The sequence below is a fragment of the Haliotis cracherodii genome, unplaced genomic scaffold (assembly GCF_022045235.1).
Source record: "Haliotis cracherodii isolate W230 unplaced genomic scaffold, xgHalCrac1.p SCAF_6, whole genome shotgun sequence".
NCBI classification, from domain to species: Eukaryota; Metazoa; Mollusca; class Gastropoda; order Lepetellida; family Haliotidae; genus Haliotis; species Haliotis cracherodii.
In genome coordinates this window covers 37,837,797-37,981,975 of record NW_027266319.1, presented here as the reverse complement: position 1 = coordinate 37,981,975, position 144,179 = coordinate 37,837,797, and the positions used below count along the sequence as shown (strand labels likewise).

The window sequence follows — 144,179 nt, the reverse complement described above, 5'->3', positions numbered from 1 at the left end:
TGTTAGCACTATAAATCGGCATCAGTCCGGACTAGTACAAGCAGCCACACACACACGTGCATGCACGTCGCTATATAAGTGCAACAATCTTGGACGCGACATTAAACCCCATGTCACTTCACTTCATCAAAAGCATGGTGCATTCGTTGCAATATTCTGTGCCAGGGTCGTGAGGTCGTATTGTGAGGTCATGTAACTATACAAGTGATACAAGTATACATAAAAATGACATGTAAAATTGTTTGAACATTAACTGCAAACAGAGACTGTAAAATAGAGCTATTGAAGTCTCTGCTGTAAAATACTCTTTTCTGTTGGTATGTACAAGAGGTTTGAACCTACTTTGTCATGATTAACTGAGATCTACTAGATTTGTTTTGGGTGATCTTCTATACATTCCCTCTGATAATGGAATGTGTCCTAACAAGTGTCCCTATTTCATAGATTGCATCATGTATGTAAAATGAATGACAAGAACAAGTTATACATGATATTGTAGTTCTTGAAGAAGATATTAATAATTTACTATACATTTTCATCTGAGGATTCAGAAGCTTATTGTTTTAAGATAGGGCTGTCTAAAAAGATCTATAATCGGAATTGTCGTCGATGGGAAGAACCGTCAACGATTTTCAATATAAAATTGTCATCGATAACAACTGTGATGAAATAAAGTGTAAATTAGCTGAAACAGACTTGTTATTGTCAATAATGTCAAATATCGAGGACCAAAAGACTGAACTGTTTTGGTTATATCCACAAAACAATGTATGTATAAATGTGTCACTGCTCACCAGTGGCGTGAAATATGTTGATTTCTTTTGGGACTTTCTCTCATGTTTGCTTACAGTTACTTTTCCGATATTTATCGATAATTGATCAATATTAAGTTAGCGATAATCGATCCTATAATGTATATCGATAGCCAGCCCTATTTTAATATGACTAATGTTATAAATTTGTGAAGTCATGAACAATGAACATATCATATTTTTCACAACAATGAAGCACTGTGACGTCATATGGCTTCAACTGACCATTCGGCTTTGAGAATCGCTAATATGCACATGTGCAAATATCGGAAAGTTATAACATGTGACCATTCTTCCCTAATGGGTAATATTCTATAGTTATTATTATGTAACATCCATTGGTTACTGTTATATTTTTTGTTTTCTTATCATCAGATTGGCAGACACACCTTCCCTTAAAAAGAGTTCTCAGAGAAGAAGATGGATGCCACTGTTGTGTTTAATTGTTTGTTTTTCATCTTCATTGACTGTGGCTTGACCAGTGGTCAGCTTGATGTGGACAAATCAAGATACGATGATGGTCGCAGAGAATATGAACTCATGGTCCACAGGTCAGAAATGCCAAGATACGGTACATGCTGGAAAGATGCCATGATGACGATACAAAATGGCTGCAAACAGCTCACAGACGATGTCCAGGGTCGGCTATCCTTGGCCTATCTCAACTGTTTTCTGGAATTTCAAGGTCGAGATGTATACGAGTGTGACGCTGATCAACCATTTCACGAATGTGCAAAAAATATGCTTGATGTGGACCGAGGATCATTTACGACTTTTTTCACACACACTCAAAATATATGCTATTTTCTTCAGGCACAAGTATGGCATGAAGAAACGGAGAACACAATTGGTCGACTTTCTGACAGTTCATCACAGGTAGCATCGAAACTAGAAGATTCCTATAAGCTACAGAATCAAGTTCTGAAACAACAAGAAGAGAGTATAAAAAATCAAGAAATGATCATGGATAAGGCTTCAAATTTGAGTAACATTATTTCCGCCTCATCTGACGATATTCATGTAATGTTTGCAGACTTCAAAGAGACAACGCAAGAGCAGCGGTTGCTCATCACTGATGTGTTTGACCGTGTTGCCAAGTTACAGCACATGGTTCTAGGAGAATTTTCCGGCTTTTATTCGATAGTGTTCTATACCCTGTCGATTCTGGTGTCATATCTGTTGACGTCAACTGCTAGGACGAGCAGTGCGAGGTTCTGGCTGTTTGGTCTGATGACAAGCAATATGATAGTAGAGCAGATGATTGTCTCCATCAGACCTGGCTTTTTTAGATATTTACCATTTCAAGACTTTGAGAACGAGGAGGTATGTGCTTGAGAACGAGGTTTGTGCTTGAAAACACAGGAGGTATGTGCTTGAGAACAAGGAGGTATGTGCTTGAGAGTGAGGAGGTATGTGCTTGAGAACGAGGAGGCATGTGCTTGAGAACGAGGTGGCATGTGCTTGAGAATGAGGAGGTATGTGCTTGAGAGTGAGGAGGTATGTGCTTGAGAATGAGGAGGCATGTGCTGAGCTGTCTGTATCAAATACACCATCTTCCTAAGACGGGAGTTAACTGAATATAAAAGTCCAGTTTCTACCCTTGCCGAAGTAGGCTGGAATTTCTGAGTTATTTTTTGGCTGGACTAAAGAGTCCATGCATATTCGAATCAAAGTCATGTAACGGAATAGACATCCAGTTCGTTCGTTAACAACAAGGCGACTACTGTGCAGATTTTGGTCAATTGCAGGATTTGCAACGCATGTGTACTGTCAACTGAATGTCAACATATTTTTTCCAAACCTTTTCATGTTTTAATCAACTTGCTCAAGTGATTTGATGCTCTTTGCAATATAGAGCTTGAATAGTTAACAAATCGTCTTGATTGGTGCTTTCATTTTGTCTTGAGCTAATGCAAGTGATATGATAGGTGCTGATTGCTCAGTAGGAGGGACATAAAAGGGACGTAACATGTAATCATCTGGTAATAGCCACTAGTAGTGCTACAATCAAGCCACGAAATTCAAGCATAGTTCATCAAGAGTGGAAACTGGACTTTTATAGTCAATTACCTCCCTTGTCTCGGGAAGATGAAAATACACAAATAAAATCACTAATATGTATTTATCTTGAGTTGCATATGTACAAATATGATTGAAAAGTACCCAATGTCAACTTCACACTGAGGTGTGCCAGTATTCCTAACTGATATTTGTTCATAGAATGAATTCAACAATGACACATGAACTGCAGTGAGTACATTGGACTGGCAACTCTAAAAATTACCATTTCTCCCAAATTGTCAGTCACATCAAATAAAAAAACATAGGATGGTTTAATTCTTTCAACATCATGTTCAATGCAGTGTATATTCATGACAGACAAGATCAGTGACGTCATCTCTGAAGTAACTTGGTTAGATCTGCATGTCATTCACACAATTTTCTTTCTTTTTTGTGTGAAATATTTCACTTTGGTTCAAGACTAAGTCGCTACAAATAGATACTTAACCTCAAAGCAAAGTGAAATGTTATTTCATTGGACTAAAAATAGACAACATGAAAGCCTGATGATAAAAGACAAGCCGACTTTGTTTGAAAAATATACTTCATTGATTAACGCCGATGTTTTGTTCAACAACCAAGATTTATAAAGTACTTTATTTGCCAGTCAGCAGGGACTGACAGTCACATGAATCACAGGCCCAAGCCTAATTTTACTGGTAAAAACCGGGTAATTACCGGTAAGCTAGAACACTGAAAGGTGCTACTGCATTGTGACCTAGATATATATCCCAGTTGTGACTGTCATGTTTTGGGTCACATGCAAAATTTAAGCTGACAATTCCATTCTCCAAATGGTGCCAAAATGTCGCACCATTTCACTATGCAAAGAAAGAAACACCAAGTGTGGCATTTTAATTTGACAGTACATAGTCATGATAATTGATCACTTTTTTTTCCTTTTTCCTTTAAAATCACACAATAGACTGGATGCAAAGGACTTTTGAGGAGTGAATCATGTTGAATTCAGCTGAACGTTTGTTTTATTCCTATTGCAATACCCTTATTGTTTAGGAGTGTGAGGAAATCATGTGATATGCTAGTAAGCATATTCAATTTTCCAGGAGATGATATATGGCAGCCAGCGTCTAGTTCGGCGGGTTTCTGGTCTTATTGGGTTCTTCATCCTCTGCTTCTCCGTCTACAACTTCCAGGACCTGAACACCATCAACAACCAACTTCTGGTGGAGATCCGGAGACAGAACTCGGAACTCAGGCACTGTCTCATGGGAACAACCTCAGGTAAACCGTTACAAGGTTCATACAGGTTTGAAAAGGCCTTGAGTTTAAAGGCCCCTCTTGAAAAGCCTTGATTTTTGGTATCGACCATTGTCAACCTTGAAAAGCCTTGAAAATCACCAAAATAGCTTGAAAACCCTTGAATTTGTACAAAATCACATATGCTTGTTTATGAAAGTATTAAAAATTATGACATATTTATTCTATTTTTTGGTTGTGAAATAAGTCTTGTTAGAAAATTTGTGTTGTTCATACTGCTTCTTAGGTCTTACGGGGGCACGGGTGGCCCAGTCGTCTAAGACGCCGCGATTCGCTGTGTAGAGTTGCGTATTTGGGCAACCCAGAAACCCATGATTGTGGGTTTGAATCCCGGTTCGCCCCGATTATGTTTCTAGGTTTGTCAGCACCATACCCGTACTCGTGGGTTTCACCAAAGTGGTAAACGTCTGAGACCTGCATCACTTCAGGCTTTCCTCCCACATTAAGCTGACATGCTGCGATACCTGTAATACTGTTAAAAGCGGCGTTAAAACCCAACTCACTGACTCACACAAATATTGACAGACTAAAGCTAATAACCAACAAGTTTATAGCCTTAAAAGGCCTTGAATTTTGGTGTTCCATATCCGTGTGAACCATGTGTTACTAAAGGCTTGAAATTATATCAAAATAAACATTTTAAAGAACAAGGTGTAAATCTTAATATACATTGTAGTAGAGATAAAAGGCCCTACTGGTTTTAAGTGTTGTAAGTTGCTGTGTAGAGTTGTGTCCCTTAGCTGTTGCAGGATACACTAATCAGGGTTTTGAATCCCAGTATTCAGTTAGACTGCAGTATTTGGGTCCCCAAACCGGAACAAATGGTTTTTTTTGCTTTCACATTTTTACGGAAGTTGTCAAATGAAAAATGTTCCATGCATGCATAGTTTGTTATTAAGGGTCGGAGCTAGAGCGTTTGTAGGCTGTTTCTTTTTCTTCTGAATGCTGTCTGTAGATCAACACTCATTTTTACACAAACAACACAGAGGTGTTTAATGGGTTGGAGTTTTGTTGATCTTTGCCAGTTAGGAATTACTGGCAGACCTCAGCAAGACAACACAGAGGTGTTAAATGGGTTGGAGTTTTGTTGATCTTTGCCAGTTAGGAATTACTGGCACAGTACTTTTGTAATTTACAATGTCGATAAACATTATGTGTTTTCAGCAAATCAGATTTGCAGGTTTTTTTAAATATTTGATGCCCAGAAAGTTTTCATTTGAAACCTCACATTAATGTCGTTGGTTCCAAATGAAATTTCCAAGCTTCAAATACTCGATAAAACCCGCAAAATCTTAAAATACATAACGTTTATCTCCTAAATGGTTGCTTTGATTGCCAGGATCGAGCATCGACACCAAACATATGATAACGCAGGGTAAAAATGGAGTCGCAGCTGATTGTGAGTAGCTGTTAGTTCTTTTTCTGGACATTAATGTGATAGATTATCATGGTTACAGCTTCCTGGTTATGTTTTTGAGAAGCAGATGCTAAGTTGACGACTTCTGCATAAGACTTGGCATATATACAGTGAAACCCCTCTAATCTGGACAGTAGTGTTCCACTGAAATCATCCACATTAACAAGGTTTCACTGTTCAGTGGTTTCCTGTGCATCCTAACATCTGGTGATGATCATCTCATTGTTCAAAGGATAGAATCATTTCTCATTTATTGCAATATTTCGCTTATGTTAGCCAACAAAATCACTCTCTTGTTGCCACAGAATTTGCATGATGCTTGCAAAGTGAGAAACATGTCTTCAAGAACCTCCACTTTTCTTCCATTTCTTGGGTTTTTTTTCCTTTTATTTACCTAACCCTTTCAGCATGTTAATGATCATGTGAAAAAAATACACAGTTTATTTTCTGTCATAATGTACGGTATGTGTATTCTGGCATTTTTCTAGTATTTCACTTTATTTAAGAATATATTTCTCATCATTAGAAATGAACTTAGTCCACCAGTCCTTATAATAATAACATATAGCAAGATCCTCAAAAAGGGCAAATTTCTACTAGTCCTCCTGATAGATGAACTACTGGGCAGTTTGGCAAGGACTAGAGGACTAGTGCCAATTTCTAACGCTGTTTCTCATGTCATTTGTCGTCCAGCCACAACGCTAGATTCGGACTCTGCGGTGTCCAGTGGGTCTACAGGTAGCGAGGGGGAAGACTCGGACCACACGTTCATCTTGCAGTCCAGCAGCCACTCTGAGTCATCACACAGCTATTTCTCCGTGATGACCGAGAGTCTGGCCAACACCCAGATGTCCACTCTCCACAGTGAGCTGCGAGATCTCCGACAGTCCACCCCTATCAAACAGCTGCCGGACAGGGTGGCAACCTGGGTCAAGACAGGATTCTACCCAGGTAACCATGGTAACGTTTCATGTGATACTTTGTGTTACATGTATTTGACATCTTGGTGAGAAAATTGCCAAATTCTATTTTCTGGTATTAACCAAAAAATGAAGCAGTTGTTTAGGCTTAAAAAAATAAAATAATTGGTTCTCAGGCAGTGACTTTTGAAAATATTGTGAGAGTGGGCGAGCTGGCGGGTGTTTTTTTGCTTGTTTTTGCTGCAAAATGTCAACCCAACTGACTCAGCCAATGAGTTTTATTGTTTTCTCCTAGTTTCACCAGCAAAGGTAGCCTCGTCTTCAACCCCAGCCAAGGTAATTATTAGGATATGTATCCACAATGGATGTGACCCGTGAAGATCCGGGGTAGAATAGGTCTTCAGCAACCTATGATTGCCGTAAAAGGCGACTATGCTTGGTTAATGCATGTCATCTACCCCAATTGCGTGGATCGATGCTCATGATATCAATCACTGTATTGTCTGGTCCAGACACGATTATTTACAAACCACTGTCATATAGCTGGAATATTGCTGAGTGCAGCGTTAAACAACAAACAAACAAACGTTGGATAATTACACTGTTCTTGTGTCATTTATTTCTCAAGGAGTCCAGTTTGGAAGCACCAAGATATTATCTTCGGCCTCGGAAACCCATCCCAGTCAGTCCGAACCCAGCGCTCAATGTGGAATCGCCGAACAGCTTCTCCAAAACAGTCCGCCATCTTGAACAAATCACGAAGAAAAATAGCATCCTTGCTCGAGCTGTTTTGCGCCAAAATAAGCATCTACCTGACACTGATGAAGATTAACACAAGCCTACTTGGTCTCCAGTGGTCTTTCATGAATCATTTAAAGGATTTTATTGATTGTGATTTTTGCTTTATAGCATATTTATTGATATCAATCATGTATTTTTTATGATGATGTCAACCGTTTCTGATCAGGGTTCGTACAGACTTGAAAAAGCCTTGATTTTTATGGTCCCTCTTGAAAAGCCTTGATTTTTAGTGTCAACCTTGAAAAGCTTCGAAAAGCACCACAATAAGTTGAAAAGACTTGAAATTATACAAAATGAGATATACTTGTATTAAAGCACACAAAAATATGTACCAAAGATGTTTCAGTAAGATTTACCACAGTGGTAGATATGTGTGCCAAAGACCATGAAGAATTCATGACAGACTTAATTCATTTTTTTGTTGGGTTAAAAATATATCTTTTTGAAAATGTGTGATGGTCATACTGGTTTTTAGGTCTTGCTATTAATATATAGTATGCTGGATTTGATAAAATATTGAGAGATTCTGGTAAATAACCCACCTAAAAAACCCTTCATAAGGCCTTGAATTTTAGTGTTCCATATCTGTACGAACCTTGGTAATGCTATGAAGAGGAACTTTTGACATATCTACTTTAAGTTCTATTACATATGTATTATTAAAAAATAGAGACATCATGAAAGGTTGTGAAAAACTAATAGTTTAAGCATTAAATGATATAGAGAACAATGGTTGTAAATATTTGTTATTTAATTGAAAGATTTCGGTGGAGGAGAATCTTTTAGAAACATCCATCTGTAACTTTAAATTATATATTTCACAACTTGACAAAGAGTGTAGAAACAGAATCCGGTTTTTCATTTTGTGTATCTTTATAGTTTTGCATCAGGAGTTTGTAACAGCACTATTTATGAGTCTATAATCTTGTTTTTACAGAAAATTCATTTACACAAACTTTGTCAATATACAAAGGTTGCCAAAAATTACTTGTGTAAAAAAAAAGATTGTGTAAAAAAAAATAATAATTTTTAGCTCACCTGGACAAAGTTACATAACTAGGTGAGCTACATTGCTGTTGAACTATTTTTTATATATGTACCAGTGTGCTATCAAGTATTGTCAGTGCTCAGATATTATTTGTGTTGTAAATGTGTAAATAAAACTCATAAACCTTCCCATGTGTTTGATAATCTTTCCAGCATAACAAGATCACTTAAGCTTTCACTGGATAAGCACTGCAGCAAATAACATCAGTTTGGTACAACAAATATTGTACTGCAAATATGACAAGTGATTGTTGAAGAACCTGGTTAGATTTGGTAGTAATCTTTGATCAGGTGAGCTAAAAATGAAGACATAGTTTCCAGTAAGCCAGAGTTATCTGTCCCTTAGTGATTCCCCTTCAAGCGCCTTTCCAGCATGCGACACCTTTACACGCTCCGTAACATCGCTGCCACCAGTGTGGGCGTAGCCATTACAAGAATCTTGAAATTTGCCCCCTAACCCTAAACGTAATATTTATACTTTTGTTTATGTCTTTGGGAATGCAATCAGTGAATTTTGAAGAAGAAAGGTTCACGACTAATATTTCTCAGATGAATTTACCTTTTTGTGTTTGATCAGATTGGTTCGAGATTGCAAAAGAACGGAAAATCAACCAACTTCCCCCTTACATTCTTACTATATCAATTACATGATAGTTTTAAACAGAAATTCAAATTGACAAACAAACTAACTTAGCTGGGGTAAGAGTATTTGGGGTCACGGCAGTCATTGATCTCTTGTTTGTAAACATAACGGTCAGTCAGCTGCGAGTTCAACTCCAAGCATGGTTGTAGCCACCTATCAGAACAGGGAGCTTTGACTGGTGGCAGCGATAGTATAGAGAGATCAGCGAACGGGCGATCACTGATAGGAGCTTCATTCCCTTTTCATATAATTTATTTGTAAAGACAGCCATATTGAAAAAACATTGTTGGCTTGTATTTCTCTGTAGGTGACATCATATTTTGTTCTATTAGATCTCAGTGTTAATGCAGAAAATACTTGAATATCAATGCTGACCGCAACTGTTGTGAAGTCTTTGTTGTCATTATAAACTGTTGACCATTCATCCAGGTGAGCTACAGTGCTGTGGAACAATTTACATCTGCACTTGACGTCACTGAGCACAACAAAACAACATCTGATTAAAAGTAGATTTATTTAGGTACACTTAAATGAGATGGGCATCGTATACTTCAAATCTAAAATGTATCAATATAAAACGATAAACATGGCAATAGTTTAACAAATGGTGTTGCATGTCACTCCTATGTTCAAAGTCTAGTATGGTCATGCCACAAAATGGCACATGATGACGACTGTACAAATAATCTTATGATAGCCTCTACACAACACATGAGAACAGTACTTTGATCATCACTGTTTCCTAACGTTTACCGCTATTCTCTCCATAGTAAGGCAACCAAACAAAGGATCTCATGTTTCTCAGTTTTTTTAAGTTTGAGCAAAATTGATTCCGTTTTGTCTCTTTGTAATGTACAGTTAGCATGGTACAGAGAATATACAGCTGTGCAACTGAAATGTGTAGAGTTACGTGCCCTTCAATAGTATGAAAAACTGGCAAAAAAATTATAAAAATGATACAGGCTTAACAGTAAAGAAAATCATTCTTTTTATGGCCTGATAAAGGTAACATGTTTTAAGACCACAAATAGTTCTTTAAGCACTAACAAAACACTTCCAGTGTTAAAATATGGCATATTATCTGTTTTGCAGGGTGCAATGGAAACTGTAGACATTTAGCCAGCAACAAGTACTGATACATTAGTAATTGAACTGCGTAAATATACATATAAAGGTTATAGCTGTACACATTTGATGCATACAGAAACCCGAACACAACGTGACTCCTCAGTTCTAGGACAATGTCATACTATGAACGTATTTTTGTCAGGAACCCTTTAATGAAAGGTTATCAACTGTCTCAAATTTGGGTTGCCAGAAGACTTGTGAAACTTCACAAATCATTCAGCAACACTTACCTAAAAGTCAAATTCCGTAATGCTATAAACGTCATCCGTAAATTGTTCTTTAAATTTCGTTCATAACATCTACGAAGCCTTGAGATCTTTTGCCTTTTCTAGAATGTAATCACCCAAGCTCATTCTCCATTATGCTAGCAGCAAAATCATTATGTTAAACAGATATTTTCAAATGCTGACACTACCATTTAAAGTCGAACTGAACATTTTTGTTTAAATGTTACCATTTTCTCTGGCGACATACTCTTGCAAATACACAACATGCAAAATATATGCCAAGTCTTTGAAAGGCATTAAGAAGTGATACAAATAAGGAAGAAAATTTATGGATGTCAACTTCTTTATTATGAGAAACAATGTTTCGGAGTATATACTTACTCCTTCATCATGTGAATGATGGAGTAATTATGTACTCCGAAACGTGTTCCTCATAATAAAAAAGTTGACATCCATAAATTTTCTTCCTTAAATAAATGCCATTTTAAACATTTAACAAGAAAAGAACTGTCAAACATATTTTTTCATTTAAACACAGGGATTTAATTGTAGCACTTCTTTCATGATATCTGAATGTTTTCTTGTAAAAATAAATAACATTTCTACATAATACAGAGGAGCATTGTTCTTCAGATGGTAACAATCCTAAGAACATTGGAGGAGGCAAACAAGCCAAACCTTTGTCAGATGCATTATTAGCCTGCCAAGAAACTAGATGACTGAATTTTACCATCCTTAAGGTACCAAATGGTCAACTGTCTTTAACTGCAAAAGAAGTAAATTTACAGGAATATTTGACATGCTTGTAAATTAATGTACATCAGAAACAATCCAGTTGTATTTACACTCAATATAAAACTTGACCTCTACCTGGTTGTAGTTTTGGAGCTGCCAAATATTTGAATACTTTTGAAATGAAATATGTTGAACACTTCACAGAAATACATTGAAACTATTCTTAGTTTTATTCATTTCATTACTAACAATGAAACATTACTGAAGCATTAAAATTCCTCATTAACTTTCACATAATTACAATATTACTTGAAGCGATTAAAACTCAATTAAAAATTTGATGAACTTAAGTACAGAAATTTTGAACACTGTCTACTTGGATGAATAACCAAATCTGCTTGCCAACATGGTCTGTCCCATGAAGGATTTGTACAATATTTAAAAGTACTCAACCCATTTACAATCATATATTTACAAAACATAACTAACCCCGCATTAGCATAAAAAAAATATTCTTAAAATTGATTCTCAGGCAAAGGGATCTAGTTGAAAATGTTTGCCAACTCACAGTTGCCCGAGGACCAAGAATATTACATATTTTTTTCAGCATTACATATAGTTAAACTGTATAACGTCATATTCCCTTTCCTCATTTGTCAGATAAAACCTACAATTTCACTGTCAAATTTCATACCATTCCCACTTTTGAAATGTCCCTTATTTCAACTTTTGAAAAACCCGCACTTACTTAATTCTCAGCAGTACACAGAAACGCAAGTCAAGACACAGAAGAATCTTAATCTGTCGTAAAACTTCATTAGGATCACCCACGCTAATAAAAAAAATATAATCAATAAATTTTAAGAAAAGCATACTGTCACATCTTGACAATCATCATGCTGCAAAATCCCCCTTGCGATCTTCATCAACCAGAATTATTGATGGAATTCTTTAACAATAAAGTAGTCCGACCCAAATTCTTAAATAATGAGACAGTACAGAAATCACCATTACTTTGAACAGCTGGTCATCGTCAATGGCCAAAGTCAAACTCAAAGACTTTTTTGGAAAATATAACGAGAATCTTTTGGCATTCAAGTTCATCCTCCAACTTTTTTGCTAAGGCTGCCATTCAATCCAGATCGTTTGTCCGTGAGTGACATCTAATCAATCAGTAAGCAACTGAATACTCTGGAAAAGCTGTAATGAACATTTTAAATACATGTACACAAGGTGCCAATATACATGAACAGGATCTAACAAAGACTATCTTTAACAAACGCCTCGAAGCAAGTCTAGATGCTGGGAGGCTGCACTATCCTAGAATTGAACATACCAACTAGTGAATATTGTAAACAAAAGACCAGGCGACTGGCGGCTCCATGACGAGGCGTGGTGTTGTCTGAGTGCGATGAGGATGAAGGGTTCTCAACCGATGTACATTTCGCTCTGATATTTACAATACCCACTGTGTTGTGTGTAAACAGTATATAACAGATGAAAGATGTAACAAAGATGACAGTGAAATCATTTACAAATGAACATGAAATTGAAACATGATGCACAAATTCATTTTTCACTACCTGGGGAGGGTGCAATACAGAGACAGTGTCACTATAGGGTGCCGACAGTGCCTTCATCGGACAACATCAGCTGGTGTTAACATATACAATGTTTTCTGGAAACATTACTCAAATACACATACACCCAACATGCATTTGCAATGCACTTTTGTCGAATTTCAACAGAACAGTATAGACCGTCTCAACTGATGTGACCATTTTTCAAGCATAAGTCCATTCCTTAGTCGTTCCCTGAACAATAGTTCTCAGTTGAGCTGTGAAGACGACTCATTATTCCCCGACAGCTTCCCAGTAGAATCGTAATTTCTGAAGTCTTTGACTTCCATTTGGCAGCTTTTCTTGAGATAGTATTTGTTGAGAATTGAAGATGTGCATCAGTAGTGGCCACTAGTGGGCCATGAGAATTCCCCTTAGCTTTGACCATCCTCCTCAGTTTTGATTTTCTTAATAGCTGCACCAGTGATTGTGATGGTGGGTTTGCTGCAAATAAAATGTTAATGATAAAATTAATTAGTTCTAATCACATGATCAAGATACAATTTGAAACAAATTTTCTGCTGCCTTTATTTTGTGACAATAGTTATTGGACAGTTTACATACCATCACTGCTAGATTTTCTGCTCTGTTCTCTGATCACATGACAAAGGACAAAATGTCTACGGTCAAACTCAAAGTCAAGTGATCTGGAGACATATAAATGATATGTACCCACAGTTCTGGTAAGTATTCAAAGTCAACAAACGCCCCACCCCTCAATAGGCCTATTTTTACTATTGTGATAGTATTGCAATAGTAACACCCAAAACCTATATCACCTGATTTGGTGTCAATAAGCGTTTCTGTCAAATGGCACATGACCATTTCTGGCCAATGAATATGATCCAAAACTAACGTTGAACTAACTTCACCCAAGTGAGTGAGTGAGTTGGATTTTAACACTGCATTTAACATACCAGTTATATCACAGCATGTCAGCTTAATGTTGGAGGAAAGCCCGAAGTGATGCAGGTTTCAGACATTTACTACTTCGGTGAAACCCACGAGCACTGGTATGGTGCTGACAAACCTAGAAACATAATCTGGGCGAACCGGGATTCAAACCTACAATTATAGGTTTCTGGCGTGCCCAAGGGATGCAACTCTGCACAGCGAATCGCAGAGCCTTAGACAACTGGGCCATCCGTGCCCCCAACTTCACCCAAGACACAACTAGATAGTTTTTGCCTTACCCATCGGAGCTGACTCTCTTCACGGCTATTTTTCCACCTGCCATTGCTGTTTGGGAGGCATCTGTAAAAATCAAACATAACTTCAGATTGTTTCTTAAGTGACACAATGCATGTTGGCCAAGTGCCTGTTAGCAAGTTGGAGCACATCAGAAAGGCGACTGCGTATATGTTTACTAGTATATACTATTCAAACTTGGTTTTTTTCCGGTGTGAAGTGAAAGAAACAGAATCACTCAAGGGCACAAATTAGTGATGGTAATTGGTGGGAGTATTGAGATGGTAGTGGGTCAGCAACATATTTTCTGTTGCATTATTAATTATGGTTAACCTAATTTATATTAACTGCTCATGTTACAGGGTTTCAGATCAGTTCATCACCATCGTCATCATTTTACATAAACTACTCAGGTTACAGGGTTTCAAATCAGTTCATCGTCATCATTTTACATAAACTACTCAGGTTACAGGGTTTCAGATCAGTTCATCGTCATCATTTTACATAAACCACTCAGGTTACAGGGTTTTAGATCAGTTCATCATCATCATTTTACATGAACTGCTCAGGTTACGGGGTTTCAGATCAGTTTATCTTTATAATCATCATCATCATCATTTTACATAAACTGCTCAGGTTAAAAGGGTTTCAGATAAGTTTATCATCATCATCATCATCTCACCTTGCAGCCACCTGACTTGAGTAGCTGGGCCGTAGCCCTTTTCATTCCTAGCTGCGATACGGAAGATGATGGCTGGCTTGGTGGTGAAGTCTATGTGAGCTGATGCCAAACTGGCCGTGGTGACGACACATGAGGGATTGGGGCCACAGTAAACTCGCACAAACGCAAGTTGAGCTGGGGCGCCAGGCTTTTGTTCTGCTGCCGCAGCATTTCGGACGGCCAAATAGACAGAATATTCGGTGATTTTTCCGGCAGTGTTTTGAGGTGGTTCCCATGATAAATGTGCTCCCTCTGCACTCTGAAAAACAGAAAGTCCAAACATGAACATACATTGAAATCAGTGAGTCAGTGATAGGAAATCTATTATCGGAACTAGTGTGCAAAATGGCAGTGATAAAATAGACCGCAGCCATACCTCCGTTATATACTCAAATGTCCACATAAAAAACATTCACATTTTTGGCATTAATTTCATGAATTACAGTATATGATCTATTCATTATCAAACTTCTGAGGATCCCAGTAGCAAAAAGTTTACCCCAGGAAAAGTATTTAGTTTACTCTTATTTAACTTGAGATCCGTCTCCAGTAAAAAGGCATCGACCAAATGAAAGGGAAGTAACTCCTACCTTGCTTATCTTTATTGCCGAGGGTGCCCCTGGGAAACCTGGTAGACATGTTTTAAAGGCTGAGACTTCACTGAACGGCCCGCGGCCACAAGCGTTGATACCTGCCACACGGAACTTGTAGGCTGTTCCAGGCTGGAGTTCTTGTCGTTTTAACACACTGTGGTCGGGTACGTTGACAACGTCGATATCCTGAAAGACAGGAAGCAACTTCTACAAAACTGACACTATCCTATCCTAGTCTTAAAAAAGTTAAAACATGCAGAACCTTATGAGAATCTGACTAAAAGCAACAACAATAACAAATTACATCTTATTTATCTTTACTGAACGTATCAGAAACCAAAGACAATTTGACCAGCCATGTATGCTCACCAAACTCTGAGGCATTCTTAAAGAAATAGAACGAAGGCCACATATTCCCGTAAAGAAAGTTTTTCAAACAAGGCTTTATTTGGTTGTTGTTTAACACAATATTCCAGCAATATGACAGCAGTCTGTAAATAATTAAACCTGGACCAGACTATCCAGTGATTGACATCATGAGCATCGATATACGCAATTGGGATACGATGACATGCATCAACCAAGTCAGCGAGCCTGACCACCTGATCCTGTTAGTTGCCTCTTACAACAAGCATGGTCGCCACTTAAGACAAACTTGGGTTACTGAAGACCGATTCCAACCCGGAATCTTCACGGGATTCAACCAAGGCAGTTGATGACTATAAATGCAGTAGTCTGTAGTATTACAGCCATATCACACTGCCTTCAAACAGCCATATGAGACAGCCTTTTAACAGCCATATCACACAGCCTTTAAACAGCCATATCACACAGCCTTTAAACAGCCATATCACACAGTCTACCAATATTTACATCACATGCCCTTTGAATGGACTTACTCGAGCTACACAAACTGGTGGTCAACTATGTGAGCAATAATTCATGATCAAGTGAGGGTGTGAGTTTAACACCGCTCTGAACAGCAGTTATATCAGTGTTTCAGCTTGATGTGGGAGAAAAGCCCAAAATAGAGGTCTTAGATTCGTCCCCCTTCAGTGAAACCTATGCAAGAATAAAGGAAGACAATATCATGAAATCAAGCACCCTGACAGCTTCTCCTTGTCATCATTTAAGCAAAATTATACTCTGACGCCATAGTAGTCATCAGACTCTTTTGGCTAGAAGCATGGGGTATTGAGTGAGTGAGTTGGGTTTAACGCCACTTTTAACAGTATTCCAGTAATATCGCGCGCAAGCTTAATGTGGGAGGAAAACCCGAAGTGATGCAGGTCTCAGACATTTACACTTTGGTGATTCCAGCAAGCACGGGTATGGTGCTGACAAACCTAGAAACATAATCGGGGCGAACCGGGAATTGAACCCACAATCATAGGAATCTGGCAGGCCCATAGGACACAACTCTGCACAGCCAATCATGGCGCCTTAGACAACTGGGCCACCCGTGACCCCGCATGGGGTATTGAGAATCTATTCAGACAACCCCAAGAAACATTGCCGGAACTTACATCTCCATTGCCCTGGGTTCCTTCAGAAGGTAGGTGGTAGTGAGATACAATACACGTCGTGCCTTTGATGATGCCAACGTCATACCACTGGTTTGCGTCCCGCTTCAACGGAGTTGTCTTTTCCTGAAACAATCCCCAAACCTCACTATTCCCCTCAAGCGATGGTATAAACACATTGTTTTTTGTAAATGCATAAACTGCTGTTCACAAAGGGATAGTGTAAAAATTAACTAAAACGTAATGGTTAAAATGTGATTAAGTCTCAGTGTAGAGTGTTTGTGATACATTGTTTTCTACTATTGGTTAGCTAGGCAATTATTTTCTTAACATTTTTAAAGATAAGAAAACATACACTTATTAAATGATAAAATAGTACAACATGGTTTTTTTTTAAAATAAGCCAACAACAGAAATATTGGCACATTAAATAGGTTGGCTAAGAAATTGGAGTGAGTTGAAAGCCACTTTTAACAGTATTCCAGTCATATCACTGGTAACAGTGTGATGTGGGAGGAAAGAAGAAATTGGAACTCCAAGTAAAGATTTTAATATTGACCAATGTATAGATCTAAAACAAAATGTGTTGCATCAATGAATTGACAACCAAATGAATGTGGAAACACTGACCTGTTTAATCTCTGGCTCTGTCTTGACGCCATTTGCAGGTGTCCCGGGCTCCTGCTTGACTACTGCTGCTGAAACAGGCGCCGATGACATGGCTGCGGTCGCCAATGTTGCTAGGGGATCTACACAGATATATATCACAATCAGTAATTGTTTGGCATAAAATCTGTAAGACCTTAATTATGTGCAAAGCCTCACAAATGTGTCATTGAAGAATAAAGGGGAACAACTCATGTCATGTTTGGGAAATAGGCAAATGTTGCAAGCCACTAAAATTATAGAATTTTCACTATCACAATTCAACGCTTTAAATACAGAATCAGATTACATACAAAAGTCATCAGAAGATGACAAATTCCCCAAACCCCTTTCAAATTTGAAAGAACAAATCATCTGACTGTTACTGAACATGCTGAAGTCCAACTTGATGAGAGACTTTCTATCTAATCTGTCTGCCTGTATACAAGAGTAATTTTGCTATCAAAACAGTACCATGGAATTGGCATTCAGAACTTTGTATTTCTATGTCGGATACACACCAATAGACTATTTGAGACTAAGTCCAAATTGTTTCCATGGAAATCGGGAAAAATAAAAATGCCAAAAATCCGCAAATAGCAAAAGGCCCCTTTTCAGGATCTGTTTGATACACCTGCCAATTTTTGTTGAAAAATATTGAACAGTTATATTGTAAGGTACATCATGATACATGGTACAGATAACATACAAAAGTTGTGAGCATGCTGACCCCTCAACACCTGGTGAATTTCTTACACATCTACCACGTCTACTATGAATCATTTTACAGCTTTGTTTGTTGCAGTGTCTACTGGTGTGCCATTTAATCGAAATAAGAAAAAAAACACATAATTATAAAATCTTTAAGAACAAAGACTATAACAGCCTTAGACTGACACTGATATTGTACAAAGTTTAACAAGTACATGACAGAACTGAGGTAAAATAGTTAAGATTGCTTCCATCATGTCCATTCAATCCAAATTTATAAATATTGTATAAAAACTAAATAATTGGCTGAATCATAAATAGCAAAAGGCGTATCTACACTATAAGGTGATTGTGTTTACCAAGTTTCTAAAGATATCTCTGAAATAATTTTCCAGTCCTGCTACAGAATTGAAACCCACTGCCAAGTCCAAAATTTATAAAATTTGTACAGAAGATATTGTTGGCGGTCTCGGATAAACATATTATTTATGATGAGTAAACACATGGTAAACATTGCAGGGTTAGAACTTAACACTAACCCACTAGCATGGGGTTAGTACAAAATTCTCTATTGTTTTAACTAAAGCTTTTGAGTTTAGTTCTAATCCTGACAGGGGGGAGATCATGCCATTTTGTTTTACTCTTCCAGTAATGTATGCGGCGCAGCCATTTTATCTGCAGTGGTGTCTGTTACTGCAGCTTACACTAGGGGCAGTGGAGAGAAAACATGATATCACACTCTGTCAGCGTTAGAAATTGGCACTAGTCCTGTAGTCCTGTGCCCAATAGTAAAGGCATCCTAAGGACTAGTAGAAATTGGCCCATTTTAAGGGTTTTGCGATATGTTATCATTATAAGGACTAGTGGACAAAAACTGTTAGTTTCTAACCCTGCCTGTGATATTTTGGTGTCACTGAATCCCCAACCAAGAACTAAAACATGTAAGCAGATTTCTTCTGACCAATTGTACTCACCCGACACATCGGCCACACTTGACACCGCACTAGCTGCTGACCCTGTAAATGTCGAAGATGTGTCCATAGCACTTTCTGACTGAGCCTGGGCGAGGAGGCCTGGCTCGGGTTTCACCGAGATGCCACTATGTTCAGAAGCAGCTGCAGCAGGGGTAGTGTCCATGGGTTCGTCAGCAGGTGCTTCCACACTGCCGACACCTGCACTATCTGTAGCACTATTTAACTGAGCAGCGTCCAACATCGGCTGACTAGTTGTTGCAACTGTTGGTGCTGGAGAGCCTTCCTGCCGAACTGACTGTTCACCTGGATTTCCGTCAACACTAGGTTTAGAGTCACCATTATCACCTGGGGCAGTGACCCCTTCTGATGTCCCACTATCACCTTGACCTTCACTCGGTCCACTATCACCTTGACCTTGATCACTACCTGCCGGAGGGGGTGTTCCACATCCCTCAGGTCTTCCACAGTCTCCTTGCGTAGGTGGTGGCGTTCCACATCCCTCAGGTCTTCCACAATCACCGGGAGGTGGCGTTCCACATCCCTCAGGTCTTCCACAATCCCCGGGAGGTGGTGTTCCACATCCCTCAGGTCTTCCACAATCCCCGGGAGGGGGTGTTCCACATCCCTCAGGTCTTCCACAATCCCCAGGAGGTGGCGTTCCACAGCCTTCAGGTCTTCCACAATCACCGGGAGGTGGCGTTCCACATCCTTCAGGTCTTCCACAATCCCCGGGAGGGGGTGTTCCACATCCTTCAGGTCTTCCACAATCCCCAGGAGGGGGTGTTCCACATCCCTCAGGTCTTCCACAATCCCCAGGAGGTGGCGTTCCACATCCTTCTGGTCTTCCGCAATCCACGGGAGGTGGCGTTCCACATCCCTCAGGTCTTCCACAATCCCCAGGAGGGGGTGTTCCACATCCCTCAGGTCTTCCACAATCCCCAGGAGGCGGTGTTCCACATCCCTCAGGTCTTCCACAATCCCCAGGAGGGGGTGTTCCACATCCCTCAGGTCTTCCACAATCCCCAGGAGGCGGTGTTCCACATCCCTCAGGTCTTCCACAGTCTCCATTAGGTGGTGGTGTTCCACATCCCTCGGGTCTTCCACAATCCCCAGGAGGCGGTGTTCCACAGCCCTCAGGTCTTCCACAGTCACCCCCAGCCTGGGCATCTGCTACAACAGGCGTAGTCACTGGAACAGGAACGGTGGTGATCGTCGGAGCAACTATAGGTGTGACCTTGGGGCCGACCGGAGTGATGGTGATCTGCATGGGCTGTTTACCTAGTGTGGTATGTGTGGGTGTGGCTATGATCTGCCTGGTGGCGAGCGTTGTGGGGACATCTCCGGGGGTCTGCTGGGCTATGAGTGAGATGGTTGAGGTGCCCCCCGTGGATGCCTTCACCATGGGGCTGGAGAGGATGGAGGTGGCAGCAGTGGTGGTAGTTGAGATGTGGGCAGGGACAGCTGTAGTGGATCCGGTCATGCCGGCTTGGGCTGGAAGACAAGGCAAACATGAAGACCTTTCAACAAACAAGTGTTAAGTGTATGAGACAAAATGAGTTATACAATGTTTAACAATATTCCAGCAAGATCATGGTAGGGGGACACCAAAAAAGGCTCAACAATTTTTACCTGTGGGGAACTAAACATGGCCTGTGTGAGTAGTGAACATCTTAGCCACTAGGCTACCCAACACCCATTTCAAGACAAAAGGTTCAATTAATGGCTATTGATTGATGTTTCAAAAATAGGTGTGTGGGGTGTGTGTGGATGTCTTGACACCACAGTACACAATACTCCATCTTGAAGACGCCAGTCTGTACACACCCAAATCACTGACTCGAGAGATCGAGAGATCGAGAGAGAGAGAGAGAGAGAGAGAGAGAGAGAGAGAGAGAGAGAGAGTGAGTGTGTGTGTGTGTATGCATGACTGCTTGAACTAGTACAGCTGGGTTTTTTTAGTGCTTACCACTGACATACCATGCCGCTATTTCTGAGCAAATAGTCCTTGTTAAGACGATCTTAATGCTACAATCAGGCAGGTTAACTATTCACTGGCCACTATACCATAGAGGCAGTCCTATTAGTAACGGATTAAACAACATACCTGCAGACAGGATGGTGACAACAGGTTTAGTGGCCGGAGATGTTCCCGCGGACGATGAAGGAAGAGCGGTGACTGTGATGGGCTTATTGCCTGCATGAAAAAAGGTTAACCATGAATTAACAGGTTAATAAAACAAATCACAATTTTCTAACACAATAACCAGTAAGCAGGGATTTATCTAGACCTGCTCAGAGGTCGACATTCTATCCAAGTCAGCAGCAATTAATACTAAAAATTTCAAATTTGAATTATTAATTCCCAATTCCGCAGAATTTATGAAAACATGAACATTTAAAAATATCCAATTTTGAACAATATCACCATATTCTTCCCAATTTGCCTGCCAAGTGCAGTTAGTTTGGAATCAAAGAGAAATCTATGTGAAAGACACTACTTGGCATACTCTTCGGTTTCGTTCCACAACTTTTCAAAGTATTTTCGTTTTCTTTTTCAAAATCACCATCCAAATATTTCCAAGCTCCGGAGCAAATGTACTAGCCTGCTTCCAGGCTGAAGGTTCCTAAACCTCACCAATGATGGTCTGTGCTGTGGATGAAGCTTGGGACCCCTGAGGGCTGACCACGATGAACTGAGTATTTCCCTGGCCACCCAGTTTGGGCACTGATGTGATTATTTTGGTAGGTGTGTTGAGTGACCCCCCGCTGCCCCTGGGTGCTGCGATGACGATGGTCTTGGTGCCTGCATGGGTTGTCGTGACACCGGCAACTCCGGCTTTGGCCATTGAGATCATGGAGGAAGGTATAGTCTTGATTATTGTAGTCACATTCTTGCTGGAAGACTGGAAAGGAACAGTTTCATTTAGAGTCAACCTTCAGCAACATTCGGACCATGCTCCATGCCCTGCTAATAAAGATTTTTAGTTTACTTCTTTTGTTTGTTGTTTAATGACGCACTCAGCAGTAGTCCAACTATATGACAGAAGTCTGTAAAAAAATCGAGTCGGGACAATCCATTTATTGATATCACGAGCATCGATCCACACAATTGTGATACAATGACATGCACCAACCAATCAGCCTGAGCACCCGATCTCGTTAGTCGCCTCTTACTACAAGCATAGATGGTTATAATCATCTTCCAGTGTGTGCAGGCTAAGAATATTTCGTATCTCTAAGCACTGCACAATTCACTAATATAGATATTGGATTTTGTATTGCAGAGCATTGTTCTACAGGCAGGTATTGTTGCAGCCCTACCTTTTACAGGTAGTTACCAGAGTAAGGTACGCCTCTTACGACAAGCATGGGTTGCTGATGACCTATTCTAACCCGGGTCTAGTCTAATTCTAAGATTTGTTGCAATCAGCAATATTTGTGTTGTATGATGATGGCCGATAAATAATCGAGTCTATACAAGACAATTCCGTAATCTATATTATGAGCAACAATCTACATGGGTATGGTGCCGTCAAACCTAGAATCATAATAAGATCCTGGCATGTCTAAGGGACACCACTCTGCACAGCAAATTACTCAATAGGAGGAATTGTTCAAAAAGTGCAACAGTTGAACAAAATCAAAATGATATTCACTGACACATATAATCAACTGTAATGATATGACAGCAGTGATTTATCTAGACCTGCTCAGAGGCTGATATTCATATCCAAATCTCCAGCAAATGTCAGTAAAAATTCCATAAGAAGAATTAGAAGTTGTAATACCACAAAAACTTTAAAAATGAGAATTATTTATTTCAAATTTTGTCTTATTTTAAGTTTGAATTGCATGTTAAAAGTTTGGCCATCATTCAAGTGCAAAATTTGATAGAAAAGCTTGAAAATAATGAAAAATAGTGCTTTGATCGATTACAAAAGACAAATTCTGCATTTTTTCAGTACTTCTGCAGAAAGTCACATTATCTGCGATCACAGAATCGCAAAATTTGTCTGGGACTGCATTATTGAATGTAATGTTAATACACAACGTTAAAAGAAAATCTCAATTTTTTCTCCCCATTTGATAGCCAAGTGCTCTTATTTGGGAATGCTAGATAAATGAACTGATAACTGTTAACACAATGCTAGGAAGGTGTATCAAGGCTAGGGCTGGGCAGACATGGTGAAGGACCAGTAGAAACTATTGGTCTGAAATGACCCATGGACAAGTTGAAAATGACCCTTCCAGACAGGACTTACACTAGGCTGGACACTGCTGATTCCGAGGATTGTGGAGGGGGTCTGTCCAGACTGGTTGCTGGTGAAGATGGCCGTGGGTTTGTTGGAGCCAGCCTGGGTTGTCACCAGCTTCACGATGGTTGCACCTTGTGGCAGGCCTCCCTTTGTCTGGAAAGAAGGAATCATTTCAGTTGGGATAACAATGTATAGTTAGTTATTTTTAATGGTAATTCCCCTGTTAATGGATTACTCCAGCATTTTGTAGTTAAAACATGTCCAAAATTTGCTATGTGAGTAAGAAAGTGTGAACGAGATGAAAAGGGATGTCTTGTTTGTTGTTTAACACCACACTCAGCAATATTCCAGCTATATAATGGTTTTCAGTAAATAATCAAGTCTGGACCAGACAATACAGTGATAGACATCATGAGCATCAATCTACAGGATTGGGATACGATCACATGCATCAACCAAGTCAGGGAGCCTAACCATCCTATCCCGTTAGTTGCCTCTTATGGCTAGCATGGTTTACTGAAGACCAATTCTAACCCGGACCTTCACAGGGACGTCTTATGATGAAGTCTGTATTGGTCATAGTGGATAATAATGTTTAAAATCACTTAAGGATCCATCACCGTAAACTTTCATAAGTCATGGAAGCAAAGTTTAAGATTTTTTTGTTTTTCTCTTTTTCCCTACAATTGCAATTATGTTTATATACTTATTACAACTCTCATCTCATGTTTGGAGTATAAAGCAAGCCTACTAACAGTGGCAACGGTCATCCCTTGTGTTGTCTTGACCAGTGTGACAATCTGTGGCTGGCTGCCTGACATTGATCCAGCCTTGTGGACAGTGATGATCTGTTTGCCCGCCATGTTGGTGGCCCCGCCAGCTGTCTTCAAGATGGCCGATCCTGGGGCAGACACGCGGATGGTTTGTGTTCCTGGTGATAATGTTGTTCCTGAAACAAGTAACATACCACTGTAGCTCTGCATCACAACTTCAAGACAGAATTGTTAAATGCTGTTAAGAAAGTCCACTGATCAAGGTGTCTGGTGAAGTATGGTGAAATTGGGTTTAACAATGCGTTCAATATAATTGCACTTGTATAGCGATGCGCATGCATCTGTTGGTGCACGCAAACGAGTCCGATTGTACTAGTCCTGGACTAATGCCATTTTTTGTGCTAGCCCACTGAGATACCACGTTATACTGACTCCAAGCCGACCAAACCGTGTTTTATCCTCGTAATGCCGAGCATGGGACAGGGTAACATGTACCATCTTGAGGACTTTTAGTAAGCCAACTGGGGATGGAACCATCAACCCCACTCTCCAGAGAGTTACATTTGGAAAACCTGAAACAAACTTGAATCGATTCCAACTGAAAATCACATTGTTCCCAGTCAATGTATCTTCAACAGTCGCTGATTTGGTGATTAAAAATAGCCTCTTTCTTACACATTGTGACCATTGTGTTATTCTGGGACAAGCTGAATACAGACTTATGCCCCTCAAGTTAAAATACCAAAAAGGCAAGAAACATATGGGTAAAAACACCCCATTAAAATAGTGGATACTCAATCAGAATCAAAGCCCTAGGTAAAATACCCAAAAGCTTATCTGAGGGCTCTGTCACTAGCCCTCATGAGTTTGTAGTTAGTAAACATTTTGTTCTCTAGCAGGACTATGTTAAATTTTCTATAAGATATATTCAGTTTCCAATTGTCGACACAATTGAAGCATTCAAAATTGTAGCCCTAAATAGCTACTAGTCAATGAGGACTAGTATCACTGGGTCTCTACTTGTCATCATTACAACTTAGTAGACAGGTTAGCGCGAATTTCGAAGGCTTTTTGTACCTCTGGGTTTGCCTGTCAAATTGCTCAAAACTTCTCCATGTGACCAGTAGAAACGTTTCCAACATACACACTTGAATGAGATTGTACCATCTTCTGGTAACATATGTTTCTTGTTTGTTTGTTGTTTAACGCTGCACTCTTCAATATTCCAACTATATGATGGCGGTCTGTAAATAATCGAGTCTGGACCAGACAATCCAGTGATTGATATTATGAGCATCGACCCACGCCATTGGGATTGATGACATGCTTCAACCAAGTCAGCGAACCTGACCACCCGATCCCGTTAGTCGCCTCTTACGACAAGCATGAAGACCTATACTACCCAACACGGAAACTGAAAACTTGGCTCACCTTGAAGTTTGCCTTGCACCTTGACCCCTGTGGGTGTGACTATGGTTGGCGTGACCACTTTGATGCCTGACATGGGCGTGGTGGTGGCGCCAGTGGTACCGGGTATCTTCTGTGTTGCGGCTGCTGCTGCTGCAAGGGCAGCGATGCCCGTCATCTGCCCAGTAGCTCCCTGCTAACAACACAATTATTCCACGTATGATTTCAGCCCGAGTAAGGCACACTTCTTTGCTTTCATGTATATGAATAATCCTAGTCAGTATAAACAAATACTGCTTTTCAGACTTTTCTATCTATCTATGTTTGTTGTTTAACTCCGCACTCAGCAATATTTCATTGATATGACTGCAGTCTGTAAATAATCGAGTCTGGACCAGACAATCCAGTGATTGATATCATGAGCATTAATCCATGCAATTGGGATCGATGACATGCATCAACAAAGTCAGCGAGCCTGACCATCTGATCCTGTTAGTCGCCTCTTATGACAAGCATAGTCGCCTTTTATGGCAAGCATGGGTTGCTGAAGACCTATTCTACCCCTACCCAAAAGTTAAGGTATCATAAGAACAAGTTGAAATTTACCACTATTCAGCATTTTGCTATACATTGTCTTTAAAAGGACTAGTGGGCCAAAACAGTGAATTTCTATCGCTGTTGATGAATGTGTTATGAATATTTGGAGTGTGTTGAAAAAAGGCAGTTATTATAGCACCAATACCATCATAGGAGACCATTCTAAACTTCAGAGAATTTCAACACTTACAGTGTTCCTGCTGGCTTTGGAACTCTAAAAACTACCAGTCACCACTAAACTTTTGTCAGTCCCTACTTTCAACATATAAAAAAATCGTGTGAACACTTACTGGTTTTGATTCTTTCAACATCATGTTTAGTGCAGCGATGTCATCACTAAAGTAACTTAATTAGATCTACACGTCATTCACACAAAATTCTGTCACAATTTTCGATTCCTTTTTAAATATTTTGCTACAAATGGATATTTAACCTCGAAGCAAAGCAAAATGTCCAAGCCTAATTTTACCGGTAAAAAACTGGTAATTACTGGTAAATGGGAACACTGACTTATAGTTTCAATTCAATGCATTCCTCCCATGTAACAAATCACATACACTGGTTACTATTGTTTTATGTCCCTGCCCGACACTGATGATCTGGGGTGTGGCTACTCTCATCCCCTGAGACACTGGGGTGATGGTGACGGGAGTCTTGACCCTCGGGGTGGCCGTCACTGTGAACAAAGGGTAAAACAACTTGAAAAATTATCAGTACTGTTCAATTTAAGAATCAAACATGAACTGGCTGATAGTGAATAAATTGTCATAAAATCAATATAAATTAAAAAGAAGAGAATGAAAATCAAATAGAAAAAGCGAAATATCTAAATATTTCAACAACTGAAAGCCTGGGATATTTCGGAATATGCTTGTGGAGAAAGTATCCGAGAGATGATCAGTTTAAGATAAACCTAGCTTTATAAATGTCAAAATCAATCAATTAAATTCAAGTAAGACACATGCAACAAAGCTATTAAGCTAAATCAACAAATTGAACAATCACAAATATCTAAGTTCAAGATGCAATGAATGAAAACCCATGCCTGTAGTGAGTGAGTGAAGGAGTCGGGTTTAACGCCGCTTTTAACAGTATTCCAGTTATATCGCGGAGCGTCAGCTTAATGTGGGAGGAAAGCCCGAAGTGATGCAGGTCTCAGACGTTTAACACCTCGGTGAAACCCACGAGCACAGGTATGGTGCTGACAAACCTAGACACATAATCAGGGCTAACCGGGAATTTAACCCACAATCATAGGTTTCTGACGTGCCCAAGGGACGCAACTCTGCACAGCAAATCGCGGCGCCTTAGACGACTGGGCCACCCGTGCCCCCTCCCATGCCTGTAAACTACACTGTAAAACTAACATAACAAAGCTGTTTGCATTTAAACAGTGACAAAACTCAATACACACAAGACAGAAACAGGAAACAATAAAGAACAGTTGACAGACAGATTCTCAGCAGATGACATGGACACAGACAACCCATTCCTGTGAATTGCCACATTTAAACTGTTTCACTTGTTTCATGATCAATATCATGACAACTTTTTAATCAAAGCCATGCACATTTAACATTCAAAGCATGAAAAATCATCCTGTTATTTTTCAGTTAAGACTGAAGCATGCTTTTGAAAAATTAAAATCAAATACATATTTGATAACAAACATGAACTTTCATCCAATGATCAAAATTGCATCAAAACTTTAGTCCAGAAAAACTGAAAATTTTCCCCATGTAATTTTTTGCCATTATGCTGTGATAACCTTGTCATTAATATTTACAATTTTGTTCTCTCTTGTAATTACGGTATGTATTTTTTGGTAAATAAAACAGGAAAACAAAATATTGCAAAAGTTATATTGATACATATACAGTATGATTTCATGCACAAATAGTTGAAAAACATGACCAAAATAAACTGTTTTAGTTTGCCGTTATTCATGCTGCGGACGAGCGAGGCAGACAATGCTGCCTAACTATATACCTCTGATTGTCTGTGGGGCGGTGAGTGCGAGCGAGGCCAGATTGGCCGCTCCTAGAGGCCTCACTGCGCCAGTGGCTGGGAACAGGAGATAGTAAGATAGATCAGGGGGGCACATAGGGGTGACAGGAGATAGATTGGGGGGCACATGGGGGTGACAGTAGATAGATCAGGGGGGCACATGGGGGTGACAGTAGATAGATCAGGGGGGCACATAGGGGTGACAGTAGATAGATCAGGGGGGCACATGGGGGTGACAGTAGATAGATTGGGGGGCACATGGGGATGACAGTAGATAGATCAGGGGGGCACATAGGGGTGACAGTAGATAGATCAGGGGGGCACATGGGGATGACAGTAGATAGATCGGGGGGCATATTGGGGTGACAGTAGATAGATCAGGGGGGCACATGGGGATGACAGTAGACAGATCAGGGGGCAGATGGGGTTGTCAGTAGATAGATCAGGGGGGCACATAGGGGTGACAGTAGATAGATCAGGGGGGGCACATAGGGGTGACAGTAGATAGATCAGGGGGGCACATAGGGGTGACAGTAGATAGATCAGGGGGGCACATGGGGATGACAGTAGATAGATCGGGGGGCATATTGGGGTGACAGTAGATAGATCAGGGGGGCACATGGGGATGACAGTAGACAGATCAGGGGGCAGATGGGGTTGTCAGTAGATAGATCAGGGGGGCACATAGGGGTGACAGTAGATAGATCAGGGGGGGCACATAGGGGTGACAGTAGATAGATCAGGGGGGCACATAGGGGTGACAGTAGATAGATCAGGGGGGGCACATGGGGGAGACGGTAGATAGATCAGGGGGGCACATAAGGGTGACAATACAGATGAGAGGGCAGATGGGGGTGACAGTAGATAGATCAGGGGGGCACATGGGGGTGACAATACAGATGAGAGGACAGATGGGGGTGTCAGTAGATAGATCAGGGGGGCACATGGGGGTGACGGTAGATAGATCAGGGGGGCACATGGGGGTGACAGTACATGGATCAGGGGGGCACATGGGGGTGACAATACAGATGAGAGGGCACATGGGGGTGTCAGTAGATAGATCAGGGGGCAGACAGACAGCAATAGAGTGAGAAGATATAGTGGATAGGATTTGTGAAGGAACATAGCCATCACGTTATACTTTGATTGATGTTGACAACACTTGTCAGTGAAATGGTTCGGATAACCTGACCAATTCTGTTTTACAGCCTATCATCTCTTTCCCAGTTGTCCTCAGTTTGGACATACAAAGAGGAAGATTTATATAGAACACTATACAAAACTACCAAAATATATTTAAAAAATTGAAAACCTATGTCTAACAACTCTATTTTGAAATATAAGGCAGCCTTGGTTGTTCTGAAGAGTGACTGTTGTTTTAGTCTGTAGTAAGCACTATTCCATCCATATCACAACGAATGTCAAGTTTACAATCAGAGCATGAGCTGTCTTCTGAGGACACTATCAGTACGTTCAGACACTGGGGACACTCTGCCCATTACTGTTGTATCTAACGACAATAATGGGGTACAGAGTAACAATTCTTCCCAAAACTTTGCCAGGCCCTAAATTGACATTGATACTATACAAGATTGTATTAATAAAAAAGAGAAACTTGATAGAATTTTTTAAAATGAAATTGGCTCTCAAGCACATAAACATGTTTATCTTTTATCTTGAACTTTTTATCTGTCCTTGTTATTTTGTCAAGAAGATAAGTTACAATCACCCTAATGTCCATATAAAGACAACAAATCTGTTTCAATCTTCAGTCAAAAACATCATGAAAAATATGTACTGCTACTGAACACACCATGAATAGTGAGGACAGATGGTAGACAAGACAGTATCCTCCACAGGAAAAGGGACAGAATAAAACTGTGAAAAGGTTCCATCCTATGTATTTAACAGTCAATATCATGACTACAATCTACTCATTCAATTTCCAAAGTAGACTGAAACTAATCCTACTCTCTATCAACTATCCATAGAATAAGTACTAAAGTGCAGGTTGCAAATGAGAGGCATGATCATCTTGAAGCCTCTTGATTTCAAATAAGTTCAAAATGCTCGAGAATAAACCTACAGAGAGTGAGTTGGGTCTTAACGCTGCTTTTAACAGTATTCCAGTTATATCACGGCATGTCCACTTAATGTGGGACGAAAGCCCGAAGTGATGCAGGTCTCGGACGCTTATCACTTCGTGAAACCCAAGAGCACGGGTATGGTGCTGACAATCCTAGAAACATAATCAGGTTGAACTGGGATTCGAACCCACAATTATAGGTTTCCGTCATGTCCAAGGGACGCAACTCTGCACAGAGAATTGTGGCACCTAACATGAGAAGGCCACACATACCCCAATAAACCTACAGACAATTAATCGTCATCACAAATGTTAATTAACAACCAACAACTATTTCCTTCAATGTTAACTTAATCTATTGGTTTCATGACAGTAATAGTAGTGATGGTGCCACTCGGTGTCTGTCCTACCTGCAGTTGGGGACCTCATTACAGGTGCCGGCGCCGTGGGCGTCGGGGGCTTGACCAGGGCACTGCTGACCGGCACCGCGGTGGGGGTCATGGCTTGTGATGGGGGTAGGTCATACTTCTGTAACTGTAGCAGGTACGCATCAGCGGTGGGCACAGAGCCCCAACAGACCTCCAGTGTGTTGGTGCTGGCACGTACAAGCTGAACACGAGACGGTGCTGGTGGCTTTTCTGTATACAAAACACGATGTGTAAGGCTCGATGACAATAAAACATGAAACAGTGATTGATTGTTTACAAGAATGGTAAAAAAGGTGTCAAGTGATACAGATCAAAAGATGACTTCAATTTACATTGAAAATACTTGGCCAAAAACAAAACATATGAAAACAATTTCAGCTGTTGAAATCAAAATAATCTGATTTATATTAATTATTTGAATATTGTCATCCACATAAGCATAATGAGAATACACCACTGTTAAAAAGATTAGCTTATTATGTATGCATACCTGTCTCTAAGAACCACAGGTCTTTGAAGCAGACCTGTAAAAATAATCATTCATATTATGTTAGAAATAGCCTAAAATATTACAAAACAAAAAACAAACAAAGCAAACAAGACACTGTGTCAAATAACTGTGATATAAATTATTCAGTATCCTCTTCAAAAAACAATATTTCAATCTGTATTCATGACAACTGTCAAAATGTCAAAGTGGCCAGATGTAATTCATTGTATTAACGCAGAAAAAGAAAGTCTCTATATTGATAAATTGGTGAATAAAAACAAGACCACTAACAACTTGTATCCCAAGCAACAATCTGACCAATCCCCATTCCACCCACCTGATTATTCCAAGCTTTCCGGTAGCCGTCTCGGCCACTCCAGATGTAGAGACGTGTGTTGATGGCAACACTACACTGACCCGCCCGGGCACGGGGGAGGGCATCTTCAAACACCTCCATAGCCAGAGGCTCCCATGTCATCAAATCTGTAACAGAGTTATTCCCTGTTGAAAAGGGAAATTGGATTGCGTGTGTATTATTTTTCGTAGTTTTTTTATAGGATGTTTCTTTCAAGTACACATGAACATATATAATCACAGTACAATAGATAAATAATAAAGCAAAGTTCATATCAAAGTTAGTACAATAGGTAATAGTGAGTGAGTTGGGTTTTACGCCGCTTTTAACAGTATTCCAGTTATATCACGGCATGTCAGCTTAATGTGGGAGGAAAGCCCCAAGTGATGCAGGTCTCAGACGTTTACCACTTCGTTGAAACCCACGAGCACGTGTACGGTGATGGTATGGGGATTCGAACCCACAATCATAGGTTTTTGACGTGCCCAAGGGACGCAACTCTGCACAGCGAATTGCGGCGCCTTAGACGACTGGGCCACCCGTGCCCCCCAATAGATAATAGAGACAAAATGTGTTGACTTTGTAAGTCTTCTAGAGATGAATCAATGGATCTATACAACGGTTATTATTGCTGCTGTACCATGTATGATATGTCGCAGTGATCAGTTTTCCAGCAATACAGAAAAACATAAAAATGAAAGTGTGAGAATTAATTACAGAAAGTATGAACTTTCAAGTGAGTTAGGCATAACGCCGCTTTGAACAATATTTCAGTTGTCAGCTTGATGTGGGAGGAAAGCCTGACTCTTTGTAGATCCTCAAGTAATTATTTGCATTACTTAAACTGAATCAAGACTTGATTTGTCTCTTGGCATTTGCTATTTTTCAAAATTTATAATGCCTGAATGCAGACAGGTAACTTTGAAGATGGCAACATTTCTTGGTCACCTGTCGACGGTCTTGTCAAAGAATACTGTTTTCGTCACAAAACTATAGAAATGTTATGTTTATAAGAGGGAAAAGCTTGAAAGTCAAACAGCTTTGACACAAAAGTTACCTAAGTGTAGGGATGCCAGTGTGTTTGTGCACTTCCATTCTTTTTCATGCGTAGCAACTTTGACATCGTCCATGACCAGTGGGACCCATCCCCCAAACACAAACATCCTGTTTCCGATGACTGTGGCTGTGTGGAGACTCCGAGGCAGAGGTGGGATTCCCTGGACGACAGGCTTTGTCCACGTCACAGTGTCTACAACAGACATCATACAATGCAACATTCTGTTATCATTGACATGGAGCACAGCTTGTGAATCCACAAGTCTAAACTTAATGTTCAAGATGGCATTCAATTCACCTAGTTTGTTGTTTAAAGTCACAATCAGCAGTATTCCAGCTATATGAAAGCGGTCTGTAAATAATCGAGATGGACCAGACAATCCAGTGATTGACATCATGAGCATCGATCCACGCAATTGGGATACGATGACATGCATCAACCAATTCAGTGAGTCTGACAAGAGGAAACAAATGATATTGAAAAACTACTCATAAAATAACACTTAAAACCCGGATGGAAACGAGAACACTCACATTTAAAGAAGCTTAAAAATAATGGGACACTTCAATATTTTTCGGAAACAATTACTACAGACAGCATTTGCACTAATATGATTACGGTTTTCTGATTGATAGCATGGTTGTTGAAATGTCATTTTCACCATGAATGAATATTTACAATGCAGGGGGAGAATAGTATATAGAATTTTGTTTCAACTGCGCTGACCAAGACATTTCAGGCATCCATCATGAACATACCCACATCATACTGCCACAGGTCACCGAGTCTGCACCCGCTCATTCCTCCATATATGAACAGTCTGGAGTGGCGTCCATCTTTTGCTGCATACGATGCACATGAATGGGACTCTCTCGGGGGCGGAGGCTGGCCCACAGTCACTGGTAAATCCCAACCCATCTGGCTAGAGTTTGGTTTCAGCTCCAAGGCATACAGATCATTCAGGTATCTGAAGAAAATTATCCATGAGTGCAGGGATGAGACTTACACCAAAAGAAAGCATTATCACAGCATTTCTTACAAAGATTTAAAAGTTTGGAAGTGTTACAACAAAGATTCAACCCCTGAGGCAATCAACCTTTTTGATGATATCTAACATCTTTGAATATCATTTTTTAAAGAACTTTAAGAAAGTTGAGAAATGCAGATGACTATCTGAAAAAAGTAGTAGGTACAGGTTTAGTGTTAATTTGTGTAAAACAACTACACATATAATTACAAACATGAAATAATCTTTCTATTGCCATTTCGCAACTCTTGAATACTCACGTTAAAAAAACAACATGTTTCGTGTTGACAAAAATGTGATTACAAATCTCATGGACTAAAATTCAACATCTAATTAACTAAAAGTCTAACAATATAAACAAGGGCATGATATGTTTTCATACCTTGGAATATTATTTTTAGGATCTTCACTGTCATTTGCAAGACCTCCAAAAAGCCAAGCCCTGTTACCAAGCAAAGTGAAGCTGTGACCTAGAAAACAAACAATTCCATGAATTACAGCATGTACTTTGTAGATTACGAGAAAGAATTCAAATCAACATTGAAATCAAATGACAACAATTTGTTCAGAAATATGTGTTCTCAGATATAAATTTGTTTTATCGTTGATTTACACTTACATTACTCTTAACTAAGAAATGAGTTGGCAAGATGAAGATGTTTACCCAATCTGGGACACGGCGGCGGCCCATTTTTAGGCGGCTTTGGTTTGAGTCGTTTCCATTCCCATCTGCTGGCTTGAAGTTCATACAATTCGTTTGAGTATTTCCCATACTCAACCATGCCACCAAAGACCAGTATCCGTGTGCCATCGCAAACAAAGCCATAAGCTGCACAGCCGGGAGGAATATCTCCTCTCACAGCAGGCACAAACCACTGATTTGTAGCTGAAACACAAATGAACAGTAATGGTCCTATTAGATGCTTACTGTAACAGGCACTTACATACATGTTCAGGAGCATATTGTCATGTAAGCAATGCTTTTGGTTATACTTTGACTTAACACTAAGTTTCTTTTTAAAGTGTAAGAATACCTAATGATGAAGGTGACAGTTGCTGAAGTTAGTGTCAAAGGGTATTTGTTCCTGAAGTGAAATTTTTCCTTTGTACTGTTTCCCATGAAACAGTTTTACTTTGAAAAATTTCCCGTGATACATTTACACTGTCATTTCCATGTGGAACTGATCATCGTTGACATGAACTGGGACCTTGCTGAAATTTTGTTTCATGATTGTAGTGAAACTAAAATCACTAAGGATGTGTGCACATGATTTAAAGTGTTTGAAATACTCAAATACATTGAAAACAGATATTATTAAAACAGCATAACACCAACAATATTTACCTGACCTAATAAGATATTTCAAAAGTGTGCAATGTTACAATGACTTCTTTATACTGTGCAATCAGAAAAATACATTTACAACAGCTGTTCCAACCACTGACTGCTGTTTGGAGTTATCGGAGCTGCTTGAAATCCAGCAGGTGTCCCCGCCTCCTTATGTCATTTACATAATTTATTCAAATAGCTCCGAACCAGATGATACTAATATTTTAGTACTTTAAAATACAGAAAATTTAGAAACAATATTCAACTTGACAATAAAATCAATATTTCAATATTGCAACTCTAAAAGTGCAATGGTTGTTCGGTGCAAAAGTATAATGTTAGTGTGAGAAAGTCAAATCTCGTTGCCCCGATATCTAAACACTGGCTGTCAACCGTGCGCCGCCATTTTCTTTTGAGAACACCGCTCAACGGACAAAAAATCAATGTTAACAAAATGTTTACAGCACATCATATACTACAAACTAGCACAGCTGTTAGGCAACATCGCAGAGCACCTAAAGAATAAATGTTACAGTAATGATCACCCGTACTAACGCCCGAATTCACATTTATCTACAGCCCCTGAGTGTGATATAGGGCGCCGCCATCTTGGTATTTTGCTTGACGCCAAAATTTTAGTTACTGCACAAAAATTGACAGGGGCAAATCTCTAATGCGACATTAGCAGAGAAAGATACATTTTTAAAATCCGACCTGAAACATTAAAGAAAACACGTGACTGTCAACATTTTCTAGCATGGCGCCAAATTTTCCAAACCCACAACAATAAGCCGCCATTTTGTGGGATCCATGGGTTTGACAGCTAACTTACTTGTGTTGTAAACATGGAGTTCGTCAACGATTCCTTCGTTACCACCACCAAAAACTATCATCAGATCCTTGATTGCAACTGCACGATGGCCATGCCGCGGCCTAGGAGCTGGCCCTGTTGTGTTCGTTACCCGCTTCCACTTCAATATGGGTGCCGCCATATTGAATATTACCCAAAATGCCGTATCAAACAACGCAAGTGCCCGGACGTAAAAACAAAATTTGCATATCACATGACCTCCTCTCCATTAATAAATGAATACTAATTAATTAGCTCAAGACCGCTTGATATGATTTTGTAAAATAGCATCCAAAATAAACAATCCAAACATTTTTGTGTACCGATTGTGATTTTTCAACTAAGGAAGTCCATGGTCCTTTGCAATATCTATTAAGCTGACGGAAGTTGCCTCCCTTTTTATGAAATGACATTGAGGACTTATACAATTTAAGGTTGAAAGTATTCGAGTTGACCCCACGTGACTCCGACATTTACCATGCCTTGCTTGTAAGATGACATTTGTTGCTCAGAGAATTCTTGACGGATAATCACTTTGGCAGGTAATATGGAGGCTTGGATTTTTATACTGCTGATGTAATGTATTGTTACACACGTCAGTGCTTAGATAGAACATGTGCAGAGGTTGTCAAACTGCATTTTGGTGACAATTTCGAAGAATGTTATCAGCTGGTTATCAGTAGGACAAGATCTAGGAAGTCTTTTCCACAGAATTTTAGGGAATCGTTTTCGTTTGATTTCTAAATATGGCAACTCGCCAATGCGCAGTAAACACATATTCTCGTTGTGTAGTGTCAGTGTTAAAGTTATTTATGGGTAAGCGTCAAGACATTTGTCATTTAGTTTTTGACAGATTCCCTCTTTGTCCTTTGAACCACAGCCCCTTTTGGAGGACAGTGATATTACTGAAACACCGGTTCCATATATATATACTTATATTTATAAATATGGGTCCGGTGTTCACTAATATAACTATCCTGCTTCAGGGGCCTGTGCTTTGAACATAATAGTATCAATGTTTTGGCATACTCTTGCATATGGGGCATGTTCTAGCTTGGGCTACTGTCTACATGGACTTAGAGTTAGTCATGATACAAACTGGCACTAGCCTGAGTCAGTTAGTCAAATGTTATAGTTATCCCAAAGGCTGGGAAAATTTAAGGCTGTTGAGGGATTGTCCTTATATACTCGTATGTTATCACTGTTCAGGCTTATAAAATATCGTTAAATTCTGCCCTAACCCCTGCCTCTATTAAATAAAACTACTGCTAGAAATGTTTAAAAATTATTTAATTAGGGGTTACAAGCAGAACTCTTTCTTAAAATGCTTCAGGTTAGGAGTCATGATCAACTGATGATTTGTTTGGACCTTTGCAGGATAAAGGTTGATTAGATGTAGCAGACTGTTCGGGTTAAAGGCCAGTATGTCGACTCTGGGTGTTTTTAAATCATGCATGAAATAATTTCTGAGTATGATGTCACAAAAAGAACAGTGCTCTGTCAGCAACCCAAACGCTGCACACAGAATAACTGGCTATTAGAGGCAAATTGAAGAGAAAGGTTGTGTGTTTTTCCTACTGATGTGTTACAAATATCAATTGTCAGCCAATATTTATCACATCCTAGATTACGATATGAATAAATGTATGCCACATGTTTGGCTCGAAGAAGCCTATCACTGTCCTACCCTGTTACTTGCAGCCATGCTCATCATGGCTCATACCTCTGTCACATCTTACACTATCCATTCAAGATATTGCATATGCTTTTTCATCTGTTTCATTTTTAACGAGTCTGCACATTATGATAAACATGTCATGAAATGTTTACATTTCATTGAGAAAATTTCCTTTAAAAACCCCCAACTCTTTCCATTTGTAATTTATCTTCAACATGCTGTCATCGAGCCCTTCAGAGAGCTAGCGATACAGTCACCTTGATGTGTAAAACTACATTGTTATACTTCTCAGTACTCAGTTATGGTTATAGATGCATGTCTACCATTTCTATGTAATTATGCAAAACAATATGTAAAGTGCACCGAAAGGTGTGCATTAGGCCTGTCTGTCCTTATTTCAGAATAAGTGGTTTTGTTTACAAGCAAGAGAAAAGTTTGGTCACATAATAGCCTACCGACTGTTCCTTGTAAACATACAGTCTTGTCGTATTGAAATATTATGTCATGCTGTACATTAGTGCTGGGATTGGTAACTCGGGTACTCTGGTTGGATGGGTACTGAGTAGGACCTGGGTACCCACATGACCTCCTAGACCCATGGTTTGTCACATTATATTGTTTCATGAAAATAAATTCACTACAACTCAAAGGTTACTATACAGGTCACGGATGTTCGCATTTCTTTCTATGTACGCATGCCTTCTGACTGTTATTAGACTGTTACTTTGGAATCAAGCAAACTAGACTTAGACTTTAACATGTTTAAATATATAAAAAATACCTAAAAAATATAAATTCCACAGTCATGGTGTAGGACTAGACTGTCATATTTGAGAAAAGATAAAGCTTCTGTCAACTTCAGTGATGCATGATCAGATTGTTTTATACATGTATCTAAATAGTTTTTGCCAGGGCTCCGGTAAAACGATTCCCAATGAGACGTTTTGTACCATACTCTTGAGACTTACAGCGGGTACCCGAGTTGGGTATCTGGTGACGGATACCCGTGTGGTAGATTACTGTTGTGGAAAATAATTAAAATTGACCATGCCCTGCCTTTGTGTCCATTCACAATACTTTTGAACATTTCATTTTAGAGTTAAACATAGTTTAGATTACTTTGAAAGGTTTTTACACTGAACAAAAGAACTTGAAGGTAATTCGTCTACATCTATGTAGAGGGGGTCGTGGGGTAGAGCTCAATGATAGAGCGACAACTTTCCTTGGACATCATTTGAAGCACTGATTGCTAAAATGTGCCCGTGTGTGTTCTTGAGAATGGCTGACTGTTGAAAGGCTTGTGGGTGGTCTTGTATAAGAAGATGGTGGGGTAGCCAAGTGGTTAAAGCGTTAGCATATCACGATGAAGACCCAGGTTCGATGACCCTCATGAGTACAATGTGTGAAGCCCATTTTTCGTGTCCCCACCTTGATATTGCAGGAATATTGCTAAAAGTAGTTTAAAACCACGCTCACTCACTCACTCACTGGTGCAAAGCCCCCCGTGGGTGTTCTAGTAAATGGTGTCTTAGAGAAAGGCCCCTGTGGGTGTTCTAGTGAATGGTGTCTTAGAGAAAGGCCCCCGTGGGTGTTTTGGTGAATGCCATCTTAGTGAAAGGCCCCTGGGGTGTTCTAGCAAAATGGTGTCTTTGTGAAAGGCCCCTGTGGGTGTTCTAGCGGAATGTGTCTTAGTGAAAGGCCCCTGGGGTGTTCTAGCGGAATGTGTCTTAGTGAAAGACCCCCGTGGGTGTTCTGTTGAATGCCGTCTTAGTGAAAGGCCCCCCATAGGTGTTTTAGTAAAAGGTGTCTTAGTGAAAGGCCCACTGTGGGTGTTCTGTTGAATGCCGTCTTAGTGAAAGGCCCCCCCATAGGTGTTCTAGTGCTTGGTGTCTTATAGAAAGGCTCCCGTGGGTGTTCTAGTAAATGGTGTCTTAGTGAAAGGCCCCCATGGGTGTTCTAGTGAACGGTGTCTTAGTGAAAGGCCCCACTGTGGGTGTTCTTGCGAATGCCGTCTTAGTGAAAGGCCCCCCATGGGTGTTCTAGTAAATGGTGTCTTAGTGAAATGCCCACTGTGGGTGTTCTAGCGAATGTTGTGTTAGTGAAAGTCCCCCAACGGGTGTTCTAGTGAATGGTGTCTTAGTGAAAGGCCCCACCATGGGTGTTCTGGTGAATGTCGCCTTAGAGAAAGGCCCCCCATAGGTGTTCTAGTGAATGGTGTCTTAATGAAAGGCCCCCCATAGGTGTTCTAGTGAACGGTATCTTAGTGAAATGCTCCCCATGGGTGTACTAGTGAATGGTGTCTTAGTGAAAGGCCCCCCACGGGTGTTCTAGCGAAAGGTGTCTTAGTGAATGGGCCCCCGTGGGTGTTCTGGTGAATGGTGTCTTAGTGAAAGGCACCCTGTGGGTGTTCTAGCAAATGGTGTCTTGGTGAAAGGCCCCACAGTGTGTGTTCTAGTGAATGGTGTCGTAGTGAAAGTCCCCCTTTGGGTGTTCTAGCGAATGGTGTCTTGATAGGAGGCCCTCATGGGTGTTCTAGCGAAGGGCATCTTTAAGAAAGGCTCTCCATAGGTGTTTTAGTGAATGACTGCATGCTGAGGGGTCTCTGTAGGTGTTCCAGTGAATGACTGCTTGGTGAAAGGTCCTGTGGGTGTTCCATTGAATGGCTGCTTGCTGAAACATCCTGTTGTTGTTCCAGTGAATGACTGCTTGCTGAAACATCCTGTGGGTGTTCCAGTGAATGACTGCTGGCTGAAACATCCTGTGGGTGTTCCAGTGAATGACTGCTGGCTGAAACGTCCCGTGGGTGTTCCAGTGAATGACTGCTGGCTGAAACATCCTGTGGGTGTTCCAGTGAATGACTGCTTGCTGAAACATCCTGTGGGTGTTCCAGTGAATGGCTGCTTGCTGAAACATCCTGTGGGTGTTCCAGTGAATGACTGCTTGCTGAAACATCCTGTGGGTGTTCCATTGAATGGCTGCTTGCTGAAACGTCCCGTGGGTGTTCCAGTGAATGACTGCTTGCTGAAACATCCTGTGGGTGTTCCAGTGAATGGCTGCTTGCTGAAACATCCTGTGGGTGTTCCAGTGAATGGCTGCTGGCTGAAACATCCTGTGGGTGTTCCAGTGAATGGCTGCTTGCTGAAACATCCTGTGGGTGTTCCAGTGAATGGCTGCTTGCTGAAACATCCTGTGGGTGTTCCAGTGAATGGCTGATTGCTGAAACATCCTGTGGGTGTTCCAGTGAATGGCTGCTTGCTGAAACATCCTGTGGGTGTTCCATTGAATGGCTGCTTGTTGAAAGGTCCCCATCGGTAAATCAGTGAATTGCTTTCTGAAAGATATTTAAGATCATAATACTCAGCAAATTTAAGATAGCTTAGGAGTCAGTTTTCAAATGCAGTGAGTTTAGTCAACATTTCGAGAATATTTTAGCCCTGTGAAGACTATTGATGGACGAAACCAAATCACTGATCAGTGCAAAGATTCTTTTCACATAAGTTTTTCTTACTGCTGCCTCATGTAAAAGTTTGGAAATATAGCTTGTCATTAGTGGAAAGTGTTTTGTTGTGATCTTCTTTCAAGGACTTGAGTTCATGGGTAGTATAGTTGTGCTGATATTTTCTCCTAGTTACTGAACGAATCTTCTTGTCATTGCAGGTTTGTCTGTTGTGTGAAGAGCTGATTAGGAGGATATTTTGGCAATTCGTGTCTCTGGTTCCAAGATGGCGATACTATGGAAAGCTCTTGCGTCTGTCTCTTTGTTCACTGTCATCCTAGCGGCCATAATTTACAATGGATTCTTTGACTCGGTGCTCATAGAGCTTGGTTTTCAACATTATGCAGAGGAACCAAGCAATTTCAACATGTTCTTCCCATCGTTTGTCAAAATGCCGTTGAACACGGCTGTCAATGTTGGTTATATTTTTCTTGGAGCTTATTGGTGTGCCATAACAACTATATGCAGGGAAAACAATGTCATCAATGACTTTGATGCGTTCATCTTCTACCTGTTCAATATAATGGCCGGATTCTACGGGGCTGTCCAAGCATTACGCATCATCACACAAATTCATGGATTCGGTGTCATGGATCAGTGGAGTACTCTCCCTTTCTTCATGGTCGTTGTCATATGGGGAATATACACCAAGTGGGGATGGAATGTGCCTTTATTCTTATTTCTGATAATAGTTTCATTGGCTTCCTACAGCCTGACACTGTTTACGCCAATCGGATTTGAGATAGCACTTGGAATCCATGTCGTCCTGGCTGTTACAGGGGCTTTGATTGGATATTCCAAGTACCCCTGTAGAAATGCTAGGCATTATTTTGTTTTGGCCATGCTGTCGTGTGCTGGGTTTATAGGTCTGAAACTCCTGGATTTTGAACTGGTGAAATACCATGAAATCTTCAATAAGGTTTCTGGACATTTTCTCTCCAAAATTGCTGATATTATGCAAATTCATTACGTGAATGAATATTTCCGTAGTCTAGTCATACAAAGATTTTTGTTGCAGAAGGCTAAAAAAGGTAAAAGTGATTAAGTTACGTCGGATAGATTTTACATATGTTACCATGGTTACTTGGGCAGGCCGTCAACAATATTGAACATGTTCAAGTTAACGTTAGTGTGATCATCAACAAGAACAATTTGACCTGGGATTTGAATCTCCAATAAAGTGACAAAGATTTGTATTAACTGGCTTTGGCCAACTTAATATGTTTTTTGCATTTTGTCATGGCTTCATAAATCTCAAAAGTCTCTTTGGGGAGAAAACAGACATGAACCAACCTATTGATTTGGAGCCTCCAAGGTGTGGTATACATGTACATTGTTGATAATTGTATGTGTGTAACCATGGTAACACATGTACTTTCAAACAGGAATCCCATCTTAATTACCAAGAATGTTCTAGTGTTTTGGAAACAATCGATTTAGATGTGAAAATATTAAGTGCTAGGGCGATTCACCAATACATTAATGTATCAGGATGGCGATACAATGTCATTAAAATCAGATCTTAGTTCTCGCTACCACTTAACCAAGATCTCAGGACATCTCATTTCAGAATGACCTTTCATCCAACCAATCAGACTGTCTCTTACTAGATGCTTCAATGGAATAAATATTTGAACGGAAGAGATCTCTCTCAGCCATCTATTAGACGTTCCAGAATGTTCTTTGTTCTGTTTCAAATTTTGAATCAAGAACTTTGTCAAAATATTCTCAAAACATAGTCCGGAATGGAAATTGACAGTTTGAAACTGGTGCTATATAGCTTGAGACAATCTCATTAAAATCAGACCTCAGTTCTCGCTACTGCAAAACAAAGATGTAAAGACATCCCATTTGGGGTCACGTCGGAACGACCTTTCATCCAACCAATCAGAGCGTCGCTTTCCAGATCATGAAAGTGACAGTCGGCAGGTGATTTCTGATCATAAAACCTCGAAAACATTAACGATAGTTACGGGTTTAACGACTGAATCCATACAATCTAGACCATCTATTAGCCATTCCTGAAATTTATAATCGAGATTTGTCAAAATATGTTGCGAAGGGGATAGTCACCAATTTGAAATTAGTGCTGTAAAGCATGAGAAAGCTACCTTCTGATTGGTCATTCCATTGGTCAGTCAAAGTTCGCGCAAGGTCGGTCTGATGTGACCCATAATGGGATGTCCTCAGATCTTTGTTTAGCGGTAGCGAGAACTAAGATCTGATTTTAATGAGTTTGAACTTGAGAAAGCTGCTTTCTAAGTGGCTAATGTCAACTTCTTGTTAATCATTTCATTGGTCAGTCAAGTTTGTTAAAGGTCGTTGTTTAGGGATAGCGAGAACTAGGATTGGAATTAAATGAGATTGCGTTTGATATGATTGGATGGTAGGTTGATGTTTGGATATGAAACTGTTACTTGGGTACATGTGTGATTGGTATGCTGCCTGTTAAGTGTCTGTTCACAATAGATTTCAGTGTATCGCTGTATTTTTCAGTGTTTGTCTGTGTGTCATCATGTTTGTCAAATTTTCACACAAATAATTTTGGTTATATTAAACTTGATCATCCACCGGTGACAACTGTCATTCTTACTGTACCATTATCAGGATATGTATCGTATCATGATACTAAAATTATCATTTCATGACTGTATCAACCCAGCCTCAATATTCATGCACATCTAATTTAAGCTTTAGTCATGTGTTTATGTTGGTTTATTGATTTATGTAGGCAATTATTCCATGGTTCATATGGCAAAATTATTTTCAAGGTTCTTGCTCATTTTCGGGGGCACGGGTGGCCCAGTCGTCTGAGGCGACGCGATTCGCTATGCAGAGTTGCGTCCCTTGGGCACACCAGAAACCTATGGTTGTGGGTTCGAATCCCTGTTCGCCCCGATTATGTTTCTAGGTTTGTCCGCACCATACCCGTGCTCGTGGGTTTCACTGAAGTGGTAAAAGTCTGAGACCTGCATCACTTCGGGCTTTCCTCCAACATTAAGCTGACACGCCACGATATAACTGGAATACTGTTAAAAGCGGCGTTAAACCCAACTCACTCACTCACTTGCTCATTTTCAACAAACTGATATTGATTTGTTCTGATATATCTTTTTGTAATATGAACCCTAACTAATCAAATGTATTGGCTCTTGGTATGATGTTTCTTACAACCCTGATTTTCAGACTTATAATATTGCCATGACTATTCATGCTGATATTGATGGCTCACTGATGTTTCTATGAAAGAAATGTGCTGTCTAGCGATATACCATCGAACGAGGCCTCCCTCCTTCATGCTGTAAGCATTGACAAGAAGACTTCACTCAAAGCAATGAATATTTGGCCACATTTCTTGCTTAGGCCACATATGTTTTATTAATAGTTAGTTTACAAAAAAAACTTGCCTAAAATTTGATGTTGGAGGGGAGGGGGTGATCATTTTCAACTTCAGTTTATTAGCGGTACAAATGAATGAAAAACAAACAAGTTTTAACATGCAAGACACTGAAGGATAAATGGGTTTTTTTGGTGTGTTTTTTTATATGCATTATTCAACATTTCTTATGAACATGATAAAAATGTCCTGTTTTTTTTTTTCCATTTCACCTAATTGTAAAACAGAAGAACGAAAATAAACATTTGTCAAAAGTAATTTTTTTGCTTTCTAATTTCAGTTGTGTTCTTTTGTCTGTCGGTCTTGTAAGCCAGCTATAGCGATATGTCTTATGGTATCAGATCCCATACCATCCATGTACGTTTGTCACTATCATGTACTTATTACAGACCCTCCACCATGTCCAGTGTCAGTATTTATCATTATTTCAGTGAAATATATCTCCCACCTCCTATATACCATGATCCATTAGCATGGTTAGTTTATTTGTGATATCGCTTTACTCTCGCTACGTCCGTATGTAACGCTTGCTTTACTATGCCACTGTTGTTACAAGCTTGGGGATCATGTCATGGATACATATACAATAGTGCTGAAGAGATATTTCAAATAAGAATTTAAGAAGGAAAGCCATTTACTTTTTTCGTTCTTTATTTGATTTATGTGTTCAAAATTCATCAATCAAGATACTCAATTTACATAAAGCACCCACAATTTTTTTAATTTATTTTTTTAAATAGTATACAGCATATGACACTATAAATGTACATTATTTCTTTTACATAAGCAAATTTACATTTTATCTTTCAAAGACTAAGTTACGTAGTAAGGATAAGAATTTTGGATGAACAACTTCTTTATTACAATTAAGAATGATGTTTCGGTGTAGATTTTAACACGGTTATCAAGCAAGTTACGACCACGGGTCTGTCCGAAATGAGCTTAACGTTGACCTGAACATGAGCCATGATGACCTGAAGGCGAAATCTAAGCATCAAGATTATATACCTCACCTGAGTGAATAGCATCAATGAAATTGAACTCAGCCCGTTAACTTAGCTTGCTGCCCGTGAGACGGTTCCTATAATCCTCTATTGTTTTATCAACCAACAAGCTTCATTGGTTTGCTTGTGGCACAATCGGAGGAGGCAAGGTTTAATACCATCATCCATACCTTCGTGATGTCTTCGTATTTGGCGATATCGATGTAGCTTGGCTATACTTTCTAAAAAATAAATAATTCACTTCCACAGAAACGTTTACATTTAACATTACCATGCTTAATATATTTACAATGACAAGGCAGAAAATAAAATTAAGTTGATTAATTGGATGTCTTGATGAAATTTATGTATATACACAAACAGGAAAACTTCTTTTGTTATTAATTGACGTATCTTGATACGTTTGAGTCAATGTATCTACACAATGCTCTCGTATCCTGGTACCGCTACTGTACCCAAGGTTCTTTTGAGTTTTAACTATGTAAGTTTGTGAAGTGGTGGCTTTTCTCGGAATACTGCCAGGTTGAAAAATCCACTGATCCGAGGTCCCAGACCAGTACATTTATTGATGGGACCAAATAACAACCACAGATAGAGCGAACAAGCGGATACAACAAACTGTTACAAAATCCCACATATCTCCTTTATATTATCCTATAAAATGTACATATATAACAAACTCTCTACAGCAAACTATCGCACATAGCAAACTGATGTTTCATTCCCGGCAAGCCCAAATACTGTACCACTAAGTTGCCAGACAGCAAAACATGAAATGCTAAATACACATTTGAACAATATTCTGAAATTGTTATGAATTTAATGTTATTAAATGAATGATATGAAATGTTATTAATTGAATGCTATGAAGTGATCACTGCTAAGACAAGTCAATGCTGCAGTTACGTGTATTGTGTTGTGTTTTATCCAACATGGCGATTATGATTAACAACTTATATAACAAACTGATTTCTCTGGTCCCTTGTCATTTGTTATATCCATGTTCTACTAAAAAAAGTCTAGTGGACCAGCCGATTTCATTCACCGGTGATAGAGAAAAGTCCGGATTTGGTCTTCCATTGCCTACCTTCAACATTGCACATACATAAAGTGCAGGAAGTTAACACATCAATAAACCAACACTGAGTCAGTCAGTCAGTCAGTCAGTCAGTCACAGACAATGGGCAGATGCTAGGTTTTAAATATCATCTGTTGTGGATGATTTTTTGGTGTAAACACTGAGCATGCAAAGTATTCACAAAATACATATATCTTGGTATGTGTCACCATGGTAACCTGGCGGCGGACAAAATAACAAGTGTTAATTGGATTGTTATATTTTGCGTTATGATGAAAATGGAGTTCATGGATATGTGATTCGATAAATGAAAAAGTAATGGCTTTCCTGCAACCCTCCATCACTCACTACCAACCTGTTTGTGTTGAATGTTTCCATCTCGGAAGTACATTTTGCTCAATCCTACATGCTGTTCTGCCAATTGGGGCTGTGGGGTAGGCCAGTTTTAAAGCGTTCGCTCATCACATCAAAGAACCAGGTTCGATTCCCCACATAGGTGCAATGTGTGAGGACCATTTCTGGTGTCCCCCACTGAGATATTGCTAAAGGTGGCACAAAACTATACTCACTTAACTCGTTATTCTCCCCTACACAGTCTAGTCTTTTTGTTTAAAATATTCAGGTCAGTGTTTTTGTATGTTTTGGAGAGTCTGAAATGATAGGCAATACATTTGACATTGAATAATTTACATACATTTGTTCACTGTAGGATGCATCATTGCGCCAGTGACCCACTCAATGTTCAAATTGCACTGATTTCAATTACAAAAGGGCCATGATGGCGTTCTGTTTTTGAATTAATTTAATGGATGGATTTAATTGGATGGAATTTGTCTATATGCCACAGGGGCAGAGGGGTAGCCTAGTGGGAAAAGTGTTTGCTCGTCACGCCAAAGACCGGGGATGGATTCCCCACAAGGGTACAATGCGTGAAGCCCATTTCTAGTGTCCCACCACTGTGATATTGCTGGATGATAGCTAAGAGGGGCTTGAACTCTATTCATTCTCAATTTGCCACATATCAACTTAATAACAAGCAACTTAGGGCCATTGAATATTATTGAAAAATCCATAATCATTTAGTTTTGCTTCTGCCATTTTCATATTTATTTCAGACAGGCTGCAGGCAAATCATTTCAATAATTTTGTGCAAAGTATGGATTTTTTCATTGATGTTCGGTTGTTGTTTTTACGCATTTAGCAGTTAAATGTTTCTCGAATCATACATTTTAAAAAAAAATCAATTTTAACTGCAGAAAGTTGGCCAAAGTATAAACTAATATGTTTTCTGCAGTGAGTCAGGGCTTGCGGTTTTGGAGCCATCAAGTATTTACTCACAAGTTGTCATTCATATTGGGTTTTGATAGTTTTCTATGGGCATTGAATATGCTTTTACTCTTGGGCGCAGTTTATTTCAAGGCTGTAGTTAACTTATTTTGACAGTGGGGAGGGGGGCAAATATTTGTACAAGTTTCACTAGTCCCCAACTTGTATTTTCATGATAAAACTATTTTCTATGAAAAATCCGGTGGGTGTGTGTGTGTGTGGGTGTGTGCAGTCTACGGCACTGTATTTAGTATCTTTACACCTATGAATAAGACATTTTGAATGATTCTTCTTAGATGCTGTTTCTGGTGACTTCTAATTTGTATCTGTTCGTGTACTAGTGTGTTATGTGTCGCATAAATTCACAACAGCAATATATACGTGTATGTGTGTAATTAAAAATTAATGAGGCGTAGTGTCTTGTTTACATGTTATTGACTGCAGTAGAGTTCATGTACTTCATGTAATTCAAGATCTGTAAAGAAAAACAGGTATGTAAGTTGAAACAGATACATTTGGGTAAGACTTGTGAAGATCAGAAGTAGAATAGGTCTTCAGCCACCCATGCTTGCTGTAAAAGGTGTCTGTGCTTGTCGTAAGAGGCGACTTTTTGGATCTGGTGGTGGGGCTCACTGACTTGGTTGCTGCAAGTCATCGATCCCAATTGTGTGGAGCAATGCTCATGATATCAATCACTGGATTGTCTGGTCCAGACTCCATTATTTACAGACCGCCGTCATATAGCTGGAATATTGCTGAGTGCGGTGTAAAACAAGAAACCAACAAACCAACCAACCATTCAGTACTTCAAGATCTATAAAGAAATACAGGTACGTAAGTTGAAACAGTTACATTGAGTGTTTTATACTATTGGGTTTTGAAACTTTATATATGTATTTGAACTGGGTAATTGTGAATTGTTTTGCGTAACCACAAATACACAGCACATCTGAAGCTCTGAATTCGTTTTCCAGTGACAAATTTCTTTCTATGATGCTTTGTGCCTTCGCATTTTGCATGTTTTATATCTTGTTGATATTGTTGTTGTCAATTACCCGTTTCTGCCTTTTGAATAAACTTTATGATCATATTTGTGTTACTGTTGTTGAGTTGCAGAGTTGCAGAGTAAGTTTCCACCCAACAGGTGCTGCACAAGAATTGACCTCCTACAACATGATTAGGGTTTACCTAACACACAGATGTGGGTCATATTAAGTTAGGCAAATAGTGTAAATCTGAAAAGTTGTGAAAACTGCAAGCGACATACTCACAACTTACTTACTTAAATTAGGAATTTAATGTGCGCTTTGCGACGTGTGCATATTTCGCCCAGGCCATTTGGTGTTTAGTTGAAAATGGTATGTCCGAAAACGCGAGGCAACCTAGGTGGGGCTTTTAAGTGTTGCTTACTTAATTTGGAGAACAAATTTGAATTTTGAAATATGCCATACAAATACTCACAATAGTTTCATGAGTCCTCCATTTCCAAGTTTGAGAGCGCCCCGGGCACTTATTACGTCAAATACGATACTGTAAATCTGGAAAGTTTTGTGAAAACTGCAAGTGACATACTCACAGTAGTTTCTTACTTACATTGGAGATTTTACGTGCGCTTTCCGACTGTAGCGTATTTCGCACACGGACAGTAGTTTCATGAGGCAGTTATATTTGTACATCAACTACAAGCAAACAAACATAAGGAGGCATATTTCTTTCATTCACTTCAAAACATTGTCAAACCAGCCAGTACATGATTAAGTAAATAATCTCTCACATCCTGTTTCTTTATTACACATTTTCAATAGTCTAATCAGGAACGTTCACTAATCTGACACATCTCGTCAATTTGCCTACATAACACTGAGTACTCCAGACATAAGCTATACTGTTAGATAAACACGCTACTCCAACCTTCCTTGTCAGCTACAACACCTCAATCTATAGGTAAAAAAAATTGCTGACACTGAAACAGCTTTGATCTCGAGTGTCGCAAAACTTTCCAGACGCATTTAAAGGTATTGTTAGCCACCCACACTTTCAGATTTTGAGTAGTTTCTATTTGTTCCGAACGGCTTGTCACTATATTCATATGTGATTTTTTTAATGGCAGTTACATTGTAGTACCTACGTGAATTTGTTTGAAGTTATGGGGATCCTGTTACCATGGTTACAAGGCATGTTCCTTTAACCAACAAGATGAGGCGTCAGTTTGGGCCTCTGTGGGATTCTGGGTTAGAACCTATGTTTGTCGTAAGGTGCGACCAAATGGATTGGGTGGTCAGGCTCTCTGACAGAGTGGGTCATTGTTCACTATATTGATCAATGGGTTGTCCTGTCCAAACTCAATTATTGACAGGTCGCTATCTTTTAGTCATCTTCCCAAGGTGTCGACTAGCCCATTTCAAAGCCTAGTTTCTACCCTTGCTATAATCCCACTTTTCTTGGCTCTATCGTGGAGCCACCCCGTGCAGAACATGAGTATGTCGCTTGTAATGAAAATGCAATATCCAATTAGGATGAAACATGAAACTTTTAGCAGGGATTCGTTTTGAAAATAGCACTCCAGTTCAATCACTTTCAATAAGCATTCAGTCACTTTCAATAAGTATGAGTTAAAAAAATCAATGAAGTTTGCACACAACTACTTGGGTAAGTTGATTGAAAACTTTGAACAATTTGAAAATATTTGTCTTAGCTTAATTTTTGGAATAATTTCAGGACAAATTCGACCACGAACATGGTTGTTGATTTTATGAAATGTTCTCCGATTTGACTATCGATATGTGCGATAGTTCGCTCATATTTTAGCACAGAAAAGTAGGCTTGAAATGGCGAGGTGCAAACTAGACTTTGATATAGGCTAGTGGACACACTTGCCTCAGGATGAAGTCTGATAGCTTGAAAATTATATTGCACACACACCACAGGTGTAGTGGATAGAGTCTGCCCGGATAGCAGAAGGTCGGTGGTTCAATCTCCGGCCATGTCGTACCAAAAGACTTCAAAAGATGGTACTTGTTGCATGGCATTAAGAGGGATTATATCACGACTGGTGGGCTCGGTGAATACTGTGTCTGAGTGGGGTGTTAAACTGCAGCATGGTATCTCATTGTGCTAGCGCTATAAAACCTACATAATAGTACTGGTACATACACACATGCACGGCACAGAATATGTGCAAATAATCAATTTTGAACGAGATTTTAGACCTTGCCTCGCCTCACCTTACCTTCATGACAGGGAAGGTCACGGATGGCCCAGTCATCTTTGGTGCTTCAATTCAATGTGCAGAGTTGCATCCCTTGGGCAAACCAGAAACCTGAGGCATATTTCGATCCTGATTCATTCTGATTTAAGTTTTTCAGACTCTAGCCCATGCTTGGTGGTAATGTCTAGGACCTGCATCACTTCAGGCTTTCTTCCCACATAAAGCTGACATGCTGTGATAATACTGGAATACTGTTCAAAACAGTGTTAAACCCAACTCACTCATGATGGGGCTTGGCTATTCACAACTGTCATGATGAAATAAGTTTTGATAATTGGATCATTCCCCCTCAATCACAGGCCAATCAGATGACTAATGTCACTGAATAAAAAGAAAATGAAGTATGGTCCTTGTTCAGATTATATGTGTAAGAACTAGAAAATACCTCTAAATTAGGATATATACATACTGTGTTTTCAATTTAGTGTTAGGTTACCTGTAGATTTAACCATGATGATTTTGGAACTGAATGTGCCATGTGTGTTTTTCTTCATTTTACCGTTACAAATTTACATGTGAAAATACACATTTACCACTTCTATATTGTACGTAATGTGGACTGGAGATCAGACTGACCCATGAAGATCTAGGTTAGAATTGGTCTACAGCAACCCATGCTTGCTGCAAAAGGCGACTATTCTTGTCGTAAGAGGTGACAAGCGAGATCAGGTGGTCAGGCTCACTGACTTGATTGATTCATGGATTGTCTGGTCCTGACTCAATTATTTACAGACTGCCGTCATATAGCTGGAATATTGCTGAGAGTGGCATTAAACAACCAACCTACCAACAGATCAGATTCAGTGACTTGGCTTATTGCATTTCATCACGCCATGATTTAATGGATTGTTGCTCATGCTTTCAGTCACTGGTTTGCCTGGTCCAGCTTGATCAGTTACAGATTATATAGCTGGAAATTATCAGAATGCAAAGCTAACAACATTTACTCAGTGTGTCAGTGGTAACCAAGTTCTTTGATTTTGCAGATGCTGAAGACGAAGAGCTGTCAGTCAGCTGCTGATGCTTGAAACTCACCATCATGATGTATTCTCCTCGAGAGTGTGAGGCAAGTGGGTACAAGAACAGGCAATTATTCTACGCCATATCAGATTCCAATGTCGAGAAAGTCCGGGAAATACTCGAGTCTGGAGAGGTGGAGTTGAACAACTCCTATCATTTTGATGTGTTTCTCTGTGTGGCTAGCTGTAAGGAATCGGTGGAGATAGTCCGGCTTCTGTTACTACATGGGGCAGACGTGAACTCTGCTCGCAAAGTTGGTGGTAGTACGGCCTTACATTGTGCGTGTGATAATAAAAACGAAAACATGGAAATAATCCAGTGTTTGATAGAGGCAGGAAGTGATGTCAATGCACAAGATGAGTACAGCTACACTGCCCTTCACAATGCTTGTCTCTTGTCAAAGGAATCAGCTATCCGTCTGCTCATCCAGGCAGGAGCAGACGTCAACGTTCTCCACTCGTCTGGAAACAATCCACTGGAATTTGTTGATTATGAGAAGGCGGGTGAAACCATGATACAGAATTTACTTAACGCTGGTGGACTTGTCACACCGTCTGCTCTTTCAAGGTGCATTCGAATTTCAAAATGTCCTAAAGTTCTAGAACTCTTATACAAAGCTTGTCCTGAACTGGCAGTGGAGGAGGAAAATGACTGTGTTTGGAAACTGATATCCAAATCTAAGAAGAGAGAATTGAAATGGCAGATGATTGATGACAAGTGGCGGACAATACCACCCCTCCACTTGGCTTGTTCTGAATCCAATGATGCTCACTTGGTCATTGAGAAACTGATTCTCCTTGGTGAGGACATCCATGGAAGGGACTATGGCGGACTCAGTTGCCTACAACACACCCTGTATAACCTCCACTTGAAAACACTCCAGGTCCTGCTGTCGTATGGAGCAAATCCTCGGCAGGATCACTTTCGTGTGAGGCTGAAGTCTTTCCCCATGATACTGCATAGTAAGGAAGGCAATTTAACACAGATGTTGAAACTCTTAGTAGCATCAGGATTTAGACTTGAAAGATTAGCTCATACACACATTATAGACTTATTAGGTACAATAAGGTTTGTGAATTTATCGGAAAGGGAGATTTGTAGGTTTTTAAGATTTTTCCACAATTACTATGCTAGCCCCTTGAGTTTAAAATTTCTCTGTCGCATAAGGATTCGTCAGTGCATTCCACCTAATATTGATAAGAACGTTATGAAATTGTCACGTTGCCTTCCAACTTCCTGCTTGCATTTTTTGCAATTCCGAGACATTGTTGAGCCAATTTATTTCAATGAATAAATTTTTACCATATGTACCTACCATGTGTTATGGTTGTATTCAAATACACTCCTAGCGAAGTGGAAGATGAATAACAGCAGCCATGTAAGAGTATGTTTTTACCCTACGGTTCCATTCTTTCAATGGGATCTCCGTGGGCACCAGAGTTAGAAGAGTTAATGTTTTGGCAACTTCTTCATGATTCTTGGGGCCATGGCACATAGGACTACATTTCCTTGTCACAGAATGGTTCTGTGGCTAATCATGACAGTGACTCAGTTGGATTGGAATGGGCGGTCATGCTTATTGATTGGTTGCCTGCATCGGTTGACATGCAATCTTTTTCTGTCAATGCGACCCGTGAAGATCCGGGGTGGAATAGGTCTTCAGCAATCTTGCTGTAAAAGGCGACTATCAGGATCAGGCGGTCAAACTCGCTGACTTGCTTGATGCTTGTCATCGTATCCCAAATGCATGGATCGATGCTCATGATGTCAATCACTGGATTGTCTTGTCCAGACTTAATTATTTACAGACCGCAGTCATATAGCTGGAATATTGCTGAATGCGGCATTAAACAACAAACCAACCAAACCAAGTCAGGTTCAATGTGAAAGTCTTTAATTATGTATGATTGTCTGTCAGTAAATCTCTCCAATTGGCTTGACATTTCCAAATATCCACAAAAAGTCAGCCTCTCATTATGGTTGATGTCATGTCACAACTGACCCTGAGCGACTGCATGGAGCGAGTGAGTGGAAGGCTGGTGGTTTGATCCCCAAGTGCGTCATACCAATAGATGGTGTTCAGCATTGGGGATGAAAGGACTGGTCAGTTCAGAGTGTCTAAGTGACGTAACATGTTAAACTGCGGCATGGTATCTGATAAACTGTGGGCTAGCATTATAAAACAGGCACGAATCCAGACCAGTACAAGTAGACACCCACACAAACATGAGCTATATACATGCAATCATCTTTGAACATGACATTAAACCCCATCTCAGGGGTACGGGTTGCCCAGTCTAAGACGCAAGTCACTGTGCAGAAACCTATAAGTGTGGGTTTGTTTCTGGGTTTGTCAGCACCATACCTGTTCTCATGAAGTGGTAAATGTCTCAACAGGTGGACTGTTGGCTCTCCAATCAAGGAGTGATATCACGTGGGTTAGGTGTGGCAGACATTGTTACCACCCAATCATCATTTCAACAGACCTTTCCAATCCCTCAGGAATCCATGACATCAACATCTAACACAATATACAGACTGCTTTGAACATTCCCAAAAAGGACAAACTCACTTCTAAATTTTATAAAAGTATTTTAATTCCATGTAAAAAGTCTTGATTAACATCACAGATGATATAGGAGATGCTTTGTCAAACTTACTGAAACAATAGAAAAATAAAACTAGTATGATTCGGTAACTCCGACAAGATATGCCTACCTGAGTTCAAGTCTCGGTACAGAAACCAGCAAAGCCAGTCCACATCTTCCCAAGGCAAGGGAGTCAACTGTAATTTCCACCCTTGTCAAACTAGGCTGGAATTATGGAGTTATATTTGAGCATTGACAGATATTTTCCAATCTTTTCATGCTTTTAATCAAGGTGCTCAAGTGATTTGATGCACTTCGCAAGACCTGTTTTATTACAATACAGACCTTGATTGTCGATCAGATCGTCTTGACTGGGCGCCTAAATTTTGTTAGAAGCAAATGCAAGTGATATGAGAGGCAGAATATGATTGGTTAATAGGAGGGATATAGAAGGGGCATAACTCCCTTGCCTCAGGAAGATGGTCCTCTCACCACTTCTCAGCCTGTGACACTCACACAGCATACAATACATACAACTATCAAGGGTCCGAATACAAAATTCTTAAATCTCTAACTCTACTAACAAAGTTTCTGTTGAATCTGTATATACTTCTATTCATTTTGGGCTGTTTAAAGCCCCCCAAAAAGTAGGAATATGTAAAGAACGTATTTGTTTCAATGTCATGCCTGGTGAATTTCATTTATACAAACAGGTTAGGTTCCACAAAACAATCTTATTGCTATTATCATTCCTTAAGGCACAAGAATCAGAAGCTGTGCCTAATGTCTTTACATCTTATGGTTTTTTTTATCAAACATTTTTGATAATAAAATTTCAAATTTCAATATTTAGATCTTTGGATTCCTTCAGTCTCAGCAGTCTTAGCGCTAAGATCACTTTGTGGAAACAGACCCTGGCAGACACACAACTAATCTCAATGGCTTTGCAGATTTCGGTAGTTGATACAATTTTTCTTCCCATCTCCACACACCACAGCTTCGTCTTTGTACCCATCTTGATCAACTCCATATCACAAGTAAGCAAAACATATACTCACCTCTAAGAACCTCAATAAAATCTAGCTGACTAAACAATGAGTCTATGAAAAAGATTGTTGAAAAAAGTTCTATGGTTATATAAGTAGTAGATGTAGAAACAGGAGTAAAATGAATATATGACACAGCAAGGGGGATAACTCACTCGACAACCCATGCTATGCGTTCAAACACTGTACAAGTGCATAGAAGTGGTATTTCAAAATTATTCCCATCCCCCGATATATTTTACACAAGTATTTTTCTATTTCAACCATGAAGGAATGAATGGAATGCTTTTATACAAGAATAGTTGTGAGGATATATGTACAACATGATGGTAAGTGTAAATGCAATCTGGCAATAAATCAAGTTCACGTAAACAATTACTAAACTAATCAAATAGTCTCTAAAAGAATCATAACATAACATTCATGGAAAGTGCACTCATATACGAATGCAACCATTAAAAAATGAACAAACCTTTGTGTATTTAATTTTTCTTTTTTAATGATGTGAAAAAAATATGTTATTATAATTGTACCTTGACTATTTATATTTAAATCTAGTTTCTGTTATTACTTCATTACAAAAATTAAAAATTAGATTTTTTCGTTATGGGGAACAAAAATTATTCTCAAGTAGAAAAGTTTAAAAGCTTAGACTTTGCTATTTAAATCTGTACTTAAAAGATGAATCATAAACAGACTAAAAATTTATATGCTTATAGTCACTGGCAAAAAATAAAAATATTTTCACTTTTCTTGAATATTTTAAGTTTTCAGTTCTAACCATACAGAGAGTTTATCAAGTCTTTATCAAAAAGTGCAAATCTTTCATAATCACCCAAGATGCTGAGATCATTAATCTCATAACATTACACGGACAGTTACAACACTCTGAATAAGCACTATTACCAGACACTCAAGCACTAGAGCTGGGTGTGTAAGCCATACAATGACTGTAATGCAAATAAAGAAATAGACCACTACAAGTACAGATTTCTGCTCAAACATTTTGGTTTCCTACATATATACGGTATAGAAGACATGAACCCCTGTCTCCTCCCCAGGAAGTGGACAACTACCGTTCTTACACCAGATTCTCATTCCACAAAGCGATGTTAGCGCTGAGACAATGGTAAGTCTGTAATTGGGGATACATTTGTCATAATGCTAAGATCACTTTTTGAAACAAGATCCTGGTCCCCGAAAAAGCAGTTGTATAAAGGGTACCTGGTAGGATTATCTTTTGGAAAATAATCCAACAATTTTCTTTGAACAAATACATTCAAAGCTATCTTCAAAAACATGCATGGGTGGGGGCAGGGGTAGGGGTGGGGATGAGGGTAGGGGTGCTGTGGGGTGGGGGTGATGTCTTGGGGATGGGTTTAGGGGTGATGTTTTGGTGGTGGTGCAAGATTCAAGTGAAGGTCGTAAATTAAAGAATTTTAGAGAAAGCCATTTTGATATTAAAATATTAATATACGTGCTAAGATTATAGACGCTATTTGCTTGTTATTTACATAAAGCTAATATACAGGAATTTGATATTTGCAAGCACTGATATATAAACATATCAGGGAGATCACTTGTGAAAAATCAGTTTGACTAGGCTGCAGTTGTAAATATGTGATACAAGCCAACACATCTCTGTTGTGTAATACTAAAAGTATTCCGAACATGCAGAGAAAACAAGAAGTTATTAACTGTACAAAGATCATTCCAAGAATGCAGCGAACATTTCTGACAGGCAAACAAATGTTTGTGGTTCACTCTTAGGCATATTCTTTCAGGATTATTCAAAAGTGGGTCATTTGTGACATGGCCTCAAGTAATGCTTGCTGTACAAACTGTAAGGCCTAGTATTTTTTATTACTTGTTTTACAAAACTATTTGCCTAAAGTTCAATGTAGGTGGTCAAAAAAACTCCAGATTAGCACTGCTACTGCTAATGAATGAAAAAAAAGAAAGCTTTAACGTGTCAAGATTCAGAAAGAAAACTGGCAATTTTTTGGAGTGTTAGAATAAAGATATTTACGCCATTTATTATGAACAGAGATGACAAAATCTCATATTTTTTCATTCGACCTAGTAGTAAAACAGAATCCGCCAAACTGTATGTGTCAAAAGTCATTTTATTTTTATTCTAATTCCAGGGTTTTTTGACGGCCAGTCTCATAAACCAACCCGAAAAACTATTAGGCCTAAGAAAAATATCAAACTTCATTTTCATAAGCATCAAACAATATTAATTGTGTACAGTTTATGTCTGTCGTTGAAATTAACTGCCCGTCAAAAGAACGTTTTCACTTGAAAATTTGAATTGACAAATATATTACAAACGTTATCAAAATGTTATTAGGCTGAAAACAGTTGCCGAAACACTGCAAACGTATGGTGCACAACACAACGATACCCGTATCAAATACATCACCTTTGAATAACCATTTCTTGTTTGTTTTGTTTGGGTGTATAGTTTCTTTCGCCTGGCAGTTTACTTTCAGGAATTAGGATCATAATACAATTGTGCATTTGTCATTGTCATGGGTCTATATACAACCAGGATGGAATGTATTTTTGAAGCAAAAGTATTACACTTTCAGAATAGTATCGAGCAAATGCATTCATTTTCACAACGATATCAAGCAACGGCATACATTTTCACATTTTTCAAACTTGAAAAAATATTTTGCAACCTTGCAGGATATTAAGGTCACCATGACCTACTGCATATCGATGGTCCACATGTCATCAACTGCTACCATGGACCTGTCATTTACAAACAGGGAGGGCTGGAGACTTGTCACCCATAAACAAGATGACATTTTGGTGGGACCCTCCCTGCTTGTATATCGTTTTCATGACCCACCCTTTGAATGTAAAAAATGCCAAAGTAGTTTGTTATAAAAAAAACCCTCAATATTTTTCAGATGGAAATAATGTCAATTTATCCACGAGCCACTATAATGACATTATCTCTTTTTGTCCTGTCAGTCGTGCATTTCTTACCCCTCCTGACGAACTGCACCACTCCTCCACCCCCCAGTCATGTTTTTGTTACCGCTACTGACAACCTAAATCACACACCACTTCCTTACCGTAACACATAATATCATTCCTATGTATAGAGTATTAAGCTTATTTTTTCAAAAACCTTACAGCATGTTATGTTGTTTAAAATGATCAGACAATTATTCTGAACACACAAGTTAATTTTTTTCATCTTTTCAGTTCCGTTTTTTTAAAATTGTCATAGTTATTCACGTTTGTACATTTACAGAGAACTTCGCTTATACTCTCACAATGCCATCTTAGCTCAGACCAGACCAAAATAATTACTTGTCATACGCATCCACATATCTCTTTTAGCCTTTTTAACAAAAAAGGATAAAAAAACCATGCTAGCAAGTAATAATTGTTCAGTAACCTTTCATGTTTAAATTTACCGTTAATTGACATTTTGACATTCTCTTCCACTTTGTTCACTCATCGGAAAAAAGTCCTGCAATTTTCATTAAGAAAAAATATTATCTCTGAAAAGATTTTGCACAAGTAAATACAGTAATACACAAACTTTAGTCACAGATTTTTTTATATTAAAACAAGCAAATTTTAGTTATTGCATTTTCCCCATCTTGCCTTATTTTGAAGATGTAACTAAAAAAAACATGTAATTAAATTGATCTGGCCTTATCACAATATTAAATATTTTTTTAATTATTAGCTTAAAGCACTCCAAAAAGTACTATTAATTGAGGAACCTGCTCAGACCTGTTCTTGGGTGAATCCAAGCATGCATATTAAACTATTTTCTACACCCTATAATATGAAACCTCGGCTACGAAAGACAAAACATTGTTATAAAGTTAACATACATCTACTAATTATATGGCTTATATTTTATATATGAAATTGGATTAAAAATGCCACATATACAGATTGTCTTTGAATATTCATATATCATATCAACCATTAGGAGTATAACATCTTGATAATATACCCTCCCGTTGATGTTGTGATAATATGTATTTACATGTATCTACAGATGCTCAGTTCTGTATGTGACCAATTTGTCGAATTATGTTGCATGTCTTTGGTTTGGATGCTATAAATATTCATGTTCAAACAAAACCATATGAATATTCATAATTCCAAACAATGATTATACACTCTCATGAATATTCATATATTCAAATAAAGGCATATAAATATTCATGTCGAAAAGACTGACTATGACATCACAAATGCCTGATGAATATTCAAATATTGTTCAGATAAAAGTATTTGATGAACCTTCATGAATATTGATATTGTGAATATGCAAATATGCTTGAATCTTGTTCAGCCAATCAGGAGGTGAGGTTGGACATGATTGTCGCAAGGTTTGATGGTGTTCATGAGATGAGAATGATGATATCAACTGGCTGCAGCATTAGTGTGAAACATTCCATCACAATAAACACTGTTCTGTTTTCTTCAGCCATCCCAAAGAACAGTTAATCACAGCTGAAAAGACAAAAGAAAAGAAAATATTCAGAAGAATTGTCACAGCAATGTCTCTGAAGATAATAAATAATGTTAAACAATTTATATAGCAGTTCACTTACTCCTCTATACTGAAAAGTGGCCAATCCATTATCATAAGCAGATAGATATAGTGTATATTTACAAGAAGTGCCATTTTACTGAGATCCCTCAACTCTCTCGACTCTACTTCTCTGGAGGTCTCCTTACAGACTGGTTTCTGTTAGTATTTGCATTGCATCACCTTTATATTGGGTAGCTATAAGTTGATATTTCAGTCTATTCAAATGAATATGTTTATCCAATAAGTGTAAGTTTGTTTAAACACAGCTTTTCAGTAAAATGACAGTGGGGTCATGAGGATGTTACTTCACTTTACACCTGGTACCATGGAGATTAAAACTGGACCTTCTGTGTGCTAAACAAGTGCTGGACCACAAGTGCTGGACCACAAGGCACAAGAGTACATACAACAGTGATGTGACAAACCAACCCACAGCCCACTTGCACAAAACCATCTTAGCGTTAAGCCTATGTTAAAGTATATGAGTTACGATCATCTTAGCGCTAAGATCGCCTTGTGCAAGTGGGCGATGGGAAGTAGGTGCACACTCAATGGGAATCAAGGAACAAAAACTTTAAACAAGACAGGGACAGGAAACAGAAAATTAACACAAAACAAACCACCCCTTTTATATCAGGAAGAAAACAGAGAACTACATCACATAATGTAACCAATAGAGCCTTTCACAACTGATTCTCGTATTTCCCATTCTCAATCTGCCTAACCTTTAGTAATTATCTAAATACCAAGTTTCTCGTCACCCGTTCATTTACTGAAATTTGCTAGGGGGTAGATCGACGGTGTAATTTTTTTCTGCGCTTGATATTCAAAAACAATTTCCCCAAAATACTGAATCCGCTAGAGGGGGGTGCGCATTATACATGGGTGCACACTATACTCAAGAAAATATGGTAAATGATTATACAATAACACTGATGTATGTTTGTATATACTTGTGATCAGTAATTGGGTGAGGATGGTATCTTTATAAACACCTGTTGCCCTCTGTCCTGGATAAATGTGGACAACAGTTCCATAGATTTAGAATATTATTCCTTGAGTGTGAGATAACCACAAAGTAAACACACCATTTGAAGAAACGTTTTCCCGAAAGGATGATCATGATTATCACAGCCTTGTTGCATCAGCTAAAGGCGCTCTCTGAAAAACATAACATTTGTCATCTTAGGACTCCAAACTGAGATCTTAATCAGCATATATCTAGCTACGTTGGCACGTCTTCCATTATGCTTGGAACCATGCAACTCTGTGTTGAGTAAAATACTGAGGTTCCTACTTGGTTTGCAACTTTTTTTTCAAAACAAAAGTTTTGTGGTAAAAATATAAATTCTTTCCAAAAATACTTTTGTTTCATTTGTTTTTTAAACATTTTTGTGATCTGATTAAAGTATGACTGCATTTGTAAAATAACAATATACAGCAAAAGAAATGGCTGCTTTGATTGATGCAGTGCTTCTTAGATTGTGCCAAGAGTTACTTCCCTTTCCATGTCTATCTTCTCTGGATATCTCGTTACTGAAATTTGCTACCAGATTTCATGGCAAAATTTGTGAAACCAAGCAAAAAAAAAGAAGCAATGCTTAAGGTGTATATCATGGCTTTCAATAACATTCTAATTACAAAACACAAAGGCTCAAGGATTCAACCAAATATTTGTTTCATTCCAAATAGCAGCTAACCACAAGTCTGAAATATCTTTTAAGGATGTCTGATGGCTTGTTTATATGCATGCTCAAAAGCATTTGTCATCAATTGCTAAGGACCAAAATAGACAGACAATAGTGTGGTCCTTAGCAAATCTTGAGTAGTATGTTTAACTGTCATGTTTCATTTACAACCTCATCATACTAATATTATCTTGAGTTCCAAATTATAAAATGAGAGTCAAGTGATTACCGCTTTATGCTGCATCCGCAATTTGTAGCAATTTATTGCCATAAAAGGAAAGTAACACCGTAAAAAATATGGCAAATTTGATCAAATAATAGATTCATTGCATTTCAAAGTTGGATATTGTTTATGACAAAATGAATACAAGCAGCACACACAGTGTCTGTGATGATGATGACATCATGCTATTACATCAGTATGTCATACTGCAGCAGTGGTTAATTTTGAGAAAAAATAAATACAATAAATGAAATTTATTTCAAGGTGGTTAAAAGGTGATCACCTCGTGCTGTGAGATGAAGCTAACAGACATATAAAATACCTCAATTTCTACAGACCAGTTGACATCCTTATATATACACTACTACTACTATCCTTGGGGGCAGATATCGTCCTGCCTCTAGTGTACTGGCCACATTGGGAAAAGTAACAAAAATCAACAAAGGTAGAAAAACATAAGGCCACAACAAACAAAGAGCCTGACCACGAGATCCATTAAGTCACCTCTGACGACAATATAAGTTACAAGGGGCCTAATCTAGGGACCAATTCAATTGGGTCTATTCATGAATATGATGTATAGTTCAGTGTTGTCAGGGACAATAGCCATCAGATGCCTTTTTTAAGAGAAATTGTCACCTTAGATGCAGAATGAAACGTTTGTTGTGGCCTTTGTGAGTATGGAGTATTCAACATAAGGTGCTGTGTGGAATGTGAATCATCATGCAGATATCGCTGCCATCTCCACTGACCTTACCATCGAGTCCAGCTGATAGTTCTCCATGTCGGTGGAATTGCCATTCTGGTAGTCTGCTATTTCTTCAACTGCCTTCGTTGTGGTACTGGCGCGGCCATTCTTTATATTCTGGAACAGTTGCACATCAGTTACTCTTGGGGAGCTCATGATACTGACTAAAGCCACTCCGGAAGGTGAGGAGGTGTTGTATGAGTGAGTTGGTGAGTTGGAGGGGGTTACGGTGAGATGGTAGGGACATGGTGAGACGAATGGTGTCATTGTGAGATAGATGGGGACATGGTGAGATGGTAGGGTCATGGTGAGATAGATGGGGACATGGTGAGATGGATGGTGTCATGGTGAGATGGATGAGGTCACAGTTAGATGGATGGGGACATGGTGAGATGGATGAGGGTACAGTGAGATGGATGGAGTCACATTGAGATGGATGGGGCCATGGTGGGATGGATGGGGCCATGGTGAGATGGATGGGGACATGGTGAGATGGATAAGGTCAAGGTGAGATGGATAAGGTCATGGTGAGATGGATAGGGTCATGGTGAGATGGATAAGGTTGAGGTGCGACAGCTGGTGAGAAGGATAGGGTTGCGAGAAGGATGCCTTCACAGCCGGTCACAGTGAGATGGATGGTGTCATGGTGAGATGGATGGAGTCATGGTGAGATGGATGAGGTCACAGTTAGATGGATGGGGACATGGTGAGATGGATGAGGTCACAGTTAGATGGATGGGGACATGGTGAGATGGATGAGGGTACTGTGAGATGGATGGAGTCACATTGAGATGGATGGGGTCATGGTGAGATGGATGGGGTTGCATGAGACAGATAAGTTTGAGGTGTGACAGCTGGTGACATCGGTGGATGTGGGTGTGGATGAGGATTTGGGGAAATTGGATCAGGGTTCAGCAGGAGATGGAATGAGGGATGGGTAAGCTCCCAATTACCCTGTTTATTGCCTTACCCCATTGGATGGAAGTGCTTTCCTCTGCGAACTGAGGACAGCGTCATGGACGGTGACAAACACCTGCTCCTTGTCGTTGGTCTTGAAGAACCCTGTCTTCTCAAGCATCTCACGGACGTCCACTGTAACACACAGACACACTCAGTATGGCAGCAGGAGACAAAAATGATCTTAAAATTATATTTCGGACTTGGTATCCCATCAGACAGGGACTTGAGGGCAGTGCCACATACATGGACAAAGCAAAATAAATCCCCATTACATAAATAATATTGACTTCCTTGTGTAAACATATGAGTAAACAATTTCAAAAACTTAATAGTATAACAACACACTGGGAAGCCAAAAAAACAGATACAAATTAAAAGTCAAATGAAACAGCATTTTAAGCAGAAAAATCTTGAAACAAATTCTACTCATTTGTTTAAAATACCCAAGGGAGTAAAACATAATCAATAGCCAATGTGAATGACAACTTGTGAGTGTATACTCAATGGCTAAAACATTATCTGGAACCCTGGTGAGTTCTCACCTTTACAATGTGCCAGTAGCACCGATACATGGACATCCCTCAGTTCATTGATCACCTGAAACAATAAAGTTCACACTTGACATACCAGACAAAATTGTTCAGCGATGATCTAAAACAGATCTTACCTGACAGCAAGTTTGAACAACAAATTGTTAAAATGGTAAGTATTTGTTACATATTCAATCATGAGAGTCAATTCTAACAAGCCTGTAAGACTGTGAAGTGTTGTCCCAATTTCGTGGAGAGCAATGACCCAAGTTTCGTGATATAAACTGTTATATAATGGATAGTGTTATCAATGCGATAAACCAGTCTGATTAGCTTGTATCACAATCTCATAAATATCCTTTCACCGAGCAGGAAATACTTTTAATTCCCATACATCAATACAACGTCTGCTTAATCACTACATTTATTGACTAACGCTTCCACTAAGTTAAGATATTGTTTTCCCTTTGTGGGGTGTTTCTGTAGACAACCATGGCTACAAAGAATTTGGCACTAAATGGGCGATTCACTCAAACATTGTTTTCATACACAGTCTCCAAAGTTACTTCGAGTGAAAATACATCTCAAACATAAATTACTTTGGAAAAGACATTATATAGAAAAAAATACCCCACTTGCATTTGTATGGTTTGATATGATAAACCTTGAAATTGAATATCAAAGTGATGCATAAACGTAAAAAAATTGGACACCAACATAAAAAAGTACTCGAAAACTGAAGTTCAATAATGGCGTGTGACAACCTCATAAGAGACATCCGTCGGAGCCACATTTCAGCGAACACGATGTATTTTGTATCTACTTTGGTAATTCACCTTTACTTTTTACCCCTGTAACCCCCGATTATTTCAGCGACATACAAAAATGACGTCTATAAAAAAATTAGTAATCGTTACTAAGGATTGACCTCATGCTCCCTTACCAAAACGTCAGAAGGTGTCCGGTATCTTGCTTTCTGGCCATATAGGAAGATATACCTACTTTACTGTCCATTTGAAATAGCGCACATACAAATTCTACACACGTCAGAATCAAATGTTGAGATGTGTTTGTGTGCATTGTTTCCAACGCGTATTTGATGGACAAGGCTGGGAACCCATGACAGCATAAATCATTTTATTGTGTCTAAAACTTAATGTTCCCATATTCATTTCCATCAGTATATATATTTAACTACAAAATCAATCACAGCTAAAATCTCCATACGTGTGTGGTAACCGTAACATGTCAATACATCGTTTCCCAGTCACTGCAGCACCACCTACCTGTCCTAGAACCTTTACACCAACCGAGTCCACATAGCTCATTGTGGAACAGTCAATGATCACTGTGTGGACTTCCGAGCCTCTCAGTGGAATTGTACTGATGTTTTCTGATGAAATCCGCAAATGAACATCTGTAGAATTGTTGGTCGTTTCCTGCAAATATCACATTTGTGAAATATAGACATCCCAGACATTCTGACACAACCAAGGGACACAACTCTGCATGCAAGTTAAAACAGTCTTCATTCCATGCCCTTCAATACTGTAATATTCAGCAACTGCACATTGTCTTTTTTTTGAGTGAGTGAGTGAGGGAGTTGGGCTTTAAACCCGCTTTTAACAATATTCCAGTTATATCATGGCGTGTTAGCTTAATGTGGGAGGAAAGCCTGGAGTGATGCAGGTCTCAGATGTTTACCACTTCGGTGAAACCCACGAGCACGGGTATGAAATCACTGTTGTCATTGTGGAGTTCTGCAAAGTATTTTCCTATGTATTTGGATTATGTATAATTGACATACAGTATGTAGTTTTGATATCAATTTACGTGAATGTAGAAACAAGTTATCCTTTAAAAGGCCTTCATTGTATTGCATTTAGTTACAATTAGTTTGTCCATCTTTGAGAGGTGTTTTGATAAGGTAAACACGTTCACCTTTCACCTAAGTGCACTGTTTCCCTTAATCATCCCCGAAGCAATAGTAAAGGCTGTGTGACAACTAGTTATGTTTTCTCTTATTTTTAACAAACATTCTGTTGGTATATTATTTTCAAAAGGTTAAACTAATGCAATTGCAACACAAACAGTTTTATCTTTGATATGAAACACATTAACACATGAATTATATCTACTCACATTGAGAGAGTTTGTTAAAACATTTGATGATGCTTGTTGAAAACAAAACATGTAAAACAATACCAATTCCAATTGCATGCTTTGGGCAGAACAATTACCTGCCCATTGCGTGAAATGAGCAAGCTCGTTGCCCATATTGTGAAATATTTGAAGAATTATTTTACATTCACATCTATTGTCCATTGCATGCAATCTGCAGATAATTGTTTGCACGTTGCGGGCATTGGGCAAGCTGTATTGCCCACTGCATGCAATGAGCAGATAATTGTTTGCACGTTGCGTGCATCGGGCAAGCTGAATTTCTCATTGCACGCATTGGGCAAACGGCCTGCACAGATAGGGTGTAACATATACAGATGGTGCCACTGCTGGCTTACCTTGACAATCTGTGCCTGTGAGCTACCTTCCTTCTTCTGGAGTTTCATGGCTTTCTTGATCATCTTCTTGAGAGCTTTGGGATCGGCTGCCAGCTTGTATATAGTCTGTTTGAAATGTTCTGTGTTGGCAAAGAATAGTGCAGAATCGAACCGGTAGATCTTGATTCCTGAGATTTCGCTAGCCTGGAGAGAAAATTCTGTTTTATAACTGGTTTGATAAAAAGTGGCTTTGACTTGTCATGAAAGAGATCAACAAACGAAAAGTGAAACAAGGCAACAGAGTTATTTCCCTTTGAATATCTTTGTAGTTCCAAGCAATGATGGTCCAGTAGGTTGGTTTCTGTTCATCTGGAGGCAAGAATAATAGGGTTCACTGTACTGTGAAGAAAATAGAATCCATTTTCCAGGGGGACTATGTTCTATGGTTTTGTGTCCAAGTTCTTGTGTCCATTTCCAGTCTAGACCTAGGCCAGCGATCCAGTGATTGATATTATGACCACCTGATCTATAAGTAGGTGGGGACCTATTTTAACCGGGAATCCCCTAGGGGGTATGTGGGCATCCATGAATTATTATGTTGATATTCATAATAACTTTAGATGCTAAGATTGAGGGAGTGGGATTTGAGGGACTTAAAGCAAACTTTGCCATCTTCGTTGCTACTTACAGCTTTGTAGGCCTTGATATCCCTGTAGAGATCCGTGCCTGGCACATGACCCATCAGACATGCGTACGGCCTGCAAACAATCAGAGACACAACTAGAACACTACAACACTACAACACTTCAACACTACAACACAATGCTACAACACTCAACATTCAATAACGTCACGCCGAGGACCCAGGTTCGATTCCCGACATGGGTACAATGTGTGAAGCCCATTTCTGGTGTCCCCCGCCATGATATTGCTGGAATATTGCTAAAAGCGGCGTAAAACCATACTCACTCACTCAACATGCAATACAAGCTAATATGGTGAGGTGAAATATTTGACATCGCATTTAAGATTATTAAACTGCTATAGCATGTGTGTGTGAGTGTCTACTTGTACCAATCTGGACTCATCCCAGTTTTATACTGCTAGCCCACTGAAATACCATGATGCAGTTTAAACATGGAGGCACCACTCAGACACAGTATACTGAGACCAAGCCAACAGTCCTTGTTCCATCCTCTTAATGCCAGGCAGGGTAACAACAAGTAACATCTCTTAACATCTTTTGATGTGACACAGCCAGGGGATCAAACCAGTGAGCTTCCACTCTCCGTCGTGTTTCATTGTTAGAATGTTAAAATGGAGAAGTAATAAGTGAGTGAGTGAGTGAGTTTTTCCACCACTTCGTAGCAAAATTTATGCAAGTCTTTCGAGCATGGGTTTGGGGGACAAATATAGAAATATAATAAGGGCAGACCGGTATTCGAACCCAGAATCGTAGGTTTCTGGCACGATTAAGGGACACAGATCTGCTCATGGAGTAACCAATAACCCAGTGGTATTGAACTCTACTGTGGGTGCATGTGTGTCGTTTAAGGCGCCGCAATCCACTGTGCAAAGATGCGTCCCTTAGGCATGCCAGAAACATTTAATTATGGGTTCAAATCCTGGTTCGCTCTGATTATGTTTCTAGGTTTGTCAGCACCATACCCGTGCTTGTAGTTTTTACCACAGTGGTAAACATCTGAGACCTGCATCACTTCAGGCTTTCCTCCCACATTCCATCCCACCATGATATAACTGGGATACTGTTACAAATGGCGTTAAACCCAACTCACTCACTCCGTCAACTTTACGGAAGCTGGTACTGACCTCTGAGACCTGACAATCACGGTGAGGAGAGCAAATCCCACGCCAACACCGAGACCAAGATCAACATCCAGGAGAACTGTAGCAGTCCACGTCACTAACCACACCAGCTGCAGAAGATAGAGAAACACAGAGAATCAGAGACTGAAGGCTTTGATTAGCATTACTTAGAGACGTACAAAAAACAATATGATGATGTTTAAATAAAATTTGAAATATTTTAAGTGAATTTTGCATTAAATATACTTACAAAATCTACAAGGGATATTTTCCACAATCGTTTCAGCTCCAGGAACTGCTTGAACATTCCCTTCAGAGCGACAATGATAATACCAGCGAGCACACACTGAAAATGCAGAGAAGAGAATTGAAACATTTATTTTTTATTAATTTTTACCCAGTTTTTCTTCCACATTCTAATGATTGCAGTAATTAATTTAATACTTTATCAAAATCTTTAAAATTTGGTGATATTAAATCTAAACAAGGTACAACACAACATTAGCAATTTTCAAGGTCATCATATTTTCCTGGGACATGAACATTTAATATATAAGGCAATAATATCATTGCGCTATTACAATATATGATATATGATCACATCAAATGATGATACATGACATTTGCAATTTGGGTAATATTTTCCTGGAATATTAATTTTAAAATTATGGAAATTTTTATATTTCTTGTTACAGTATACTGTACTTACGTTAGGGAGGGAGGCAAAGTATGGCCCCACCAGCAGTAGTACTATGAGAAGGAGAGCACTGGAGAACAACCCTGCCACCTGCAAAACAAAACAAACACTATGGTACATCTGGTAAGTTCTCATACCCCGTGGGGAGTCTGGGGTAGAATAGGTCCCCAGCAACCTAGGCTGGTCCACCCCATGGGGAGATGACCAGTGAAGATTCTGGTTAGAAGTGGTCTTCAGCAACTCATACTTGTCGTAAGAGGCGACTATGTTTGTTATGGGCAACTAACGAGATCAGGTGGTCAGACTCGCTGACTTGGTTGATGCATGTCATCGTATCCCAATTGTGTAGATAGATGCTCATGATGTCAACCACTGGTTTGTCTGGTCCAGACTCAATTATTTACAGACTAATGGCATATAGCTGTAATATTGCTGAGTGTGGCGTCAAACAACAAACAAACAAAAACAAAAGAACAAACAAACAAACCATGGGGATTCTTGAGTAGAATTGTTCAAAAATTCATATTGAGGTCAAATACAGGTCACAAATACAACTGTAATACAATTTTCCAGATTGACTGCAAGCAAAATCACTGACTAAAATATCCTTCTATCTTCCCGAAGCAAGAGAGTTAACTGACTTTAAAAGTCCAGTTTCCACCCTTGCCGAATTAGGCTGGAATTACTTGGCTCGATCGTAGTGCCACCAGTGGCTATTACCAGTTATGTCCCTTCTAAGCCTCTCCTATGGACCAATCAGATTCCACCTCTTATATCGTTTGCGTTTGCTTCACAAAAGAAGGTGGCGCCCAGTCAGGACGATCTGATCGATAATCAAGATCTATATTGTGATAAAATGGTTCTTACATCGCGAACTGCATCAAATCACGTGAGTACCTTGATAAAAACATGAAAAGGTTTGGAAAATATCTGCTGACAACGAGTTGGCGGTGCACATGCTTTGCAAATCCTGCAATCGACTGAAATCTGCACGACAGTTTACGAACCAGATTTCGATCTCGGTGTGCGATTTTGATTGGACTATGGACTATTGGGCTACAGAGGTGTTGATAAGCGTCGCTGGTTTTTAGAATGTCCTTTTCAAGATTCGTACGCCAGCAACAGATATTTTACGAGCGTTTCCTAAGGTTCATGGAAAGTATGTCAGAAACATTAAAATGTTGATAAATGTTGTTTTAAGTTTCTTTTTTCGGTTTATAAGTATGGAAAAACACTTTCCCTCGGTTTTGGTAGACAGAGCATGCCCTGTCTACCAAAACCTCATGAGCGTGTTTTCTCCAATACTTCATGAAAGGTAACGCTTGGTAACAAATCTCTGCCAGAACTGACCGTTAATGACACAAGGATATCACCAATTCAGCAATCTCAATATCCCTACTAACCAAGGGAGATAACTGTTGTACGTACCTGTGTGCGACCTCCGACCCCCTCCTGCACCAAGCTACGCGAGAGTGAGGCTGATGCACAGAAGGAGGAGAAGAAAGAGCTGAAGATGTTGACGATGCCGTATGCCAGCAACTCCTGGAGCAGAAATATATCATTGGATCATAACTCTCAGCATATCCTTAACTTTTTAATTATGTCAACCGAAATGTATTTTGCAACCATTATGCTGCTCAAAGGTGAAGCTGCTTGGCTGCTTGGTACTATACATTTGTCGATGTTTGTGGTGGTTCTTAGACTTTCACAAGCATCACTGATAACACATTTACATGTATATCAGTCAAAATCAGTGTACAGCAAATAGTCGGTTTTCTACTCAGTGTAAACTTTCTGAAAAACCACGAAATGAAAATAAAATGACAACAGACTTTGACATCAAATGATGCTTATAGACAGACTTCATCATTTATGTGGGGTGGTGGGGTAGCCTAGTGTTTAAAGCGTTGGCTCGTTATGCCGAGGACCCGGGTTCGTTCCCCACATGGGTACAATGTGTGAAGCCCATTTTCCGGTGTCCCCTGCGGTGATATGACTGAAATATTGCTAAAAGCGACATAAAACCATACTCATTCACTCACTCACTCACTCACTTGACTAGAACTTTCAGCTAGACAGTAAGACCAGCTTTACAGAGATTTTTTCTAGCCCAATTTAAAAGTCACGCATCTGCAATATTCCAGCAATATCATGCCGGAAGTGGGAAGACTTGTTGTACACGGTACCTGATTAGAATCGACATCATAGTCATGTTTCTTGGCTAGAATCTTTGCCATTGACACGGAGATGGCGAAGGCAACAATTCCCACGGCTACTGCATCGCTGATAACGTCAGGAAGATACTCAAACTGTTGGGCCTTGGGGGGAGGGATGCTGAAATTCACAAACTCAAATTCAAATATATTTTAATAAATACAGAGGATAAGTTGTTCATGTTTGTTTGTTGTTTAACGCCGCACTCAGCAATATTCCAGCTATATGATGGAGGTCTGTAAATCCAGTGATTAAAATCATGAGCATCGATCCATGCAATTGGGATGATATTGTTTATGTGAGTGAGTTTAATGCTGTATGGCATGTCAGCTTAATATGGGAAGTAAGACATGATGCTGGTCTTAGAAGATCTTTGCTCACAAACCAAGGTCATAATCAGGGTGAATTTGGTATTTGAACCCATGATCATAAGATCATGTCACATCAAAGGGATGCAACTCTGCACAGCATGTTGATGTTCCTTTGTGACCATGATGACTGGGCTATCTGTGTACCATACCCATTATTAAAGTAAAGAACAATAATTAGCTAATTTCCTGTTTCAGCAGTATTGACACTTGGCAGATATTGTGGCCAACGGATCCTCATTTTATCACATACAAACTTGGTTTTATCTCCCCTTAATTTCATGTAGAATGTGAGATTAGATGAGCCAAAACCTGAGGATGTACGCCAGGCAGGCTTGTAACTCACCCGACAGGAATATCACCAACAATCTTCACATCAAAGTTCTGATTCAGGTGGGCAAACTGTGAAATCACAGTACCAAGCACAACCTGTGAGAGACATACATGGATGAACAAGTCATGTAAGTGGGTGGATGTAACAAAGGAATAATGAGTGGTGGTACAACGGAGGAAGGAAGAATGGTCAAGAGAGACATGATGGAAGAGTGTAGGTAGAAAAAAAGGAGAAATATATGAAGGAAGGAAGGAAGGGAGGATGGATGAAGGATGGTCAAGGAAGGATGGATGGAAGGAAGGATTAAGGATGGTCAAGGAAAGAAGGCAGCAAGGATGGATGAAGGATGGTCAAGGAAAGAAGGAAGGATGAAGGATGGTCAAGGAAGGAAGGACGGATGGATGGATGGTCAAGGAAGGAAGGACGGATGGATGAAGGATGGTCAAGGAAAGAAGGAAGGAAGGAAGGATAAAGGATGGTCAAGGAAGGAAGGATGAAGGATGGTCAAGGAAAGAAGGAAGGAAGAAAGGATGAATGATGGTCAAGGAAGGAAGGAAGGATGGATGGATGAAGGATGGTCAAGGAAAGAAGGAAGGATGGTCAAGGAAGGAAGGATGGATGGATGAAGGATGGTCAAGGAAGGAAGCAAGGATGGATGAAGGATGGTCAAGGAAGGAAGGATGGAAGAAAGGATTAAGGATGGTCAAGGAAAGAAGGCAGCAAGGATGGATGAAGGATGGTCAAGGAAAGAAGGAAGGATGAAGGATGGTCAAGGAAGGAAGGACGGATGAATGAAGGATGGTCAAGGAAGGAAGGACGGATGGATGAAGGATGGTCAAGGAAAGAAGGAAGGAAGGAAGGATAAAGGATGGTCAAGGAAGGAAGGATGAAGGATGGTCAAGGAAAGAAGGAAGAAAGGATGAAGGATGGTCAAGGAAGGAAGGATGGATGGATGAAGGAAAGAAGGAAGGATGGATGGATGAATGATGGTCAAGGAAAGAAGGAAGAGTGGAGGTACTAGGAAAAGAAGAATGAATGAAGGATTGTCAAGCAAGGAAGGGAGGAAGAGTGGAGGTACTAAGAAAGGAAGAATGGATGAAGGATGGTCAAGGAAGGAAGGAAGAGTGAAGGTACTAAGAAAAGAAGAATGAATGAAGGTTGGTCAAGCAAGGAAGGAAGAGTGGAGGTACTAAGAAAAGAAGAATGAATGAAGGTTGGTCAAGAAAGGGTGGAAGGATGATGGAAAGTGAACTATTTCAAAGGGCATTGTAATGGGACATCTCATGCCAAACCAATGTTTTCACAAACATTTCCAAGTGAAGACTAATTACTTTCTTCCAGTTCAATATTAAATTAAACAGGCTCAAGCACTGTGTTAAGAAGTTATGGAGAAGGACATGTTACGAACCACAATGAGTTCTATAGGCACAGGCATCTTGAGTTTGGGTTTCACTTTGGGGTTGTTGTTGATGCACTCCTTGACGACCGACAGCAGCAGGATGCATAAGATGGAGGCTATCAGCGTCACGGCATTCGTCTCGGGGATGTTCATGAAGAAGTCTCGGTACGACTGAAGGCAAGAACACAACTGTCACTCGCAGACAAAGATATCAACATTCAACCCACATGGTTTCATCTAAAAGAGAGTGAGTTGGGTTTTACTCTGCATTCAGCAATATTCTAGCCATATAATAGCAGGCCATCAAGAGTGTTCTTCACACTTTGTACCCATGTGGGGAATCCAACCCATGTTTCTGGGGTCATCAGCCGATGGTTTAAACATGAGGCTAGTCATCATGATGACCTGTTGTTGTGGCTGCAGCTGATTCTTAGCCATTCTGAACATGCATTTAGTGATGCCATTATAAGTCAAATTTTGCAAAATTATAGAAAAAATATTTATCAACCAAATAACATGGTTTAAGTCGGAGTAATCACTTGAATATGTTAATTTCAGAAATAGAATCCACTCCCCCAATCGGGGCTCATTGATTATACATCTGTAATCAAACATTCTCTTGATTTCTCCATTACGTAACCATGGACAAAAAACATCTGTAATATAATTAAAAAGCCATTGTCAGAATAATCCTGAATCTTGATGGATGATACCAGAAATACCTGCAAATCTGATTCCTTTTATACACAATTTGTAAAATTTAAAGATTTAGGCGAGCAAGCCCTTCAAAAGATCTCCTGAAATTAACAACAGGTTATGCCACTCACTGGTACAACTATCACCTGACTACATTTTCTACAGACCCGTGAAGATTCGGGTTAGAATATATCTTCAGCAACCCATGCTTGCCGTAAAAAGCGACTATGCTTGTTGTAAGAGGCAACAAATGGGATTTGGTGGTCAGTCTCGCTGACTTAGTTCATGCATGTCATTGTATCCCAAATGCGTGGATCGATGCTCATGATGTCAATCACTGGATTGTCCTGCCTCAATTATTTACAAACCGCCGTCATATAGCAGGAATATTGCTTAGGGGAGCGTTAAACAACAAACAAAACAAAACAAAAATTCTACAGTGATACTGAATCAACCCTTTGGATGATTGGGAAAATAACAAACCAGCAGGTTAGTGGTTTATTTATCTTGACATCAAGATGTTTTATGTATCGCTTGACAGTTTTAGTTATGTTTTACGTCAACATAAAAACAAAACATAAAAGAAACATTGTGACACGTTACCTAATCACCTCCTATTAATAATGTCAGCATTTGGCCGTTATATACATCGCCATGAACCAAGTAGTACAACATGTTATTATAACCCCTTAATGCCCAAAATATCATAAAAATATCATTTCTCCAATTCACATGAAAATTCTATATCTCTATCATTGGCTGCATAAATTTAACAAACATTTAACATTATAGATCGAATCACTAAAATCAAAATGTGAAACTTATGATATAAATAATTTTCAATAAATTATCATCATATTCATGAGTAATTCAAATTATGTACTAACATTAACAGATCCACTTTATACCCTTTATGAATTTATTAATACAAAACAGAAACATGAAACAGATAAAAACAATAACCTTTTTTTCGCAAAAAGCATAAAGCAAACTTTCTACAAATAAAACATGTAGAAAGAATTTTCACACACCCAAAACCTAAATGTCTAAATAACCCTTTGTTTCATCCTACTGCGGATTACTAGATGAATGTATGACTTTCTTGCATGCCCTCAGGGCAAACATGAAATGCATTCTGATTTTGTGGAAGAACAATAGCTTTGACAAAGGCAGTCAGTTTCATTGGATGGTGAAATAAAACACCTTCTGTTTCCAGCTGGAGCATAAACACATAAGGAAATACATTTCACTCTGTGATATAAAAGGCACACTGTACCATGCACTGCCTTGTCAGAGAAACAGGCTATAAACTGTTCCTGTCCATTCAAAGCTATTCGTTTTTGCTGGATATGTAAATTCAGAAAATGCAAATTTTTGTGCTGAAGTCATTTTTAGTGTTTTTAGAAAATTAGAAAGAAAAGAAGGAATTAACTTTTGTTATGGTGTGAGTCTCACTTATTTGTATCATTAAAAGATAATGTGTACTTAAAGAAAAGGATATATGATAAGGATGTATGATAAGGGCTTATTTTGGCCCATAATATTATGAGGGTAACCCTATTTTTCAGGGCATTAACATTTGCAGAAGCCTGAGGTCTTCCATTAACTGCCCGACGAAGGAGAGCAGTTGAAAAGAACGAGGGCTTCTGCAAATGATAATGCCCTGAAAAATAGTGTTACCGTTATTATAGCTAAACTGGTCGGAATTTGTTATCAAATAAAAAGAAACAACAATATCAGTTTTGAAAAATTGAATGCAATTAACATGAATGTCACTGACCCAGTTTTACAAATATGGAAACGTCATAGAACAAACCAGATGACATCACTATTGAACATGACATCACCTATCCCTATCCTATGACGTCATCTAACAACGGGCGTGATAATGGCCCGTTGTCAAGAAATATGAGGGCATTATCAAGTTACAGTGGCCCGCTCATTTCTGATAACATGCGGGCGGTTTAATGATAATTCCATCCATTTTAGGCTATAATGAGAGATAGTAAATGAAGTGTGGGGCTGCACCGGTCGTATACTCGTTGTAGCTAGAGTTACTAGTTTCGTCGATTTTCGACTCGTATAATGAGAGATAGAATAAGGGCCCTTTTGGCCCACTGAACTTTGCACCTTTTGCAATAATCCCAAGACCAGTGACAATCTGCAAGAACTAATTTTTTTCTACCCAAATCTGGTAATAATAATCTACAACTGGATTTAACTTATGGCGTCTAGACCTAAAAACATAATGAAAGAGCTGGAATGAAAAACAACCAGCATTTTGTATCTCATACACTTGTTAATTAATTAAGGTTTGAGAACATGAGTAATTACAGCATTAAATGTATGAATAAGGTACAATTTGTGGACACTTTTTTAATACGAGGATGTTCCGATGATGGACTAGGAATTTGTCCCTAAATGTCTGCACATACTGCTTACATAATTAAATGAATGTCAAGTGTATCAATAAACAAGATTTTTTCAGTAGAAATGAAGGTAAATATGGGTTGATTCAGGAATTTTTTTTAACTACATAAAAATCAATCTGTTAGATTGTATTTAAATATATCCGTAGGAGTAGAAACACTCCTACGCATTAATTTTCATTGCTGGAGTTGTACAAACAATAGACGTTAATGCCAATATTTACATTTTGATTAAATTAAGTGCTAGCTAGTTCACAGAAACTAGCATGTGTTATACAACTGACAAATTTATATTGTGGGCAAAAATTCGGTCAGGAATTACATGACATAAATTTGTGAAAGGGAGGTAACTCTTACCCAAACTAGTTTGAGTGGACCATAATATCTGCCCATCTGAACGCCGAATATATGTTTGATCTGGCTTGTGAACACATGGCAGGCTGCACCTGTCGTGAAACCGCTAACGAGGGGATCGGACAGGTAAACTGTGACAAAGCCCAGCCGACATAGACCCATCAGCAGCTGGAAACAAAAGAATCGTACAAATGAAAGAGTGTGCTTCAGTGCATGTAAAGCACTTCCCTACAAAGGTGAATCAGGGAATATATGCATACACATGGTTAATGGCTTGTCTGATTTTCCTTCATTGCATATCAGATATAATCCTTCCAAAAACTCACATCAGATTTAAAATCACTGGCAATGACGTGACTAGATTAATTATCCTATAGGCCTACAAATCATGGTGCAAAAATTCCAAATTCAGATCACTCAATGTTGTTTTATTAAGTTGTTTTTTTTAAAAACCCAGCTAAATGTAAGGAAAATGATCCATTAGGTTGCCACTAAAATATTTTGGGTTGATACCAATAATATTTTGAAAAATCCCAAGAGGAAATTTGTTCATAAATCTACTAAATGATTCTTGGTTTCCAGTTTTCTGTGACAAGTTTAACTCACTTGAATACATCCGATTCCAAACGTGACAGCCATGGCCAGCTTGAGTTTGGTGCTGAGAATGAGGGCATCCATCTCTTCGTCTGCACCAGTGTTGGTGCCATTGGTGCCATTGCTGAAGGTCAGGTTGTCCCCGGACACATTAAACAGCACCGGTGCTAACGTTGTAATATCCTTTTTGTTTGCTGATTCTAACTGTTCTGTGGTGAAGCCTCTCGCCGTCATGCCCTTGTCCACTACAGATCCTACCATTAAACTCACTACAGCAAATGTGCCTGGAAAACAAGGAGAATTAAGGGAATTTTTCCTTCTGCTTGTACTGCATTCATCTTGGGAATTCAAGTTTTCAGCATCAGGAGCAGATTAGTTAACTACTTGGCTTCAGCTAAAGAAAAAACTCTCTACAGCATTCAAACTTTCAAAATCTTACTTTAATATGCTAAAAATGATAAAAATTAAAGGGTAAGGTCCTTGAGGTTTGCTGGTAAAGGATTTGAGAAAGTGATTTTGGTTCAGTGCCTCCTTGAATTGTATTTCAGTTATAGTACATCATTGCAGCATTTGTAAGCTTGATGTGGGAGTATAGTGATGTCCTCATAAAGGAATTCAAAGTGGGAGGAAAGTGATGTCCCCATATAGGATTACAAAGTGGGAGGAAAGTGATGTCCTCATATAGGATTACAAAGTGGGAGGAAAGTGATGTCCCCAGATAGGATTTCCATGTGGGAGGAAAGTGATGTCCCCATATAGGATTACAAAGTGGGAGAAAAGTGATGTCCTCATAAAGGAATTCAAAGTGGGAGGAAAGTGATGTTCCCAGATAGGATTTCCATGTGGGAGGAAAGTGATGTCCCCATATAGGATTACAAAGTGGGAGGAAAGTGATGTCCTCATAAAGGAATTCAAAGTGAGAGGAAAGTGATGTCCCCAGATAGGATTTCCATGTGGGAGGAAAGTGATGTCCCCGTTTAGGATTTCAAAGTGGGAGTATATTGATGTCCCCATAAAGGATTTCAAAGTGAGAGGAAAGTGATGTCCCCATAGAGGATTTTAAAGTGGGAAAAAAGTGATGTCCTCATATAGGATTTCAAAGTGGGAGGGAAGTGATGTCCTCATATAGGATTTCCTTGACTTTCGTTCTTTATTTTAAAAACTGCTTAAAAATATTTTACTATCATAACACAAAACTTACCTATAGATATATGTTTCGATGTTCCGAACAGGAAGTAGATGAAAACCGGGAAGAAGGAGACATATAGACCGAAGACCGGCGGTAATGTTGACAGTTGGCCATACGCCATGCCTGGAAGAAGAACCAATATTATCTCATATATTCAAACAAACAAATTACACAACATCACCAACAATAATATTGATGTACATCATCGAAGAATACAAATCATAATAAAAGCATAACATAAATCACAGTGCGACAGGCCAGCAAGCAGCAGAAACCAACGTTTCAGTGATCAAAAAATGTTTGTGTCTACACTCTGCATCTAACCAAGGATAAACATGGAGTCATTGATAGGATTCGAACAAGCAGACCTAAACTGGTTCCACTGCTGGTATGCAACACGAGCTTAGCGCTTTTAGCCACAGGAGGTGGCCCAAAAAATGGTACAAATCTGTTCCATATCTGGTTGTAAGTGCACACGTATAACCTCCAGGTGGTTATTAATTATGAGTGTAAATAAACATTGAGACATGCGTTCACCTCGTAAGTTTGTTTTGAGTAAAAATAATTACAACAAATTCTCAGCTAATGTTAATTTTGCTTCTCAAACAAACTTCACGTAGTCTGCTATTTTGTTTCTATTTGTTACGGGGACCAATCAATGCTATGTTTAGTGTTGTCCAATCGCAGCCTACGATAAATCAGCCTGTCTACCTTAAGGCAGCCAGGAGCCCAGTCAACACCAGACCCGGACACAGCTAAGGGAAGTAACTCTGCAAAGTAAGAACTGGTACCTAAGCCTACTGGTTAGGTAAGGCAATAGTGCTGAAGGTACCCAGGTAATAAATCTACCACTACACCAATATGATATACAATCATCTCAAAGTCATACTGTAAAGCCCTTGCCTGTTAGTCGTACAACACTACAACATAAAAATGCTCTGTCATTTTACATGAAATAATATTGTAACAAGTAACATGTAATCCGTGGTGACCTCTTCTCCTGTCACCATTAAAAGTGAGAAATCCCCATGTACATGACACTATCCTCTGATGAAACCTGACACCAACACTTCCCCTTACATATTTATACCCTAAAACATTTCAATAAACTTCTTTCACAAAAATAATACCGTATTCACCGTAATAAGCCCCCTTTAACCTTGGAAAACTGACAAAGGGGTTGCTTATTTAAACCATTCACAATTAGTTAAATTTGTTGTCTGACAACGTGTGGAAGGGAACAAATTTAGTTCAACTGTCGAAAATAAATGTTTTCAATAATAGTTACTACGCAATTGTATTTCCCTTCTAGATTGCTGTTTTCGGTCAGTAATCTGCAAAATACACAAGACAGTATTGACTGTCATGTAAATATTCGGTCTTTGTTGGGGACAGTTACAAAGATTACATAGAGACTGGACTGGTGTTACGGTAGTTAGTTAGAAATTCCAATGCGGAAAAAGATATTTTCTCAAGTGTGTCAATTCATATTCATAAAAATGTTCAGATGTGCCATTTGGAATTAAAGAGTGCCAAATAGATGAATAACTTTAATCCATCCTCAAACATTCTCAATTCACCAAACTTAAAATAACATGCAGTTGTATTGTTAAAAGTTGACCTCTTCCTTCTCAATGAGGTCAATATATACCAATTTTCATTTTCGAATACCAAAATTGAAACAAAAAGACAAGAATTTGGAACCCTGAAATGTCTGATAAACAAACCCAATTCTTATGAGGAAGTGATACTTACAATTCGTACAGGCAACCGACACTTTTCGTTAAGAAAAAATATGCTTCCTTGTCTAATTTTTTGTTTTAAAGCAGAAATAATCTTATTTCAAGCAATATATGCTATAACATTAACCTACTATTACTAAATACCATCACGAATACCTCACATCTTACCCATGTCATGACTTGTGTCGTTAACATTTTCATGACCTCATAAGCGACGCAGAAGGGCCAGCGAGACTGAGCCTGTTAGTACAACACATCTAATTGTCTTAATACGTCGTCATTATTTGTGCACATATTTCTGTCTTACCCCAAACGTCCATTTTAATATTATAAAGAACGATGGCGTCAGCTGGAACATGGAAAATGTCAGGCAGAGTTTGAATGGGGGATCTGATTAAGTATGTTAACGTCTAAGGTTCTTGACAAATGGTGTAATTCATGTACAGGATCTAATTATGTCACTGTGAACTAACATTGTCACATGCGGTCCATGTTCTTGCTGATATTGTGTTGTGAAATATTTACATCATCTTGTGGTGGCGGTCTTGGATAGAAAGCAGATTGGTCATTGACATTCTGTTACTAGTTGTAGGACAATAGTAGGACAATAGCAGGACAATAGTAGGGGTAATAGGAGGGCTACAGTAGGGCAATAGTAGGGCTACAGTAGGACAATAGTAGGGAAATAGTAGGGCTATGGTAGGACAATAGTAGGACAATAGTAGGGAAATAGTAGGACAATAAGGCAACAGAAGGACAATAGTAGGGCTACAGTAGGACAATAGTAGGGCACTAGTAGGGCTACAGTAGGACAATAGTAGGGCACTAGTAGGGCTACAGTAGGACAATAGTAGGGAAATAGTAGGGCTACAGTAGAACAATAGTAGGGCACTAGTAGGGCTACAGTAGGACAATAGTAGGGCACTAGTAGGGCTACAGTAGGACAATAGTAGGGAAATAGTATGGCTATAGTAGGACAATAGTAGGGCTTTAGTAGGGACATAGTAGAGCTACAGTAGAACAATAGTAGGGAAATAGTATGGCTATAGTAGGACAATAGTAGGATAATAGTAGGGCTACAGTAGAACAATAGTAGGGAAATAGTACGGCTATAGTAGGACAATAGTAGGACAATAGTAGGGCTTTAGTAGGGACATAGCAGAGCTACAGTAGAACAATAGTAGGGAAATAGTACGGGTATAGTAGGACAATAGTAGGGCTTTAGTAGGGACATAGTAGAGCTACAGTAGGGCTATAGTAGGGCAATAGTAGGAAAATATGAGTGCGACAGTAGGACAATAGGGCTATAGAAGGGCAAAACGGATCAATAGGGCTATAGTAGGACAATAGTAGGACAATAGGGCAACGGAAGAGCAATAGTATGGCTATAGAAGGGCTATTTATAGTATGGCATAGTACAGGCCTCAAAGTTTACATTTTTACCAAGTAGCCATATGGATTCAAGTATTTTTTTCCAGGTAGCCAGTGGTAAAATCAAGAAGTCAAGCCAATATTATAGGTAGCCAAATGCATTTCAAATTATCTTTTATCAGATAACAATTATGCATGTACAAGTCATAGCATTAATCTTGGAATTGTATATTAGTGGAAACTGTACTCAAGTTTTGTTATTTGTGACTTGAACAATGATGCAATTTATATTTGTAGATTATATAGGTATATCCTTGCTTATCCAATAAACTATCAACTAAAACAAAATACTAATTACATTAATATTTATGCATTTCGGTTTATTGTTGACTTTAGGAGGAATTATTTGCAAGTACAATTTGTGGCAGACATGTTTATTTTTGTGTCTACATATGTGTAGTAATAGAATTAAGTCGCCACAAGATATTTTCAAGGTAGTCATTGGGCTACCTCTGAATTTTAGACAGTAGACAAATTGAAATTTAGGTCGCATTGGCGACCGTTTTAGTCGCAACTTTCAGGCCTGTAGTAGGACAGTAGGACAATATGGCTATAGTAGGTCAATAACAGGTCAATAGGGCTATAGTAGGAACATAGTAGGGCAATAGTAGGGAAATAGTAGGACAATAGAGCAACAGCAGGACAATAGTAGGGCACCACGAGGACAATAGTAGGACCATAGTAGGGCAATAGGAAAATAGTAGGGAAATAGTAGGACAATAGTACGGAAAAAGTAGGACAATAGAAGGGCGATAGTAGGGAAATAGTAGGACAATAGAGCAACAGGAGGACAATAGTAGGGCAATAGTAGGACAATAGAGCAACAGGAGGACAATAGTAGGACAATAGTAGGACAATAGAGCAACAGGAGGACAATAGTAGGGTGATAGTAGAACAATAGTAGGGCAATAGTAGGACAATAGTAGGGCAATAGTAGGACAATAGTAGGGAAATAGTAGGACAATAGAAGGGCGATAGTAGAACAATAGTAGGGCAATAGTAGGACAATAGTAGGGAAATAGTAGGACAATAGAGCAACAGGAGGACAATAGTAGGGCTATAGTAGGACAATAGTAGGGAAATAGTAGGACAATAGTAGGATAATAGTAGGGCAATAGTAGGACAATAGAAGGGCAATAGTAGAACAACAGGGCAATAATAGGACAACAGAAGGGCAATAGTAGGTCAAATTCTCCTTCCATTCACAGGGACGGAAATTAATGCTCACCTGTAGCCCTGAGGCTAGTGGAAATTACCTCGACCTAATAAAAGTTTAATTCTCCCTGACCGTTAGGCCAGTACATCTTTTTCACACATGCTGTAAGTTATCTACTTTCCCTTCTATACCCCCATCAAATCACAGCGCTTGACATTTGGCACAACCAGAGTCTTTAAAGATTGAAATTTGAAAGTCTTCTTATTTCATAAGGACGAGTAACCTTTCACAGGGCAAGCAGAACAAACATCCCACCAGCCCTGAGGGCATGTTTGTTTTTTGAGTCAATTTCCATCCCTGCATTACTGCTGTGCAACACACAACAAACTGAACTGGGACTATACATACCGTATTCAACGTAATAAGCGCCCAGGGCGCTCTTATTAGAATATTATTTTAGTGCAAAAGACAGAGTTGAAAGGTAAATTTTGTGGTTTAAAAAATTATGCTGACAGCCTGAAGTATTTATGTACAACAGATATATTTTTCCAGAATTTAATTGCCCATAATTAAGAATGCATATAACACACGAGTGCCCATTATACGCGAAAAAAGTCTTGTGTACAGTGATCAATCGGAAGGGTGCCAATTGGGATTGTTCACTTGCCAATATATCAGCAAATAACGCCTTGGGCGCTTATTAGAGCGGGGCACTTATTACGTTGAATACGGTAATGACTTTGAGAGGATGACATTTGGGCAGTGTATTAGGCATACAAGTGTATATCGAATGATGCAATGATGCATTCAGATACACTCTATGATTTTTTTAATACTGATCCATATCGTTTCACAAATTAATTAAATTGCCTCACATCAGATGCCCTACAAACGCATAGTGTTGGACATTTTGGCTTTATCAAATGGTAGGATTTTCTTTATCCATCAAAAATAAAGATGGATATATTAAATTAAATTTTGTTTTGAATTTATTGATGGCTTATGGCCTTGGTTGGGCATTTAAAATGATAAATGTAACACCTTAAGGGATCTGAAATATTGTGGACAATATCTTGACTAGACAGGGAAGAAATGTATAAAAGACACAAAAACCACACATTGCAAAAGTTCACTCAAGTGGAAAAAATAACTGGGGAATGCTTAACTATAGACAGCGATCTCCTTGTGGCTGTCAGAGTAGTTCCACAACATGACAGGTTCACATATTGTTAATATAGGTGTATTTATTTATTAATGACATATGCTCTTATTCCACTCAGACTTTTTCTTCTGGCAATTCCTGCCCAACCACCTTCCACCATTCAATGTATGGCTGATGTTGTGCCTAGTGATGTACACTTAGGTAAACTGACTGGAACACCTGGGACAAACAACAGCACCTGATTCTCATGACGACCGCTATTACGAACGTCGGCCATCACTGTCAAACTGCCGCAGCTCTCATCTTCCAGGTTAACTAATGTTTCACCTCACCTCAGAAGTAACAGTTGCATTTTCCAAACAAAATCATTAAATTGTAAAACCATTCCGCCATTATATTTGCATTAGACAACTCTATCTTCATCCCTAAATTTCTTTTTAATCAAACTCAGCCAACACTATTTTCATAAAAAAAGTCGTTTTTAACAAAATCAGCAACTGTTTTCTCACAAAATGTTCTGCCATCCCTATTTTCATACCAAAAAATATATTTTTTTTACATAAAACTTTACACTATACGTTTTCTGCCAACACATCACAGATGGCAAAATATGTTGTGACGATTTCGGGAAAAATATATGTTCTTTCTGGATAAAATAGATTAAGAAAGAAAAGATGGCATCCTCTATGAAATCACTACCGATTTTTCATTTTCATTTTGGAATCTGCACTGTCAATGAAATAAAGTACCTAAACGGGTACTGGTTTGTTTTTTATGACAAGATGGTGGCCGCAAGCAAATGCTTCTAGTTTCCGTGAATCCACCATATTAGGATGTAATTGGTTAGGTAGAAAGAGTGCAGGGCCGATCAGCTTGAACATGACAGACATGGCACCAGATTAAGATAAATCTTTTAGGCTAAAGTAATTATTCGATTTTCATTTTCACTACCAAGCACCCCATCTCATACTGTTTTGTAGACTCCAAATTTATATTCTCTTAATGTTTGGTTAACATGCTGACAGAACAGTTAAAAAAAATAGTAATGTAAATATAAAAAAACTATTTCTACATCAGTTAAATAATTTATTGTAGTCTTAAAGGATTTAATAATATCCAAGACCCGTGAAGATCCGGGGTAGAATAGGTCTTCAGCAACCCATGATTACCCTAAAAGATGACTATGCTTGTTGTCATCATATCCCAACTGCGTGGAACTATGTTCATGATATCAATCACTGGATTGTCTGGGCAAGACTCAATTATTTACAGACCGCCATCATAGAGCTGAAATATTGCTGAGTGCGGCGTTAAACAACAGCAAATCGAAGTAATATCCAAACAACATACAAGAACTTTCACCAATCCTGAAAATGAAGAAATATAAAAATTCTGGACTTTGGTCGGCCAAACTTACCTTGAGGTATATGCATTATTCCAACAGTGAGTCCAGCAATCATGTCCGCCACAAGGTCGTGCCGTATACTGTAGCCCCTCAAGATCCTCATGAAGGGGAACAAGGACGTGAAGAACTTCCCTACGCATTTTCCCGAGCAAGAAAACTTGTTCACTTTCTTCTTAGCCCATGTGTGAGGTAATGTCACTGGCCGTTTCCCGCTCTCGAAGCCTTTGTCGAATTCCAACTGGTTGTAGATGGGCCTCTCCACAACCATCCTCTCCTCTCCGATTAAGGAGTTCCTGAGTTCATCTTCCTGGCCTATCATCTTTTTCTTGCCTCCTGAAACAAAATATTGTTTTGTGAACACAGGGAAAACAGGATTTGAGCAAGTGAGTGAGTAGGGTTTAACGCCGCTTTTGACAGAATTCCTGTTATATCACAGCATGTCGGCTTAACGTGGGAGGAAAGCCTGAAGTGATCACTCTCAGAAGTTTACCACTTTGGTGAAACCTACAAGCACGGGTATGGTGCTGACACACCTAGGAACATAATCGGGGCGAACCGGGATTCAAACCCACAATCATAAGTTTTTGGCAAGCCCAAGGGACGCAACTCTGCACAGCGAATTACAGCGCCTTAGACGAGTGGGCCACAAATGAGAAACTATATTATGAAAACAGGCCACATGAAACAACATACAGATATGCAGATCAAATCAGACTAGGAAAACCACTAATCGACACAATTCTGAACATCAAATATTTTAATTGTTATCATAAGAGGGTGCTCTAAATTTTTAGAAGAAATCTATTTACAACAGCACAGCAACTATCAATATTATTGATTACAATTTTCTTTAAGCTGTCCTGTACAAGTTAAAATACTGATACAACATACAATAAAATTCGACATACCAATCCGTTCATACATGTATTATCATCAGTAAAACTTTACCATTTTGGCAAAACAATGCCTTACAATCTAAATCCATTAAATTTTTTTGAAACAGTACAACCATTATTTTGAGCAACAACAGGTGTAAATCGTATTTAAAAAAACATTAATTCCTTTTTTCCAAATAAAACTGCAAAAAGAACCTCCAAGGCAATCATGTCCAATTCACAGAAACTCCAAATGTATCTAACAGTACTAAACATGGCAGTATGGATCCCAATCACAACTTAAAAATACCTCCTTTGTAACACACAAAAAATACACCCTAATCAGTATTTCACCAAATGTCTTGCACCACTGAAGTAAACATTCAGAAATCAACCTAAATCTCTGTTTATCTCTAGGCATCCTCCCTAATCAAAAGAGCATGAAGGTCTAACCCGCCCCTCCTTAAACAAAGAATAGAAGCTCAACCTGAAAATAAGCCCTCTAATTAACAAACTTCACATCACCTTCGACAAACAATGTTGAAAAGCTATACACATGGCAAAGTTTATTTCAGCTAATCTTCCCTGTCCCAACCTCCAGCTTATCTTCCTCCATGCGGAGTTAATGCAGGAAATTGGAGAGGAAGTAGAAGAAGAGGCCTTCTACAAGAGGAAGTGAACCTGTATATGTTCCCAATTAACCACAAATGTATTGCATCTACAGATTGAGGTGAAATCTTAATTCATTTACATAACTGCTGGTGAGGTTGCAAGGTTAAATAAGTCTGATTTATGCTCTTGATTCAAGTCTGATAACTTTATTATATTACATTTTTTATATGTTCAGCTAACGAGAAAACTGTGTCATAAATATTCTCAGTGGAAACCTTGTTATAGCTCCAGTGCTAAGTGGAGACACATTTGGAGCTTAAAATGTGTGGTTACTATCCACTACATAGAGCAACATTTTATTTTTTTGTATTTCATGCAGGTGTCATAGCAACCAACTTGGGACATTTGTTTTAATGAACATTTAATTCCAAAGGCTAATTACCCTGTAGCCATGACATCTATATGTCTAGAATTACTTCATTGTCACTCATCATAAGATGCTAATCCCAAATGTTAATCCCTAACTTGATAATCTTAAATAAGTATCATTGAGCAGTAAAAGCCTATCCGAATGCAGACGGTAAAGGGAAGTAACTTGTTTCATCTTATGCTGAGTCAAACCATGGACACTAAACATTATTTAGGGTCAATGGTTAAACCACAGACATATATTCCGGACTTGTATGAATGAATGACGGCAAGATAAATTTGTTGTCAACCTATCCCTTGGACCATATAGTGTGATGTACCCTGCGTAAGTCGTGAATATTTTATTATGATACTTTGCATGATAATCAAACTGGTGCCTTTCAATGGTATTTCTATAACAAAAAGCTTTCTGTGTTTCCTTGTTGGTGATGTCCGCAATGGAGACAAGTTTTCTCCGAGACTACTGAACTTACATGAATACTTATCAAGACTGAGTTTGAAACTTGGCGCCATAAATATTAATTTTTTTAGAGTTACATCCCTTGCTACATATATTTCAACAGAGTTAAGGCCCTTACTCCTTCTTTTCCAACGGTAACTTTATATTATTCACTACTTCATAAACAAAGTTCTACTATGCTCAATGATGGGTAATACTGATAACTGTTTTATCGTTTTCATTATTTTTTATTATGATTATCCATATACAAATACCGTATTCGACGTAATAAGCGCCCAGGGCGCTCTCAAAATTAGAAATAGGGTCTCTTTTTAGAATAAAATTTAGAGTTAAAAGATAACTTTCATGGTTTATGCTGACAGCCTGAAATGTTTATGTACGACAGATATATTTTTCCAGAATTTAATTGCCCATAATTAAGTGTGCATATAACAAACGAGTGCGTATTATACGCGAATAAATAAGTCTTGTGTACATTGATCAATCCGAAGGGGTGCTAATTGGGAATTTTCACTAGCCAATATATTAGCAAATATATAGCGCCGTGGGCGCTTATTAGAGCGGGTTGCTTATTACGTTGAATACAGTATACACTCAAACTGGCAAGGTGTATATATGTATCTAGTCTGTCATGCACAACACCTTCTGATTTAATTCAAACGTCAGCACACGTCTTTCTGTTAGCTCGCAGTGTTCTCGTATTTTGATGTGCGTTCTTACTGTTGATTATAGGTATACAATAATTGAGGGACTATTGACGTAGGACAACCTATTTGAAGTGGAATTGAAAGGCACCTCGGTCAGATATAAGTCGTATTTCAATCATTAAAATGCTTCTTTTAATGCAGGAGGTATTCTGAGCTGATTTGATTTTCAGTCAAGTCACGTCTCACGCCCGACCATGACACCAGCATTATTTGTGTTGACAAAGGAGAACATAGCAAAGTTAAAGTGAATTTTAACTCTTTGAAATGAGGCATTACACATGTTAATACCATTCAAAAGATTCTTAATAGGGAATAAACATGAAACTGTGACTATTATATTTCAATCTGTTGATTATTTTTATCGATCACTCACTGTTTACATGTTGTGCCATGACAACAACAACCCATTCAAACAACGCAATTGTATAGCGCTCATGACAACAGACCTCACGGTGTGTCTGTGTTGTTAAGTGCGGAGGGGGCACGGGTGGCCCAGTCGTCTATGGCGCTGCGATTCGCTGTGCAGAGTTGCGTCCCTTGGGCACATCAGAAACCTATGGTTGTGGGTTCGAATCCCGGTCGGCCACGATTATGTTTCTAGGTTTGTCAGCACCATACCCGTGCACCATACACCATAAACGTCTGAGACCTGCATCACTTCGGGCTTTCCTCCTACATTAAGCTGACACGCCATGATATAACTGGAATAATGTTAAAAGCGGCGTTAAACTCAACTCACTCACTCACTCTTAAGTGCAGATACTTGTCTGAGATCAAAATGTCCCCATATTAGTTTTGTTAGATTTATGTTTGAATATGACCAGAAACCTTCTATCATGTTGTGCATGACTAGGTAAGGTAATTGCGTAAAACAACACTCACCCACCATTGGTTCACTCACTCACTAACCACTGATGTGTGTGTGAAGTCAACACTGATTGTCCCTTAGCGTTTTGTGCATGAGATTACGTAAAAGAAAATACTGCCATGACAAGTTGACTCTCTATATACAGTAGTAGTATTCAGTTTGTTTGTTTGTTGTTTAACACCGCACTCAGCAATATTCTAACTACATAACATCAGCCTGTAAATATTTAGGTCTAGGCCAGACAATCCAGTGGTTGACATCATGAGCATCTATCTATGCAATTGGGCTAAGATGACATGCATCAACCAAGTCAGCGAGCTTCACCACCCGATCCCCGTTTTCACCTTTCACGGCAACCATGGGTTGCTGAAGACCCATTCTAACCCAGATCTTCACGGGTCGGTAGTAGTAGTAGTAGTAGTAGTAGTAGCAGCAGTAGTAGTAGTAGTAGTAGTAGTAGTTATTGTAGTAGTACCAGTTGTGATGTAGGCGCATTAGGAATACCGTCTAACTAATACATAATCACTAACATCGACACAAGATGGCCCTCCAGTTTTAATCCGTTAAAACAACAACAGTTAAGCGGGTTAAACATCACAGGATAGTGGATACCACATTGGGACTTCGCGAAAATAATTTTGATCAAGATGAATACCCCCTACCACTATGTGCTGACCTGGCACAAGGTGATTCTTGTATATACATCTACCTGTATAAAACAAACTTCTACAAACCACATGACTCCATATTGTCACTTCCTACCAAGAAACATAGGAATATACAAATACTGTATTCGACATAATAAGCGCCCAGGGCACTCTCAAAATTAGAAATAGGGGGCTCCTATAAGAATATTATTTTGGTGAAAAACAACAGAGTTGAAAGATCATAAATTTCATGGTTTTTGCTGACAGCCTAAAATGTTTATACACGACAGATATATTTTTCCAGAATTTAATTTCTATAATTAAGGATGCATATAACACACGTATTATACACAAATAAATAAGTCTTGTGTACATTGAACAAACGGAAGGGGTGCTAATTGGGATTGTTCACCAGCCAATATAATAGCAAATATTGTCGTGGGCGCTTATTAGAGTGGGGCGCTTATTACGTTGAATACAGTAATTATTAGCAACGTTACAAATGTCTCCAACACTTGCATGGGTGTTGTTACAGCCATCAGTCGGCTGACAAAAAAATGTAATAATAGATTTGGTTTTTAATGGGAGCTTTGGAGACTTAAGATGGGATCCTTTCAAGGGACCTAACTCTTGGTTTTGTTCATCTTTAAGTATTCTAATTTTAGGGGCTTTTTGTATTGGAATTAATAAACTTTACATTACACACATTCTTGTATAACTATTAGATTACTTAACCTGGTATACATAAATTTTATCGAGTTAAAATAAACTCAGTACTTATTAATGGCATTTTGAAAATACCTACATTCATGTTGAAAAAGAAAAAAACAGATGCCTTCATCATTTTGCTAATCAATACAAAGTAGTATTGAAACATATTAAATCCTCTTATTGTGAAAGATGCAACAATGAAAACTATCATAAGATAAATTCTAAAGTGAAATAAGAAAAAAACTATTGAAATAAATTATTTGCCCTTTGAATCCTGTTTCCCAACTGCTGTGTAATTTAAGGGGAAACAGTTTTGAAAGGTGACAGGTAAATATGCCCATGCAATAACACACATTACCATTTAGATGGTGCTCTACGTACATCATAAGAAAAACTATTTTCTTCAGCAACATAAATCTGAGATTAGGAAATATTTTACTGAAGTGTAGTTAAATAAAACTCTTGCGTCAAACGATTAAGGAAATGGATGGATTCAGTATGTTTCATGAATAAAGATTGTTCTGCCAGCAGGGGTTTGAAATAACCAGACTGCATCACAAACAGATATGAGAGGTTATTTATCAGCCCTGAAATAGCTGCCGGTAGATATCCAGGCTGGAAATAACAACACTCTCCTGACATTGACGCGAATGAAATATACAGCAGCTGCAATCGACATGTCAGGAAAGTTACAAGTGCTGTGAAAACATCCATCATTGCGTACAAACAAATCACTCCTGTCATTCAATTGCAAAGAAACACAATGGCATAAACAATAAACAAAATTTCACCAATTTAATAAAAATTAAATCTTATTGTTGACCTTACATTCTTAATTGAAAAGAAATGTTTAGGTGATATCCAATTAAAATTTTGTTTAGATACCTCTCCCTGAATTGAAAATTCAGAGGAGAAGTTAAACTAATTTTTTCAATGATAACATTACGTTGTTTTTAAAGATCAGGAGATGAAATATGAATTATAAGGCCTCAATAAATACATTATTACATTTTCTTTCAATAAGGGCTTGAGGCGACTAATGGGATCGGGTGGTCAGGTTTGCTGACTTGGTTGATGCATGTCATCATATGCCAATTGCCTAGATCGATGCACTTGATGTCAATCACTGGATTTTCCTGACCAGATTTGAATTATTTACAGACCAGAGTCATATAGCTGGAATATTGCTGAGTGTTGGGTTAAACCACAAACAAACAAACAAACAAACAAACAAACAAACAAACAAACAAACAAACACATATTACACAGTGTTATACTATTGGGTATATAATTTCTTCATGCACATCAAATGTACGTAAGGAACTCCAACATAATTGGGTTATGGTGACTAAGCTTACATATTGTACATGAATACACAGCTTATCTGGAGCGTAACTTACCGTATTTGACGCAATAACTGCTAAGCACCCACGGCGATATTTGCTAATATATTGGCTAGTGAAAAATCCCAATTAGCACCCCATCCAATTGATCAATATACACAAGACTTATTTATTTGTGTATGATATGCACTCGTGTGTTATATGCACCCTTAATTATGGGCAATTAAATTCTGGAAAAATATATCTGTCGTGTATAATACACACAAACTTTTCTTTTGTATCATTTCAGGCTGTCAGCATAAACTACGAAATTTAAGATCTTTTAACTCTATTTTTTTCACCAAAATTTTAATCTAATAAGTGCACCCTATTTCTAATTTTGAGAGCGCCCTGCACGCTTATTGCATCAAATACGGCATATGGTGAGTTTCATCAAGTGAAGAAGATGGGGACACACTTAGCCATTTTCTTCCTCTGTAGGACTGTTTGTTTGTTGTCTAACACCCATTCAGCAATATTCCAGCTACATGACATTGGTCTGTAAACAATCGAGTCTGGATCAGATAATCCAGTGATTGACATCATGAGCATCAATTTACACAATTGGAATACAATGACATGTATCAGCCAAGTCAGCGAGTCTGACCACCCGTTAGCACCTCTTATCACAAGCATATTCATCTCTTACGACAAGCATGGGTTGCTGAAGTCAATTTCTTACCCCCCTCCCTCTGAGGGTCTTGGGAACAACGAACTAAAGTGGGCGGGGATGATAATAACAAAAATAACTTGTTAGGAAGGCCTTTGATGTTGTTTCTTATACTTGATTTTCTATTCTTTTTGCTGAGTGTTAGCAGAAAGTCTACTGGGAGTTAGATTTCCAAAATAAAATGATAAATCAATCATTATTGAAAAAGGTTTTGGACAAAATGGAAAAAACTAAAAGACAGATCACCATATGAGTAGTTTTTGCCTAATAACAAGTCGGGGACTCTAACAATGGACTTTGGACATTACCTGTAGGAATGAAACCAAACCTTTGGCTTGATATCAATCGCTTAACACAGAAACACAGTACCGTATTCACTGTAATCATTGCCCTGAGCACTTACAAAATTGACAAACGGCTTATATTGATTGATTAAACATTGGTCTAGAAGTAGGTCAGAGTGTTGGCACTTACAGTGAATACAGTAGTCCATGCTAAGATGTGCAAAAACAAGTCTTGACATCCACTACTTGAAATGTACATCTTTGTGTCAACATCAAGCTAACATGACAGTTGTCAATAACAGCTGATGTCGACACCAGCTTCTTGTCAGCGACACTTCCTGCTCATGGTTGTTTAATTATCCCCAAGAAACAAGTCGACCCTTTCAACACTGCCCTTGTCACCAACAGATTGCTTTGAAAGCAAGCGCGGTGATCAGAATATAGCATTGTTTTCAAGACTGACGTAGGAAATACTCTGGAGTAATGTCAACACATTTCAAATGAGGTAAAGGTCGATTTTAGGTCAGATAACTCCCAACGCGGGCTGATCATGATGAAAAATGTTATATCATCCAATAAATAAAACGGTGAGATCGAGTATATTTAATATCATTTTCCCCTCTATCAATGTCTTCACAGTCTCCCGCGACCTGAACGTACCGGGACTGAGTTGGTTATTTAATTAATTCTTGTCAATGAAACAGTCTATATGGACAGAATACAGGGAGCAGGTCAAAACTTTGACAATGAACAAAACGTTTTGTTCTTCAGTTGTTAGATACCCTACACAGACTTTCAAACTACCTATTCAGCATGGCATTATATTCAAGGCAACATATTATATACTGTGTGTGGTTTATAGATTTTTGGCAATTTAATAAGCATGTAAATTTTTAAATTAATTTGTGTTAGTCAATGTTCTTTTGGGTTTGTTTTTTTAAAAGTTGTTTTAGTGGGAAAAAAGTTCTTACTGTAATTCTGTTTAAAGTGTGGGTGACACATAATGTATTTACTTCTACGGAGGCTTTGATCTCTTCATAAGGAGATTACGGATATTGTTTACAATGCATTTGATCAGTTATCATTAAAATGGTTAAAGTCACTTTACATTGTTATATTTTGAGGTAGTATTTTTTTTATCCAAACTGAGATGAAACGAACAGATAGATGAAAATAGATAGTATTAATATCTTAATTACTCATGTTTTTTGTCAGTTAAAGGTGTCGCTGAAAGAACATGAAATCTTTTGTTCGACGTGTTACTATCATCAATTCAACCTTGTCATGTTTCAAGTCCTTTGAGAAGATTTCATGAAATATTCCTCAAGGTTACCACATGAAAAGACAATTAATAATTGCAATAACTAATATAATGAGATTCTGTCAGATAGAAACATGATCAGACAAGGCAGTATCAAATATCAGATTAATCATTTCCTTATTAATATCACATACATAAAGCAATAATCCTAAACAATGCAAGATACAACAATAACATCAACTACCGTGTTTACCATAATAAGTGCCCTTGGCACTTAAAATATTGACATGGGGGGGGCACATATAAAAACAACAACATGCCTAACAAGTTAAATTTGTTTTCTGAGATAGAGTGGTAGTGAGCAAGTTTGTTAAAACTTTGATGAAAGAAAACAATTTGACAATATTTCTTAGGTAATTAATATACCTATTCTACAGTGGTGTTTCCTGTTAAAACTGTGTAAAATACACAAGTAAAAATGGACTGTCACTTAACTGTTTAGTCTCATATAAAAATTATTTACAGCTTGGTTTAGATGTTGGTCTGGACACACATGAGATCAGGGCATTTAATATGAAGAATACGGTACTACATTTTTTTCATCCACCAACAGAGCTGAAGATAATGTTCTCAGCCATTGAGTATTCACATAGGTATTGATAGTTTTCTCTCTGTCTTCAATATATTTTTACTCTCTTGGGTCCAGTTTATGTGTATTTTTACACAAATGAGAAGACATGTTTTTAAAAGTCTGCTTAAAATGTTGTTGTAGGTGACTTCCAAGAAGTATCTGTTGGTGTGCTGCCTCAAGTGTTTAACATGTCACGTAAACTCTCAACAGAGATATGCATGTCTACCTCAGCAAGACGTGACACCATTTTTACGCATTATACACTGCAGTAGAGTTCATGTAAGTGTGCATATTTTCAATCAGAAATAAAGTGTTGAAAGCTATATGCTACAGCTGTGTTTTTTTTAAAAATAGTGTGCACTGTACTATACGAAAATACGGTAGCTCTAACTTGGTTATAGCATGCGGTAAAGCATGGCTCCCAAAATTTACTAACATTTTTCGGAATGTTTTGTTGGTCATCTACCACCTACAACTCGACCTTCATTAAACCGCTGATCATCTATAACGCTCATCAATCATTTGGCCCTCGAAGGTTTCATTGTAGCGAGGGATCACTGTAGTTTTAAAATTATCTGCCTGGCAGGTGGAAAAAATTTCAACAGCCCAACAGAAAAGTTACCAGCCACGGGCAGGTGGGCAGGCAGTTATTTCAGACACTGCATAAGAGTGTTGTTACACTTAGTTTTTTCTCTCATTTGTTTGTATACACACAAACAACTCAGAATTTATTGGGTAATAGTAATATTTTGCTTATTTTATGCCAAAGCAGCTTATCACGCATTCCGTCCCCACCATCTCATATCTATGCAATACAAGCTCTTAAACAACTAACAATGGTATTCATTACAAGTGATGAAAGTGTCAAGCAGATCAGTAGGTTAACTCATAAACACATAGGATGTAACAAAGATAAACAGCCTTTAGTCTTACTAATACGTCTTTTGGTGTAGGGGTTAAATTCTGACACGTTAGTGGCAACTATTTAGGTCAACTAATGATATGTCCTCTGTTCTGTGTTTGTAGGTCCAACAGTGGAAGCTTTTGTTTTTAGAATTCTCATTATCCGCGTGCTATTGTTTCATAAAAAAGTAATGGAGTTCTGGTATTTTATGAGTTGGGTTGATTTTTATGTACATCCAAGTCTGCCTTAGAACATTTTTTATTGTGCAGCTTGTTTTTATGGCAGGCTAATCTTGCAGTTTGACTGATTTTGTATTCTAGCGGGGAAATTGATAACAGATGAAATTGTGGTTCTTATCAAAGTGCTGCAACCACCGAACAGAGGGAAGATGTGAACACTTGATCACATTGATTTTAAGGACTGTAAGCTACATATAAGCTGAGAATTCAGAATATGTTTTTCCACACGTTTACTTATCTAAAATGGTTCTTTAGGGACCATCCATTTTATGATCTGGAAGTTGTGGGAGGGGGGCTGGCTGGATTGGGACTTTGTTTGGAGATGAAATGTTTTGTCAGCTACAGCTGTAAAATCAGATATTTTTAAAATTAATATGGGTTTAAATATATTGTTTTAAAAACACCTTGTTCAACTTCAGTGGCAGACATTATTTTGTTTGTTGTTAACGCCGCTCTCAGCAATAGTCCAGCTTTATGAAAGCTGTCTGTAAATATCCACCCCGGATAAGACAAACCAGTGATTGACATCATGAGCATTGATCCAAGTAAATGGGATACGATGACATGCAGCAACCAAGTCAGCTAGCCTGACCATCCGATCCTGTTAGTCACCTCTTACGACAAGCATAGGTTGCTGAAGGCCTATTCTAACCCAGATCTTCATAGGTTAACCAAGGAAATAGTACACATCAATGTGTTAACATGCAACTTTATGCAACATTTGCGAAAAATTAATTAGGAATAAAATCTCCAAACTTTTTTTCAGGTGGAATTTACCTATAGAGTTTTTTAATTATAATGTGTGAAGATCTGGGGTAGAATAGGTCTTTAGCAACCCATTCTTGCGGTAACAGGCGACTATGCTTGTCATAAGACGCGACTAACAGACTCGCTGACTCGATCCCAATTGCATGGATTGATGCTTATGATGTCAGTCACTGGATTGTCTGGTACAGACTTGATTATTTACAGACCACTGTCACTTAGCTGGAATATTGTTAAGTGCGGCGTTATATAACAAACAAACAAACAAGAATGAATTATAATGTAGAGCTGATGTATTTCATTACTATTATAAAGAAAAAAAGCCCATTTTAAGATCTTATTTGTTAAGGTCTCTTTAAGCAAGTCTAAACTCAACAGGTAAGCCCCAAATCTTCTTTAGGATGAAATACAGGCAAGATGTAAACAAAAAAACCCACATTCAAAATACAGCAATCATGATATACATCAATGGCAAGGATTTTCCATCTTTAAAAAACAACATTTGCAGACCTCCATCCTGGCTAGTTCTGCACACTAAATTCTCTTGCTTTCAACACATCTACATCAGACAGATGTTTGGCGGATAATTTTCAAGACTATTCCTTCTTTTTATGTAAGTCTTAGAATGAAGCCCACTTGGGAAATTAATGCTGTCATCAAACACAGAAAAACCTGTAGCAAGAACTGGAAGAGGAGACGACCTAAGTTAACCAACACAGGCATCGGTAATGCCAACTAGAGCAGGATAATGTTTCACTGACACAAACACTAGGAGTTAATTTCTTCACCTGATATCGATTGATCCTTTGAGAAACTTGGGCTAAGAGTGAAAATTAAATTAAGGTTGTGAGAATTGTAATTTCTTAAGCCACAAGTCTGACCAGGCCATTCATTTTTTAAACTTCACAGAAATAACAGTCAACTCTGCATTTTGAGGATGAAAACACACAGTATAAAAGTATCAATGGGTCAGTTCTTAATGTTGACCAGTACATGTGAAAGATGTAGACTGGGGGATCAAAATGGCTGGTGTGATTGTGACTGTGATTGTGAACTGTCATCACCACAACTGTTGTGTATAACTGACCTATAATATAACAGCCCCGCTTATACTCATAAAATAACATCTCACTCTCAATAAAGGTCAAATCCTCAATTCTCTTGCCACTGTTCATATCAATGTCTGGTGCCCTGAACGATGCACAAACACAGTGCACAAACATGGTGCACAAACATGGTGCACAAACATGGTGCATGAACACAGTGTACAAACATTGTGTACAAACATAGTGCACAAACACAGTGCACAAACATGGTGCACAAACATAGTACACAAAGATAATGCACAAACACAGTGCACAAACATGGTGCACAAACACTGCACAAACACTGTGCACAAACATCGTGCACAAACATAGTGCACAAACATCGTGCATGACACTGCAGATCACAACAGCGTTGGAAACTAACCGTTTCAGAGCAGTAGTCCTTATAACGTGAACACAAAGCAAAACCCTTAAAAAGGGCAAATTTTACAAGTCCCCTGATACCTTAACGATTGGTCAGCAAGGACTATAGGACTAGCATTAGTTTTAACTCTTAGTGCATCCTGACAGTGTCAGAATGTGGGACACTGAGTAGCTTAAAAACATTCCCAGATTACAATAGGCACATGGGGATGAAACAAGACCAAAAGCTCCATTTAACAATGCCATTTGAACATTTGGGTGACGTGAGTGGGAATATTGTTCCACTCCATATTGTTGATGTTGGAGCTCTTCACACTCTAGGGGAGTATATAAGAGCATACGACTAAAACAAAAGAGTGGTTCTGTTTTTTTGTGGGTTGGTCCATATTGATTGAATTGTCTGGAAACTCGGCATCAAAACATAGAGAAGGGTTTGAAATTTCTAGTAATCTAGTGCCTATGGCGATTAAAATCATAATGGCACGGTTAAAATGAGTTCCCAGTGAATGAAAGACACTCTTGGAATAATATTGTTTTAACATTACCCTGGGACAATGTTTATTATAAGAAACCACAAATAAAGGTGACAACCACATGGAAATTGATGAACATATGCAGTGTTTGAAATGAAACAAATTGCCAGGACCCACAGACTTGAGAAGCTGCAGGCCTAGTCTGTCTTACAGATCCTGATACAAATATATATCAAATACAGACCATGCAAGTCTATAATGTTTGACAAGTCTAGATTACTGAAGTATCTGAAAATGAAGAGAGTCACTGGGCTCCCTTTTATTATATTTTTATTAAGATAACTGAACAACTGTTTTTTCTGTACGATATGTTCATTTCAGAGACTAGATGTTAGTCTACTGCAGGCCCTGACTAAACTTGTGAGGCCCCATTTACAAAACTGCAGCTTGTTCTGACAAATACATCAACTCGTAAATCTACAGACTACAGCAGGCCATAAGGACCCATACAAATATGGAACCACCGGCCCAACACCAAATCTACCTGCCACGGGCCATGGGGCAGGTGCTTGTTTAGAACACTGTACACATGAACACACTTAATACACAGTGTGAGTCACACCAGAGATAGTGTGTTCAGGAATATACAGAGGTATTATCAATCTTATTGAAAAGGTAGGGGCCGACTTACACACATATAACAGCGCTTAATCTAGCCTTGGTAAATGACATGCACAGAGGAGCATGACGCTGCAGTATACCCGTAGTGCATCCTGACAGTGTTGGAATGTGGGACACAAGCTTCTCTTGTCACATCACGCCTCTTTCTATCTCATGTCTCTATGATAGTATAGAGGGAATTGTTTAACTCTGATGAAAGAAATTACTTTTAGACCCGTGAAGATCCGGGGTAGAATAGGTCTTCAGCAACCCATACTTGCCGTAAAAGGTGACTATGCTTGTTGTAAGATGCGACTAACGGGATCGGGTGGTCAGACTCGCTGACTTGGTTGATGCATGTCATCGTATCCCAAATGAGTGGATTGATGCTCATGATGTCAACCACTGGATTGTCTGGTCCCGACTTGATTATTTACAGACACTCTTGTTAATATGATGAAGTAGCTTTTTTATCAACTCATAGAATCTAAAGTGAGTGAGTGGGTCAGTACGGTTTTCACGCCCTTTTCAGCAATATCCTGGCGGGGCATACCAAAAATTGGCTTCACATGTCAAGAATCGAACCCGCGTCTTTGGTGTGATGAGAGAACAGTTTAAACACTACCCGACCTCCCCATAGAATCTAAAGATTTTTAACAATAAATTGATGATTATAATACATGAATATGCATTATTCGATTTCATGTGTGCATATTATATATCCATAACCACATATGCAAGTTTAGTTAAACACTTAATCCAGCATATAAACATGGAATAATTCAAAAACATTTTGAATAACTGCCAATAGATATAATTACAATTCGCAAATACCGAATCTATACATAAACCTCAAGCAGCCTTGACAAAAAATTGATGTTTTGCAAACTGTTGAAACACTCTTGTGATCATATACTAAAAAATCCTTACTGCAAAGAATATTTCATACCAATTAAGAAATTATAGACACTGAAGTTACTGCAGACAAGTTTTAGATTAAGAAAAACACTACTTTCCTAAAAACTAATTTACCGGTAAACACCATGTTTGCAAAATTCCATCTCTTCCCTTTTCACTATAAACAATGCTTAAATCGATTTTTCAATACATAAAGATTCAAGATAAATATTTTTTTGCAAAACGCAGGAATACAGTAAAACTAATGAGGAAAAGTGATGCAGCAAGAAGAAGTCTTGAAATGATTAGTAGGCCTGGCAACTGTCTCTTCAGTTTAATCTCAGCTCATTCATTATTGTACACTCTAGCTCAATATTTGGGAACACACTCTTCAAGTACAACAATCTCATTAAAATCACATGACTGAAGGCACTCCATTACAGGTCATGTCGGAACGACCTTTCATGGACTTTAACTGACCAATAAAATGACAAACAAGAAGTTGACATGAGCCAATCAGAAAACAGCTTTCTTGAGTTTAACCGCACAAGTTTCAAATGGACGACTTCCATTCCAGATTAAGTTTTGAATTTTATTTTTTTTTCTTAATTAAATTTTTGAAAACTGAAATAAAGAAATTTCTGGAATGTCGAATAGATGGCTGAGATTTATGGCAGTACTTCCCAATGGGCTATGGAAAGACTCTTCTGTTGCAAATGTTTATCCCACTGAAGCAAGAGACGGAATCGGTTGTACATACCATAATGTTTTTTCGGAATACCCAGTATTCACCTTTTCTAGGTTGAATGATTGGAAAACACATTCCAACTTTCATTTTCCTGATCTGGCAAGTGGCACTTTGATTGGTCGGATAAAAAGGTCGCTCTGGTGTGACCCGTAATGGGATGTCCTCAGATCTTAGTTTCGCAGTAGCAAGAACTGAGATCTGATTTTAATGAGATTGAAATTACAACATCCATATTGGGATGAAACATCGCCACAAGCTCCATTTAACATCATCGTTTGAAAACTGTGGGGACAAGAGTATGAGAATTGCTCCAATCTGTACCAGCCATTTTTGAGCTATTGACACCCTTGGGAGGTATTTAAAATAAACCACAAAAACCAAATAGTGTTCTGGTTACCTGGTTCCTGGATCAAGAGGGTTGGTCTATATTGATTGAATTGTCAGGAACATCAGCAAGACACATGTAGATGGTTTGAAATTTCTTGTGTTTTAGTGTCGATGGCACGATTAAAATAGTATTAAGATAGTATTTATTTTAACATTACCATGTGACATTTTCTTTTTATATGAAACCACAAATAAAGTTGACAACCACATGGAAATTGATGAACATATGCAGTGTTAATAAGTAAATAAAACAAATTGCCAGGACCCACAGACTTGAGAAGCTGCAGGCCTAGTCTGTCTTACAGACCCTGATACAAATATATATCAAATACAGACCATGCAAGTCTATAATGTTTGACAAGTCTAGATTACTGAAGTATCTGAAAATGAAGAGAGTCACTGGGCTCCCTTTTATTATATTTTTATTAAGATAACTGAACAACTGTTTTTTCTGTACGATATGTTCATTTCAGAGACTAGATGTTAGTCTACTGCAGGCCCTGACTAAACTTGTGAGGCCCCCATTTACAAAACTGCAGCTTGTTCTGACAAATACATCAACTCGTAAATCTACAGACTACAGCAGGCCATAAGGACCCATACAAATATGGAACCACCGGCCCAACACCAAATCTTCCTGCCACGGGCCAAGGTACAGGTGCTTGTTTAGAACATTGTACACATGAACACACTTAATACACAATGTGAGTCACAGAAGAGATTGTGTGTTCAGGAATATATAGAGGTACGAATGTATAACAGCTGGTATCTAGCCTTGGTAAACCACATGCAGATCCTGACTGTCAATTCTCATAGTGCATCCCGACAGTGTCAGAATGTGGGACACAAGCTTAGGTGAAATGACACGCACAAAATTATAATTCTTGTTGCCACACTATAATTTCGAAGTTCACACCTCAACATCTTTCTGAGTGCACTGGGACACCCTTGAATTATAATTAATTTTATCCCTTTCTATGAATTTCAAATTAACTAGTTCATCCTTGTGAAAGGCATTTTGTTTAATCCTTCGAAATATTTGAAATACTCCTGCAAAATAATTGATGACTGTTTTTTTCAGGATTACCAACTATTGACCAATATCTCCTATGGTAACGTGTCCTTGTGCCTGTTAGTGACATACGCAGGAGCAAAACGGTCTCAGTATTCGCTCTAGTTCGGTCCAGGACAGCAGAGCCCAGATCAACCTATCAGGAGATTTGCTGAAGCGGAAAGTCCAATGTCAGCCATTTGGCTCATGCTGTAGAATAGATTGGAGATCTTTCTTCGACTACACTGGTTTTCTTTGCATGTAGTCTAGCAAATCTGATATCAAGGCAAAGTTGATTATAATACTTCCATCCATTCAAACAGTGATTGTACATATGTCCATAGACAGTCAAGTGGTTATTTCATCAATGAAAGGAACTACTGTGCCACATGCTTTCCACCTAAGTCACCATACTCACCAAGGATGTTTGTGTGTGTTTGTTGTTTCAGGCTGCACTCAGCGATATTCCAGTTACTGTATTCAACGCAATAAGCGCCCAGGGCGCTCTCAAAATTAGGAATAGGGGGCTCTTATTAGAATATTATTTTGGTGAAAAAATAAACAGAGTTGAAAGGAAAATTTCGTGGTTTATGCTGACAGCCTGAAATGTTTATGTGCGACAGATATATTTTTCCAGAATTAAATTACCCACAATTAAGAGTGCATATAACACACGAGTGTGTATTATACGCGAATAAATAAGACTTGTGTACATTGATCAGTTGGAAGGGGTGCTAACTGGGATTGTTCACTTGCCAATACATTAGCAAATATCGCCATGGGCGCTTATTGGAGCGGGGCGCTTATTACGTCGAATAAGGTATGTGATGGCAGCCAGTAAATAATGTTTGGACAAGACAATTCAGTCATTGAAATTATGAGCAACGTATTTGGGAACGACGACACGCCATCAACCGAGTCACCTGACCACCTGATCCAAGGTGCCTCTTACGACCAGCACGGGTTGCTGGAGTTAAATTCTATTCCGGAATCCAGGGGGAATGCCAAGGATGAGAACCAAGAATTTGTGAATCTCAAAAACGGTTCATTCACAGAAAATCACAACCGAACTTAGTAACACATATTTTTCAAAATTAAATTAAAATTCATCCACATTACCATAAGTCTACATTTCTAATTCAGTTTAACAGCATCTAAAACAATTTTATATTTGCACTATTTTTCATAATCTACGTATCAGTCAACCCTGATGCATGCCTTCTCCACATGATTAAACACGGCACTCAGCCACAAGCCATGTATCATATAGTCTGTCAAACACAAATGCCTCCTGGCGGAAAACTCAAATGAAATTAATTTGAAATAAGAGCATGCTCCGGCAAGCAGGTATCAGTTTCATTAACCTGAAACGACACTACCTGTGAGTTTAATGTCTGCAGAATAACCCTTTGTCTATAGCATCAGTTTACGCTTAGCACTTTTAAGATATATCCGAAGACAAGCAAATTAGAGATCGTAAACAGATGGCACTGACTGGTAGTTGAATGAGTGAGTGAGTGAGTGAGTTTTGTTTTACGCTGCTTTTAGCAATATTACAGCAATATCACGGCTGGGGACACCAGAAATGGGCTTCACACATTGTACCCATGTCGGGATTCAAACCCTGGTCTTCGGCGTGACGAGCAAAAGCTTTAACCACCACTAGGCTACCCGACCGCCCCGACAGATAGTTGAGACTTGTCAACATTCAAACAGGAATAAGAATAGCTCACCGGATAAACATAAAGAAAAAATGCATTCAAGTACATGGGAGGGGTCATAAATATGTGGGTGAGTGAGTGAGTATGGTTTTACGCCGATTTTAGCAATATTCCAGCAATATTACGGCGGGGGACACCAGAAATGGGCTTCACACATTGTACCCATGTCGGTAATTGAACCCGGGTCTTCGGCTTGACGAGCGAACGCTTTAACCACTAGGCTACCCGACTGCCCCCATAAATATATGAGTATGTCAAGTTCCAAATTTTAATTTTGAAATACAATAGGGACTGACCAATTAAATTACCTCTTTTATGAATTTGCATCCTGAAATCCCTGAATATGAAATACTAGAAATGAAAAATATGGTTAAAAAGTGACTTAAGCACAGGTAATGAATAACTCCCAGCTCTGCAACTTTCCCCGTTCCACTTCCCCTGGCTGATCGAGCCTTCATGAAGTGATGATGTTTATGTGCACATTATCACCATCATTATTATAATACATTATATCATCATCAGTCAATCTTTTTATCATGTTTAATATTTTCTAATGACTTGGCTATGATGGCCAGGGTTCTACATGTGCTTCTGTTTATACACATAGGTAACAGCTGACTGATGATTGTCAAGAGCCATCTGTGATAATTATTAGGGTTGGGAATTGGACCAAAAAGTGTATTGCGATATATTGCAATATTTCAAAAACATATTGCAAAATTATCTCTCAATTTGTATTGCAATATACCGGTCTACCGATAAAACCGCACATCCCTAATAATTATAAGCAACGGAAATACAATGTGTCATCAATATCAGAATTTTTATAAAATGCACACTTTCCATCAATCTAACAACTTGTCGTCAATGGAAATTACAGTAAGGTGAGTGAGTGAGTTGGGTTTAACGGTACTTTTAACAGTATTCCAGTTATATCGCGGCGTATCAGCTTAATGTGGGAGGAAAGCCCGAAGTGATGCAGGTCTCAGACGTTTACCCCTTTGTGAAACCCACGAGCACGGGTATGGTGTTGACAACCCTAGAAACTTAATTGGGGCGAACCGGGATTCGAACCTATGATTGGTTTCTGGCGTGCCCAAGGGACGCAACTCTGCACAGCAAATCGTGGCGCCTTAGACGACTGGGCCACCCGTGCCCCCTACAGTAAGGTGAAGGTCTGTTGATAGCGATAGAATCTTCACACTTTACCCATTCTCTTTCACATATTATTCATTCATCTTTCACACTTTATCAATCATCTTAATGTAATGAGCTGCATGGCATTATGTGTTATTGCTTTCGTGACATATTTGCCCTGAGTTAACCAATCAATTTTCTGTCAACCCCATGTTCGTGTCACTGTGTTAGTCGAGGTGAGCTATACACTTTGTGTTCAAAATAAGTGCCTGCCTGTAGTCCCGTTGTTTGTTTGTTTGTTGTTTAACGCCCACTCAGCAATATTCCAGCTATATGACGGTGGTCTGTAAATAATCGCGTAAGGACCAGGCAATCCAGTGATTGATATTATGAGCATCGATCCGTGCAATGCGGATACGATGACACACATCAACCAAGTAAGTGAGCCTGACCACTCCAGGCTGTTAGTCGCCTCTTACATAAAGCATAGTCGCCTGTTAATATGAAAAGCATTCTAACCCGGATCTCATAGGCCATGGTAGGTATATCTTGAGCTGCAGTTTCAAATTTGTATGGGTCATTATGGCCTGCAGTAAATTTATGTGTCCATTCATTTGTCACAATGGCCTGAGAGTTTGGTCAGGGCCTGTAGTTTCTAATGTCTGTGGTTCCTGATAACAGCCTGTCAATTTGTTTTATTTCAAACACTGCATTTGTGTCCTTTTTAATACTACTACCTACTGACAGTTTAGGTAAGTATGAAATATATGCCAGCCTACATCTGTTGTTCATGAATAGGTAATATATCAGTTCCTGGTCGTGATCACAAATTAACATTAATTCTACAATATCAGTATCATACGGAACGTTCAGTAATTTGATGAAGCATTTACATGAAGGCAATCATGGAAAATTCCCATTTGCATGTATGTGTTGGGGCATATTGTAGCCTAGGGATGTCATCTTGATCGATTATCCTCTGACAAAATAATTTCTTTTTTTCCAGTCAGTACAACTGAACAGTTTAGGATCTTTTTTCCAAACTTTGTTCTCCTGACATTTTGAAATTCAATTACAAATATCATTCATCACTTGCTGAAAAGTGCACGACGTATTTTGCCGTTGTTGAAATGTCCATCCCATATTTTGCGAAACTTGAAATGTGCATCTTATATCATACCACTTCTTTTATACAAATGATACGAACATCACATAAAACATGCAAATTCCCGCATTCCAGGGATAATGCTATCGTAACAACTATTGCAGATAAGTGGAGTCTGTGCGGATATCTGATAGACGTGAATGATACCAGCGACATGAACGACACCTACAGTCTCGTTGGCTACTGACAGAAACAATTATCCACTTTGATAAGATGGTTGCCCATCAAACATGACACTCCTCAGCCCGACAGCTATACATGTTGCTGTTAAACATCAGCTCTATATGACACAAATATCGCCTTTCAAAGCCGCTGATAATATCAAGATGGGGATTATTCGGCTTAATGAAACATTATCGTGAAAGTCTAGAAATGATTGAAGAAAGTTAAGGTCTTGAATATTGAATTTCATTTGTATTGAATAAATGAATTTAATGATCACAAGTGAAACAGAATTATTCCTCAGAGCACAAAAATAATTTCAGAAAATACAAGCTGGATGACATTTGTTTCCGGAACATTCAGTGAGTGAGTGAGTGAGTGAGTTGGGTTTAACGCCGCTTTTAACAGTATTCCAGTTATATCACGGCGTGACAGCTTAATGTGGGAGGAAAGCCCGAAGTGATGCAGGTCTTAAGATGTTTACCACTTCGGTGAAACCCACGAGCACGGTTATGGTGCTGACAAAACTAGAAACACAGTCGGGTCGAACCGGGATTCGAACCCACAATCACAGGTTTCTGGCGTGCCCAAGGGACGCAACTCTGCACAGCGAATTGCGGCGCCTTAGACGACTGGGCCCCCCCGTGCCCCCCGGAACATTCAGCTACAGAATCACACCATAGTGGGTTGTTAAATATTCATCATAATGATGATAGTTCATTATAGTCATGATAATCATAATCATACTGATGATGAAGGTGGGGTTCAATGCCATGTCCAGGATCATTGCACTTACATTGTGATGTGCATGCAGCGTGAGTCTCCTTGTACAAGTCCAGACTAATGCCGGTTTTATAGTTCTAGCCCATTGAGGGGACCATGCCACACTTTTCACAAGAATACCACTCTCAGACGCTTGTTCTATTGTCTTCATGCTGAGCATCAGACAGGGTAACAAGTACCATATTTCAACCTCTCTTACTATGACACGGCTAGGGATCAGACTATCAACCTACTGCTCTCCGGGCAGACGCTCTACCCACAGAGGCGATTCCTATGATGAAAACTGGGCCGACAGATTGGTTTATTGTTTAACGCCACATTCAGCAATATTCCAGCTATATGACGGCGGTCTGAAAATAATCGTGTCTGGACCAGACAATACAGTGATTGATATCATGAGCATCAATCTTTGCAATGTGGGATCGATGACATGCATCAACCAAGTCAGCGAGTCTGACCACCCGATCCTGTTAGTCGCCTTTTACAACAAGCATAGTCGCATCTTAGGACAAGCATGGGTTGCTGAAGATCTATTCTACCCCAAATCTGGGCCGACAGAAATTCAAACTTAAACCAAACCAGTAACCATCCCTGCTTCACTCAAACAACCAATGGCCACCTTGGAACCAGTAACCTCAAGAGCTAATGCAAGTACAATTGTCAGCATTGCACTACATAACCCTGTGAATTTATGATGGCACTAATGCTACTATTACTATAAGTAATACCCTGTAATAATTTTTTATCATAGCTCTAATTATATAGTACTTGGCAAAAAATAATATTGTGTATAAGGCTACTTAATCACTACCCTTGCCAAAATCAAATAAGTGTACAATCATTGTTGTATCTATTACTTGATAGATATTCATCAGCTTATCACCAGGCCCAAACATCTACCAAGAGTACAGGACTTTGAGAAAATACTCTCGGTTAGCTGTGACCCAATGATAACATTGAAATCGTAATTGACCTTCCTAGAGGTACTTTCAGTTAAGGTGACTCCTGGAAAACAGGTGTACATTTCAGGACGGACGGCTGACATGAACGCTGGAAACATATCTGTGTTACTGACACGTGCAATACACACCACTAACAATGCCGCTCTGTTGTCGGCAGCCTTCACTCAAGACAGAGGCTCAATTCAATGCTACACACAACAGGACTGTAACATGCCGAATAGGTAATTGAGGAAGTGAATGAATGCTGTTTAATACTGCAGCCAGATATATTCCGGCTGGCCTGGTGATGACAGAGCATGATTAAAAGCATGAGCAACAATTAATGCCTGATCACCTTATAATACTAATCATAATGTGAGTGAGTGAATGAGTGAGTGAGTGAGTGAGTGAGTGAGTGAGTGAGTGAGTGAGTGAACAAACAATATTCCAGCTACATGACAGCAGTCTGGGTTGGGTGAGTTGGGTTTAAACAGTATTCCAGTTATATCACAGTGTGTCAGCGTAATGTGGGAGGAAAGCCTGAAGCGATGCAGGTCATTAGATGTTTACCGCCGTGGTGTAACCCACAATCACGGGTACGGTGTTTTACAAACCTAGAAAAAGAATCGGGAAAGCAAATTGCAGCAACTTATATGACTGTGCCACCCGTGCCAAAATAATAATAAGAAGAAGATAAATAATAAGAATGTGTACAAGTTATTAGCTGAGAACTGGACATAGTTTTATACTCTGAGATAGTTTGTTCCACATTCAAATGACAAGAGGTGCTGATTTTCCAAGCACAGTACCTCTGGGGTTTGTATTGTCCAGAAGGCCAACAAAATAAGGCGTCGCTAGGCAATTCTCACACTTAAATGTGAGGCAGAGTACTTTGGACTATACACACCTGGGGACTAATTAAATGTCATCTGTTTTCATGAAAACATGCACCTAGTGCAAGTTTAATCCAGTTCTTTAAATTGAGCCCTGATACCCCACCCATGCACCCGCAGAAAGTACATGTACATACATGATTAAAATTGAATATATATTTCATATTAAATATCCTACTGTCTTACACCACCAATAACCTTTAATATCACCAAATTCCATCCACCAGCCTACTGACCCACTTCATCACTGGATACAGCTATGTTATAACCCACATCACTACCACCTTCAAAATAGGCCATGTAATCTCAACCACACTACAGCTTGAATCACAAGTATACATCCTTGTACTTTAAATAAATTTACATTTTTTACCTTCGAAATTGAACATGATGATCCCTTGTTATTTTGCCACCAGTATGAATCGTCACAGAATCTCCAACCTAGGCCACCAGGTTAGATTGTGGGTGCTCGGTGTTCACTGATAATATTCATATCAAGCACACCCTGTTTAATCAGTGCAGTGAGATCTTTACCTGTGTGTGTTTACAAACGGACATATGACCTTAACGTGTTTATTCCGGCTTCAACATGCATTATGAATGTTTCACTGACAAAGCTTGTTTGATATTGTAATAAATGTTTCTATGCTTTGTTTATCTTAAGTTATATTAGTTATTTATGTTAGAATAAAGGTTACAGTTTATATTGTAAATGTCATTAAATAATTATGTCAAGGGAATGAAATTTAAGAGGATATTTTAAGAGCATACGTCATGCAGCATTGTCGTAAGCAGAGGTAAAATAAATTTGGAAATGTTTGATGGAGTGAGTGAGTGAGTAAGTGAATTTTGTTTTGTAAATGGAGCAATATTCCAGCTTGACCTCTTCAGCATCTAAAGAATGGAGTCTGTGGCAGACAAACCAGTGGATGATGGCAATGGTCCATGTCATCAGCCCATAGATACCCAATTTGTCAGGCCACTCTTCATCACTTATCCTGATTTTAGTGTGTTTATACTGGTGACCTTTTCTGCACGGGTAATACTGCTTCTGTGGTCTATAACCTGGTCAAGTGACCCATGCAGATCCGGGGTAGAAAAGGTCTTCAGCAGCCCATGCTTGCCACAAAAGGCGACTATGCTTGTCGTAAGAGGCGACTAATGGGATCGGGTGGTCAGACTCGCTGACTTGGTTGATGCACGTCATCGTATCCCAATTGCGTGGATTGATGCTCATGATGTCAATTACTGGATTGTCTGGTCCAGATTCGATTATTTACAGACCGCCGTCATATAGCTGGAATATTGCTGAATGCGGTGTTACACAACAGAATAAACACATAAACAAGAAAATCGTGGTCGAGGAGATTCAATCCACTGATGGTCCTTTAGAGGTACTTCTTACCCTGCACTTGGCATTAAGTGGATAAAACAAGGGGTCAGCTCTATTCTGTGTCTTGAGTGGGGTATTCATGTTAAACTGCATGGTATCTCAATGGGCTAGCACTATAAACCCTTTAGTTCAGACTAGTACAAGCAGTCACACACACAGGGTAAATGCACATTGCTGTACAAGTGCAATAAATCCTACTTCACTTCGCCTCGGCAGGATGCTTCACTTTGGGGTTGCATTATTCACAGTTAAATGGAGATAACCCATCTCACAGCTCCTGACAACACTTCTAACACACCCAGGTCAGGTGGAGATAGTCCTTGATGAATAGGTGAAGTAAGGTGAAATAGGGTTTAAGTCTTAGATTATTGCACTAAAATAGTGACATGCATGCACATGTGAGTGGCTGCTTGTTACCATGCCGCAGTTTAACAAGAATACCCCACTCAGACACAGTATACCGAAATCATTGTTTTAGCCCCTTAATGCCGAGCGCCAGGCACGGTCACAACATGTTCCATCTTTAACTTCTTTTGATATTTTGATGAGACCCCTGACCTTATGCTCTCTGGGCAGACGCTTGACCAATAGAACATGGAGGCAGTTCCTTGGCAAATAGATCAGTTTCTCTCTCATCATTTACCAGGTGGTCAGGTAGCCTAGTGGTTAAACGTTGGTCACACTAAAGACCCGGGTTCCATTCCCGACATGGTGTCCCCATTGGTGATATTGCTGGAATATTGCTGAAAGTGGCACAAAATCAAACTCACTCTAATCATTTACCTCACTCTGCAAAAACATTTTTACTTAAAGGTGTGAGATTATTGTATTAAAAAAATGTGTGTACACATTTGTGTATCATATGTGCCAAAATATAAGCACCAGATGAAGACAAATAGATGCCCAAAACAGTTGCTTTTGGAATAAAGACAGTTAGTATTTTCAGCACTGTACAGGTTGTGAAAGTAATATTTCATATGCTCAAGGGTAAACTCCCCCTTCAACCAAAACCTAAAATAAATTGCTTCATCAATCTCTTATCCACTCCACCTCAGCATCATGACGCCCAATGGTTGACATCAAAATGTCTCCTAACGTGACCAAGTCAATAAACGTTTCACATCAACACCTACCAAATTAACCAGTTCGTTTTACTTATACAAGTGAAAGCTAACACGTGGCAAGGTGCTGTGGTCGTATCTCATGTCAAGGTCATCCCGAATCAGCCACGAAAGTGATGGGTTTCCATTTCTTAAATCTAGGACTGTGTCGCCCCCAAGGCTTTAATCAACGTTGAAAAATACGTCCATAAAGTGTATAGCAAAGTTGTGGCTTGACTGTTTTAACTGTCCTTATGAGCAAAGACGTACATAAATCTATATATACGTCTTTGTTTTGAGTGAGTGTGGTTTTATGGGGTGCAGGCTAAAACGTCACCTCAGCAAAAACGTCACCGATTTCTCTGGCGAAAACGGCTACTTTGTGACGGGCGAAAACGGCTACTATGTGACGGTGGAAAACGGCACCTCTGTTATTAATAACGATAAGAACAATTTATGTAGTAGTATATCTGATTTGTGTTATCTGTTACACATTATTTGATGTATTTACATGTTATTTCCTGTTTTCCAGTTGTTCACAGATAATATATATGGAATATTGCAAAAGCGCATAAAACCTAACGCCTTCACTCACTTCAGCTACATAACAATGGCCGTCTCACATTTACTCATTTATTCAACGATTTATAGCATCTGACTACCTAAAATTTTCCCAGAGACAAATTTAAAATTGCGCCATATCAACACCTCAAAGCACTGCACTACTAAAATTACCACCAATCCGTTCAATCATTTCATTTTTCAATTATATGACCAGCAAATTTCAACAATCGTGTTTTACCCGAACATCTATGACGCCTTTAAAACTACAAAGACGTGGACCCCTCTCCTCCGAAGCGATGCGCTGTCAACCACCACGCCATAACGACACCTGGCTCCTCATCGATGTTGCGTCCCCCCTAAATCGCTAGTAGTGAACAAGCTCGTTAAATCCCCAATACCCTGGCCAACAGCTCAAATCAGAAAGTTAGTAAGTGTCTCCATGAACCGAACTAATTTCTTCCAATACTGCTGTGTGCGAAAACCCCTCGTCACCCTCTGGTCTTGTCCCATTATTTACACGTTCAAGCGGGCCATTTCTCCAACAAACATGTCAATTACGACACCACATTCGACAAAGCGTGAGCTTGGTGTTCGTTTTATTTACAACACGTCTTACATCTTCGGCATGATTTAGATTTACGATCTCAAAACCCACCAACAATATTCATTTGTCACATTTCGTCCCAATGCGAATATCTCGATACACAGTGAATGAAACTTCAGTCGCAAACTAGTGGTGACGGCGCAACACAATTTGCCAAATGACATTCAGAAATCATTCAGTGTCCGTTTATCGTCCTTTTGTGACTTGCAGCGCCGAGGTTTGAAACGAACACTTACTGTTGCATCTGACGTTGTATTGAGGTCATAGCAAAAAAAACAACTCTTGGAAGCGTCGGACTGGCTGCTTGGAGACAGCGAGCATTCAGCTGAATGCCCAAACACTGCCCATTAGGAAGATAGGCAGAGTCGATGTGCATTGTCTATATACGCTAACGAAACATTTCTAAAAGTTTCAGAAAAAGTTGTTTTAAAGGGCTCGTCGTCAGTGTTTTGTGTTCAAGCTCCTGAATATACATGTAGTAGTGTGCACATTGGATCGCTCGGCAAACTTAATGTTACCTATTTTACATACGGTCTCAACTGTTCCGGGATTGATGATGAAATTACCCTGTGGACACATGGATGACAAATGCACCGCGATAGAAAAACATAAAGGTCACACATATTTTATACGTAAACGCTTGGGTAGTCTAGCAATTTCCCCTTAGATGGGCAGGGTAACAAACAGTTAAATGTATTTGGGTTCAATGAGTTGTTTGTTGTCTAACGCCGCACTCAGCATTGCAATGTTCCAACTAAATGACGGCAGTCTGTAAGTTATCGAGTCTGGACCAGAGAATCAAGTGATTGGGATATGATACCATGCATCAAATCAAGTCAGCGAGCCTGACCACCTGATCCCGTTAGTCGCCTTTTTCTACCATAGTCGCCTCTTGCGACAAGCGTGGGTTGCTGAAGACCAATTCTACCAGGGTCTTCACGGGTATGTGTTCAATGGTGAAATGATAGAATGGTATCTCTGATGTCGATAACATCCGTTTTAAAAACGTACTACTTGATCACTTCATTGCTACCGTCTTCCCGAGACAAGAGTGTCTACTTGCCAAATAACAAAACCATATAGTAGAAACTAGACTTTGATATTGGCTAGTGGACACGCTTGCCTCGGAAAGATAGATCGCTACATTTAGCTTCACTTCTTAAAATGTCGAAAGTCATCTCTACCATCAACGACCAGCTCGACTGCTTCATGTAATATGAGCTTATGGACTAATTGTAAAACTGTTTGCGACGTTTAGACACAAGGGGTATATTGGGAGAGTAGAGCTATCTACAACGACCGTCGAATAATGCCTCAGCTGTTAAGTGGCTTAAATGATCTTGCTTTGATATAGGAAGGTTTGACGAATGATCGATACCTCTACAGCAGAACAAGTGGCTGCTATTTCACAACTTGCAGTTAACAGCTATTTCACGAACCGAATCTGAACAAATGTCTGGTCACGTTCAGTAATGCCTTGCTGCGCGTGTTCCACGCTCAAGTCGTGCATCTGCACGTGAAGGCTCGTCCACAAACCCAAATAACGAAATACTCTGAGCTATATGTCCACGAGGTCACGAGGCCAATCTTGCAGACACCCGGCTAACATAAAACGAATTTAACATATCCCAAAACCTAATTTTCTCACTTAATCGTACAGTTAAGATTTACAAGACAATATAATTGACAAATTGATACTTTACGAGCTAATCCCGCGCTCAAAACATTTTAGCGAGTGAATAACACCTTCATTTTTGTATCAAATTCTTCAGATTTCGAACGCATGGCAACGATTTGATGCCAGATTAAAGACTCGTTGTTTTTAAGCCCAAATCGCTTAGCTATTTCCAACGTCGAATGAAATAGTCTTATCACATAATTCTTCTAAAAGAAACACCAAAACCTTATTGCCTTTTCTCCATATCCCCCAACCAGTTACAATCATGGAGTTCAGTTGGAACAATGCCAAACAACGCAGCTTGTGACGTCATTGAGATCGTGAAAGCATGTGTGCGCATCACGTTTTTTTGGCTTAAAGACGATAAAATTGAAACATATCTTCAAGGTCTTAGACGATCTTTGATATGTTACCTACCTAATATGTATTTTGTATTGGATTCAACGTATATCACTTTCTTTCTTTTATCTCTCAAGTTGTATAGCTTTATGTCAACCATTGATAGCCCGATGATAAGCGTACACGTAAAGCACGCACAATATAGCGATCATTTCATTGAAACTCCCGGTGCCCGTTCTGCATAGAGATCCTAACGAAATGAAGTCGCAATTTCCTGATTTATGCATGGTTTGCTTTTTACCAAATTTGTATAAATTTCAGTTATTTATGTGTTAAATAAAATGTCAAATGTAAAAGCATATTATTATTCTTTATATTTTTACTTTAAACCATCATATTAAACAATATTTAAGGCAATGAAAGTCTTTGCGAAATTGACCCCCCCCCCCCCCCCCCCCCCCCTAATCGTGTTGTACTTCGCGACCGATTTATATATAGTTGAAATAAATAAATAATAATCATCATCATCATCATCATTATTTATTTCATATTTAAGTCTTCTAAAAGCATTTAAGGTAGTGAAGTTCTAACTGAACAACTCACTAAAGTCGGGATGTACAGTCCCTGAAACAAATACTAGTATATCCAATACAGCCCATGCAAGCCTATAATGTTTGGCAAGTCTACAGTACTGCAAGCAAGCACAAATAACCTATTTCAAATGCTATGTTTGATAACTAACACCATACATAATCTAACAGAATAATATATTTCATATGAAGGCAACAAAACACTGATCAATACTAATTCGTGGACCACCTGATGTGCAGATAATTGAAATTGTGAAACAAACGTATCAATAGATAGAGATGAAGCGTAACATGCAATTTAGTGCACCGGTGCACCTTAGTTGTTGTTTTTTTCTGTTTAAATGTATTCTTAAAACCAACATGGCGGACATGAATTGATCCGACTTTCTCGTGAACGAGTTGGGTCTAACGCAGCAGTATTTCAACTCATTCATGAGAAAGTTTTGTAACGGCGTGTTAGCTTAAGTTTAAGGAACATCCGAGTTGCCGAAGTGACTTTTCTCATGAAATAGCCACACATTTATCCTAAATCACCAACAATACTATAACATACAATATGTGTTGATTGCAGGAGTTGTCTAATAGACTAGTGTTAGTAATAAACAATATACGTCTTGTGATGATATTTAGGTCAATTGTTTTTATTTGATTTTTAACGCCGCACTCAGCAATATTCCAGCTATATGACGGCAGTCTGTAATTAATCGAGTCTGGAGCAGACAATCCCGTGAATGATATCATGAGCATCGATCCACGCAATTGGGATACGATGACATGCATCAACCAAGTCAGCGAGCCTGACCACCCGATCCTGTTAGTCGCCTCTTTATACGGCAAGCATAGTCGCTTTTTACGGCAAGCATGGGTTGCTGAAGACCTATTCTTCCCTGGATCTTCACGGGTCGTATGTCAATTACAAACGACGGTAGCTGCACACTGGATGGATATAACCAGATCTTTCATTCCGATACATAGATCTCTGCAGATCTGACACGCCCTTAGAAGGTCGCGTCAGGTGAGCTACATAATCAGCCAGTCAGCATCGGTGCTTCTAAATTTTCGGTACGAGTGAGCGAAGCATTCAGACAAGCATTCAAACAAGCATATCTGATTCCGTGTATCGAAAACGAACATAATCGAGGAACTGCAAATGCAAAAAAATAAAACCGCTATCATATTGTTGTGGAATAGTGTGTACATCCTGTCGTTTCTGAGCGCCGAGGCATCTACACTCAAATGGGTGCATTTAAGTACTATCGAGGGTATGTTGCGTTCTTTTGTGGTTTTCTTTTGCAAAGATAGAAATTTCCGAATAGAAGCGGTAAAGAAATGAAGACGAATCGTCTTAGAAAGCTTACATCTGATTGGCTCAAGAACCAACGCATCCTTCATTTCGATTGGACCTTCTAATGACCGAGGTGTCGTCAGATCTTCTCATATGATTTTAATGAGATTGAATGGAATGGGAATTTGGTTGTGCTTCATTCCTAGGCAATTTAACATCCTTCGAAATTAAAATATCTAAATGTAGGTGGGCGGTATCGGGTTTCAGATGCTGACGCTGTCCACGTGATCAGCCATGTGTTTGCAACATACCAACAGTATATATAAGCGTGATGGCAAGTTCATTCCACTGGACACAATTTCACACTATTTAGTTTATACTCCATGTCAACGTGAAGTAACATGAATGCGTTGTCATTTGATACTTAATGATTTATGTAATTACAGCAGAAACTAATTCTTTCCACCATCTGTTCACATACGTCAGAGACAACACATGCTGAGCGCCGACGCGACCCCGCTATTGTCAAGACGGCAGAGTGCCTCGTGCTCACCATCCAACGGTATGCGGCTAGCGCGTAATTCCAAGACGTGATCAATCAATGAATTGTTTATAGCCAGTGACAAAGATGAAAAACATAACTCCCAAAGCGCTAATTTATCACTTGCGATGAAACCATTAATTTGGAACCTCACGTATGTTCTAATATTAATATCGCCAAGGGACGATTCGCTGACCTTTTGTCATCACAGATCCATGCACTTGTTTCATTCTGGATTGCTGGAGATGGTCTCTAGAATCACTTAGTCTTTAAGCAGTCGCCATGTCTAACTAACATGGTGAAACCACGTCAGTTCAGGAAACCCCCTTACAACCAATTGCAAGTCTTTCACGAATATCGTACCCACAAATGCCATACATTGTTTCGTCCTGTGAAGATCCGGGTTAGAATAGGTCTTCAGCAACCCATGCTTGCCGTAAAGGGTGGCGATGTTTGTCGTAAGAGGCGACTAACGGGATCGGGTGGTCAGGCTCGCTGACTTGGTTGATGCATGTCATCGTATCCCAATTGCGTGGATCGATGCTCACGATGTCAATCACTGGATTGTCTGTTCCAGACCCGATTATTTACAGACCGCCGTCATACAGAAGGAATATTGCCGAGTAGGGCGTTAAACAACAAACATACATACATTGTTTCAGAAAGCGGTATATATAGAGTGTTTCTCTTAACAGAAGCCGGATCAGCGGCACAAACTAATTACATAACTGACAGTGTTAAGGCAACATACATCATTTGGTTCAACTCAGCTTATTCCGGTATCTACATAATACATCGCGCTCCGGCAGACCAATCTGCATATTCCCTACAACACGACTTTCGATTTTTAGAAAAGCTTTTCATGGCGTGAGTGAGTTGGGTTTAACGCTGCTTTGAACAGTATTCCAGTTATGTCACGGTGTGTCCGCTTCACGTGGGAAGAAAGCCCGAAGTGATGCAGGTCTTAGACGTTTACCACTTTGGTAAAGTTTTTTTGTTATAGGAATTAGGTACCCATACAATTTAATACAGTCACATGTTTATAAGAGTCACCACCGTCCTCGAGTTGAAAATGTGATAGATTCATCCCCAAACTGTGCAGTATCTGACCTATAGCGGATTGAGGTGAGTCTGTCTCAACATACACAAACTGCTGTGTTGTATATGGAACTACTTTCAACAATTATCCGAACATAAAAATAGTTCTGTTCCAAAAGATCAAAGATGCATAGTCATGTTTACGTCTAAAAGAGAACTCGACAGAACATTGATGAAGCAGGCTCGTTAGGGACAATGTTTACAAGACCACACGCCCTTACGTGTCATCAAGTTTATCCAACTTAGCACGTCAACGACAGTTGGCAAAATCGAATTGACGAATCCATATTTCAACGTAAAATGTTAGTCAGAAATGTCAGATTTGAGGAACAAGCCAAAATTGCCTTCGTACGCCAGAATGCCCTTGAAGACAAGGTTCCTCAATGGCATTAATTCGCTGAATATATTTCTTCGTGAGTCTCTATTGAGTTGGCTTTGGAAATCGCTGAGAGTCTGCTTGCCGTCAATTCAACATGGAATTGGACCGCCCTGGCTGACCTTATGGTTAAGCAGCATTTACCTTCACATCTTTGTTCAAAAGTGCATCAGAGCAGCGTTCATGTCACCGTGGCCCCCAAAGGTTGTACGATCACATCAAACGCATGCTCATTCTATTTTGTCTGGGTATATTGTAAACGACTTGACCAAGGTAGCAGCTGACTGATGATTGTCAAGAGTGAGTGAGTGAGCTGGGTTTAACGCCACTTTTAACAGTATTCCAGTTATATCTCGGTGTGTCAGCTCAATGAGGTAGGAATCACTTCAAGTAGCACGTATACCTCTTTGGTGAAACCATAGAAAGGGAATGCTGCTGACAAACTTAGAAACACAATCGGGGCGAATCGGGATTCGAAACCACGGTCATGGAGTCAATCATCGTCTAAGAGGCGACTAACGGGATCGGGTGGTCAGGATCGCTGACTTGGTTGATGCATGTCATCGATCCCAATTACGTGGATCGATGCTCATGATATTAATCACCGGATTGTCTGTGACGGACTCCAGTATTTACAGACCGCCGTCATATAGCTGGAATATGCCGAGTGAGGCGTTAAACAACAATCCCGCGATCATAGGTTTCTGGTGTGCCCAAGGGACGCTAATTGCGGCGCCTTAGACGACTGGGCCACCCTTGTCACCCTGGAGTCGTTCGAGGGTTAATATAGTGAAGTGTGTAAAACCGTACAACTTCATTCTGGACCGGTCGATACGTTTTTTATTTGTCTATACCATATCCCATTTCATCTTCATTTCTGTTATTTGTGATCTTCGATATTCCTATGATACGATGAACGTGGAGGTTTTTCCACATAAACACCCACACTACGTCATAAAGGTTCGGGTACACAAGGCTTAATTTAATATTGATTTAATAATTCGAGGGAGCTGTTTCATTTCAAATACTGCCAAACCGGCGATATAAAAGACTTTGGGGAGACATAAAAAGACAATGATTAAAGTTATGTTTTTCAATATTTTACGTGTCTTCAGATTGGGGTCTGTCCCGTGCCCCGTGGTTATTGATCGTGAAGACGAGACCAAAGGCACGTGTACTAATTATACTCCTCGATAAACAAAAACACTCAAGTGTCGTCTGCCATCTCCACATAGAAGAAGGAAGCATCTTTCTGTTTGAATATTTAATACGCCGTGAGCCGGGAAATCTAAAGCGACAGCCTCGAGGCATGTCCAGGCTCTTGAAGATGTTGTCTCACTTGATGCTGATGTTGGCAGTGACCACTTCCTATCTTGAATTATGCAGATTCTCTCACAAATATCCTCAATAAACTCGCAGAGACATGATTTATCGGTTGTTATTAACAACCCAAGAAATAGGTCTGCCTCAATAGAACAATACCTGCTCCTATTGTATCCCTCGGAGAATAGAGTAGCATGTTGATAGCAGTCATCGCAGTCGATCTTTTCAGGACAATGATTATTTTGTATTGAACACATTCACTGTTTCAACCTCACACCAATATCGGGATCCGAGAAAGCATTTGATTGTTTTCCCACCTTAATAGAGTTTATACAACATCTGTACTCGTATAAGGTTTACTTCGGATAAATATTCCAAATGTTTTACTCTTAAAAAATACCATGTGTGATTGCCTGTCCTAGTCCGGACTTTTACTGGTTACATAGTGTTAGCTGCAGTTTAACATGAATACCCCACTCAGACACCGTAAACCGACTCCGAGCCGAACTCTTTTAACCCCCTTATTAATAGGCAGGTTACCAATTAAATACCATATTTTAACGTCTTTTGGTATGACGCGACCGGGGATCGAACCACGACCTTCCACTCCCCGAGCAGACGCTCTATTTACCAGCTGTTTACCAGACCACGCGAGCGGTCGGTATAAGTTTGAGATCAACCAGGCACCATATGATGCTAGAGTGATTACTTAAGAAAACAATAGGCTTTCATTACAACATGCAACAATGCACTTGTCATAATATCATGTTCTGAATGAATATGGACAAATGAACAGTCACTAGCGATGCTGATGAAATATTAAATCGTCCCATCAGCAATGTGTCAAACAATTTCAGCCGTGATTCAATATGTACAAAATACAGGGGCGATATGACACGTGTATATATGGTTTGACAACTTGTCAAAGTTCCAGAAAAACACTGAGTAGAAGCGATACCTCGATCGCCAGTACCACATGCGTCAAACACATCGACATGCATAATACATTATGGCAGTTATACACAAACTGTGCGATTACTTTCCAATGTATCGAAACATCTTTTGTTAATGACTGGTTTAGTTCAACTAGGACACTTACCTCACGACTTTGACAACACGGTGATTTCTGATGCGAAATGCTATGAATATAGACGGAAATCCTCCAGGGTTCCACCATTACGAAGCGAGGGGCGCAAGGTTGTTTGTTAACCTCACGTTTCAACGACCACAACACTCTCTGGTAAGCTTTGTGCATTTCAAAGGGTTAATGTCACATGTTATGTATTTACAAAACATGAAATCTTTACAAAGTCGAAATATGAACTAACCGACGAGTGGTCCCCTTTCGCCTTGCCCCGTTCGTCGATCCTACATTTTGTCTCAACTGACACTTCGCTTGTTCGGAGATATCTCTGCCCTAGTTATTTATTCGGGCGGGAAAATACTACAGTTGTTTTGCATCAAGATGCTTTCCTTGGGAGTAGAATTTGGTGAATAAACAGATTTCCTCGGAAGAAAACATCACAGCGAAGACATTTGCCGTGGACGTGATTGTCGTGATGTGTTGATGTCTCCGGGTCACGTTCGTATTACATGTCGGAAAGTCATGTGACAGCACTTTGAACCAATCAATAATTCCATTACGAACTTCCCCGAGTCTATTTATAGAAGCCGAGTAGATGGGGAATCCCTTTGTTATTGATTTGTGAGGGTTTCTCTTGATGTCCTATGAAATTGTCCCAACTTAAGATTTGAAAGCGAAAGTTGAAATCTAAAAGTGGTATTTGTGTAGTAAGGTAACGAATATTAGATGCCGTGTTCTGTGCAAATTGAACCACTGCTAATTTCTATATAGTGAAGTAAGTATTTACCGCGTTTGGCCAGCGGACAAAACCGTATAATCACTATTGACAACATCATTTTATAGCAAAACAACAACATTGTGGAAAGAAGAAAACAAGTGGCTTACGAAGTAATGATCATAACAAATCTTATCCTTTAAAGACCCTTAAAACTAATTTGTGTTGAACAAAACTTAAGTCTTCATTATTATATATATATAATTGGGATATATTGAAATATACATCCCTTCTTTTAAAATATTAATGTTGCTCCTAATTAGCATACATTTACATAGGACCCTAGCTTATATTACTGTCTACTATCTGTAAATGTCATTTACCCATATATATATATATATATATATATATATATATATATATATATATATATATATATATATATATATATATATATATGCACATAAACGCACTGACAACGAAACAGCGATAATATCCGGAGTTCTTAGAAGTTTTTTTGTGCTTATATTTTTTAGGATGTGAGGTTATATCATTTTACGACCAAAATCTACTGGGGGTCGGATCAAATTACACTTGAGAGAACGCACACCGTGAAACTACCACTAACAGTATGACAATATCGATCTCGGTGACCTCCGCTTTGCTTCTGGGAAAATTGTTAGGAAATAAGACGTATAAAAAACGATCAATAGTTTGTCGTTTGACGGAGGAAGGTAGGAAAAAATACAGAGTGTGAAATTGAATGAGGAAAGAAACGAGAGAGTTGATGGTAAAGTATTATCTGCTGAAAAGTATATTTTGTTGTGTACGTGCTTTGCATAGTCTATCGGGGATGCAATATACTGATGAGAAAAAGTCGCGCATCAATTGAACTGAAGAGATCGCAACGTTGTTTGTGTTTTTGTGTTTGTTTTTTGGTGTTTTGTTTAACGCCGCACTCAGAAGTATTCCAGTTATATGACGGCGGTCTGTAAATAATCGAGTCTGGACGAGACAATCCAGTGATTAATATCATGAGCATCGATCCACGTAATTGGGATCGATGACATGCATCAACCCAGTCAGCGATCCTGACCACCCGATCCCGTTAGTCGCCTCTTACGATAAACATAGTCGCCTTTAAGCATGGGTTGCTGAAGACCTATTGAATACCTAACACCCCCCACATACGTCTTAAACGTCAGCACGAAGTACACACAAGCTGCAATTTTACCTTTCAACACGATGTAAATTTAAATAACGAAACGACTTCAGTTGCAATCAAATATGCTCAAACAATAGTAAACAAAATAGAAAAACAGTCTTGAGTACATATGAAATGTAAATTATTATGTGGCATTTCATTATTATATGTATGTATGTATGTATGTATGTATGTATGTATGTATGTATGTATGTATGTATGTATGTATGTATGTATGTATGTATTATTATTATTATTATTATTATTATTATTATAATGATGTGTCAATGAAGAAGGTTGACATGTATTTTAACGTGTTTATTCTCTCAATGCATTGAGAGTGTAAATAAGTTGAAATCAACGTCTTCATAAATCACTAACACATGAACAACTTAAGAAAACGTTAACGTTATGGAAAACATTAGCGAGACGTCGCTGATACAATACACCAGAAATTGTTATGAAGAAAGTTGAACGTTTTCTTATTTACACAACTTCTAGAATGCCAATCAAACAATTACATAAATAACTTGTTGTTTTCTAATGATACATTCTAAAAGCCACGAAATAATACTTCAAATAAAAATGTCCAAGTTTGAAAATGTTCCGTTCTTGTCAATGGAACCAAATTAATTTTAAAAGGAGAGAAGAACGCAGGCTTACCCATTTTCAGTGCTTCTTGTGTAGCGATACACCTGCTAGTGTCAGGTTTGGGCGACTAACTCAGATTATTAAGGGAGCGGGATGTCGCTGTGACGTAAATGCATTAATCTGGTCAAACAGTAGGCGCTTGTCGAAAACAATGACAGCCGAAAAGATGTCACCCCGCTCAAGGATGGCGAGGTCACGTGACAGGTGTCAGGGATCACAGGGTTATGAAGCGTCGTAAAATCGCCTGAGGTCGACACGCTCCAGTGTGTTGTGGCAAGCTCGCGCGTGGTCGTAGATGTGTGTTTACGGAGTAAAAGACGAGTGTTGAGCAATGTCAGAAGTCTGATTATCCAGAGTAAGGGCTGTTGACTTGAGCAATGTTTACTTTGATATGAATTGTCGGCGCTGGATTGTTTTTTCATCCGTGAGAAATCATAGCGAACCAGTATTTTTTAGTCAAGTGTAAAGTTACTTCAGTCAAGTTTCTTGTAACGTTATAAGTATACTTGATATCGTAAACAAAACACAGGTGACGCAAACAAGCTATTTACAAGTGTCGTCTGCCAACACCGCATCAGTTCATCAAACCGTATTCTACCCAAGATAATCAACGCGCACTAAGTTAAGGGACATGAATATTCGTGCGATATAGGAGAGGGGGTTGTCCCTTGGTATGAGATTTATAAGACATATTTATTATTTAATCAGATATTCTTTACACTACATAGAGTGGCACAGTTTTCGCGCATGAGGGCGATCTACATAATTAATCAACACGCGTCTACCGAGCAAGTACTAGTGTATCATCCCCAATCGCATTGTGATATAAACAATACCCTCGGCTTACAATTCTACTTGATGTTGTTGCGTCATTTCAGGCGGATTTAAGACTAAGTCGTGTCATTCTGTTGAATTAACTGATCATATCTCCCCAAGCAGGATATAAATGAATGTGCATCCGTTGTCTGAAGGGCCGATACATCTCCATCATTGATAAACGATTTTTGAAATCAGCGCCTGATATTGAAACAGGGCTGTATTGGGGAATCTTGTTAATAATTAGTAAATAATTATGCAGATATTGCATCATGCAACCTTATTCCCTCGTTTTAAAAAGTACGAAGTACTAATAAAATGTGAATGTTGCTGTGGACTGGGAAGTGGAATATTGTAGTCAATCTGTCACTTATTGGTAATTGGTATTTCTGTAGTAGCAGTAGTAGTAGTAACAACAGTATTAGTAGCAGTAGCAGCAACAGCAGTAGTAGTAGCAGCAGTAGTCGTAGCAGCAGCAACAGTGGGTAGTAGTAGTAGTATCAGTAGTAGTAGTAGTAGTATCCGTAGCAGCAACAGCAGTAGTAGCAGCGGTAGCCGTAGCAGAAACAGTAGTAGCAGCAGCAACAGCAGTAGAAGCAGAAGTAGCCGTAGCAGCAGCAACAGTGGGTAGTAGTAGTAGTAGCAGCAACAGCAGTAGCCTTAGCAGCAGCAACAGTCGGTAGTAGTAGTAGTAGTAGTAGTAGTAGTAGTAGCAGCAACAGCAGTAGTAGCAGCAGTAGCCGTAGCAGCAGCAACAGTCGGTAGTAGTAGTAATAGTAGTAGCAGTAGTAGCAGCAGTAGCAGCAGCAACAGTCGGTAGTAGTAGTAGTAGTAGTAGTAGTAGTAGTAGTAGTAGTAGCAGCAACAGCAGTAGTAGCAGCAGTAGCCGTAGCAGCAGCAACAGTCGGTAGTAGTAGTAGTAGTAGTAGTAGCAGTAGTAGCAGCAGTAGCAGCAGCAACAGTCGGTAGTAGTAGTAGTAGTAGCAGCAGTAGTAGTAGTAGTAGTAGCAGCAGCAGCAGCAGTAGTAGTAGTAGTAGTAGTAGCAGTAGTAGAGTAACAGTAGTTGTAGAGGTCGTACTCGCAATGGGAGTAGTATTAGTCGTAGTTGAGTGGTAGTTGAAGAGATGCAGAAGTGTATTCGTATATATCACAATCTTACAACCTTAATACGTATGGAATATGTCTTCGTTTCAACACAAGTCACCAATATATAAAACATATATTTTCTCAATGTGACTTCGCAAAGTTGTTATGCAGGATGACATATATCTAAAGTATCTGTTTAAAAGCTATGCACACTTCATTATCCTAAGGTAACTCCAGGGGTATCACTCCAGGTAGGCTGTGTCTATTGTTTACAGTCGTCAAGGATTATAGATCTGCACTGTGCATGAACCACCTCCCGCCCCCTGTCATAGACCAAACCCCTGGCAGTCAGTGCCATCATTCAGGAATACAAAGACATAACCAATTATACATCCCGTCCTTTTGCAGCTGTGATAAGCTGGTGATTTGTAATAACGTATGTGATATGCCAATCGTATACTTAAAGTAAGCCCCGCCTAAGGCAAAGGATTAAACACTTATCATTGTGCATTTGACTTACTGCTCAGTGTATCTGTTATGGCCTAGCCTGTGATACATCCCGACCTACTGGGTCTGACAGCTCAGACGGGGATCATTAAATGCAAGCAAACAATGCAGTACTTTGACCTTAAACACTTATAACCCTTGTCATACACAGAGCAACCACAAGGAGGCCTGCACAGATCTAAAACACCGATATCACAAGATATATCAACCACGTCGTGGACGTAACACTTATAAGCGTGGTGCAGTTTGATAATTGTTATCAAACCCAGCTATTACGCAACTAATGCAACACTCAAACACAACATGTAACCACCTCATCAACGTGAACGTGAAGTTAAGGACAATCTAGAAATGATATATGGTGTAACTATGACGAAAGGCTCACAGAAGAACACACCATAGTGCAATAAATTTATTTAATTAAAATATTATGATTTTGGTAATGATTTCAAACTTTTTTTTGTGTGCTTATCAGGTTCACCGATGGCAGCACACGACTGTATATCCGGGCATTGATAGCTACACAGGGGGGCAATATCCTTTTGAGGATTTTTTAACAAGATACAAAAAGGCAATTTCACATTTTATAAAAACTGTTCACCCCAGGGACTAATGTAGGACTAGACGGTGAAACATAATATTCATACCATTTCTTAAGGTGCATATATATCCTTCATAATATACCTATGGGAAATGGTTTTATCCACAAATAGTTTCTTTGTAAAATCTCATAAAATATATGTTTAGCTTACATCTGTCTAGTTAACCAATCTGACATTTTGCTGAATAAATATTTTTTACAAAATAGGTTTCTGATAAGACGTACGTAAATATATTTCTTTGATTTCTGATATTCACTGTTCTCAAGGATTGCAAGTGACAAAAACATTCCTACTCAGAGATCGAGTTACAACAAAAACAAACACATTGAATGACGAACATGAGTTAATGTCTTTGACAGGTATCTTAAGTCATCATATTTCACTCAAAACAGCCATTTGGATGACTTAGTAAGAATGTAAGTTTAGTGTTGATTTTATTTTATGTTAACTTGCCATTATCTATGCAACAATTTATTGCATAGAACATACACAAACAGCCGTGAAGATCCGGGGTTGAATAGGTCTTCAGCAACCCATGCTTGACGTAAAAGGCGACTATACTTGTCGTAAAAGGCGATTCCCTTCATAAGCCCTCGAGTAGCAATGGAGATATAGACAGGACAGTAACGTTGGTTTTTTGTGTATGGTGAATAGAAACAATTATACAATTTGATATCGAGCAAGATTTAAACAATGGTCACGACTGCGGCCAGACTGTGTTGTTTATCATGATTATCATGATTCTTCCCAATGGTGACCGAGATGACCTTTGTGGTGAAGGTTGAAACCATGTGGTCTCTGGTTAAGGTGAGCCGAGTGACACAAGATGGAGGGTGTCACTGTAGCTATAGGATGGAGAACGTAAGGTGCTAAATAGATTACATATTTGTGCGTCCGGGATTCCCTCTAATTATGATGGTGGCGTCTCCCACGTGAGTTTCAGCGTTGGCAGTAGTATCTGTGTTACTAATCACTATGGATGAGATGGGTATAATTCTGCCGTTCGTCACATTCCTCACGGGGATTGTTGACAAACCCAAGGCGTCTGTCCATTAACCATCCACTGTATCCATGCTATATACCCTGGACCCACTCGCTACAAAATATTTCGCTTGGAAGCCACACCACCGTCATTTCTTTATCAGTAACTTATAATGTCTGGTGTATTTATGGAGATGTAATACACAATATCTTTACCTTGAAGCACTTAGAAATATAACTTGCATATGTCTGTATTTGGGGCCAGTGAATGGCCTCAATATTGAAATATTTGTTTGTTGTTTAACGCCGCTCTCAGCAATATTCGAGCTATATGACAGCATGGGTGGGGGTGGGGTGGGCTGGGGGGTGGGTTGGGTTGGGGGGTGGGGTGGGGTGGGGTGGGGTGGTTGGTATGCCCTGAAGCTGTCAGAGTTGGGTAGTTGGTCAGGGTAGGTGACTTGGCGGATTTCGTATCATCGTACACTGACGGGGTGGATTGGTGCCGATTGTTCCTAGACCGCCGTGACACGATCCTCTATATCTGTAGAATTTCGGTAAACCTACACTAACTCCTGGATCCATTCCCGTGGTTCTTGTATAGAGACACGGGTACAGACAATAGCCATCAGCACGCATCTGGTGGAGAGAAGCGCAATTGAAGCCTGGTGCCTCCATAGTGCTCAACTACATGACCTTGACTCTTAATTGACATCCGGAATGCTAATTCTATTTGAAACTCGTTGATTGGGAACTGGTGAAATTCAGTGGAAACGTGGACAAATTAAATAAAGGTCAGGCTACGAATTACAATACTCGTTGATGCCTATACTCAGAAGAATTCTTCAGACAAAAAACAAACTTCGTAAAATTTGACATTAATCCTCTCTCGTTTCTGGAGTTTAAATGAGTTAGATATCAATATATAATCCCTTTACTGTTGTAAAGAGATACTTCAAGAAATTCCGTCATTCAGATGATGAAAGAAATCAAGAATGCTTGAAACATGGGACCCAGACTCTCGAAAACCCTTTTTTAAAATTCTTACACGGCGTCTTAAATAATCTTGATTGTAAACGTTATAAACGTGACCCATCTAATTAAAGAAAGAAGTGGGTATGGCAGGATATGCTTACTCTTTTCACGAACAGCAATCCTGGGCCTACTTGCACAAAGCGATCTTAGCGCTACAACTATTGTAAGCCTATGTTAAAGTATGGGAGTTACGATCATCTTAGCGCTAAGATCGCTTTGTGAAAGTGGGCCCAGGTGTCATCCCTGATTTTCAGTGATATTTTTATTTCAGCAACATTCCATCAAAATCACGGTGGTGGACACCAGAAATGAGCCGCCGCTTATTCCACCCATGGAAAGAATCGAACCCGGGCCTCGGAGTCTCGAGCAAACTCTTTAACCAGTTGGCTACCCCACCGCTCAGTTAAGGAATGAATAAATAAGAGAAGAAGAACGAGTCACGGATACGCCGTTGATTGAATGAGTGAGTGGATTTAACTCAATTGTTCACGGTAATCCCCCTATATCACGTTTCAGCTGCCTAATATGGAGGAAAGTGTGGCGTCTACACGTTTATCAGTGGTGAAACCTACCTACACATACGTGATGCTGACAAAATCGCAATCTTTGATTCAAACTCAAGATCAGCGGATCCTGGTACAGCTAAGGGTTGCAACTGTGCAGAGTGTTTAAAGAAACCTGCTATGATTATAATATCAATTACATAATAAACTTATTATACGCTAACTGATCTGGATATTTTTCGGTTCATTAGCACTTACGGGGTGGGGGGGGCTAGTTCGACGGAACAAAATGGGGCCAAGGGCTGTATGTTGCTGAGAAACCATGGTTTCCGCGATTTTATAGGTCACTGTCCTGACCCCTTGGCGATATGAAGCCCTGGATCTGTACTAACATCACCCAATCTAAAGGCTCATGGCGTGGAATAAAACACCAATCCTCTGACGTTCGATGGTTTTAGTAATTTAACCAAATAATTGTGTGGAACCCCTCAATAGCAAACCGAGACTACTTCAAATAGTTTTTACCAAAGTTAAAAACAGTACTTCCTTACTCTACCTTACTCCTCACATGAACTGTAAAGAAATTTCACATCAACAGACATATTAAGTAATCTAGTTAAAGCATGCTCATTATCTACAAGGAAAACCAATCTCGTTAACGAACTAATCTGTTCAAAGTTACAACCAGATAACGCTCTTGTGTATGAGCTCGTGCAGTCTGACATACCCACACCTCCTTGGCACCAACTCCAATCCTATCTGCCACTGGCACCAGGGTCCGTCAATGCCCCCTGGGGGAATGGTTCTTGTTACGTCCCTCTTTCCTTGCCCTAATTGACTTACAGAACGTAGCTCTTGGATATTCTGCTTGGTAATTATCCTCGTATGCTGTTCGTTTGTGGGGTTGAGCTGCGATGTTATTGTAGGAAGCTCGTGCATTCGATGCGTTTGACAGACAGCTGTCAAAGTGGTACATTGCAATTGACATTCGCACCAAAATATTTATGAGCAATTACAATGGGTTATATGTTTACCCGCTATGTTCAGATGAACATCAACTTTGGTATTTTATAGAGTTATATGTGTACTAAAATATTCAAATGAAAATAGTGCGATGGTTTACCTGTGGTACAGATCCATGTGGCAACCGTCGGAAAGAAGTTTGTCAGATGTTCCAGAACGCGCCTGTCTATGTGGTTTAATTAGGTTTGAACGTAAGCAAGAGGGTGGGTAAATTTACTGTCCGATAATCTAATTGCAGATTCTTTTCGAAGTGTTTCGAGATTTGCTGTTTTTTTTCTCAGAATTCTTACAGTGAGTGAGCTGGTAGGAAATTGTGTTGCTTTAAACACCGTTCCACTATCAATTCGCACTGTTACACAATTCCAGTGTTAGATTGACGGTGACTATTGAAGGTGTGTCATGACGGTGACTTTTGAAGGTGTGTTATGACGGTGACTATTGAAAGAGTGTTATGACGGTAACTATTGAAGGTGTCTTATGACGGTGACTATTGACGGTGTGTTTTGACGGTGACTATTGAAGGTGTGTCATGACTGTGACTATTGAAGGTGTGTTTTGACGGTGAATATTGAAAGTGTGTTATGACAGTAACTATTGAAGGTGTGTTATGACGGTGACTATTGAAGGTGTGTTATGACGGTGACTATTGAAGTTTTGTCATAACGGTCACATTTGAAGGTGTGTCATGACGGTGACTATTGCAGTTTGTTGTGACGGTGACTATTAGAGGTGTGTCATGACGATGACTATTGAAGGTGTGTTATGACGGTCACTATTGGAGGTGCGTCAAGACGGTGACTATTGAAAGTGTGTTATGACAGTGACTATTGAAGGTGTGTCAAGGTCACTATTGAAGGTGTGTCATGACTGTGACTATTGAAGGTGTGTCATGACTGTGACTATTGAAGGTGTGTTTTGACGGTGTATATTGAAAGTGTGTTATGACAGTAACTATTGAAGGTGTGTTATGACGGTGACTATTGAAGGTGTGTTATGACGGTGACTATTGAAGTTTTGTACACCGTACACCGTCAGCTGTTTCAGTCGTATCTTACTGCACACTATTCCAGCGTATCTTACTGCACACTATTCAAGCCGCTTTGTGGAATGGGGCCCCGGTCATTTTTCCACCATCCCACAGGCATCACAAAGGTTCCCATTCCACCCGTATCACGAAGGTCACCATTCCACCCGTATCACAAAGGTTCCCATTCCACCCGTATCACGAAGGTCACCATTCCACCCGCATCACAAAGGTTCCCATTCCACCCGTATCACGAAGGTCACCATTCCACCCGTATCACGAAGGTCACCATTCCACCTGCATCATGAAGGTCACCATTCCACCCGTATCACGAAGGTCACCATTCAACCCGTATCACGAAGGTCACCATTCCACCCGTATCACGAAGGTCACCATTCCACCCGTATCACGAAGGTCACCATTCCACCCGTATCACGAATGTCACCATTCCACCCGTCTTACGAAGGTCACCATTCCACCCGTATCACGAAGGTCACCATTCCACCCGCATCACGAAGGTCACCATTCCACCCGCATCACGAAGGTCACCATTCCACCCGCATCACGAAGGTCACCATTCCACCCGCATCACGAAAGTCACCATTCCACCCACATCACGAAGGTCATCCTTCCACCAGCATCACGAAGGCCACCATTCCACCCGCATCACGAAGATATCATTCCACCCGCATCACGAAGGTTACCATTCCACCCACATCACGAAGCTCACCATTCCACCCGCATCATGAAGGTCACCATTCCACCCGCATCACGAAGGTCACCATTCACCCGCATCACGAAGGTTACCATTTCACCCGCATCACGAAGGTTACCATTCCACCCGCATCACAAAGGTCACCATTTCACCCGCGTCACGAAGGTTACCATTCCACCCACATCACGAAGGTCACCATTCCACCCACATCACGAAAGGCCAGACTACAGCAAGTACGCTAAAACATGCTCGCCTTGATGTCCAGTACAAGAGCTATTCACGGAGCTCTTCAGAAGTACAAAGAAATCGCAAGAAAATAACACAACATAAATATAAATACTAACCCCATTGAAAATGTGTATACCACAAATCAAATTTAAAATACATATAGAAACTAAAATAAACTTTAATTATAACTGTGCATCGAAACTTAAGCGCATGCGTTAAGGTCAACTATTTCGGTTGGACAATTAACACCAGAACACAGTAATAAAGGTCCAAAGCCAGCTCGTGAATCTTGATTAAAGGTGTCACAGTACTGACTAGCATATAGGCATTGTGGTCGCATTGCCTCCATCACATGGTCATAGTTGATTAAATGAAACCAGTAACCTTGACAAATGACCCAGCACAATGACTATCCCCACGTCACATTCTTCACCGCATTCAGAGCTGCACAGCGGACATTACCGTCCACCGGGACAATGGCCTGTCGGACATTTGAACATTACTCCTTGTCCCGAACCCTTGTTGTGATCGTTAAGTGACCACACAACCACACATAAACGACAGATAATCTTCAGCCGTTTCGCATTTGAATATTGAATATATATCCATAGTGGACATCTTACATTGTGCTGCCTATATAGGATGAATATTGTTAAAGCGTAATGTAGGCCAACATTCGATAACATGATAAAATGGGAACACAATTTCAATTATTGTTTCGATAATTAACGAGCCTCGTGTTTGCTTTAAGGTGGTTCTAATAGAATTGTTGTTCGCGAGGCGTATGTATATATCTTGACCAATTTTTCTTTGGTAGCTATAATTTATCTTGTATGCCAGTTAGAAACTTTTAGACAATTGTTTACGTCCAAATATCATAGTTCGTACGATTAATTTTGTCTCAAGGGCCCGAACAACCTTTTGAGAGAGAGAGAGAGAGAGAGAGAGAGTGTGTGTGTGTGTGTGTGTGTGTGTGTGTGTGTGTGTGTGTGTGTGTATGTGTGTGACCTTACAAAAATAAATAACTTGTTGATGAAATACACGTCTATATCTGCTGACGGTTCTAGCCTCTCACAGATGTCATGAATTGGGCATTATTCGAAGGACTACGGTGTAATAATTCTCAGGCTAGTCAATGCTATTGATTCAAATCGTTGGCTGAATATGACAACAGCCCCGTGGGGAATCAGCGTAGAATAAGTCCCCAGCAACCCATGCTGGTCGTAAGAGACAACACATGAATCGGGCGGTCAGGCTCGCTGTGTCGATTGATGCGTGTCATCACACGGCATGGATCGTTGTTGACAATCGTAATCACAAGATTGTCTGGTCGCATATTTGCTCGATTATTTACGGGCCGTCGTCATATTGCCGGGATATTGCTCAGGCCGCCGTTATCAACAAACCAACAACACCAACGTGTATGACACAAAACCTGCAAAGTCACAATAACTGCATTCAAAAAAGAACCTCAGGCAAAAAAAACTCAAGCTTAATACGTTCCTACACCTCTTCGTACAACTCCCTGAAAGCACATGTAATTGGATTTGACCTTGAATCTATTTCCGTTTTGTTCAAAGTCAAATTTCAACGCAACCTGATAACAGAATAAAAATGTTAAAAGTTAGCTGGAGAAACGAAGAAACCACATGTTGGGTAACGCCCAATAAAGCGTATCACTCAAAATGGTAGCAGATATATTTTTATGAGCTCGGCATTCAGCACCCCCTACGCTTCTGGATCATCAAGCGCCCGAGACCATTCCAGTCAATCTTTCCATCAACGAAATAATTCAGCGAACACATGAAACTTTCAGTATTGGTGTTTCTGCAATTTCAGAAATGTGCCTAATCCTGCTGCCGTGCCCTCGCGTATTGTACGTTATCAAACGGTTTACAACACTTATCGCCCCCTCCAAACCTTTTGTGGTTGAACAATCTCACTGAAATATTTTCGTGAAGAGCTGATCACCTCTAGGAGGTAGCGCAAGGTGAACTTTCTAATCGGCCAATCAGCATCGAGACGCGTGAGCAAAGCATTCAAATCGGCCAAGGTGATGTTTTTATCTCGAAAACGAACTAAAACGACATGTTCCGAAAGTAAAAGGTTTAGCAGCGCCTTTAGAGTGTTGTAGATATTTCATGCAACTTCATCTTTTCTGAGTGACCTGGCATGTACACCCAAAAGAAACTACCGTCAAAGGAATACCTGTGTTCTGTGTTGGTACAAATCGAAAATTCCGAATCGAGGTGGTGACCAAATGAGGCCGAATCGTTTAGAAAGCTGACACCTGTTTGGCTCAAGAACCCAAGCATCCTTCTTTAAGACAGGGCGATCAAATTTCGCTAAGGGTTCACCTGATATGACTTCCCGCGGAGATACCGTCAGACCTCTACACACATTGGTGACCCATTCGTGACCAACTCGTGTTATTCCGGGACAAGCCGAATAGCGACTCGTGCTTCTCTCGTGGCCATTTTTGCGACTGGGTTCCGTCTAAGCGCAACCGGGCATCGCTTAAAGAATTGTCAATTTGTTGCGTAAGGATTCACGTATATTTCCCCAATATATCATATATATTCCTGATGCTTCTGAAAACACATTGGGACTTACATTATTATACAGTATAGGTGAACACATTTAAATGTATGTTGGGTATATTTTTAAATGCAAGACATATGTAAAATAAATTATTGAGATTGGGCAGTATCGTATCTGCGTAACAGATCTGGTTTCAATGAGATTGTGGGGTTGAAATGATTGGAGGCCTGTCTCCCATGTATGCACACTGTTGAGAGACCATTAAACACTTAGCTAATGAGTTTCTTGCGGATTACTCGTTTACTCCCTTTTCGTAACGATAGTCACGATAAGGCTGACGTATTGATAATGTGACGTAAGTTTGTAACTCACTCAAGCACTGTTTGCAGGCGCCTACTGAAAAAAGTGATCGGATTTTCAGGTTTTGTAACTCTACGTCGTGTACCGCTGAGCATGCTAATCAACCACCGGTTAGACTGATCATGACTCAGTTATTTACAAGCCTCATCGACATCGATATATAGTCTTTGTTTGTTTGTTGTTTAACGCCGCACTAAGCAATATTCAAGCTATATGACCGCGGTTTGTAAATAATCGTGTCTCGACCTGACAATCCAGTGATTGGCATTGTGAGCATCGATCCACGTAATTGGGATAAGATGACATGGATCAACCAAGTCAGCACCCGATCCCGTTTACGCCTCTTACGACAAGCATTGTCGCCTTTTACGGCAAGCATGGGTTGCTGAAGGCCTATTTTATCTCGGATCTTCACGGGTCATCGATATATATCCATAAGCATATTGCTTACCGTGGCACTTTCCGATAACCTTGAAAATAAAATGGATATTTTTATCCCCTTTATGACGAACGACCAAAGATCATAAAACTCATATGGGATGGATTATATTCTGGATCCTAGCATACCTAAGGGATGCAACTTTGCACAGCGAATCGCCACCCGTTCCCCAGTTCAAACTTGTCATGATTTGCTTCTAAGAGTAGATAGGAACAGCGACTGATATACCACATTTTGCAAATGGCGACACGAACCTTGCATTTTTCACAAGATAATGTTCTTCACGTTTAAACTGTCTCCCTTGGGAGTAGAAAACAGCTTGTTCATACCTGTCTCCCTTATGTAATACTTGAGATACATGTCATTCCTCAGTTATCAAAATCGAGACCCTCATTGAAAGATAACCTGCATTGAGCTACAGGTATTCGCTCCTTGACAAGTATCGTGTCATATCTTTCCTTTGATTTTTGGACTTCAAGGACAATCCTCACGAATAATATCACATTCTGGCAGATCGTTAAGCAGAGTCCAGACTAGTCTGTCTCAGTCCCTGAACCATGTTATTTTCCCTTCTCGCCAAGCCCTTACTAGAATCCTCTAGTCCTTAATGAAGCAAGTCTAGATTTTACACAGGTATCTCCCATCTCACTGAGGCTCTTCTTCACTTTATAAGTAGTTGCTTGTTTCTATCAAAATTATATATTTTCAGATACTAAGTGTTACTTTAATGTGACTCTTTCAACGAATGATTTTTGTCCCCTCTTGTATCTTTCAATAAGGGGATAATCATATTATCAAAACACTTTCTATAATTTCCGTTGCGATTTCCCCATCAATTACTGCTTGATTTCCACGATCATAACCATAGTACGGTAACAGAAGTAACGGTTGTAGTTTAACATAAGGTGCTTTGATATTTATTTTTACCCGAAATCTGTATCTGGGTTTATTAGTCTGACAAAATGTGATCTGATGTTTTGTAACAAGACCTTCGATTATCAAGTGTATATTATCGCCATTTTATTGTGGTAAATACCCTGGACCCATCGTTTCTCTCTTATCATCACAGCACATAAACTACCGGGCGAAAGCTAGTATACACCCATCTTTGATGGTGGCTATTAATGAAACAAACAAGAAATGGTTTTTCGATGGTGATGTTTTGTCAAAGGTATTACAGCTGTGTTTTGGACCTTAAGTTTGTAGTGTTTCGACGAGAGTTTTCAGCCTTGAAGCGTTTTGATAAGGTTTGCAATTTTTTGTGTCAATTTTGTTTCGCCCGCCGACAATTTAATCTATCTCGCTCATGAGCTTGAAATGAACAGTCATTCAAAATGACTCTTCGGTTCTGTTTAGATCTAATTTTAAAATTGCGGACCCGTACGAGTAGCCCCCGACATATTTAATGGAATCAGAGGATTGTCATACATGATCTTTAGCCGAAGAAAGTATTAAAACGTATATAGGGTGAGTGAGTTGGGTTTAACGCCGCTTTTAACGGTATACCAGTTATATCGCCGCGTGTCAGCTTAATGTGGGAGGAAAGCACAAAGTGACGCAGGTCACAGACGTTTACGACTTCGGTGAAACCCACGAGCACGGGTATGCTGCTGACAAACCTAGAAACATAATCGGGGCGAACAGGGATTCGAATCCACAATCATAGGTTTCCGGCGTGCTCAAGGGACGCAACTCTGCACAGCGAACCGCGGCGCCTTAGACGACTGGACCACCCGTGACCCCACGTTAATTGGGAGCCGAGTCCTGGCGCAATCGTCACTAGTTTCAATTATCAAAAATATGGTAATTTGATAGGGCAGCTCTATTTACCATTGTGTATTTTGAAACGGACTCAAAACGAAGCGATGTTGATGAATGGGTGCAGGGTGTATATCAGAACGGAATAGAAATATGATACCCTGGAAAGCCGAGGATGATATAAGAGCTATTGAAGAGCATCATCGGATTCTTTACAAAATTTGTGTATCATCAGATATACAACTCCCCCGTGAACATCCGGGTGTGAATTGGTCTTCAGCAACCCAGGCCTGTCCTAAAAGGTGATCGGGTGGTCAGGCTCGCTGACTTGGTAGATGCATGTCAGCGTATCCCAGTTGCGTAGATCGATGCTCATAGTGTCAATCACTGGATTGTCCAGACTCGATTATTTACACACCGCAGTCATATAGCTGGAATATTGATGGTGCCGGGTTAAACAACAAACAAACAACCAAAGATATACGACTGGCCCAGTCGTCTAAGGCACCGTGATTCGCTGTGCAGAGTTGTGTCCCTTGGGCACACCAGAAACCTATGATTGTGGGTTCGAATCCCTGTTCGCCCCAATTATGTTTCTAGGTTTGTCAGCACCATACCCGTGCTCGTGGGTTTCACCGAAGTGGTAAACGTCTGAGATCATCACTTCGGGCTTTCCTCCCACATTAAGCTGACACGCCGTGATATAACTTGAATAATGTTAAAAGCGGCGTTAAACCCAACTCACTCACTCACTCACTCACTGTTCACCGCATCTGAATGAGTCAATAAGTAAATGTGACAATGGCTTCTAACATCATAAGTCAGAAGCCTTGGGTTGTCATTAAAACCCAGCTCAGCAGCGAGTTCTTCCCCTTATCGTTGAAAGGATTCGCTGCTTGTGAATTAGATAAAAAGTTCACTCATGTAAGATTCTTTCAGCACCAGATTCTCCAGATGATAAACATCCGTGACATTTCGCATTAAGCGTTCCTTTAAAGTACATGTGACTGTAGTGACATGACCCACACTCAATCCTTCAGATACACTGGATTCATACCGCTTACCCTAAATAGCAAATCGCCGATTGTCCCCCCACCTCCCCCGAACACAGCTGTGGACGGATTCTACTGCTACTTGGAACGAACCTTTAAAGATCACGAGTGACACATTCTGTTGTCACACGACTGACTCTTTGGAAGATTGAATTTGTTTGCGCTAAACGTGGCCATGGTTGTAGCCTATATCATATACAACACGTTTGGCACGGAAACGCATTGGGTTCTGTATTTTCCATAAATATGCCCCGTCTTGGATTCTAAAATATCATTGCTCTGTCAGTTCTAACATCTCGTACATATGTTCAATGAGTCACAGATATTGTTAAACGTCACACGTCGTATTTCGACGTTTCGCTTTTCAAACATTCAACGGTGCACTTTTCAATAATGTTTTACGTCTTATGTATTTGCACATATATGAAGTTTTAGATAGCACATTCCAGTTTTGTAAACCTTTGCAAATAATTTTTCACTTCTTACTATTCACTTCACAGTTTCACGATCACCCCTTCCGATGTAACGTTTTAGGGTCATGCGTCACGTATGTAACGTTTTAGGGTCACGCGTCACGTATGTAACGTTTCAGGGTCACGCGTCACGTATGTAACGTTTCAGGGTCACGCGTCACGTATGTAACGTTTCAGGGTCACGCGTCGCGCATGTAACATTTCAATGTCACGCGTCACGTATGTAACGTTTCATGGTCACGCGTCACGTATGTAATGTTTCAGGGTCACGCGTCACGCATGTAACGTTTCAATGTCACGAGTTACGTATGTAACGTTTCAATGTCACGCGTCACGCATGTAACGTTTTAGGGTCACGCGTCACGCATGTAACGTTTCAGAGTCACGCGTCACGTATGTAACGTTTCAGGGTCACGCGTCACGCATGTAACTTTTCACGGTCACGCGTCACGCATGTAACGTTTTAGGGTCACGCGTCACGTATGTAACGTTTCACGGTCACGCGTCATGTATGTAACGTTTCACTGTCACGCGTCACGTTTGTAACGTTTCAATGTTACGCATCACGTATGTAACATTTCAGTGTCACGCGTCACGTTTGTAACGTTTCAATGTCACGCGTCACGCATGTAACGTTTCAGGGTCACGCGTCACGCATGTAACGTTTCACTTCTACCTTTGCACTTTCGACGTTACACGTTCCCGCATATACCATCGTGGAAAACATTTCCTAGCAAAAACTGTTTCCATGAAAATGTTCTCCCAGACAATAACAAAGTAATAATTTCACTCCAGGAACAGATAATTGACAAATTCACGTTATTCCTACGGGTACACACTTTTCATATAAACCGCGGACACAGTTCAGTGTATAGTCCTGCATTCCTTTCTGAGTATAGGGAGCACAGATAAAGATGTTTGGGTGAGTAGTCGACTCACAGTCGGAACTCTAAGTTTCATAACTGACAGGTACAGTGAGTGAGTGAGTATGGTTTTACGCCGCTTTTAGCAATATTCCAGCAATATCACGGCGGGGGACACCAGAAATGGGCTTCACAATTTGTACCCATGTCGAGAATCGAACCCTGGTCTTCGGCATGACGAGCGAACGCTTTAACCACTAGGCTACCCGACCGCCCCACTGACAGGTACAAAGAGAGCTACTGAAAACTGCCAGTAACGACATAAAGATCTCCAACGTCAACATACACATGCATTAAGCAATTAAAATAATAAAATACCATTTTTTACACATTAGATTTTCTAAATTGAATTGTATGAGTATGGTTTCATGTGAAATCTAACCCATAAACGTGGTTATATCAGCTTTGTTATCAAGAAGTAGAAAAAAAACGAATTTCAAACCTCGGATGGCGCTGTCGAACTAGACTGACGTTGAAAACTAAATACCATTTTATCTGAGGCAACTAAAACCGAAACCACTTCAACGATGCTATATTCGCATTATCTGACCTTCTGTAAGATAGACATGCGCACTGAATGACATTTCTGGGTGATGTAGAAACGTCATGCCGTGAAACAATCCAGAATAGCATCAATTCTACGGAAATCAGGAATCCGTTACAGACTGAATAACGTCAAAACACGATCTGGTTGTATTAATCTGCATTTGGCTTTGATCGTGTTTCTCGCGGTCCGTGGCCGCGGACGTACTTAAGCTGTCATTCTAACCTGTTTGTTTTTTGCTGATATTTCAAAATCGTCGCTGATTGGTATTGAGGCAAAATTGTGAAAAAGTCCAAATTACCATTTGATGGTAAAATCGATAAAAATTGCTTCTATAATGCATGATATATCTTGTTGAGAGTTCTTTTGGCGTGTTGTATATCAAAGTGCATAAGGGGAATACGTTACTTGCAATGGAGACATATTTCGTCTGACGTCATCAAGTATGTTCTTAACTATATTTTGAAAAAAGATGCACAACCCTAGTCAAGAATGAAGGGATGATTAAAGAGTGGAAATTTGATTTCCATTTCGAATGCAAATGAACTTTTGTAACTATACACATTAAATAAAAAAAAACAGATGAAGAACGTATTTCCACAAATAACAATATGATATTTAATATGATAAAAAGGATATTTGTGTTCGTTTAAAGCTAAATGTGTGCCTCAGTGTCAAAAGCTTCATCGCTAATTCGTCCGCGACATATGGCTGAAAATAGCCACCATCAAAGAAATCAGTGAACCGATTAAAAAAGATAAAATAAATCAATAAAATATATATCGATAAGTGCAAATTCACGCATTTACCTTCAGAGGACTCGGTATTTTTGACGTCTGACGGGGTAGCGTCCGACTGGCCCGACATTTCGCAGCATATATGATTCGCTGCCCTCAACAAGATCACGTTCGTGTTATCGTCTGCCCCTCTGGCTTGAAGAGCCATAGTTTCGTAGCCCGTCTCATCTGCTTTCTCCCGTAAGCTATTCCCTATTACACACAACCAGCACTAGTTGTGCGCTGGTCTTTCTGTGAACGAACACAGCAATTATGCACTGTCCAAAGTTTACGCGTCAAGAGTGTGGGCGGTGATCTGATATTTAGACTTTGGTATAGTGATTCTCAAGACTCATAGTTGAATTAGTAGATGCAGAATGGCAAATGTATATTTAATTGTGCATGAACATATTGAAATCTGTGGAATAGCATCTGTAGCTGGGGGAGATGGGTACTCTAACCTGTTGACTTCTTATTTTATTTTTAGAGGGGTTAGATGTGTGGACATTTTATTTGGTCTTTTAAAGGTGGCATTGCGCGTCGAGTGAAATGTGCAGAGCAATATAATATGTTCATATTAACAATGTATCAAACATATGTTTATACATAGAAGAGACTATTTTATTAGCCTCCTGGGGATATGTGCACGGACAGATTTTACATGTGTCTTTGAGTGAGTGGCCAACCTGGGGAATACTTGAATGAGTGACTGTTGTCACATGTATTAAACGCCGTTTTTGTCTCACCCTGCGTATGTGTGTGCACCATTGGCTTTCACACTGGGGAATCGAACCGGGACTGTAAGCGTCACGAGCGAACCCTACAGATAAACAATGTATGTAGATTCAAGGGCGGGTAACTCTCATCTGACTAAAATTTACACGACGATGTGCAATTCTTTAAATTCCTACCTGAAACCGCACGCAGGCATGCGCGCACGCAAAACGTATATCGCTTCTAGTTTTCTATTTGTTTAAAAGTAGAGAGACAAATCCCTTTGGCCTAAATTCAGTATCAAGGCCGCTCCAGATATAAAGCATACCCTAACCAACTGACCTAATGCCTATCCTCGGTGTGCTTGGACGTGTCCGTGATGGCGTCTGGTCGTTCTATAGTTAGCCAGTAATGATGCTATTGTCTGTTGTGATGGGTTCCATCTACGACATTATAGAATATTGTGGTGGAATAATGGATATCTATATGCTCATAAGCGGACCATTAAAGAGAGCTTCAGCAAGAACAGATTGTTACCAACGCGTATCCAACTCCAATGTATTTAGTTGTATGGTCTTTAAACACGGCGTTCGATACTTTCTCATGTTAGAAAACAATATGGACTTGTTGAAAAGGCCAGTCCCCATAACCTGATAAATGAAATGATATGTTTTACAGTTTGGTAATGTTTCGGGCCATCGGTAAGAAGAAAATTTACATTCCAATGTATGTTTTGTCAAAATATCAAACTTCAACAATTTAGTTGTTCGCACGCTGTAGTAGTCGATGTGTTTAAACACTAATATGTTTAAATTGATTTTCGCCAGGAACACAAAACTTGTTTCTACCAAATGAGAAGAGTTATATCTAACACCATGCATGTTTGAGGGGAATCGTAAAAGCCAAAGGGGCGAGCGTTTGAATGAGTGAGTATGGAAGGGTCGAGCGTTTGAGGTCCGATATCCTGCCACCCGGAATGGACCCGAATGACGCCTCTCTAACAGGTAGATACAAGATTTTTAACGTCTCAGTCGCAAATAAATAAACTATTACGATAGAGATAGTACAATGTATATAGATACATAAACCATTATGATAGAGGTAGTATAATGTAGAACCGTGAAGATTCCGGGTTAGATTAGGTCTTCAGGGCCCCATTCCACAAAGCGATCTTATCGCTACGATTGTCGTAAGTCTATGTTAAAGTTAGGGAATTACGATCGCCTTAGCGCTAAGATCGCTTTGTGGAACGGGACCCAGCAACCCATGCTTGCCGTTAAAGGCGACAATGCTTGTCGTAAGAGGCGACTAACGGGATCGGGTGGTCAGGCTTGCTTGCTTGGTGGATGCATGTCATCGTATCCCAATTGCGTGGACCGATGCTCCTGATGTCAAACACTGGATTGTCTGGTCCAGACTCGATTAATCTACAGACCACCGTCATATAACTGGAATATTGCTGAGTGCGGCATTAAACAACAAACAAACAAAGTAAAATGTATCTTTGACAAATCGCTCAGGGGTATGGGAGACAGTAAAATGTGCAACAAAATAATTACTGATAAAACAATTTTATATATAATATTACATATATCTTTCTTACATAATCTCATGGAAAAGCTCGGATGCAAAGAATATTGCCATCCGTCGGTTAACCTATACAATGAGGCAATATCACACACAGTCATACAGTATGCACTACTCTTATGTCCTCGTCCAAGGGGCTAAATAGCAGTATTTCAGTTCTATCAAGTACACTGTCCTATGGTCATTG

At 39.4% G+C, this 144,179-nt stretch overlaps 5 protein-coding genes across 12 annotated transcripts; 2 read left to right on the top strand and 3 right to left on the bottom strand.

The window, feature by feature from the left end:
* Nucleotides 1-1,232: 1,232 nt before the first annotated feature.
* On the top strand, nucleotides 1,233-7,896 carry LOC139445824 (uncharacterized). The gene is made up of 6 exons (XM_071227051.1): nucleotides 1,233-2,135; nucleotides 3,938-4,115; nucleotides 5,491-5,550; nucleotides 6,262-6,519; nucleotides 6,784-6,824; nucleotides 7,117-7,896. Exons 1-6 carry the CDS (start codon nucleotides 1,233-1,235, stop codon nucleotides 7,318-7,320), a joined length of 1,644 nt encoding a protein of 547 aa, XP_071083152.1. The 3' UTR covers nucleotides 7,321-7,896.
* Nucleotides 7,897-9,476: 1,580 nt separating this feature from the next.
* On the bottom strand, nucleotides 9,477-35,864 carry LOC139444759 (host cell factor 1-like). Of its 4 annotated transcripts, none has more exons than XM_071225701.1 (22): nucleotides 35,689-35,864; nucleotides 34,191-34,412; nucleotides 33,909-33,996; nucleotides 33,258-33,466; nucleotides 32,500-32,691; nucleotides 31,425-31,588; nucleotides 31,088-31,121; nucleotides 30,580-30,807; nucleotides 28,066-28,140; nucleotides 26,634-26,752; nucleotides 25,504-25,675; nucleotides 24,055-24,248; nucleotides 23,306-23,452; nucleotides 21,679-21,946; nucleotides 21,148-21,237; nucleotides 19,044-20,534; nucleotides 17,344-17,462; nucleotides 16,717-16,839; nucleotides 15,188-15,376; nucleotides 14,559-14,856; nucleotides 13,882-13,942; nucleotides 9,477-13,132 (listed from the first exon to the last, which is right to left on the bottom strand). In XM_071225701.1, the coding sequence occupies exons 1-22, from the start codon at nucleotides 35,846-35,848 to the stop codon at nucleotides 13,063-13,065; spliced, it is 4,713 nt and encodes a 1,570-aa protein (XP_071081802.1). In that variant the 5' UTR covers nucleotides 35,849-35,864; the 3' UTR covers nucleotides 9,477-13,062. The 4 variants fall into 4 exon arrangements, with proteins under 4 accessions (XP_071081802.1, XP_071081803.1, XP_071081804.1 ...); XM_071225702.1 differs by having other exon boundaries at nucleotides 25,504-25,672; XM_071225703.1 differs by having other exon boundaries at nucleotides 31,425-31,570.
* A 254-nt stretch (nucleotides 35,865-36,118) lies between these two features.
* On the top strand, nucleotides 36,119-53,267 carry LOC139445262 (poly [ADP-ribose] polymerase tankyrase-2-like). The gene is made up of 2 exons (XM_071226402.1): nucleotides 36,119-36,248; nucleotides 51,940-53,267. The coding sequence occupies exon 2, from the start codon at nucleotides 51,993-51,995 to the stop codon at nucleotides 53,265-53,267; it is 1,275 nt and encodes a 424-aa protein (XP_071082503.1). The 5' UTR covers nucleotides 36,119-36,248; nucleotides 51,940-51,992.
* Nucleotides 39,958-41,156, bottom strand: LOC139446416 (uncharacterized protein DKFZp434B061-like). The gene is made up of 2 exons (XM_071227743.1): nucleotides 41,117-41,156; nucleotides 39,958-40,715 (listed from the first exon to the last, which is right to left on the bottom strand). Exons 1-2 carry the CDS (start codon nucleotides 41,154-41,156, stop codon nucleotides 39,958-39,960), a joined length of 798 nt encoding a protein of 265 aa, XP_071083844.1.
* A 3,386-nt stretch (nucleotides 53,268-56,653) lies between the features above and the next one.
* Nucleotides 56,654-141,855, bottom strand: LOC139445557 (prestin-like). 5 transcript variants are annotated; one of them, XR_011651873.1, is made up of 20 exons: nucleotides 141,725-141,855; nucleotides 85,843-86,163; nucleotides 78,947-79,057; nucleotides 77,758-78,029; nucleotides 77,155-77,319; nucleotides 73,682-73,843; nucleotides 72,286-72,368; nucleotides 71,544-71,691; nucleotides 70,786-70,899; nucleotides 69,370-69,447; nucleotides 68,911-69,006; nucleotides 68,664-68,770; nucleotides 67,522-67,591; nucleotides 66,855-67,037; nucleotides 65,622-65,774; nucleotides 64,348-64,402; nucleotides 63,816-63,937; nucleotides 62,850-62,962; nucleotides 61,275-61,347; nucleotides 56,654-60,104 (listed from the first exon to the last, which is right to left on the bottom strand). XR_011651873.1 is itself a non-coding variant. In XM_071226703.1 (20 exons), the coding sequence occupies exons 1-19, from the start codon at nucleotides 141,780-141,782 to the stop codon at nucleotides 61,315-61,317; spliced, it is 2,439 nt and encodes an 812-aa protein (XP_071082804.1). In that variant the 5' UTR covers nucleotides 141,783-141,855; the 3' UTR covers nucleotides 56,654-60,104; nucleotides 61,275-61,314. The 5 variants fall into 5 exon arrangements, 4 of the variants coding, with proteins under 4 accessions (XP_071082804.1, XP_071082806.1, XP_071082807.1 ...); XM_071226703.1 differs by having other exon boundaries at nucleotides 62,855-62,962; XM_071226705.1 differs by lacking the exon at nucleotides 141,725-141,855 and adding an exon at nucleotides 124,320-124,363 and having other exon boundaries at nucleotides 62,855-62,962.
* Nucleotides 141,856-144,179: the final 2,324 nt, after the last annotated feature.

Coding starts and splice junctions, on each gene's coding strand:
- LOC139445824 (XM_071227051.1), top strand. CDS start 1,233: ATGGATGCCACTGTTGTGTTTAATTGTTTGTTTTTCATCTTCATTGAC. Junction 4,116..5,490: donor TCTCATGGGAACAACCTCAG/GTAAACCGTTAC, acceptor TTTGATTGCCAG/GATCGAGCATCGACACCAAA. Junction 5,551..6,261: donor AAATGGAGTCGCAGCTGATT/GTGAGTAGCTGT, acceptor TTTGTCGTCCAG/CCACAACGCTAGATTCGGAC.
- LOC139444759 (XM_071225701.1), bottom strand. CDS start 35,848: ATGGCGGCACCCATATTGAAGTGGAAGCGGGTAACGAACACAACAGGG. Junction 30,808..31,087: donor CCTGTGGTTCTTAGAGACAG/GTATGCATACAT, acceptor TTTTGTATACAG/AAAAGCCACCAGCACCGTCT. Junction 23,453..24,054: donor AAGGGATGACCGTTGCCACT/GTTAGTAGGCTT, acceptor CCTTCTTTCCAG/ACAAAGGGAGGCCTGCCACA.
- LOC139446416 (XM_071227743.1), bottom strand. CDS start 41,156: ATGACAGTGAACAAAGAGACAGACGCAAGAGCTTTCCATA. Junction 40,716..41,116: donor AGACGCAAGAGCTTTCCATA/GTATCGCCATCT, acceptor AATATCTTTCAG/AAAGCAATTCACTGATTTAC.
- LOC139445262 (XM_071226402.1), top strand. CDS start 51,993: ATGATGTATTCTCCTCGAGAGTGTGAGGCAAGTGGGTACAAGAACAGG.
- LOC139445557 (XM_071226703.1), bottom strand. CDS start 141,782: ATGTCGGGCCAGTCGGACGCTACCCCGTCAGACGTCAAAAATACCGAG. Junction 71,692..72,285: donor GTTGGTGATATTCCTGTCGG/GTGAGTTACAAG, acceptor TGTGAATTTCAG/CATCCCTCCCCCCAAGGCCC. Junction 64,403..65,621: donor GTGTAAAGGTTCTAGGACAG/GTAGGTGGTGCT, acceptor TTATTGTTTCAG/GTGATCAATGAACTGAGGGA.